Below are 144,179 nucleotides of genomic sequence, written 5' to 3'. Positions count from 1 at the left end.
TGGCCTTTATAGGAGTTGCCTTGGCCATGGTGTCTGTGCACAGCAGTAAAACCCTAACTAAGACACCAGGATAGCCGTGCATCCTTTTCATCTCAGCCCTGGGGAGGAAGAGGCAGGTAACAGCTTTGTGAGTTGAAGGCCAAGGTGGTCTACCTAATGAAACCCTATCTTAAAATAAACAAGCTCACAAACGGTTGCCCTGGGAAATAACATTCTCTAGCCTCTACATGCATCTGCACCCATGTGACCCCACTACATGCACACAAGCTACATGCCCATGCACATGTGTACACACATAAATGCACACACACACACACACACACACGCACATGCACAAGCTTACTCACAACCAAAAATAAAGCTAAAAAAGATTGAGGACCCAGTGAAGTGGCTCCGTCGGTACAGGAGCTTACTGGTATACCTAATGACCTCAGTTTATCTCTGGGACCCACACGGTCCTCTGCCCTCCACACCCATACTCACAGCACATGAACAAGAGAGTGAACTAGCACAGACACACAGAATGAAAACCATGTAGTATGTCCACTTCGTGGGGACCCTGGACTCTTAAGTAAGGCAATCGGAAGTATGACCCAGAAAAGTCGGACCAATTCTAGCCAGGTGCCCACCTACCCCCTGCAAGCCACGAGTCTCCACAGGGGTTATTCCTCTATAGCCTGACTCAGAAGTTCTGGAATTTCTGTGGTATGGTAAGAAACATGGGACCCCAGTTGAAGGACCAGTTCTCCCCTTCAATTATGGACCCATCAACAGATGAAAAGAAATAACAATGTCAATAGGACTCTGCTGAGTTCCCAATGGAATCCTATAAGTCACGTACAAATCAGGTGACAGGCTTAGGGACTGCAGCAGAGCCTCACTGGCAGCCTTGCTTCATAAAGGTGAGAGTCCAGGAGGTGAAGGGAGTCATCGCAATCATAGGCATTACTCCAGGGAGATGGGGGAGTGGACTGCAAGGAGCTCTTGTCCTCCCTGCTGAGCGGACACGGGTTACTTGTATGCAGAGACATGCCCCAACCAGCAGTGACTGCCAGGAAGCACACTTGCATGCCATAGCCAATACCAGCCATGTTTATCTGGCACCCTGCTGGCCGGGCAGGGATGCCTCCCTCACAAGAGAGCTTGCTCTAGCCCAGGCTAGGATCCCTCAGCCAAGGAGGAGTGGTCAGGAGAACACATGACCTAGCTTCTCTGTCCCCTGCCATTTAATCTTGTGCTAGAATCACAGGGGTCACTGGAGGTTCCCAGCAGGTGAGGCTCCTCCCCTACCATGAGCCTGATCATTGACCCTCCCTAGATTTTTTTTTTTTTTGAAAATTAAATACGACTCATTTTTCTAGGAAACATCAATAAAAAATGGGAAGGAGCGGTTTATGACTGAGATTGTATTTTCAAAGCTGTATATTGAGCCCTTATCACTCCATAACAAATAATAAACGTCTTTTCTACATAACAGCCCATACCCCTTCAGCAACACCCACGTGTTATCTCACAGTCCTGTGGGTCAGAAGTCCAAGTGGGTCAATTAGCTTCTCTGCCCAGAGTCTCACAAGGACAAAGTCAAGTGCTTATATTTGGCGGCTCAGGGGAGATGCCACTTCTAGTCCATTGGTATTGATGACCAGATTTGGGCCCTTAAATTCCTCTTTTCTTACTGGCTGTGGGCCCAGAGACTGTTCTTAGTTCCTTGAGATCATTTTGGCTCAGGCCCTTGTCCTACCTCCACCTGAAAGCCAGCCACAGGTGTCCTCTCTCAAATCTCTTATGTCCCTTTCTGTTACCAGCCAGAAGAAACTTGTCTTTTGGAAGATGAATGGCAGGGGCTAGGAGAGATGGCTCGGTATGCAAAGCGCTTGCTATGCAAGCACGAGGACCCAAGTTCAAGTCCCAGGACCCATCCATGCAAAGCCAAGAAAGGAGTCAGAGACAGGAGAATACTCAGAAGGTCATGGGCTGGCTAGCCTGGTGTATTAAAAACAGTGAACAACAGAAAGAGAGATCCTATCTTGCATGGAAGAAGAGGAAACCCAACCCAAGATTATCCTCTGATCTCACACATGTGGTGTGGTGCATGGACACATTCACATACATTAACACACACTAGCACCCCCAGCCATTTGTGATATCTTATATAAACACAAAGAGTCTAATATCTAAAGACCTCATGGTGCCTTATCCCAGATTGCCAGTTTCAAGAGAGACAACTTGCAAATTTTACTGCTCCACGAGGTAGCAAAATGCCCCTATCTGTGCAGATAGGGACCCAGTGCAAACAGCCCACAAGAGCAAACGGCTTCCTCTGTCAACTGCTCTCTAAGCTCCTCTGTCCCTCTGAGCTGCAAGATCCCCCTTGGGGCTAATGAATTCTCTCTCCTTATCTGCTGATGATGTCACAGATCATTCTTTATCATCCATCTTAGGTCCATCAGAGGATCTCCCTGACTTTAGGTCTCACTGGTTTAAACACTACAGTCCAAAGCAATCTGGGGAGAGGAAAAGGCTTATTTCTGCTTACACTTCCCAGCCACTTGAATGAAGTCAGGGCAGGAACTCAAGGCAGGAGCCTGGAGCAGAAGCCACGGTGGAACACAGCTTTCCGGCTTACTCTCCTGCTCAAGCTCAGCCAGTTTTACACACGCAGCCCAGCGCTTAGGGTCCTGTCCACAGCACGCCCAGCCTCCTGCATCAATTAGCGATCAAGAAAACCCGCCAGATAGGCATAGCCACAGGCTGATCTGATCGAGGCAATTCTTCACAACTGTTCTAGGCAGTGTTAGTAGACGGTGGAAATAAACTAGAACAACCGGTAAACTGCTTTGTAGCTTCAAAATCTCTCAGTCCTAGAGTAACTCCAGGAGTCTCTGTTCCTAGGGGCCAGTTTAGAACCCTGCCTGCCATGGGCAGCAAACTTGGCGCCAGAAAGAAATGGGACTGTGTACTCTTTTTTTTTTTTTTAATCTAGTTTCAGCTTAGCATAGTTTGTGACTGTTTCCTGGTGTGTGTGTGTGTGTGTGTGTGTGTGTGTGTGTGTGTGTGTGTATTCATAGTTCAATGTTTATTTATTCTCAAAACTTCATTCTGGTGTAGCCTGAGATGGCCTCAGTTTACTATGTAGCTGAAGTTGGCCTTGAACTCCTGAACCTCTATTTCAGCCTCTGGCTCCCAGTACTGGCATCACAGGCCTGTGCCACCAAACCTACATCCTTCATTTCTGTTTAATTCCTGAGTAATATTCCCCCATGTAAATGGACCAGAAAGCAATTATCTGTTCACTTGCTGGTAGATGTTGAGGTTGTGTCCAGTTTGGGGCTGTTGTGAGGGAAGCTACTTTTGAGCATTTGTCCACACACAGGTCTTCATGTAAACATGTGTTCTGTCTATTTTTGGCAAAGACCAAGGAGCAGAAAAACTGAGTCATCTGATAGACATGTGTGCTCAGCTCTAGGAGACTGCCAGGAATACTTCTCTTGTGTCTGTAGCACTTCGACAGTTCTACCGGGAGCTGTACTGCTACTGACGTGTATTCCCACCCCAGCAAAGGGCAGGGACAGCTCACAGTAGCTCTGTCTGCTTGTCCTGGGTGACAGCATCAAGCAATACCCTCATGTCTCTGTTGGCTATGTATAGACCCTCTTTGATAAACTGACTGTTCAAATAATTTGTCCACTTGCAGATAGTAAGTTTTGCCTTTTTAATATTAAGTGTCCGTTGCGAGTGGCAGTTACAAGTGACTTGTCAGACACCAGGACTGCGAATACATTTTTTTTAAACATCCTATTGACCGCTCTCATTTTCTTAATCTGCTCCTTTTTAAACATCATCTCTCTACAAAGCCCAGGCTGGTCTGCTACTTCAAATCTGCTCCCACAGTCTCCGAAAGTGCCGGTTGAAACTGTACTCTGTCCAGAACCACACACTCAACTTCTTAACAATATTTATCTCTATTCTTTGTGTGTGAGTGTTTTGGCTGTATGTTTGTCTGTTAACCATGGGTGTGTGTGGTGCCCTTGGAGGTCAGTCAAGGGCTTCAGATCTCCAAGAACAGAAGCTTACAGGGGGTTGTGAGCCACGATGTCAGTACTGGGAACTGAGCCCAGAGCGTCCAAAAGAGCATCGAGTGCTCTCAACTCCTGAGCATGGATCCAGCTTCCAATGGAACCCAATACAAACCAACCAGCACCCACAGAGTGCCCAGGAACTTAACCACCAATCAAAGAGTACACATGGAGGGACCCATGGCTCCAGCTGCATGGGTAGCAGAGATGGCCTTGTCGGACATTAATGAGAGGAGAGGCCCTTGGACCTGTGAAGGCTTGTTGCCCTGGTGTAGGGGAGTGGGTGGGTTAGTGAGGTAGGGGAGGGGGGATGGGTTAGGGAGTTTACGGAGGTCAAATGAGGAAAGGGGATAACATTTGAAATGTAAATAAAGAAAATATCTAATAAAAAGAGGAATTTATATTTTGAAAAAAATAAATTTAATTTTATCAATTCTGTGTGCTCCGTAAACATAAAGTAGATTGGAGTAGGACAGCTTGCTGAGCAGGCTGGAGAACCCAAGCTCAGATCCCTAGCACTGACATAAAAATCCGTGCCTGTCTGCAGAGGCATCTAGCGCAGCTCCGGTGCCAGTGGGGACTGGCAGAGCTCTGTGGGCATCTAGACTGATGAAACAGTGAGCTCTAGATTCTGTGAGAGACCCTACCTCAAGAAGACAAGATGAGGAGTGTGGTGGGAGAGGAGGCTCTTCTCTCTGGCCTTCAAATGCATGCATATGGGTGTGTATCTATGCACACACACGTGCACACAAACACGCACATATATGTACATACACGCCCACAGGGTTTGCTTATTCCAGATCACAAAGGCCTTTTTTCTTTCTTCTATGACTTTTATGTCTGTGATCATTTTGAGTGCATTTGAATTTGGACAAAGGAAAGGAAGGTGGATAGGACGTGACACACACACCCACCACCCCCATCCCCACTTTACTCTGATCTGGGGACACCAGCTGGCTTTGGCCCTCTGACTGTGATGCCCAGTGGGCTCACACGCCCACCCTCCCATTCAATCAGCATCACGTGATTACCGTAATGGTGAAAGAACTCTGGGACCAGGCAGTGCCAGTGTCAGCCCAACAACATTTTGAAATTGCTTTGACTGACACCAAGCTTTTGTTGCTCCAAGTCCCTCTGAGAATTAACATCTCAGTCTCTACCCAAAACTGTGCTGGATGAATATTCTCCAAGTTTGCACGGAATCTAGTTTCCTTTGAGGACAGCCTATGGTTTTGCACTATTTCGCCTCCGGACCAAGTAAGACACAGAACACATTTCTCCGAAGTATTCAGTGCATTTCACAGGTAGCTGTGCTCAGTAGATATCTCAGACTTTCCCTCAAATATATGTTAAAACATTTTACTTGGGCTTATTGTGGTTAGAACTTTAATTTTTTCCCCCTGTTTTCCAATGACTTGCTGCACGTATGTTATTTTTTTTATATATATCCTGGAAAAATAAGCTAGTAGAGATTTGAAGAGTCTTTGAGGAAGTTTTTCAATGTAAGTAAATAAAATAAATAAATAAATAAATAAATAATAAATAATAAAAATAAACAATAAAATAAATCAGAGAGCCTTACTTCTTTGCTAGTGTGCTTGCTTTTTACAGCCTTGTCTTCCTTTGATTATTGTTGCAGTGAGATTCTCAATGCAATGCTGACTTGGGTTGAGAGTATCTTGTTCTGAAGCACAGACAGCACCACATTTCAACCGTGAGTGTCCTGCTAGATCTAGGGTTTCCAGAGACCGCACTTGTCAGACCGAAGGGGCTCTTGCTTAGCTGGTTGTAAAGATCAGTGCCACTATCACGGTGAGACTTAGCTCTCCCCTCTCAGCAATCTGACAATCAATTAGGAAAAATCTCAAGACATCAAGAGTGGACTGTGCGTCCACTGTGAGCCCGGCTGCTGTGAAGAAGGCACTGCGGGCTTTTCATGAGAAACCCACTGAGACGGACTATGTGTTATAACATAAATCTTAAATAATGTCAAATATCCAAAGTCGTGCAAAGCGGGCTCTTCTTCAAATTAAAACTTAATAAACGAAGTTGGGGAGGAAGTTCAGTGGTCAGCAGAGTCACCTGATAATCTAATTAGCTGAATTCAGCTCTCAGAACCCATGTTTTCAAAGACCCGGGCATGGTGGCTAGGGCTTCTCATCCCAGGGAGCAGAAGGTGGAGCCAGGAGACTCTGTGCCTCTGATGGCCGGCCAGCCAGCCAGCCCATCCTGCTCAGTGAGCCCCAGACCTGTCTCAGAAAATAATGTCCTAAGGAACAACACCCTAGGTGCACAGAAACACACATGAGCACACATGCACACACACACATACACACACAGAGATACAGAAACACATTCACACACACACAGAGAGAGAGAGAGAGTCAGACAGAGAGAGAGAGAGAGAGAAAGAGAGAGAGAGAGAGAGAGAGAAATGTCATGAAATAAATCCACAGCTAGAAAACAAACATTTGAAAACAAGCACAAAGCTAAATCTTACTTTACAAATGAGAACAAGGAAGAAACTTGTAACTGATCAAGATAAATCGTAACAGCACAGAAACAGAAACCTCAGAAGTGGGTGGGGGGCAGCTATTGCTTCAGATGTCACAGATATTTAAGCTCATTTTTTTTTACTATGCTAATCAATTTGGCAACTTAATAAAAGCAACAAATTGGCTGCAGAGTATCATTTCCAGAGATGACGGGAGACCGGGAGGGACTTCTGAAGATCGCCTTGTTCCTTGCAGAACTGGAGTCTGTTACCACAAGCCTTCCAGCCAAGGGAACTCCAGCCGGGTGGATGACTTCACGAGAACTCCACCGAATGTTAAGAGAAGCCGTAAAGCCATCAGCACACAAACTGTTCCAGGAAACAAGACACAAAACGAGGTCCACTGTGTTTTATAGAATCAGCTTAACCTCACACCAAAACAGACAAACAGACCCTGTCAGAGTGTCGGCTAATGAGTTAACACCCTCCCAAGAGTCTGGAGCATTCTGTCCAGCTGCCACCACACCAGACAGACTCCATTCCAGGCCAGTGGACATGGGCTGCTGAGACCACAGACCTCATCGGGTCAAACTTCACTCCGTGATGTGTTTCAATCATTTTGGAAATGTTTGCTGGTGTGTTCATTTTTTTGGGTGGAGGGGAGGCAGGAGAAAACCTACTTGTTTGGCAGAAAGCCAAAGATCGTAACTAAGATCTTGGAGACACTCACTGTACAGGGGAAGAATCTGTGGAAGGAAGACAGAAAAAACTCCAAAAGAACTAGGCCCCCAGTATTCACCCTGGTGTGGGGGAAGAGTCTTGCATGAATGGGTTCAGGGACTCTGAGGAAGGCTCTGCCCAGTCTATTACACCAGAAGCTCTCATGGTTTCTACTGCGGATAGAGCCCAGGGACATTCCTGTTCAGATTATTCATGATATTGAATGTCTTTAATGATTAAAACTCAGGGGTCTGGGCTGGGAGTAGAGCTCAGTGGTCCAGCTTGCCAGGAGGCAGGAGGCACTGGGATACATTCATAGCACCAAAGACGTAGTGGGGAGAAGATGTTAAAGGAGGAGGGAGAGGAGGAGGGAGAAGAGAAAGGGGAGGAAGAAGAGGACAGGAAAGGAAGGAAGGACCAGTAACCACAGGAACATCCTTGGTGCCCAGGCTCTCTGAAGAACTCCAGTAAAGGCCAATCACTCTCAGCACACATCACCTGTGAGAACAGCACGTTCAGGCCTTGCTGGCTCAGGAAACAGGGTCTGATTGAGGGCTTTCCGGCTCATAGTTTGACAGCCGTGCTTGCTTAAAGAAAGAAGGGAATGACTATTAAGTCTGAAATAGGAATTGGCCTAGAGAGGGTGTTGTGCCCGCAGTCAGCCTGCACCTTCGTGGTCTGTGGACCTGACACCTGCAAGCAGCCCTGACAGTGTTACCGGGAGCAACTGAGAGACACACTCAGAGCACAGGTGTGACTGCATATTCCCGCTCCGTCACAATGGGGACCGAATCTTTGTAAAAATCTATGCCTACTGGGTTGTACAAAAGCGTTAATTGGTTCCAGACAGATTGTGGAGGAGGAGGAGGAAGAGGAAAAGGAAGAAGAGGAGGAGGAAGAAGAGGAGGAAGAAGAGGAGGAGGAGAGGAGGAGGAGGAAGAGGAGGGGAGAGAGAGGGAGGGGGAGAAGGAGAAGTAAGAAGAAAAGGAGCCCTTCCTTCCTTCGCTGTAACACAATGTTCCAACACAGCAGCTCCACAGTGGACCTTGAGGTTTGGCAGCTTTGAATGTGTTTTTGGTTTGTGTCGTTTTCCTTTTTATTTGTTTTTGAGACAGTCTCATTGCTTTGTCCAGATTCCTGCCCTTAAGCAATCCTCCTGCCTCAGCCCCCACCCCTGCCACCAGCACTTGAGATCACAGCTAGGTACCACCTTACCTGACAGCCAACAACACTCGACTGCACAGTTTAACTGGGAATAGGACGTGTAGCTCATCCTAGGCTGCAGGAAGCCCTGGGTTGGATCCCCAGCACTGAATAAACCAAGTGTGGTGGTGCACATCTGTAATCCTAGCACCAGGGAGGAGGCAGACATAGAAGCTTAAAGGATTTATCTCTGCTCAGATCTCACCCGACCACTTGAAACAGCTTTCTCTGAGTCAACCTAGAGGTAGGCCCCTATGTGGTTACTCACAGATGCAAACTGGAAATAATCTCTCTTTAGAGTGACTGGGAGCCCCAGCATCCAGTGGTCGTGTACTCACAGTGGTGGGTTCATGTCTGTTTCCAGGAAGGCTTTACTCTACCGTTAACGGACTGTAAGCTACTCTGGGCCAATAGTGTCATTGCTCTGACCCACACCAACCCCACGCTCCCTCCCTTGTCAAAGAAGATCAAAACCCATGACCTTCCTTCCACATCGGGTGCGATTTCATGGCAAGTCCTTCCTGTGGCCGGCCGAGCCCATCTCTGAGGCTATGTTGACTCAGAAATGAGGCTGTATGGTTGTCACCGGAGTTGTTCAGGTCCGAGCCTGGGCCCTGGCAACCCAAATGACAGACACTCTGCCATCTTAATTTGCCAACTCAAGAGACAGGTCATACACAGTGAAAGGGAGGAAGGAGATGTTGTCCATGAAGCCACATTGGGAAAGAGGAACACTGGTATTTCCATGATAACTCCTCTGCCCCAGCCCAACTTCAGGATCCTGGCAGGAGGGTTAGGCTCAATAGAAGGCAGGAGAGATGCATAGCTAGCATCCAGGTCAAAGAGTGGCCCTGCACTTTGTCATTGCCTCAAGGCTGCCCACAAGGTGATGAGAAAGAACTGTGAGGTATCCTTCAAGGAGTCAAGCTCCTCTAACTAATGCCAGGCTTTAGTCTCTTTCTCCCTTCAGAAGGAGACTCCCGGGGATACTCCAGTTCCTTGGAGACAGTGTTTTAGTAGTCTGATAGCTAAGGGAGAAACATGAGTCATTCTCATTCAGAAAATCTCCCCGTACCTATCAGTTACCTAATGCCGGTGGCTCTTCAGGGGAAATTCTGAGTTGGTGGATTTGGGACAAGCTTAGCTCATTTGGGAGAAGGTCCCACTGATTAGGTCTCAAGGGGACACTAGATTTCAGCAAGATCAGGAAACATAGACCGGCACAAGGCAATCACAGTCAGCAGGGGTGTTGGCAGTAGCTGGTTCTGTCCGGACAGCTCTAGAAACTCACACCCCACTCCATTATATTCTGTCCACACTGCCCTGTGCTCATCAGCCTGGGTTGTTTGTGTCTATTGGTAGAGCAGGGCAGGCTTTCCAGGGAGGGAAATGGGCAGAGGCCAGCAGTGTGGGCATGTATTCATGGGCACCCAGAGGTACAGCCAGTCACTCTACCATCTGCTTCTCCCCAGCAAAAGCAGGCCATGCAGTGGGCATGCATTCCTGGGCATCCAGAAGTACAGCCCGTGCCCCCCCCCTACTTTCCTGTCCCACTAAGTCTTCCATCTTCCTCTGCTTGGTGCTCAGTCACTGCATAGGGCAGGTTCAGAAGGCAAGCCAGGCCACAGGGGACCTTGCCTGAGGGCAACAGGAAGACCCTTATGTTTATCCCAGGAGTTCTGGGCTCTCCCTGAGGCTGACCGTCATCTGAGAGGAACTTGGGGCTGTGCCAGAGGCACCCTGAAGTCAATATTACTTCTATAAAGTGACTTAAATCAGTCAAGCATGTGCAGGTGCAAGAGAAGCTGCTAAGTGGGAACATAGAGTGCTAGGCAGCTCCCTAGTATAGCTCAGACTCCCCACTGTTATCTGTGCTCTCTCTTTCTCTCCCTCTCTCTCTCTCTCTCACACACACACACACACACAGAGACAGAGAGACAGACAGACAGACAGACAGACAGACAGACAGACAGACAGACAGACAGAATAAATAAATGTCTGATGTTTTTAAAGATTTGGGTTTTTTTATCTTATGTGCACGGCTATTTTGCTTGCAATTGTGCCTGTGTACCATGATCATGCAGTACCCACAGATGCCAGAAGAGGGCATCAGAGTCTCCTGGAACAGGAGTCACCTATGATTGTAAACTGCCCTGTAGGTGTTGGGAATTAAACCCAGGACCTCGGGAAAGCAGTCAGTGCTTTTAACCAGGGTGAACCATCTTGCCAGCCCCTTACGTAAATAAGTAAACCTTAAAAAAATGTAAAAAGCAGATAGATAGGGTATCATCAAGCCAAGAAGTTCTTTACCACAATGAAAAAGCTGGAGGGTACAAATCGAGCCTGCAAACTGGAAGGAAGTATTTTCCAGTTATTCATCCAGCGAGGGATTAATGCTGAGAACACACGGGAGCTCATACACAGTCGTGCTCCCAGCCACTGGTGGACAGGACCAGCAGCCACTGGAACCTCATGCCTGCTCCTCCTACACTGAATGAGACCTTACGCCTGCCCATCACCACCCCAAGGACATCCCTCAGAATCCAGCATAGCGCTCTCTTGTGGGACACCTTGTCCTGTGTCAGTGTGTCAGGCATGAGTCTGAATCCTTGGTGGCTTAGGCATGACTGCAGCCCCGGCACGTGACCACTGCCAGGCTGCCGGGGATATGGACACGCGCGACTAGGCGCCACTGAATCGCCATTTGGAGTTAGGTCCTGAGACCTGGAAGACTAGCTTCCCCTTAGGTGTGCCTCCCCAGTGAGAGCACAATCATACTGGTGAGGCCTGGGGATCCTTGGATCCGACGATGACCTTGGAGACCTACATGAAGGAAGCCTGCAGGTCTGTGGTTTGACCTTCCCCAGGTCTCTGTGTACTGTTGTGAGAGCAGATACCTCAGGCTCCATCTTCCTGTCCAGATGAAAAGCTCTGGTTCTTTGGAGTCACTGTCTGTTGGTCCTGTCCCGGTCATCAGGAATGAGGGCTATTCCATAGCCTCGTCTGCTTGCCAATCAATTCATCCATCGGAGACTTCCATCAGAGCCCTGGGTGTGGATCCTGAGATCTCAGGTCCACAGCCCTACCTCAGGCCATAGCGGACTTTTGTAAGGCAGCCATTACTAACCTCCACTCCCACCCCCACCCTAACTGACATAAGAGGACTGGTAAGAACCATCCACCCTCATAGGCAAGAGATTTTCCAGTTTTGTTTTGTTTTGTTGTTTAGTTTTGTTTTTTCTGATGGGATACTAAAACATAAAGATGTGGTGAGCATAGCATGGGTGGATGCTCAATAAACAGTTTTGAAATGAAACACTTAGTGCTTAAGTGTCTGGATTATAGAGGACTTAAAACCACTGGGCTGGAGAGATGGCTCGGGAGACAACATGCTTTCCGTTCAAACATAAGGACCAGCACTCATTCAGGTCCCCAGAACCCATAGAAAGATCAAGTTGCTGTAGTGGTTGCTTTTAATATGCAATATTCAGGAAGTGGAGACCAGGGAATCCTTGTAGCAAGTGATTCTCAAGGATCAGCTGGTGGGCTTTAGGGTGGCTTGTGTGCTACCTGTCTGGAGAGAGAGGGGTCCTCCCAGTGGGAATGCAGGGCAGCCTGAGATCCAGAGAGCAATTTAGTCATGCTGCAGAAAGCTGAAACTGATGATCCAAGACAGTCCCGGCCAGGAAGAGACAATGAAGCCTCAGAACAACTAGGATGACCATCAGGCCACCAAGATCTGGGAAGCCCCTGGGAAGGTGAGTGGTCTCTAACTGGGGGAGTGCTCATGACTTGCTAAGATGTGGTCAGGAGCAAGCAGGAGAATTGTGCAGAGAACATGCTGTTGTGTGTATTCACAGGCATGTGCTGAAAGGAATGGTTACACAGGTATGTTCAGAGGTGTGTGTGTGTGTGTGTGTGTGTGTGTGTGTGTGTGTGTGTGTGCAGGCTCTTGTAAGGACAGGAAGGGATCAGAAGTCCCATGGTGACAGAGCTACTGTCAGATGGAGATCCATCTGAGCAGAGAGCACCAAGAAGTTAGCACACACAGATGTCTCCAACCCTCATGACTTCCACTCCACTGACCAGGAAACTGAACCAGGGCTGGCTGATCGACTCATTTGACTCTGAAGCCTCCAGACCTAACCCCAACCCCAACCCCAACCCTAACCCTACAATCCATGGCCAGGGTTGTTCATTCTATTCTGCTGGCAGGCTTAAACTACTGAAGGCCAGCAGGGCAGGTGGCTCAAACCTATTATCCCACCATGTGTGGAGGGTGGAGTCTGAAACCAACCTGAGCTATACCAGGAGTTCTAGCCAAGGCTGGGCAACACAGTGAGACTGTCATTAAACGAACAAAACTACAAAACAGCAGCCTAGGGGTTGGGGAGGTAACTTAGTCACTAAAGTGCTTGGTTTGCAAACACGAGGAGCTGAGAAGGGACCCTCATACAAAACCGCTGTGGTGTGGCATGCGACCGTAATCCCAACACTGGGAAATAGGGACAGGAGAGTTCTCGGAACTCGCTGGACAGCTAGCTTAGCCTGGTTGGTGAGCCCCAAAGCCAGTGAGTGCCTCGTCTTAAAATACAAGGTGACTAGCTCTCCAGGTAAGACATTGGGGTTAACCTCTGGCCCCATTGTATATGTACACACAGCGGGAAGGAGGGAAACATTTTAAGGGAAGGGGCCCTGACTGTTCTTTTGCTTTCTTTTTTAAGCAGTTTTACTTTGAGGTTTCTTAGCGTCATGGTCAAAGTCAGTCATCCCTTCTCCTTGACGACGAGGTAAACCTCGGATGTTCTCCTATCCAGGAAAGATGGTGTGCATGGACTCCCTGGAGAAGTGTGGTCCCTGTGACCATGCAGAGTTATACAAGCAGCGCATTTCTCGGGAACTGTAGCACACCTTAGCTCCTGATGCAATGCCTGGATTCCTGGAGCCATCAAACAAGGCTTCAAAAAAAAAAAAAAAACCTGAAAGGGGTACACCCAGCCCACACCCTGGTGCTGCAAGCCATCATTAATTAGGGGAAAGAAAGAGAGAGCTGTCTGGTTTTATGATCTCACCTTTTCCACCTGGTGAACAGGCCCTAAGAATTCCACGGAGCTCCTCACGGGCACTGATGGGATCGGATCACAAGGCACTACAGACAGCTTCTTGGCTCTCAAGCTCCTAAGCCAGCCCATAATGTCAGAGGTTAGACCCGAACACCTGCTAGTCCAGTCCGGCCTTTTGGTTTCAGGTTTCTTATTTAGTGTGTGTGTGTGTATGTTGGGGTGGGGGGTTGTGTGACTACGGGTCTGGGGATGCACGTGTCTGTGCAGATGCACTCAGAGCCTAGAGGACTCTGGTGTCCAGTGAGTGTCTTCCTCCATTGTTCTCTGCCTTATTTCTTGAGGACTGTGCTCCTCACCGGCTTGGAAGCTTGAGGTGTTGGCTAGGCTGGCAGGCCAGTGAGCCACAGAATCTTCTGTCTCCACCCTAGCGCCCCCACCCCCACCCCGCAATGCCACCCCACCCCCACAGCCATGCTAGACTGTTCCTGTGGATGCTGGGGACTGGAACTCAACCCCTCATGCTTGAAGGCATATGCTTTTACCCACTGAGTCCTCCCCTCCCCCACCCAACCCTTGCATATTTAATTAGACATGTTACTTACAGTGCTGAACCAATGCACATTCCTTTTAATGTGTGCATGCACGCCTGCATCTGTATGCCCATGCACATGTTCATGTGTATAGAGGACGAGGATCTGCATACCTGTCGGGGTCAGAGGACGACCTCCAGTGCTGTTCTTCAGATGCTTTTGGAGACAGGGTCATCCAATAGCCTGGAACTGGCCTAATATGCTAGGCTGGCCAGCTGAAAGCTCTGGAGTCTCTGCTCTGCCTTCTCAGCCCTGGTACTGCAAGCATGCACTGCCATGCCTGGTCCTGGGACCACAAGCCTGCGCTCCCAAACCTGGCGTCTTCTGTGGGTCATTTTTTTTTTTCAAACAAAGCCTTTTGCTGAGTTGGCTAGCTCTCCAGCCTGCACTTCTTTATTTTTAATTTAACTTAACTAATTACATTTTGAGGGCACAAGGCATTTGCCTCGTTGCCCAGGTTGCCCTCAAGTGTGAGAGCAAAAGGCATTCCTTCGAGTTCAGTCCCCTGAGCTCAGACAGGGGCATGCCAGAATGCTAGCTGTGTGAATTTTTCTTCCTAGGAAACCTGGCTTGGTGAAGGCCTGGGCTGCCATCCTCCACGAGACAGTTAACTCGACTTAGAAGACTGATAAAGTCCACCCCCACGTTGCCTCTGAGGGTGTTCCCAAGACGGACAGACGGAAAGGACTGTGGCCTAGCCGATAGCTCAACTGTTGGATCATCAGGAAGCAGATGATTACTTTCCAACAGTGGAAAGTTGGAACCTGGTCAGAGACACAGGTCCCTAGGGGGTTGTCTTTGAGGCTCTTGACTGTTGCCACCCCTTCCTGTTGCTGGTCCCCTGTTGCCTGTCCATCATGATATCAGCAGCTCCGCTCTAGCACGCACACCCTGCCCTCCATGGTGGAATGATACCTCTGAAGCCATGAGCCCAAACACACTTTCCTTTCTCAAATGGCCCCGTGCCCAGTCTTCTGTCGTGGTGATCATAAGACTGACTTCTAGACCCCCACAGGCTACAGCATCTCCACTTCTTTCAGAGAGACGCTGACTAGGTAGGTGTTCCTGGGGATGCCCCCACCTCAGCACTTGGCTGGAGGAGTTGAAATGTCTGAGGTCACCAGCAGCCACAGACCTCCATGGAGGAGTTGCCTTTATTAAGGAACTGCCTACACAAACTCTAAGAAACGGGCTGCCCTGGGAACCCCCAGCCCCACCCCCACCCCTGGGGCAGAGAGGTGGAAGGAAGATTTTGAGTCTTAAGCAAGAAGAATAAGGATAAACTGCCCACTCTTGCCAGAAAGTGCGAGGCGGGAGTGTGGAGAGAGCAGACGGCAGGGGGGACCCTACAGTCAAGAGTGGGGGTATGTGGGGCTTGATCTCCATGGATGTCCTGTTGCCTAAGACACCCCCCCCCCCAGGATCCAGGCCCATGATAAAGAGGCCCAAGAGAGTGCAGACATAACCAGCAGAATGATATCACTCCCACTGTCCAGATGCTTCTGTGGCTATAACAAAATGCTTGAGGCTGGGAACTTTGGGTTTATTTTTAAAGAGGTTTGTTCAATCTACAGTTCTGGAGATGGGAAGCCTAGACAGTATGGTGGCAGCTCTGGGAGGTCCCCTGGATGCAGTCGCCTCTGTTAGATGACCTCACAGAAGGAACACAGGCAGGAGGAATCACACAGAAAGACATCAAGAGAAACCAGGGACAGACAGACAGCTCTTGAGAGAAAAAACCTGGGATCTCTTGTCCCTCTCAAATACAGTGTCCCCAGGGACACACCACCTCCTACCTGACCTCACCTCTTACAGAGAGCCCCAGCTCTTAATGCCCACACCCTCGGGACAAAGCTTTCTGTGTATGAACTCTTAGGAGACTTTCAACCCATCTAAAGAAGATCTAACCCGTAGCTGTTCACAGGCATCCCAGAATAGCTGTGAGTGCAGCCCACGAATGCACTGCAGACAACAATGTCCTGTCATAATATTACAAACTATAACAGTGTGTGCTACTTATTTTCCCTTGGAACCTCTCTTCATGACCACACTGTTTCTTAAGAGACACATTCCTGAGGTAGGTAACCATTTGTCCCACATAGAGGTTGGTGATCTGACTGGCCCCACAGGGACTGGGTGGTCCACGGCTAAGACTACTTGCCCTTTCAGGGTCAAAGGTCATCACAGCATCCTTGGTCTGACCACTGCATTTTTCTTGTATTATATCCCTATTCCTTAATATTTTTTCCTCTAAAGATAGCACATGTGAGGTTTAGCTTTGTTGATGTGTCCTTTTATAAACTGCTCTAAAATATCTAAGAGCCTTAGCTTCTATGATATGCTTTAGGTCTGAAGTCACAAATGCACAGAAGGCAGCTGTTGACGTCCTTAGGGTCCAGCAGAACTCAAGAGCACATTGTAGGTTTTCAGGAACTTGGAAGCTTTTCCTGATAGTTTCCAAGCTTTGTACCAGAAGAGGTGTGAGTCTGGAAGCAGCCTATGGGTTCGGTCCCCACTCAGCTTGTGGGGACCGAACCTTAGCGCAGTTCACAAACAGCCTCAGGTCAAGTGATCCAGCCGCTATCAGGAGACCTCCAGAGAGCTGGACAGTTTCCTGGAAGTGAAGAGCAACGTCTACCACAAGTTCCACCAAGGCTTGACGGTCACTGAGGGCACCTGCAAGGTGCAGCCCCCAGTGGCATTGGGGTTCTGCTAGTGCCACCGCTCGCTGAGAGAAGTTCAGACTGAGGGACTCCTCTGAGACACTGGCCCTTCAGAGACCCATCCAGTCACTGGCCTCTCTGTTGCCTTTGTATCGTTCTGCCCAGGCCAGGAGTGTGTGCCTGGGGGGAGGGGGGGCATATACAGCCATTTCCTTTATTTTGACAGAACATAGGGGCATGGCAGGGGTTAGAACAGTGAAAAAATCAAAGTCACATGGGAACAGAATCTGGCATACTCTAGGAGAGCAGTCTGCTTTGGAGAAGTCACTGGCAGGAGCTTCTGGGGCCTGCTCCACACACAAAGAGAGTCCAGTGCATTCTCTGGGTTCAGGTGCGTGCCACAGGACTTTCACTTGAGGGCACAGAGCTACCTGGGAGTCAGGGGAGCTTAGGATGTTCACAGTTTAGCCTTCAAAGGGGACCAAGTCTGGGCACTATGTGTACCCAGTCCCCAGGCAGGGAGCTCCATCCCTTAGTCCCATATTCGAAAGCCTGTCTCCAAGAAGAGGTCACAGCTCAGCTTCTCCTTGCCTGTTAGAGACCCTTCAACATGCTGAGGTCACGTCACAGAGAACACTGTTCACACATCATCCTGCCTGTTGCAAAGCCTGCAGCAAGTTCAGATATCTCTTGGTGTTGCTGGGGAACTGGTAGGTATCGAAATCCTTAGGTGGGACCCCCTTGCAAGTGCAGTCTATGCAGAGCCTCCTGGAGGCCGTAACTCATATCCGGCTGCTCTGTAATACTTCAGAGGGTATGAATGCTGAGCTAAGTCATGTTCTACTCTATCTAAGGAAGACATGATGGGCCAAGTCTACGGGGTTACTACAGGTGGAACTGTTTTCAACCCAAGACTGATTGGTTCCTGGAACCTGAAGGGCAGGTACCACCTTACAGAGAAAGTTGAGCACTTTAAGCTTCCCCCGAGTCCAGCACGCTGCCTGTCCTGTGGCTACTCAAAGTATTGAACTCACTCGCCTCAGTGCCCCCCCCACCTCTCCAAATCTATCTTTTTTTCTCAACAGGATGCTCTGTGAAGATGACCCACGCTCTGTCAACCTCTCCTTGCCAAAAACCCCTAAGGTTGGGCTATCCTGGGCTAGCAGAGTTCAGGCCCCAGAACTCACAGAGCAGCTGAGTCCGGGAGCCTGGATCCTTGCCCACGGTCCCCTGGTCCAGATGCTGAGCCTGATCACTCACGGTGGCAAGCAGTTGCTCCTTGGTATCTGGCAAGGCAGGGCTTCACAACGGAGTGTCTCTAGAACAGATGGTAATTTGTTGACACCCGACGACGTAAGGGGACTCAATTACAGTCCCACTAAAAAAAGCTTTCTCTAAAATAAGAAAGTACACAGATTCCTCAACGTGTGGAAATCGCTGACAGCTTTGTTCCCCGCCCCCCCCCCCTTCCAGGAGTAAAAAAGAAGCTGACAGCCTATTTGTGCAGGCTCTGCTCATTCAAGTCTATTTTAAGATAATTTTCCTAAGTCAGTACACCAGAATAGCATTTGATTTGAAAAATCACCATCTGTTTGGAACACAGGGCAGGGTCTCAAAGGGTCTGGGCTAACATCCTTGACCTTCACAAGGCTTCAGTCCCTTGGGACAAGAGCAATTTTATGTTTGGGGGCTCCAAAATTAGTGCCAAAGGAATACATTAAAACACAGCATTGAAAATCGCATTAACTATCAATGTATTCTATTTATAAACCAAAACACACACACACACACACACACACACACACACACACACACACACACACACGCACGCAAGCAAATGCCCTTGGCCTTTTAAAAAGCTGTCCAAACAATCCCTTGTATTTAAATAGTTTTCTTGTAAAAAGGCCATCCAACCTTATCTGGGTTGTTCAGATAAAAATTAACCTATGGAAAGGAGAGCTTACCCAGAAAGCTATAAAAAGGCCCTTGCTCCACTCTATTTTTCCGGTGACCGGGGCCCCTCCCTCCCTCTCTGGCCTCTGTGGTGACTCATACTCTTCTTTGGAAAGGCAGCAGGGCCTGAAACACAGCAGGAGGGCAGCAATCTGACATATGAGTAACATTAGAAGAATCAGACTGTCCCTTCCCCCTCCCCAGAGGTGGGGCTCTTCAGGCTGGGGGCAGGTAGCATGTGGGTAAGAGATCTTGGTGCCTGGCAGGCCTGCCCACATGGCCATAGGTGCAGGTCAGTTTTAGCCTCCACTAAGCTTACCTCTGCCCACCTCTTGAATAACCTGCATCTGTGATACCTGGCGTGTTTCGCCTCTAGGTTAGAAGGCTGATACACACAAGATTGTATACTAAATTGCTGATGATGGGCTTTTAAGATTTTATAGCCCAGGTAATAAACTCACCCCTGCGGAGTGGCTCCTTAGACAGCAAGGACACCATACTGGTGTCTCGAAACCCTGGAGTTTGCCACCACCACACAGTCAGTGGACTCCGTGCCATCTCAGCAGAACCCCCTCCTGTGTGTCATGAGATCGCAAGATCCCTTGAGCAAGGAACACCACGCTGGTTTGCCCTGTTTTCCAAAAACAGTTGTGAAAGGAAATCATATACATTCTCAATACATGATTCCCACATGTATGGGCCCACATGTGCTATACATTCTACACATTCCAAACACACATATGCAAACATGTACACATCCCACGCACATCCCACCCAAAACACACAACACATCACATATACACAGCAGTTGCATGCACACATACATGAGCATGCACACACCCATGATATCACATGTACACATCACATAACACACCACTCCAAACACACACCACATCACATATACACACCACTCACATGCACACACGCATGAGCATGCACATACCCATCGTATCACACACACAGGCACGCACACCCACACACACACAATGCACCCTGCACCCTGCTTGGGGAAGCCAGGACAAGAGTCATTCTCAGTGACAGCCCGAGGGCTTTGTGGTCCTCTGTGGAACTTGTCTTTGCCAAGAGCACAGCCCACGGCACATGACTTCTTGTGGACTTGCGTTCTTGGAGACAAATTTCAGAGCATAAGTGGCCTCAGCCACCATGGGTGCACATAGGCAGCCGCAGCTCAGGGGATTTGCTGTCCTCACTCTCTAGCCAAACATTTTGGCTACAGGGAGTCGGAAGGCAGCCCTCTAAATGGTGGTTCAAGAGTCAGTGTGTAACCACAGTACTGGCTGTCTGTGGGGTTAGTATGTAAAAGGTGGGCCCAGGCATGTAGGAAGCCTCAGGATTCGCTTTCTGTGAAGCCGAGATAGGTGTGCAGCACTCTGGAGGAGGCAGGAAGCAGCCAGGACCTTCGAGATGACAGAGCCACTTCTCCACCTGCAAACCCCACCCAACCTTGGCCAGGGAGCAAGTCAAAGAACCAATCAGATTAGCACAAAGCCTGTTCTTGGAGGGAAAGCACTGAAGACAGGGGCTCTGGAAAGGGGCGGTGGGCACTTCCTACATCGCAGAGCTTTAGGGTATGCAAACTGTTCAGAAGAAAGGGAGCCTTGAATTCTCTTCCTCAGAGGTTTATTTAGGAAACAGGCCACGGTATTAGCAGAAGTTCACTTGCTGGGTCAGATCATCTTGCTCTGAAAGTCTCAGAACTTCTCTCCTGGATCTCCTCCCCCCCCCCAAAGGGCTCATAATAAGTAACATTGACATCAGAGAGAACACACAAGATGGGCTGCAGCTGGGTGAATCAGAACTTTACAACACTCTTGAAACACCTGGAGACAGCAAGTGTGTATATCGAAGACTTAGTCTGTTGGTAATGACAGGAATGATACCAGACAAATCAAGGGCTTTCCTGGGGTTCAAAAGCTGCCTGGTAGAAGATCTGAACACAATGTGAAGAAAGAAATGGGCACGCATCACTCAGAGATCCAGGAACCTACATGGACCCAGCCAGATTCCACTGGGCTGCTGACAACCACAGCTAAAGGCAGCAAATGTCCCGCACACTGTCCTCCTGACCTAGGGCAGGGGTCTAACTAGGGTCTAAGCCATGACATCATGTCACCCCTGGTCCATGTCCTTTTCAGGTATCCAGCGAGGTCATCATACCACTATATCTGATGAGGAGGCTGAGGAAGGGCAGGGACATTCCTCTTTAGTAGCTGAGTGGGGGTGGGGGTGGGAAAGCAGGTGCTGGGTCTAAGTACTCCTTCTCCCCAGCCAATCTAAACCACATCTGCGCATGTCCCCATCCCAACATCTGTCTCAAGGATCTACTGGGTCCTGTCCCCATGGCTGGCCCATTTCCCCAACAGTGGCTAGAACATCTAACTAATCTGGGTTCTCGCTGGACCAAAAGCCTTCACACTCCCAGGCCCCCTCCTTCCCATTTCCCTGTGGTGGAGGCTACTGAGGCATCCGGACTCTGCTGTCAGCCAAGGCCACCCTTAGAACTGCACAGGCAAAACTGGGTAGGCGTCAGGACCGGGGAGACTGCCCAGTTGATAAACTGTCTGCATGCCTGGAGACCTGAGTTCCAATCCCCCATGGGCTGGAAGCTGTAAAACCGGGCCAGAGAGCGGAGCTATACCCTTGCCGCTAGGCAGGACAGGAAACACAGGGTGTCCCTCCAGCCCTGTGAGTCTACTGTCCCCACAGTCCTGCCCTTTCCTGTTGAGGGTTGCAGGCCAAGTGACATTTTCTTTGATCCCGGCCATGTTTGTTTGAACTTGTGCCATTCACAACAAGGAATCCTGACACATCAGCGAGCTGGGCCAAACTCCCTTGATAACATTAAAGACCTGCCATGGCGAGGCATTTACTTTACATTTCTGGGCTCGTGGACTCACCACAGTAACTTTCCATCGTATGTGGAAACATGTCAGGCCTCGCCTCGTGGCTCTGAAAATGTCCATCAAAGCCACTGCGCATCAGTCGTTAGCTTATCGGAAGGCGAGAGAGGTAGACCTGGCTTTCCACAGCTCGAACACAGGTAAAACCAAAACACTGCAGAAGAGAGTTCCCACAGGAACCCTCTCACACCGAACTCCCACGCTTAAAAAAAGAAACCCCTGAGTACGGCTTCTCTGTTTCACTCAGTGGCTTTTAAAAACAGTCGTGAATCGCGCAGGCAGGGTAAAAAAAAAAAAAGGTCCAAAAAATGCTTAGCTATTTCTGAAGCACTTTATTTTGGAATTTCTGCTCTGTTTGAGCGGCCTGTGTTTGTGGGCGAGAATTATGTCACGAGTTAATGATCTCAGGAGGCTGTAAACTTGGGGAAGGAGAAACTTGTGCAAAATGGCCTTGAGGCTGTGGGCAGTGTTGCGTAATAGGCTCCCGAGCACGCGTCTGGGATTGGAGGGGAGGAGGGTGCACAATGTAGCTAGTGTGTCTCCCGCTGACCTTTTCCAAGATAGAGTCACAACCATGCCTGCACCCCCCCCATGCACATGTAGCCAATAATGAAGTTGGATACAGAGAAGCAGAAATGTCTGCCACCCCACAGTTCCCAAAGGAAGACTTTGAAGTCCCTGGTTGGTTGCTGGCTGCCTGGTGACTTGCCTGTCAGCCTTACTCCTCACCACCATAAAGGCTGCCCTTTGGCACCAAAGCAAAATGTTTTGCTGAAGTGCTTCCTGGCATCTGGGATGGGGACAATAGCACAGGCTTACAATAGATTATTTTATACGTAAGAAAAGCAAAAGGTCAGAGGTGGGGGGGAGCCAGGCTGCGCGTCACAGCGCTGCATCCGTCTTTAACTCCGTTGAGCAACCGCGCTGGCGAGAAGCTGTTACTTAATCCTGCCAGTATTATCCAGAAAGAATGCTTGCGAAATACCGAAGACAAATATGCTGTAATTATTACATGCAGAGAGAGCTTGTCGAGCATAAACTGTTAGTGTAACATCAACACAGTCTCCCGCTCCATTGGAGTGGACCAGTAATTAGCACCGACAATGTACAGTGTGTGTGAGCGGGCAGGGGGGCGGGCGGGGGTGGGGTGGGGGGGAGGAGGGGAGGACGGAGGACAGGAGGACAAGAGAGGGCGGTGTTCAGAGCCTCTACTGAAAGAAGGGACCATGAAAGCAAACCTCTCCTTCCTTTCACCTCCTCCCTACTTCCTCCTTTCTACATCTTTCTCTTTGTACCCTTCCTTTCTTCTGCCTCTCTGTCCCTTTTCCTCTCTACCTCACATCCTCCTCCCTTCCCCTCTGCTCCCTCACAGCCCCTCCCTCCTCCTTCACATCCCCCCTCTTCCCTCAAATCTCCCTCCTTCCTCCCTGATATCCCCTCCCTCCTCCCTTAAATTCCCTTCCCTCCTCCCTCACATCCCCCTCCCTCCTCCCTGAGATCCCCTCCCTCCTCCCTAATATGCCCTCCCTCCTCCCTCAAATCCCCCTCCCTCCTCCCTTATATCCCTCTTCCTCCTTTCTCACATCCCCTTCCCTTCTCCCTCATATCCCCCTCCCTCCTCCCTGATATCCTCCTCCCTTCTCCCTCACATCCCCTCCCTCTTCCCTCACATGCCTTTCCCTCCTCCCTCATATCTTCCTCCCTCCTCCCTCATATCCCACTCCCTCCTCCCTCACATGCCTTTCCCTCCTCCCTCATATCTTCCTCCCTCCTCCCTCACATCCCACTCCCTCCTCCTTCACATCCCCTCCCTCTTCTCTGATATCCCCCTCCCTTCTCCTTCACATCCCCCTCCCTCCTCTCTCATATCCCCCTCCCTCTTCCTTCACATCTCCCTCCCTCCTCCCTCATATCCCTCTCCCTCCTCCCTCATATCCCTCTCCCTCCTCCCTCACATCCCCCTCCCTCTTTTCTCTTATAGTTCTCTCCCTCCTTTCCCCCTCTTCTCCCTCACATCCCCCTCCCTCTTTTCTCTTATATTCCTCTCCCTCCTTCCTCGAATCCCCCTCCCTCTTTCTTCCTTTACCCCCTCTTCTCCCTCCCTTACATCCCTATCCCTCCTCCCTCATACCCCCTCCCTCCTTCCTCCTTTCCTCTTCTCCCTCCCTTTCATTTCTTTCCTCTCTCCCCACTTCTCCCCTTAGTTCCCACCCACTCCCTTTTTCCAAAAAGGACCCTTGGATGCTATCGCATCTGCACAGGGAACCTTGCTCAAAGTCTGATCAGTTCATATTCAGGACTGGCCCTGTCATGGGCTAAGCATGGAATGTCAACTCAATAGGCCAAAGGAACTGTTTCCAGAAAGGCAAAGTCTCTCTCTCTCTCTCTCTCTCTCTCTCTCTCTCTCTCTCTCTCACACACACACACACACACACACTTATAAAATGTTTTTCAGTATGTGCAAAAAGCTAGAGAAAAGTGTGTGAGAATGATGTCTGACCAAATGAGGAATATTAACACAGAGAAACCAGGGAAGAGGAAGAACCAGAGAAGGTTCCTAAAATCAAAACTACAGCCCCGTGTGGAGCTCACTCAGAGCTCTCCAGACGGCAGAGGAAAGGGTGAGTCTGCGGACTTCAGGAGAAGCTATCAAATCCAAAGACAGAAGGAAGATGGAAGGAAAACAAGGACTTCAGGAGGCCCGCGGGGTTTCCCTGAGCACACCAACACAGAGGAGGGCAGTCCTAGGGAGGCGGTGAGGGAGATGCTTGAGAAGTGAGTGGCCAAGTGAACCCCGAGTTCAACACCAGATTTAAGCCCATACACCCAAGAGGTTCGAAAAACAGGCTCTGATTGATCGGAGGGTCACACTGAACCAGTTATGCAGCCGACACACTCGTAGCTCCAGTGGGAAAAGCCAGACAGGGCAGACCTAGTCGACGTGCTCAGGCCTGTATTCCCAGCTACTGGAGGGCTGGCTACGGCAGGAGCATTGCGCCTGGACCACAGAGGGAATTTGAAGCCATCGCCCGCAAGTCATTGAGAGTTTATTACCAAGTAAAAGAGGGCTAAAGGCATAGCTCGCTGGGAGGGTATTGCCTGTATGTGTGAGGGTTTGGGTTACAGCCTGTGGAGTGTGTATGTGTGTGTGGAGTGAGCCCACACAACACACAACGCAGGGACCAGAAGCTCCCAGGATGGACGCTGTGAAGGGGCATCCTGTTCTGAGCCTGGGAGCCTCCTCAAGCTGATTCCTGGGCAGAAATCTGCACCGACGAGACAGCGGGATGGCAGCTTGCACACAGCCCATTGGATCTACTGCGGCTGAGCCCGCAGACGCAGGCTGTCCTCCCATTAGAGGGACTGGCAGTAAAGACACCTCGGAGGATGGGGACCTACATCTATGCCAGCTCAAGGAGTTAGTTTTTATTAGTAAGTCTATTTTGTTTCACTTTCATTTTCGCTTCATTTTCAATCTTCACATCCGTGTTTTTAATTGCTTGATTAGGTTTTATGACCGTTGCTTGTGCTCTCTCTCTTACCTTTACCCTATATTCTTGCTTTCCCATTCCTGATTTCCTCCTCTCTCCTTTTCTCAGGCCCTTTTATTTTTACTTCCTTAAAAAAAAATCTATCCATTCATTTAATGTGTGTGTTTGCACGCATGTGTACGCTCGCACACATGTTTGTGTGTAGAATATGAGTGTGTGAACGTGTATGTGCATGTGTGTGTACATGTGTGCATATGTGTGTGAGAATGTATGTGTTCATGTATGTGTGTATATGCAAATGTGTGTGTATATATGTGTTTGTGTGAGTGAGTGAGTGTGTGTGCATGCATGTGCACATGTCTAAGTATGTGTTTGTGTGCGTGTGCGTGTGCATATGTGTGTGAGTGTGTGCATGTATGAGTGTGCATTGTATGTGTGTGCCCGTGTGCCTGAGTGTATGTATGTGTATCATTTTCATGCAGTGTCCTAATTGGTCAGAAGAGGGCATCAGATCCCCTGGAACTCGAGTTACAAGTGTTCGTGAGCTGTCATGTGGGTGCAGAGAACAGACTCAGATTGCGCCTCAGGTACGCTAACCATTCTGCTTCCCTGCCCTTCTTCTTACTTAACTACATCTATCTTTACCTTTAATACTCCTTGGGCTCCATTTGGCCTATGGATCCGAGTTTCTTTGTTGCCTCACCCCCCGCGGGAAGGCCATTCAAGTTCCCATTTGCTTCATTCTGCACTTTCATACCAGGAAGTAACTGAGACACCAGAAAAGGAATTCAACAACCCGGGAGGAGTCATGCTTCACTGTAAAAATACTGCATCTCATACCGCCCTGTGTCTTTTTAGAAAGACAAGCTGTGGTGCTCCGTGCACAGATTCTGTGTGTTGTGGGATGCTCCCAGCGAGGCTCCTAGGTTCTCCACATCCAGCAAGTTGCCAGCGATGCTCCAGCAAGCTTTGTACAAACTGTTGCCAGGGCTAAACATCCTACGTGACCTCCCCAGCAGAAAGACCTTTGGATGCAGCCTGTCTCCCCTGACCTTTGACCTGTGCCTTCTCCAGGGCGCTTGACAACACGTTCTTCTGCAATGAATGTCCACCGTGAGTGTGAGCACACGCTGCAGCTCCAGAGGATGAGCAGAGCTATGTGGAGTCTTGGGAATCTCCAACGGGGGTGGCTTTGTTTTTATCCATTTCAAAGCGTGTTTGTCATACTTTTTAAGGATCCCATTTATCCTATATTTGTGGATTTCCAAATTCCTTTTTCTTAGACTTTTCGAATTTCATCTCATTAAAGTTGGCAAACGTACTTTGGATGAACTCCAGTCCTTCCCAAGGAGTCTTGTTTTCTGGTTGGATGTAGGTTCTGTCCTGGTGAACAGAGCTCAGTAGGCGCCTACTGGGTTGTGTCGGTTTCAAGACTCGCCTCATCTTTTCCTGATCTTATGAAGCAGCCCAGTGCTGGTAACTTTTGAAAGTGAGGTGTTGAAGCCTGTAGTTCCTGGGGTTGGATGCACTACTCCATCATCAAGAGTTGTCTAGGACCCTCCCTGTCAGCTAGAGGCCTTTCTGTGTATTTTAGAACTTGGCTTTTAGATGCGCGACAATCAGGTCATTCTGGCTATGAAGTGGGAGCTTAACGGCTGATCGTCCATGTCCCCCGTGTTACTGTGACTCTCTTCTGCCATTTGCTATTGTGTATCTGTCACAGCAGCAGCTGCCGTCTTCTCCTCCCCCTCCTCCTCCCCTCCCTTTCTCTTCTTCCTCTTTCTCATTTGTTTCTTCCCTCCCTTCCCCCTCCACCTCACTATTACCTTTCCCCTCTACCTTCTCTTCCCCATTTCTGTACATTTCTGTGTTTAGTGTTCACTTTGTTGTTGTTTTGGTTTTTTTTTTTACTATATATGCATTTGATTTTTTAATGAGCTTTCTGGAAAATTACCATCCCTACTTCAATTTAAAAATTCTATTTTCAGATTGGGGTCAACTTAATTTCATTCATCTATAGACGTTCCACTGGTAGGCGGCTCTGCAGCCCTCTCTTCCCTCTGCATGTCACCATTACTCGATTAAGTCCTTGTGCATCACGAGGCCATCGGCACAGCCGAGTAACAACTGCTTTATGACGTCGTCTTTTAATTCTGATCGGAGGAAGAGACGTTACACACAGAAACATGCCTGAGCTGTCTTGTGTGCACTTGGCACTGTAACTGGTGCTCCTTTGTTTCCTGCTGATGTGAATCAATCTCTAGTGTCTTCATTCCACCTGAAGAGCTCACTGGATTCTTTATCAATAAACAGTCCACTACTGGCAAATGCCCACTTGCGGTTTCTCTTAGAATACTTTAAATTTTCCTTGACTTTTTAAAACTAGTGTTAAGACCTGAAGAGAGGCCTCAGCAGTTGAGAGCACTGGCTGCTCTTCTGGAGGACGCTGGCTTCCCAGGACAGCTCACAGCCCTCTGTAACTCCAGTTCCAGGAGATCCAGTGCCTTCTTGGGCTGAGGTAGGGCCCAGGCTTGCCTCTTTTTCTTAGCACCTCAGCTCTTATGCCTGGAGAACTTCAAACACAATGTATAGTTTTAAACCTGTTCATTTTTACCCCCCTCAGGAAACTCAAGAGACACGTTTGTATACAGGATGCACACTCACACAGACATACCGAAACTGCAGGTCACGGGGGCGTGATGTGAGCACAAAGAGTCTGTCGTCACAACATCACAGCTGTTCTTGGGAGCAGTGGCACCACTGGTAGGCCCGATAAACTCCCCGAATCCATCATTTCTCAAGAGCAGATTAACAGGTCATCTCCACACCAGACGTTTCCACAAAGACTAGATAAAAAGCAAATTAATTTCATGTATTGAGCATGTCCAACAGTCACTGTGGGGCTAAGCGTAAATAAGCCAGGCTGAAGATGAGGCTTAGCCTTGTCTTGTACACATACACAGCCCAGGATTTGAGCCTCAGCACCTCGTAAACCAAAGAAGATGGTGAAAGGCAGTTCTGGGCAGATGAAGGCAGAGGGTCAGCAGTTCAGGCTATCTTCTGATACATCGTAAGTTCAAGGCCAGCACAGGCTGCATGTGATCCTGCCCCCCAAACTATACTGTAGCTGCTTGCCATCTGAATTTCCTCCTGTTCAGTTAAATGTCACAGACCTTGCCTATCTTTTGAAAGATGGCGCATAAATCTTGTAGTTACGTTTTAATGTGTTCAAACGATGGCCCTCTTAATAAGCAAGTTCTAGGCTTCATAAAAAGCCTTTTTAGTAGATAGCTTAAAAAGAAATATTACTCAACGAGGGAGAGAGGCTGCCCAACATTGCCCCTATCTCGCTTGCCCAAATACTCGGCTTTCTGCAGACTGCCCAACCGATACATTCGACCCGCTCGGAAGCCGAAAGTGAAGTGACTCACTACTTTTGGAAAGGCCGACAGGGTAGAGCTGTCAGCTTTCAAATGTCTCTAGAACTTTCTTGATGAACACCATCACCAGAGACCTTCAGTCTGCAGCTGTGGTGATGACACAGGGATGCTGGCTTTTTTGTGGGAGGTGCCGGTGTTGTGATCGTAAGAAGAGAAATAGGCGTAAGAATATGTTCTAGAGCAGTGTGGGGGAAGGGGGTGTCTCAGTGGACCCATGCAGAGGCATCCCTTCCCCCACACACACACACCAGGGACCAACCACACACAATGATACAGTATAGAACAGAGCTTATTCAGGGCATGGGGAAGGGAGTTAAGAGGGTAGTAGAGGCAGAGAAAGGCAGAGAGAGGGAGAGAGGAGAGACATAGAGGCTGACCATGACCATGTGGAGAGAGGGGGAGGGGAGGAGGAAAGGGAAGAACCCAGGAGGGCAAGAGAGAAGCTGAGAGAGTGAGAGAGACAAGAGAGGCAAGAGAGAGAGGAGGGGCAAGCATCCCCTTTTATAGTGGGCCAGGCCTAGCTGGCTGTTGTCAGAGTGTAACTATGGGGCAGGGCATACCTGGCTGTAGGCAGAGTGCCTGCTCTAAACCAACTCCCACTGCTATGTGCAGAGCCCTGAAGTGCTCCACACGCTATAGACTTTAACATTTAGAGACTGGAGCCCTCGAAGGCATCTTGACAGCAAGGTTCAAGAGTGGGCAGAGCCCTGGGCAGGAGAACTGCCTGCTCTCGCTCAGCCCTGCCCCGCCCCTGCTCAGGTGGCCCACCCGGCACAGGAAAGAGCAGAGCAGCCCTTGAAAGCCAGTGGCTGATGAGAAAATACCGTTTTCTCCAAGGCAAGCCTTATGCCCAGGCCCCCCAAACTGGTACTGTAAACGTGCCATGCAGGTATGTGTGTGTACAGGTGTGTCTATGCATGTGGAGACCTGAGGACAACCTTGACCATAATGTTCCACAGACACTATCGGGATTGTTTTGTGGGACAGGGTTGTTCACTGGCCCAGAGCTCACCAAAAAAGCCAAGTTTCCTCAGCCCCGGGATTGAAGTGTGCTACCACATGCAGGTTTTTGTCTGCTTGTTTGTTTTGTTTTGGGGTTTGGTTTGGTTTTAATGTGGGTTCTAGGACCTGAACTCAGCTCCTCTTTATCACTGGGCTACCCCACCCACCATGATGCCAATTTTCACGCTCAAACTCCTCACACTCTGGATTACCTCAGGGAGCACAGTGGCCAACAGACCCTTCCTGGGTCTGTTTTCAATTCTAAGGCCTGACTGTCCTCTACCTCCCACTCCCGACCCTCCCACCTAACCCTCCCCCAGCCCCCTTCCCCCACCCAAAGCTAGACCGAAGCCAGCATCTGCCACAAAGGCGGAGCTTCACACCTCAGTCCTCGACCATGCTGAGGCAGTAGGCTGGTGGCCTCCACAAGAGCTGACCCCCATTTCCACCTAATACAGTCCTCGCCCAGCAGCCCTGCCTGGGACTATCCACTCCCTGTTCAAGGGATGGTGTGGACGGGTGTCTCAAGCTGCTTCTCCTGCTACCTTCAATTCTCACCTCCCGTGACTGGGCAGCTGCCAGGCAGAGACTTCTTCCCATCCCGCAGCCTCTGAAGGTCCCGATCCACCCTACAGGGCCCTTTTGTGAGACAGAGTTCTCCATGTAAGCTGTCCTGGAACTTGTTCTGTAGACCAGGCTGGCCTCGAACTCAGAGATCTGCCTGCCTCTGACTCCCCAGTGCTGGAATTAAAAGTGTATGTCACCACCACCAGACTACTAGGCCAGGGCCTCTGCTCAGACATGTCCCCAAACTGGCTATGGTTGTGGAGATTTCCCTCCTTGCCCAGCTGGTCTCCTCTGAAACATGAACAGGACCATCAACACCACTGTGTGAGACAGAACCAATGAGAGAGACAGGTGCAATGTGACTGGACCCCCCTGACAAAAGATGATGCTTGGCCTATGGCTTCGCTCTTGCTATCTGTGGAGCCAACGCTTGCCCTAGAGTTCCTGGGTGCCCTCAGAAAACTAGTGACTGACTCCGTGATCATCCTCAAAACTAGAACATTAAGAACCGGACTCGAGAGTGGGCATGGGGATGCACACCTTTAATCCCAGCACTTGGGAAGCAGAGGTGAGTTGATCTCTGTAAGTTCAAAGCCAGCCATGGCTACACAATAAAATCCTATCTCGGGTGGGGGTGCTGGGCACAGCATCCAGCATGACAAGGGCGGAGATATGAGGCATATCAGTCATGATGAAAACAACCCAGGGCGTCAAACCCAGATAGAGTCCCTTCTCGCACAGTGTGGTTCGCAGGCTTGACACTTGCCCCAGTGGTGGATCAGTGAGATGTAAGGAAGCTCACTCTGGGCTTCATAGCAGAGGCCAACTAACCCTTGGCGCCCACACGTCTCTCCAAGAGCCCTGCTCTCTTTGCACACCAAGGCTGCACACAGACACCTAGCACAGCTTCCCCTCCTGACCCAGTTCCTTAAACTAGAACTGAATCACATACTTTCCTGAGGCATTTGTAAACACTAGCGTGAATATATATGCAGCATATGGGGCAGGGGAATGCCAAGGAGTGTCAGCTCTGCCGCCTGCCTGCCTGCCTGCCGCACACCTCCTTTATCTCTCTACGTTAGGAGATGATCGATCAGGGCAAAGGACACACATCCCTGTGTGGACAGCACACCCGGCAAAGCCTTACTGTGGTTATATCATCCGGCTGTCTGTAAGCACAAAAGTGTTGAGTCGCCAGTTCTGGGATCAGTTCCTGACTTGTTGGTACAATGTGCTGGTCTCCTCTGGGTACCATGGGAGGCTATTGGGACCCCTTGGCTGAACGTCATGGAGAGTCACACAGGGCCTGAAAATCAACAGGTCACCAGGTAGGTTCCTAATTCAGACCTCCTCATGACAATAGGCCACCCTAGCCTATCATACCCTTCAACATGTAAACACACTCTAAAGGCACGTTAACATCCCCTTACAGCACCGCATATAACACTTGTATTTTGTGGCGCTGGAATTTGAACCCAGGGCTGCACGCATGCTCAAGTGTGCCCACACTTGGCCACATTGTCAGCCTCATGGCATTTTACAAAGAACAGCCAGGCTGACTCCTATGAGCAGTTGTCCCCAGAGATCTGTCACCAAGGAAGGGCCATCTTCCCACCCATCTTCTCAAAATATGAACAATCGAGAACCAGGGTGGTCCCCATGCGTCTGTGAGCACTGGCTTTGGATTAGCCATCTTCCCTATCAGGTCTTGTTTTTCCTGTTGCCCCTGGACATTTAGAAAATAATCACCAACCACCAACAGTGCTGTCCTCTGGCAGGGGCGGGCAGAGGCTTGTTCGGAACTTTCCAGAAGGGAGGGCTGAGACAAGAGGAAGATGAGTATCTGTAGGAATTTTAGGGCTTGAAACACAGATATTTTGAGTAAAGGGTTCATAACTCTCCTTGTTCCAGAATCGCAATCTGTACCCTGCTTCATTAATGTAAAACAGCTCTTACTTGTTTAAATCAACTAATAACTTTCACGTATTTTCTTTTGTGACACGTGTACCACAGTTATTTTTAACACAGTATGAAAAAACATAATCTTAACTGTTTTTTTTGATAAAGTCCAATAACCACAGACATACTTGTCAGTTAATATTTAACTAGGTCGGCAGACAAATAATGGACTTATTATTTTAAAATGTCAGCCCGTCAGGATCTTTGGACTTTAAATGAAAGCCAGCGGAGTTCATGCCGTCCGAGTGGACAAGAAGGGCAAACAAGGGACAGGGCCGCAGCCAGTACAAACAAGCTTCTCAAAAGGGTGTGTTTTCTCCAGCCCTGGACCCAAGAACTGACACCCCACCACTGAAAAGCATCCTTCCCAGTGCTGCTGGGGAAAATGAGCCTGCCTGACAAGCTGTATTTGATAAAGAGGTAAGTCTTGATTGGTGGGGAAAACAGATCTTTCAGTGTAGGAAACAACAATCTGAGAAGATCCTTGATGTCAAAGAGATAACCACACACAAAAATAAAAATAAAAATAAAAATAAAAATAAATCAGAGCTTCCAGCTTTTTTTTTTTAAGGTATTTATTTGGTGCTGGAGATTTGGCTCAGGGGGGAAGAGCATTTGCTGCTTTTGCAGAGTTCAATCTCCGACACCCAGTTTGGGCTGTTCATAACTGCCTATAAACTAAGCTTCAGGGAGATCCAGTGCATAGGCACCGATACTTGTACATACCCCTCACCCATCCATGTGTGCATAATAACAATCAGAATTAATGATTACACACACACACACACACACACACACACACACACACACGCACACACACACGCACACGCACGCACATGCACACACACGCCCCCGCTCCCCACATTATGGGACTGACATGAAAATCCATGCCTTTAACCCCATCACTGAGTAGGCAGAGGCAGGCAAATCTCTGTAAATTTGGGGCCAGACTGACCTACACAGGGAATTTTAGGACAACCAATGCTACACTGTATGACCCTGTCTAAAACAAGTACTATTTATGTGTTTATGTGCATGGATGAGCATGTGTGCAGGTGCCCACAGTGGCCAGGAGAGGGCACGGAACTTGCTGGAACTGGAATCAGAGGCAGCTGTGAGTCACCTATTGGGAGGTGCTGGGAACTGGACTCCGGTCCTCTGTGGGAACAGCGGGCACTTTTAACTGGGAGGCAGAGCACAGGCTGGCCTTAAGAGCATGATTCTCCTGCCTCTGCTTCTCAAGTCCTAGGAGTACAAGCATGCACTACACCCAGCCAGGAGTTATCGCGGCCCCTGTGGCCTTCTGTAGGTTCATTCCATCAGAACCAGCAGGTTTCCTGCTGCGGTGAAGTGAAATGCCTTTTTGTTTGCTTTCGCCTCTTGGAGGGTCACTGCACTTTCTTTAACCCATATGTACAGACCTAGCCACCAGTTTCGACTGCTTCAAGTGCTAGGGCCATAGCTGGGTTGGTGGTATTCTTGCCTGGCATACATGAAGCCCTGGGACTCATCCCAATGCCACAGAAAACCAGGTCTGGTGCCTGCGTGCAATCCCAGCACCTGGGAGGTAGAGACAGGAACATCAGAAGTTTAAGGCCATCCTTTGCTACAGGGAAGTTGGAAGCCAGTCTGAGCTACATGAGGCTATTTGAAAACAGAAAATGTAACAAAAAGAACATATGTGACCATGAATGAACACAGACACTCCATGCTGGGCAGCAAGGGCTATGAGTACAAGCCAGCCCTCCACAATGGCTGGCCTTGGGGGTGTCAGCAAAAGAAAGCCCAGGCAAGGCAAAGCCACCAAGAAGCAACTTGCTGTTCCTGCTGCCTCCCCATCTTAAGTTACCACAGGACTCTGCTTTCAGATTCACAACTTGGTAGGAAACCAAGTGGCAGCCAATCAGCAACTGCTGGCCCGGCCCTCAGCCCCTCACTCTCCCATTAACAGCGCCATTTCCAGCTCTGGTAGAAACTAAGTGACATTTTTAGCATGTCATGGACAGACAGGACAGGACCCTGTAAGTCTGAAGGGCTACGGAAACAAGCAAGGTCAGTCACCCCACTGGCCAAGGTTTCAGGCTGGAGATCAAGGGTGTGGCAGTTTGACTTCAGACGTGTGTGTGTGTGTGTGTGTGTGTGTGTGTGTGTGTGTGTGTGTGTAGGGGGGTGTCCCCAGAAGGCCAGGCTCCTCAGCTGGTCAGCCGAGTCACCAGATAGACGGATAGATATTTTGATCTGTGCCACCAGACAGACGGATATTCTGATCTGTAGCCTCGGTGGCAGCAAATGTTGGTCAGGTGGTGGTTGGCCCATTGTTCTCTCCTGAGAAATTTAAGAATCACATCTGTGTGCTCCCATCTGTGAGGACAGCCTCGGGATGAGGATGTGAGGACAAGGCAGGGGGGAGGGGCATGCAGGGTGCATGCGTGTGGCAGGGCAGGAGGCCCACTGCAGTCTTCAGCAAGCATCGAGCTGTGTGTGAGCATAGGGAGGCCCTGCCCAGGACAGGACACCCCTGCTGAACACACTGTGGCTTGAAGCAGCCACTGATGGGCCAGACCCTTCGCCCCTGTTCTGGGACCATGTCACATGGTTCCTCGGCAGGGTCAGCAAAGAGACTACTCTGAAATCTGTCCTGAAAGGTTTGGCAACAGACAAGATGCAGATCCTCAGATCAGCCTCCTCAGAGTGTCCACCCAGGTCCTCAGGTGGTGATGGACATGTGTGTATTTGTATGTACCCATGTGTATGCTCAAATGTACATAATTACTCAGCAACGACATTTGGTATAACTTCACATTTTTGGGATACAGAAATAGTTTTATTTTCTTAATGCAGCACGGTAGACATACAATCAATTATTCCCTAGAGTGTGCAATATAAATTATTCACATTAAAAAAATTAACGACAAAGCCTGATATGCGGGAAATATTAAAAACATACACCTAATTTTTACGTGTGTTGACCACGGACATTGCTAGCTTTATAAATCTGAGTAAATACGGCATGGCACACAGTGGCTTGAGTACAGAAGGACGGGCCTGCTCCAGGCATAGTGAGAACCCACTCTCCACTTTGGTCAATGAGATTCCTGTGGCGGCTCGGGGCACCTGGGAACCGCTTCCAGCACTACCAGAGGCCGTCGCGGGCTGTCCTCCTATTCTCCCTTGTAGCGAGGGGGTCTTTTCTCCTTAAAAGCAAGAAGACCTTCCAGTCTGTCTTTCGTTGAGATGGTCTAAGAGAGACAAAACATGACACACACTAAAATATAAAACACAACAGCGTATCAAGCATTAACTTCGAGAGCCGCCAGCAGCTGCCGGAGAGGCCGCTTGTCCTGTGAACAAGTCTCCTAAGTATGTGGCCAAACTATTTGTAATCCTAACTTTTTCCCATTTATACTATGCTTTAAAAGTGAGACATTTGATTTTCAGAGGCCAAATGAGAAGCTCAGGAGGTGGAGAGCCCCGTGCTCCTTCTGCTCCTCCAGCTCCAGCGGCCTGGACCAGAGAACACAGCTGCTGCCTAGAAGAGCCGGCGCTCTGGTGCACTTGCGCCATCTGTGGAGTTGGACAGAAGTGCAGCGTCACCTGTCCCTGCGGTGTACAGAAGGCTCAGGGGCCCCAAGCATTCTTTGTTCTCCACATACTCATCCCCAAGCTGCCAAACCCCTCTTCCAGAATGTCACTGGATGTCGGGGGTCACTCCGTCGACAGTCCTGTCAGACTGAATCCTTCCACGGAGTGCTGTGAGTTCACGGTTCCTTTATGCCATTTTGTTACTGGACAGATCCCACCTTCTTCTCGCTGTGCAACACTCTGCTATCCAGCTGTACCAGGCGGTCTATTCTTCTATAGGAGGACAGCTTGCCACTTACTTAGTCCTGAGACAGAGTCTCACTATATAGTTGAGGCTATTTTCCAAGTCTCAAGTTACTAGAGGCTAGCCTTGACCTTCCTTGAATTTTAGTCTTGTGCCTCTAGACCTGACTGTGAAGCACATGTTGACTGTTTCTAGATTAACAACTGGGAACAAAGTTTAGCAGCAGGTTTGAGGCAAATATGTTTTCACCTTGTCTCAGTAAACATCCAGGGGCACAGCTGCTGGGCGACGTGGTCAGAGGGCACTCGGCCTTACCTCAAACTGACATCTCTCTTGGGGTCACTGAACCACCAACCCTAGCAGCCACAGAGAGCGTCAGCGCCCACTGTTCTGAACTCTGGTCACTTAACACATACTCCATAGTCATCAGTTTCCAAACGACAGGGTTTGCAGCAGTCTCCGGCGGTGGCGGTTGCCACCTGCTCACCTCCAGCGGTGAGCGGCTTCTCGGGGCTCTTGTCCGTTTGTAAAGTAGGTTTTCACTACCTCACTGTGCAGCCTTGGATGTGAGGCCTTCCTCAGATCTGTACTGAGGAAAGGCTGGCTCCCAGCTCACCCCTTTCCGTCCTTTCAGCCGAGTTTTACTGAGCAGAAGTGACTTTTAATGGAGTCTCTTGGGGCTTTACATCACCATAACCAGGCCTGAGTGACCCCCTGCCTCATCTGTATAGCAGCTCCTTTCACACTTGGCTTTCCCGGCCACTCGGGCGTAACCACACTTTGTGCAAAGGCTAGCGTCATGTATGTGGATGCCTGGATGCTCCACGTTGCTCACATCAGCCTGCTCTCTGCTGGGCGGCTGGCGTCCTTTTGTTGAAGTATCTTGGCTGGGCTGTGTGAGTCTCCTAACTCAGCCTTGGACGTACTGACGAGCTCCCTCACACACCCGACAAAGTCTTGAACCCGGGTACTCCTGGTTCCCAACCTCATCTTCAGGCCATGCTGAGCGATCTATTCTGCATCTTGTCTTTGGACCCTGAGTCAACCTTTTATTTATAAAATAATGAGCCAAGATGCTTGCTGTTATAGAATTACAGCACTATTAAATGTACAGACAAGGTCTCACTTCGCTGTGTCGCCCTGGTTGACCTGCCTTTGCTCTGCTCTTGACCCTGGACTGCTGAGATTAAAGGTGTGCACCACCACACCCCACAGGGCTGACTTCTGACTGGTGCTGAGTCCCCCCGCACACAAACACAGGCTGCTAACCATACAGATCATGATTTCTGCCACTAGTGTTTGCTAGTCTTCTGCTCCACACCTTGGGTAGACTTTGTTCAATGTTTTGACTACTAACAAAACAGCCATGCAGTTTCAGGCGTGCAGGATTGGTGTGACTTTTGCTGTGACTTCCGAAGAGGGTTTCCCATTGCTGATGTTTTGAAATTGCCTCAGACAGTAATGCGAGTAGCTTCATTTCTTCCTTTTCAACCTGTGTGTTTTCCATGTCTTGGTCTTGTCTTGTTGCACAGGCGCAGCTCCTGACCTGAAGCTGACGGGACACTGCCCTGACCCTGCCGGGTGAACACCGTGTCAGTGCACGGGCTTCTTAGTTTGCACTCTGGGGAGAACTTTGATGGAGAATATGCATCTTGACAAAGGCTTTTGCTTCAGGAGGAGGGGGAGTCTATCAATATAACCATACGCTTCTCTTTCTCTGTGAAGAAAGAAGGCTCAGAACCCCAGGAACAGCCATTGAGACATAAAATATCACCACCACTTGGCAGGGCACCCCTGGAAAGTGTCAGCAGCAACTGCTGCCAACCCAGATGGACCCGCCCCTGAGGGTGACAAGTCACACACTCACTGGATCTGTGACCATGTTACATACCTGAGCATAGCAGGCTTCTTCTATGGCTAACCCTGTTACTAAGTCGACCTGAGGAGAAAACATAATTCATTTTAGCAGAATAAGGCAGATTCAATACAAATTCAAACTGAATAGCTCCATCCTAAACAGAGTCCTCCGACACAGCACAACTGTTCAGAACTATGTGCAGCCTGAGACTTGTAACTAAGGCCCCAAATTCACATCCTGGCACACCATCTGGGAGCTGTGCAAGCGGGGAAAGTTATATGACCTCTCTGTGCTTCAGAGGCACGTCTGACAAGGGGCTAGCCTCAGCAGGGGTAAGTGAGTGTTATTTGAGGATTTGCCTGGCACAGGGTAAGGACTGAGGTGGTTCTGCAAATATTGTTGAGATTATTAAAGCGCTGAAATAAGTCAAATACTTGTAATTTTATGTCACAGCATCCATTGCAAGCAAACCCACTCTCCCTACGCTGGCTCATAGCCAAGGAAGCTTTGGAGGGCCCTGTGTGCAGAGAAGGGCTTTTCAGACGCCCACAGTAACTGAATACCGGAGCTGCAGTGGAGAGATGGTCAGTCAGCTAAGAGTGCTGGCTATGCAAGCATGAGGACCTGAGTTTGGATCCCAACACTCACGTACGATGCTGGCACAGGCCTACGTGCCTGTCACTCTAGCACTGGAGGGGCAGTGCAGACAGGAAGATCACTGGAGCTTGCTGGCTACCAACTTAGCCAAAACAAAAACACAAAAAAGCTCCAGGCTTAAGAAAAGACCCTGTCTTAAAGCAGTAACATAAGGCCTGAGAGAGAATACCTAACACTCTTCTTTGGTCTCAGTGTGCAGCATATGCACGCACAAGTGAATGCACAAGCACACACACACACACACATACACACACACACACACTCTGTCTCCTCCCCGCCCCCATCCCTAGTTTATGAGTCTCTGCACTGTCTGCCACTCTTCTAGTCTAGGACCCTTCTCCTTCGAATTATGTTCCTAGTCTGACAGCCAAAGCCCTCAGGCCAGCCTGCGCTCACTGGTTCTCCCTGCACACACACTCCGAGATTCCAGTAAAAAGCGATGCACAGCATGGAGCCAAGTGGCCCTCCATGAATTACTGACGGAAATGTGGTCTGGCTGAGGAGTCTGTTGTTTCCCCGAGACTGGCTGATGACCTCACTAAAGCAATGCCAAAGGGAACAGGGCTCCAGAGGCTGCAGGGACACCCTGAATTTTGCAGTTATGGCCTTGGGAGGAACCCCAGCCAAGTCCATCAATATGGCGACAGCTGCACTCTGGAGACTAGGGAATAACAGAAGACTGGCTCTGCCCTCACCGTCCACACTCACCTCCATCCCTTGGTTAATTGCTAGTTTGGCCACTCTCATTGCAACAGGCCCCTGCAATCCAAAGTAGAGAAAAAAACTTAATGCAAATTATGAGGAAGTCCTCAGTGTAACTCCTGTATTCCCAGGGCTGGACCCATGGATTGGCAACAGCAAATGAGATGCAGGATGGAGATTCATGCTCTGAGCTTCAACTCCGGAGCGGCTCTCCCGGATCAAACTGGGTCTTGAAGGCAGCAGGCAGTGTGTGTCCTTCGAGTGCCTGGCACGCCTTGGTTACTGTCCCAAGTGAAACAACGGGGGTACAGAAGTCAGCCTGGCTCACCAACACACTAACTAGTGACAAAGCCAGGTCAGGCTGGAGATGAGCGGAGCTGCCGAGGGGGCTCCGAGCTGCACGTCTGTATTTGGTACCCCTCCTGCGTCAGCCCAGACAGCTGACCTAAGAATGGCGGGACACAGAGACATGTGCCCTCTGGTGTCTGGGTTATGGAGGGAAGGACAGGACACCTGCTCTGAGAACAGCAGCAGCCACATTCACACAGTGGAAGTTCGGCTGCTGTCACTGCCCTAGAGGCAGCCGTCCTCTCAGCCAGCTGAGTTCGCTGATCTGCATTTACATTTGACTCCGTGAGGTAAGCATCAACTTGCTGTATTTCTAGCTGAATGGCCTTTTATATTAAAATACAACATAGCATCGCTTCTCGGCCTTTTGGCTAAGATCAAGTGTAAAATACAACATAGTGAGGCTGTGGAGAGGGGAGAGGGCTTAGCAGGGAACAGGCTTCCTGGGAGCTCAGATCTCCGACACAGGTTAGTGTGTCCTGCCTGTGATCCCAGCACTTGCAGAGGCAGAAACAAGCAAACTGCTGACTGGACAGGTAAGTTGAACTCTAACGCTCAGGGCCCGAGAAAGAGAGCCCCCTCTGATATATGAGGTGGAGGACAATGGAGGAAGACACCAACAGCAAGCCCTGGCCTTTACAGGCGTGTGCACACTCAGTCTCCTGACTTGGTAGGACACAGTGCTGTTCCACACGCCTGGATGTGAGGCACCCCCACCTACCACCACCACCACCTTCTCTCCACAGAGATGTCTTAGGTTAGAGTGCTGAGTTGGTATACAAGCAAAGACAATTTACTAGGAAGTTACACTGTGTGTGTGTGTGTGTGTGTGTGTGTAGTACAAGTGATGTGTCTGCTGGTATACAACGCAGCCTTCAGATTACTTTCAAATCTTAATTTTAACTGCTTTACTTGGGAGGCAGGACAGGGCCACGTCGGTGTGTGAGATGTCACAGGTGCTCTCACAGTACCTGAGGTAGAAACTCTCTCGCCAGGTCCAGCGCCTTCCTGTAGGCGGCGTCCCCTTCCTGGTTCTGTTCTAACACATGGCTGATCAAGCCCACAGCTTTGGCTTCTTGGCCGTCAAGAACTCGGGCAGAAAAGATGAGTTCCTTAGCCAGGGACATCCCGATGGCACGTGGTAACCTCTGTGTCCCTCCTGAAGGAGGCAGAGAGAAAAACAACGTGTGATGATTTGAAATAAGTCCTGAAAATAAAACAGGGTCTGAAGATATTACGTGCTTCCAGAACGGCTGCAGTGTCTGGAGTTAACACATCACAACCCGGAAAGCAGGTAAGAACCTCATGTCACAGCGTGGTGTGAGCCCCTGGACACCTGGTATATTCTTCAGGCAAGGCAGGTCTGGCGGGGACAGGCCCTCTTCCCAGTATTGGCACCGGCCAGCGCCATGTCATGCCAGCAACCAGCAGACAAGCAGGGCTAGCAGGGATCCGCCCACCAGGAACAGTTCCGAGCTTCCTTCCGGGCCGGCCTGGGAAGAAGTTACCAAGTCCTGACAAGTTCAGTTCATCAGCTTGTGAGAATCCCTGATGGTGTGTGGACTGTAAGCGCATTCTAATTCAGTAGAAAGGAAAGCAACTGACATGAAAACCCTTCACTTCCTGAAGGAAGGCCTCCCACTGCTGAAGACACTCACTCACTCGCTCACTAACTCACTAACTCACACTCTCTCACATGCACTCACACACTCTCATACTTACTCTCACACTCACTCTCACACTCACACTCACTCTCATTCATACTCTCACACTAACTCACATGCATCCTCATACTCATTCTCACACTCACTCATACTTCACACTCACCTACTCTTACACACTCATACTCTCACTTACACATTCACATTCACTTACACACTCACTCTCATACTCTCTCATTCACCTACACACTCTCTTACTCACCCTCACCTACTCTCACACTCACTCATATTCACACTCTCATACTCACTTTCATTCAATCACACTCACTCTCACACTCACATACCCACTTTCATTTACTCATACTCACACTCACACTTTCATTCACTCACTCTCACATTCACACATTCACTCACTTCCACACACTCTCACTCACACTCACTTCCACACTCATTCACACACTCATACTCACTTTTGTTTTGTTTTGTTTTGAGACAGGGTTTCTCTGTGTAGTCCTGGCTGTCCTGGAGCTCACTCTGTAGACCAGGCTGGCCTCAAATTCAGAAATCTGCCTGCCTCTGTCTCCCAAGTGCTGGGATTACAGGCGTGCGCCACCACTGGCCGGCTTCACTCACTCACTCTTACATTCCCTCTCCTGCTCATTCAGATGTGCTCTCCTCTCTCCTGAGGAGGCTGGCTCTGCAGTTAGCACTCTACACCTGGTCTTAGCTCTGTCCTTGAGAACTCCAAGAGCCAAGCCAAGGAAAGACAGTAGAAGAACTGCCCAGTTTAGGGAAAGCACAGGTCAGAGGCTAACTAACACATTAATCCAGAGACCGACTCAAGGCTGGGAAGCAGAGCCAAATCCCTTGGAGCTGGAGTTGTGGGCGGTTGTGAGCTGCCCACATGCATGCTGGGAACTGAGCTTAGGTCCTTTCCTGAGCAGTAAGGGCTCTTAACCACTGAGCCATCTCTTCAGCCCTAACCAAAAACATTTTAATCCTTAAAAAATCATTCCTGACTTGCAGATTTTAATCTACTGGACACTTGTCAACACTATGAACTTCCTCCTGGGCTGGAGCTGGAGCTGGAGCTGGTGGGAGGCAGTGTGCCCTGCTGAGGTCCTGATCCATGCTCATGCAGCACGTGCGCTCTGTGGTACCTGAGTCGATGTGGGATAGCCTCTATCTGTGTTGAACTGAGGCTATGTCTCCAGGGAGAGCCGGAGGGGGGGCAGGGGGAAGCTCCCCTATTCACTATTGCATGTGACCCCACAATCGTCAATCTTCCCACTGCCCACATCACTAAATGCAGCCTCTTCAGCAAGGCATACACACGGTTTACCTTCCTGGCTTAACTGCCATCTGAAGCCCAGGAAGGCAAAACCAAACATTTGGGGGACTAATTTTCTCAAGGATGCATAAAGATGACAAAGAGCTTCCACAAGCTCATTAGCAGATCTGCACCGTGTTCCTCCATTGCTGTCAGCCACACTTTGTATCTTCTAGTGTCCAGGGCAGCTCAGGGCCCTGAAACGGCTGCTGAAACCTTGCCGCAAAGTCTGCAGAAGGAAAGGTGGGAGACAAGCAAAAGCGCTCCACTGTGGGAGATCTTAATGAGACGATGGCCAGTCACATCTGCTTGTGACCACTCGCTGTCAGAGCTGGCTCCCACGCAGCCATGGGGGCAGGAGGAATGAAACTGGGCCTCTGTTTCCGGAGAGTAGAAGTGGGTAGAAAATCAGCAGTCGCAAGTTCGATGGGCAAAACCGATTTGGCCGTGTCACCGACACTTCACATTTATACATTATTTGAATGGGACGGAAGTATGCTGGAAATGTCAGACCTGGCTGATGATTTCCACTGTTTAAAAGAAGGCATCAGAAAACCCTAGATAACAGCCTTCTGAGGCCCACTACATAAAGCAGGCAGAGGCTCTGGCAGAGCAAGCTTCTGCCAGGGGAGAAATACAATTTTTAAGCCCAGTAAGTTGCCACCCTCTGTAGCCTTGGCTGCCTTAGACAGGCCAAGAGCTCTGGGCAGTGGTAAGCTGGCAGTGGAGACTTCAGTTCTTCTCCCACACTGCAGCCCTAAGGCTAAGTGCAGACAGCAGACAGACGCAACTTCCCTTAAGAAAGCTTTGACAGTTCACAATCAATTATAGCGTAATACAGAAACAACGGAACATAATTTGGAGCCATCTGGTACGAAATGTAAACTGTAAAAGCATCAAGCTTGGCCTGGTCGGTTTGTCCTTCATCTTTCCCTCCTCTTGACTTCATAGAAAAGGAATCTGCACTAACAAAAGGGGACACTTGGCACATGGACTTCAAGTTGAAAGCTACACAGGCCATAGCAAGGAATTTTACCAACAAAATTAGCAGTGACCTTTGACTCCAGAACTCCTTATAAATCCTCTCTCTTAACAGAGAGCCCCACACTGCAGTAAATGCCCTTTCGTGAAACAGACACACAGAGCTGTGTCAGAAGCTTCAGGCAAAGCCTTCTCAGTAGACCAGGCCCCATGCTCACATGACTGACTCTCTGTGTCACAACCACACACAAAGCACTGTCATAGGCAGCTTTCGATCTGTGACCATTGTTGAGTGTCGGCATGTTCTCTGCACTCCATGCTTTGGGCATGTTGAAGAGCAGTGGGTGCAGGGAGCCCAACACCAGAACATATGAGGAGAAAACCTGACTGGCTGACGGCCGGCTGGACGTCCCGAACCACACAGGGATCCGTGCCTGGCTCCTGCGACACCTCACTTAGAAAACCTGAGCATTTAAGGACTGGACAGAAAGACACAGCTTACACAGCGGTTATTTTCACAAGGTCAACGAGACAGCTGGCAGCGAATGAGGCGACGGAACGATGCTTTACAGAACTCACCACGACAAGCCTTTTCTACTACTATCTATGCACTGTTAGTGGAAGGCACGCCGGAGTTCACTCATTACAAACAAAATGATGCTTCTTAAATGTTTCTACATACTTTTTTTGCTTTGACAAAAAATATTTGCTGAGAAGTCGCTCTGAGCGTCTTAGCTTCTCGTTCTGGGTCTGTGGGGGCTCTAACCCAGGACCTTGTTGATTGTGGTGAAAGCCTGGTCTCAGAGCTACTCCAGAAGCCGTAATCAGCCCCATGTCTCTTAACGTTTTGAAAGCACGTTGCTGAGGATTAGATGAACAGCCCTCCTTTTGAAAGCTATGGGAAGTCAGTCGAAGAGCACTCTGACCTTTACCAGCCGCTACCAGTAGCACGGTGCCCTCTGCACCACGCACAGTCTGCAGGCTGAACTCCAGGAGGGTCTTCAGGGCATCCAGAGGACAAATGGCTACCTCACGATAGCTGCTTTCCTCACGGGCCAAGTGGAGACCTCGAGCCTCAGGTAAACGGAGGCCTTGTGAGCAGCAGGCCTCCGCTATCAATCAACACATCGTCCCACGTGGCTTGAGGTTCTCAGAGAAGCTGCTGCCAGGAAGAGGGAGCCACTGAACCCTGTGTGGCACCAGCGAGCTCCCTCAGGCTGCCAGCATAAGGCATCATGCCACCACACACCTGTGACTGTGTCTACTCCCATGCGGCACTCCCCCGTTTCAATCCCTATTTACACGGACATGCTACAGATTATCACAAGCATCAGGAACCTGGGTCTCTTTCCGTGATGACTACCTAGTCTACCAAACAGAACAGGTGTTGTGTATATATAACGTGACACAGAGGTGCCCGGCCTTAAAGGGAACCAGGGTGAGGTTCTCAGGCACAGTGGCTTCACTGGAAACACAGCTTCCACGCTGACCATAGCTGATGACTGGCATGAGCTGTCGCACAGCCAGGTCACTCTGTGAGCTCTGCTTATCACTCTGTTCTGTGTTTTCCTTATACTAAAAAAAAAAGTGTATGTGTGTGTGTGTGTGTGTGTGTGTGTGTGTGTGTAAGCGCACATACAGAGACCAGAGGATCCCCTATAGCTGCAGTTACGGCTGGGTGCCCCCATCTGGGTGCTGAGAGCTGAACTTAGGTGTCTAGAAGCCAGCACTCGTAACTGCTGAGCCATCTCTCCAGCTCCCCACCCCTTTACATCTTAAATGTTGAAGATCAATTATGCAATAGTATTTCCAAACTCAGCTCAGTGGTAACTGTGTCTTTACCAAGCTCTTTACCAATAAGAGGTTTCATCATCCGTATGGCCAGGTGACAGGGCTGTGGTAATCAGCTATGGTGCGCTACACAGGACTCTACCAATGAAAACATCGGCTCTGGCCTCACAGGTTCTGTAGGTCAGGAACCCAGGAAGCGTGTGCCTGTTGTCTGGCTCCAAGCCTCTCAGGGATGTAGGCCTTTGCTGCAGGCTCCCTCTGCCTCTGGCCAACATTCTGTGTCTCGCACTGATGTGCAAGGTGCGAGGGTTGTCTCCTGGCATGGCGTGACTCAGTGGAGTGATTGAGGAGAGATAAGACACAGGAGAGGTGAGTCTTAACCTCTCCGAGGGATGTGAGCCCACTGAGTAAGCCTCCAGCGCTGACAAACCCTTCGAACACAGCAGACCATGCAATAGGCTCTTTCTAGAAAACCTTCAGAGCTTTCAAAAGCCCACAATGATCCTCATCTTCCTAGGCTGGGGAGGAGAGGGAAACAACATACTAAGGAGTCCTCTTTAAAACACAACAAGGAAATAGGGAGAGAGGAGTGTGAAGGTGCTGCTTCTGGACCTGCCCGGGACAATGAGGGGTAAATGACTTGGTGAGCACACACAACATGGCCCGCACACATGATGCGCTATGCACATGACACAGCATTCAGGCATGATGTATGTGCATACATGAAGCACTACACACACATGAAGAGCTATTACCACATTAGCATTGGAACGGGGTGGGAGGAGGAGGCTTCCCTCAGTGAGGGGCCTAAGGGCTAAAGACACACAGCCAAGCATCCTTAGGAGCAGACACACTCTGTCTCAAACCTGACCACTGCATACTTTCTTCTCACAGATGCTGGGCGTTACCATCCAGCCAGCAAAATATTATTGAAAAATGGAACATGGAAAAAAATTAATGTTTCCAAAATACAACCAAACAATGACTCAGAGATGAAGACATGAAAAGTTTAATTTTTTCTAACAAAAGTAGGTCACACAGCAAGAACGGCAAGATTGCGGAATAGCAGAAGTATCAAGAACACACAACTAGCATGTAATGAGAGCTGCCTACAGACTACATAGCTATGCCTGAAGGAATCCCAGAAGGCCACGCCATTAGCACACACTGTCTTTATGCTCATGTGTCCCACTGAAACCCAGGCTCACAGAACTGCATGACCAAACCATGTATGCACACACGTACGCACATGCGTGTTCACAAGTGGGTGGTAGTAGATCAGCTCTCCTGCTTTACCTCACCGTCGGGGCCATGGCCTCACAACTCCCCACCCAGTTATCCCTTGATGGACAAAGGCTCAGCGAGCATAATGAAAGGAAATTCTGAAGGCGACAGTGTCATCCCTGGAATGGCACAGACGGTGGCAGAAAGCTCTGAGTGAACAGCTCAGCTCAGCCAGCAAGTGCTGCTGGAGAGGGTGGGGGGTGGGGCTGGGGGGTGGGGGCTGGGGGGGTCATCCGTGCCTCTTGGGGGTAGCCTGCGCCCACACACTCTGCATGGAGACATACCCTACCTACTATGCATTGTTTTAAGGCCTGGTCATTGTCACACTGTCACTGTGACCTCTCTGATGTCATGTGCTTGGGACCAGGCCACGTGGAGCTGGCCTCTGGAAAACAAAGAGCGAAATGAACAAATGTAGACAAGCCCAGTAGCCGGCTGTACCCTGAGATGGACCCGTCAGGGCACTGGGCGCTCTGTCCATGCCGGCACACGACAGCCTTCCTAGAGAAGCAGTCCACAACTGCTTTGTGTTAAGGAAGCAGGATGAGCATTCTCTGGGGTACAGTTTGGCACAATGAGGCATCTCTTAACTTACTGGAAACATTATTTTTGTAAACCATATCCAACTACTGGTCAGTTTTTCAAAACTCTGAGTAATATTTTAAGGAAAACAGAAAAGCAAGACAAACAACATTCCACAGTTCAATCAGACAGAGAAACAAAATATACCACAGAACACCTTAATCCTCATCGAAACCACCAGGAAAGCCTGTGCCTAGCACAAGTGTCAGGTCCCTGTGCCTGCCCCCAGCCACACAGCTAAAAGGGAAGACTCCGTCCTCCCCATCCTCCCCGTCCTCCCCGTCCACAGTTCCCTTTCTGAGGCTCAGTTCCCCGATGCGCACAGCACTGTGGGAACCTCACAGGTAATTCACCAACCGGCAATGCTGCAGCTTGGGCTCACGCCCTGCTCCATGCTGCCTCGTCCTAGGATGAGAAGGCCTCTCCTTCAGTGTGCTCACGATGTGCACGCTACTGCCCCGTGCCAGGTAGAGACACTTACAGGACTAGGACTGGCCCCTGCACTGTTCTCGACATGCCAACTCTCTAGGGAGCAGAATGGAACAGGTCTCATCTGTTGTTTTAGGCACACGCTGGGGACCTCAGAACTCAGCCCCTCCCAAAAGGGCAACAGGTATATTAACAGTATCATTACAGTAACACTGGTCAAAGCTGTCATAATAAAATGTTGGGGGAGCCCCACGGCACTGGTCACCCAGACTTCCTTCTCAGAAACTGCTCGTAAATAAACAGACAGGGAAGCTGAGCACGTTTTTCAGCACAGCTTTTGCGCTTTGATATTTCACACCACTTTGGAGTACAACTGGAGGTTAGCCTGCCTAAGACTGGCATGTTTCCATTCTGCCCACCTCTCGTGACCTTAGCTATGCTGCTGAGTGTATGGGCAGCAGGCCTAAAGACAGGGGAGACCCATCCCTGGCACAGTGCCAGCCTATCCTCTGAGTTCTACACCGCTGGGGGTTGGGGGCTGGGCTTACCCAGGAGCACACTAAGGGAACTGTGCAGAAAACTAGAGTGTATCTCCCCTTTGACCCGGGCACACCACTCCCTGGTGCTCCCACAGGAATACAGGAGCAGATGAGAGAGAGAGACGCCTGCACTGATGCGCTTACTGCAGTACCAGGCACAACAGCCGTGCCATGGGCTCAGCACTGGTGCCATCAGCAGAAGAATAGATAAAGAAGGCCCGGGATATGCACGCACTGGGTGCTATTTAGCTATAGAGAGGAATGACATCATGGCATCTACCACAAGGTGAATGGAACTGGAGATGTCACACTAAGGAACATAAGCTCAACTCTGAAAGACAAACACTGTACACTGGCCTGCTCACGCTCTCCTCCCAGTGGAAGGGGGGACATGCAGAAGGGACTACAAGAGGAAGTGGACTACTGGGAAAGAGTGGGGGTCAAAGAGGGAAATGATCAAAGCACACCTCACACACACCCCACACATATACCATACACACATACATGCACACACTCATACATGCACCATGCATACACATATACCACACACACCACATACACATATACCACATACCACACACACACCACATACACATATACCACATACCACACACACACCACATACACATATACCACATACCACACACACACACCACATACACATATACCACATACCACACACACACACCACATACACATATACCACACAACACACATACACCACACACATACCACACATGCATACACACCACATACACATATATCACACCCCACACATATACCACATACACAAATATACACATATACCATACCATACACATACACACCACATACACATATACCACACAACACACAAACACATACATATACCACACATATACCACACATACTACACATATATACACACACATATACGACACATACACATACCACACATACACCGCACACATACATATACATATACCACACACCACATGCATACAACACACACACATATACATATACCACACACCACACACATACAACACACACACACATACCACATACATACACACACCACATATACATATTCCACATACCACATACACCACAAACCATACACACAGGCACATACACAGAATGTCACAAAACCTCTAATCATGTACAATGAAGACACACCAAGAGAAAACAGGAGTCGGCTCCTCGGCCACTAACCTCCTGTGGGCAGATACAAATCGCGGGCCCAAGAGGCTGAGGCCAGCGGCTAAGTGAGAGGTGTGCATGAGCCGAGGAGTAGAGCCTGGGTCCTGGCAGCTTCTCTGTCGGCACTGCCACCCACCTCAGGCTGTGGAGACTGTCACTGCCCTCCCTGGCCAGGCTGCTCTGGCTCCTGTTCACGTACTCAGCCTGGTGCTCCAGCCATGTATGAGTGCACGCGTGTGCAGACTGTGTGTGCAGACCCAGCCAGGGCTGGGCTCTCCCCGAAGGTATTCTCGCTAGCCCCATCTCAACACCAGCCTGCAGGAGGATGGCGGGAGCTGGGACCCGGCCTCATCTCCCAGCTGTCCCTGCACAGCCTGGCTGACCAGACACGTGAGTGGGCCCAGACAAGAGCACTTGCTCATCATACCTGGAACCAGGAGCACATGCTTGTGCATTAACAAAACAACACCGTGTAAAGCTTAAGATGACAAAGAGGGAAACTAGCAGACGAGAAAAGCATTGCCAGTGGAAACATTCAGACAAGGAACTGATTCCTCACAGCCAGAAATCCTGAAACTGAAACTAGCAGGCTAAAGTGGAAAGCGGGCAAAGCCTCAAGTAGACATTAAAAAGCCACTGCCCAGGGAAGAGGCACGTGAGGTTCACAGGCTCTGGACGGCCTGGTCGTGTGTCAGACCGGCGTCCACCTCGTAGGTGGACGGGGGAGGAGGCTAGTAGGGTCGCCGCAGTCCCTGTGGAACACCTACCCTTCAGAGTTCAGGCTAGGCCAGTCTTGGGGACCTTCTGTGACACGCTGTGACATGATACGCAAAGCCTTCTCCTGGGACATTATTTTAACTACAAAGAAAGGAAAACCAAGTCTGTGTGTACCCACACAGGGTGGGGCACCCAGATGCTACAATGGAGGAGAGAGCGAGGGTGATGTTCCTGTGGTTGTAAGAGACTCACACAGACCACTGTCACAGGCCAGATGCCACACTGCTCGGGTGGAAGGAGGTGCTCAACCTTTTAACAAACTTCTGACATGGTCCCTAAACTGCAGTTACCATTTCACAAGTTCCAGATGCCCTGCGCCAGCAGGAGTACCCAGCGCTGACTGCGGAGGGCAGCACTTGAGTCTGCACAGTCATCGCTCTGACCACTGCGGCTGCATGTGAGTCTATGCCTGTGACTGCAGAGATTCCGTACCGTTCATGCTATGATCTGCCGCCCTGTGCTCAAATCTGGCTCTTTCTTCAACGAGTTTAATTTTCCTCCTATTGAGTTTCAAGGGTTCTTTACATATTGCAGGCACACAGTCCTGCAACAGTCAGGCTCCTATAGTGTACACATTCTCCCCGACTCCACCAGAACAGCATCTTCTGATAGCAGACTTTTTCATGGATGGATCTGGCTGTTGCCCTGCAGGTCCAGGACCCCTGATTTAGCTGCTGGTAAATCTCAAGTCTCTCATGTAAACAATACAGTATATCCAGTCGATGTCAATTCTCCTGCACATGCATAAGCTGTCTCTAGATAATTAGACAAATGAAACACTAGGCAAGAGGTGCCGTACTGTAATGTTCATGGAATAATGACAAGGAGACAGTCCACATGAGCTCAAACAAAGTCTCTGGATGGTTTTGGCCTCAAGTTGGATATAGCTGTGATGACAAACTCTGGGAAGCAGAAGGCCACACATCACTATATTCTTGATGACACTTTTGGTGCCTGATAATTCAGAAATCTTACTTGCTAACTCAGGAGCAGAAAGATTGTTTCTCCCTGACCTTTGTTGTGAGTTTTGGGTTTCTTTACTTGGGTTACTTTGGGTTTCTATACTTGGATCTTCTATCCATTTGTTATTTCTGACTGGGGAGACATGGAGGCTGAAGTTTACTCTTTGTATGGGTACAATCAGCAAACAAGGACTCTTTCCCAACAGGCTGTCTCTGACCCAAGCCTTATTATAAAATGTTTACATCTGTATTAGTTGTTATTTTTTGTCTTGGGGAGAGCAAAATGCCTTAAAATGTTTCTCTTTCTAAATGCCTACAATTGTTAGAAACATGAGCTCAAGGGTCAAGCAAGGCTGTGAACAGCAGACAGGGCTGAGAAAGGAACCCGGCACAGGTTGGCATGGGGGCATCGGAACAGCCGGCGGGGTCCTCGTGCTTTCATATGGTTCACACAAGCATATCCTTACCAGCGGGGTGACCCGTCTACTCATGGCCCTCAGTGACAAGGCCAGCTTGCCTACAGGATAGGAACTGCAGGCAAATGGTACAGAAGGAAATGAGGCAAAGGACAACTGTTTCTGCACACGGACCAGGACAGAGCTCTGCAGGAGGCACAGCGTGGCAGGGACCCAGGAGGTGGTCCTAAGGGAATCTAGACAATCATCCTGTCAGCGCCTGCAGGCCGGAGCAGTACTGGAGCAGCAGTGTAAGACACACGTAAAAAGCAGACTTGAAACTCAAATTACAGACACTACAGACAAGCAGAAAAGCTGCACCTATGATGTGCTTCAACTACTGTCTCCCTTCAGGCATTTTTAAAAAATTGAAGGGTTCCTTAAAAGGTCTAGTCTCCATTATCCCTTTCCTTCAGGAATTAAAGAGTGGGAGGAGAAGCCTCTAAGACAGCGGTTATCAACCTTCCCAATGCTACAACCCTTTAATACAGTTCCTCTTGTTGTGGTGATCCCAACCATAACAATATTTTCATTGCTACTTTATAACCGCGATTTTGCTGTGGTTATGAATCATAACATAAATATATGACACGCAGACAGTCTCAGGTCTACGTAAGAGTTGTTCAACTCCCAAAGGGGTTGCAATTCACACTCTAGATCAAATGCAGAAGGTCAGAAACTGCCCTGGGTTTGCCTTCTCAGGGTAGAGTCTACAGATGGAAGCCTCCAGCCGGGGGTGGGGATTGGGGTAGGGGAGTGGCTCCTCAGCTCACAACCCCCCCCACCCACTCATCCATCTCAGTCCTCGATGCCACTGGTGGGCCAGGGTGTAGGTTCTTCTGGTTTCCCTGGCATTTGGTTTTAACTGTAGTCACACTGAGCCATTCTGCCAAGGGACCCGTCAGCTATGTCACTCAACAAGTCCACTGTGCATTGCACAGTCAGGGTTCCGAACTTTGCTCCCCTGAGAGGTCAGAACTTGCTCTTAGCTTCTGGACACAGATGTTTCCCAGGTACTCAGAGAGGTCCAAGGAATCTCCCTGCCACTGTGTCCCCAGTGCTGGGATTACAAACACACACCACCACACCATGCTTTTTAAGATGGGTTTTGGGGATTTGAACTTGGGTGCTCAGACTTATACGGCACGCACTGTACAGACTGAGCCATCTCCCTGGCCACCAGCCACCCACTATTTGGTAGTGTCTGATTGTGGCATTGACCACCACTACAACTAGAAAACAACCTGGAAATGTGTGTGCCCTCCCTAAAGTCCTACCTCATCCCTAAAGACGAATGGGGAACAGCAGGAGCAGAGAAGCACCTGTTTTCTTCTCTTTGAAAAGACAGTGCTGTGTTTTCAAGCTCATTAAATAGGCATTCCTAGGCTTGCAGTGTGCGGTTGTTCTGGATAGTTTTATGTCAACTTGACACATGTTAGAGTCTCTGAAAGGAGGGAACCTCAACTGAGAAAAATGTCTCCATAAGATCCAGCTGTAAGGCATTTTCTTAATTAGTGATTGGCCGGGGAAGGCCCAGCCCATCATGGGCGGGGCCATCCCTGGGCTGGTAGTCCTGCGTTCTATAAAAAAGCAAGCTGAGCAAGCCATGGAAGCAAGCCAGTAAGCAGCACCCCTCCATGGCCTCTGCATCAGCTCCTGCCTCCAGGTTCCCGCCCTGTGTGAGTTCCTGTCCTGACTTCCTTCGGTGATGAACAGTGATGTGGAAGTGTAAGCTGAATAAACCCCTTCCTCCCCGGGTTTCTTTGGTCGTGGTGTTTGATCCAAGCAATACTAACCCTAAGATCCAGTGGTGGATAATGGGTCTCCTCCACTACATCTGTCCTTCCTGTCATAATGGGAGACAACGCTGGGTGGCCTATGCTAGTCTCAAACTCTGGGGCTCAAATAGAGCTTCACCCATACCTTCTGAATTAACCAGGGCTCCCAGACACACTGCCAGGCCCTGTTGGTGATAGTCACCATCTTATGACAGCATACGGACAGTGGGTCACCTTCAAGCCCCTATCAGACGGCACATAACTTGTGTGACTCCAGCACCCGGGTGCTGATCACCCTAACACTAGCTCTCAGCACTAGGGATGGTGTGAAGGCAAAAGGACCAGCTAGAGAGAAGTCACTCCAGAACTGGTGGGCAAGCTTGTGAGGTCACCAAGATGCCTGAAGCTCCTCTCCTCTCCTTGCCTCTGCCCTGGGGCAGCAGTAGTAACCTGACCCCCCCCCCCCAGCTAGTGCCCCCTAATATCTAGAGTGTGCTGGCAGAGTCAGTTGTTAGGCTCTTACAGGCTGTCCTCAGTGAGGGACCCCTGCCTCCTCTCACCCACCCTGCTCTAGCAGAGGCTGCCTGGAGAGTGCACCCTGTGCCTCAAGTTCTCACTGAGAACTCAGGAAGGAGCTTCACCTGTGGGAGCTGCACTACTTACTGAGGAGGAGCTGAGCTTCTGAGAGGGGCCACTGGAGAGTGGTAAATACAAGTCAGTCCTGGCTAATCAGGTACTCCTTACCAAAGCCAGCAGGTGTGACTTCTCAAAGAGCCAGTAAAAGATAAAGGGGAAGGGGGCAAGTAGAGTGTGTGGGGACAGAGGGCCTCTCTACTTTGTCCTGACTCCTGAGCACGCCCATGGGCTCCCTGGTAATCCTGTGGCTCCATGCATTCCAGTCAGGGCAGGGACTCTCACACCGAATACACAATGGATGGTTCCCATTGCCTGCTGCATACTGCGGCTGCACACAGCTGTGCCCCATGCCCACAGACAGGTTCTGCACCTACATACTCAAGCAGCCACAGACTGAATGCACACGGATGTTTGCCCTTGACCCTCTCTGCCCAACAGACACCTGCACCATACCTAAGTCTATCAGCTACAAGAGGTGACTTAGAGGACAGGGAGTGTGTGCTTTGATCCCAGCGGTCAGGAGGCAGAGGTGGGCAGACAGTGCCCTCCTGTCCTTACAGCGCATGCCTATGCAGCAAGTACCCGAATAACTAAGCCACTATCCCAGTCCCTCGTGTAATTCTCCCAGTAAATGTGTGCCTGATCAACAGCTCTACCTCGGACATCCCATTACTCAGGGGATACTGACAAAACTAACCTAGCAGTTCAGTCTCATGTTTAACAGGACGCACCAGGGGCTGCAGAGATGGCTCAGGGGTTGAGTGCATGTGTCGATCTTGCAGAGAACCTGGGTACAGTGCCCACCACATACACAGACACCTGTAGCTGCGTCTCCAGTGGGAGCAGAGAGATTCTTTTCTGTCCCTGGGGCCTGACTGACCAGCATGAAAAGTGTGGTCTGGGTCCCCCGAAATAATATCCTAAGCTTGTATCTCTTCTTGAGGGGTTTGCTTCCTTTAGAATTAAAAGACTATTTGTGTGTATGTCTGTGTTTCTATGTCTGTATGTCTGTGTGGCTGAGTTTCTATGTATGCCACATGTGTACTCTGATCCCTCTTTTGGCTTCATGGGTGCATGTATACATATGTATATAATTTACAAAAAATCTTCTAAAAAGGGATGCAGAGTTGGAATTCTCCATGGTATCCATGAGGTGGGCAAATAACTAGAGCTTTGGGGTCAGACATTCTGACTTCGGATACTCAGCTCACAGTATGTCCATGGCTTCTTCTATAGAAACCAGGCCTGTGCGAAGCGCCTGCTCCTCATTCTGTTCCGTATGCAGACAAATTCCTCGGGGTGCCTACGAGACCAGGAAGCTTGTTACTGGTGCGAAGACTTCACAGGAGGGCTGGAGATGGCTCAGTGTTAGAAATGTGCTGCCCTTGCAGAGGACTTAGGTTTGGTTCCCCTCACACACATCACACAGCTCACAAACACCTGGAACTCCAGTTCCAAGGGAATCCAACACAGTCTGGCCTCTGTGCGCAGCTCTACACGTGTGGTATACATAAAAACTCACACAGCCACACAGACATACATATACATTGATTTTTAAATCTGAAACAAACAAACCCCTCAAGAAGAGATACAAGTTTAGGTTTTTATTTCAGGGGACTAAGATGGCACTTCGTGTTGGTCAGTCAGGGCCTGAGGACACAAAAGTGCCTCTCTGTTCTCACTCGTGTTGGGGGAACTGGTTCTGGTGACCGCATGGCCCTCAGGATCCCAGGCCCTGAGGACTACAGCCAGGAACCTCACGACCTGAGGCAAAGGCTTCTCCCTCACATGTGTCTCCTTGTGAACGAAGTCTCCGAACCTTCCAGATGGGCTCACTAGGACTGTCTAAACATGTCACTGTGAGCAGTCTGTCCACTGGCCTCGGAACAGTTCACAACTGCCCCCCCCCACCAGCCGCAAACCCACCAATCACATCTTAATGGTAGAGAATTAGGCATGACTCAAGCAGAAAACTAGAAATGTGTTAGAAGAAATTAACATAAGCTAAGAAAGAGGGGAGATAATTGCATTTCTACCTAATTAAAGTGGTGATAGAGCCAGTGTCCTTTCTGGCATAAAGACTCATCCATTAACAAATCATCAGAAAGAATGTTGCAAACGCACTGTCATGAGCACCGAGGCCTACTCCGGACCCTGCCCGGGAGGCCACACATATGGGGCGCTCACCTCTGCAGTGTGCAGCAGCTGTGCTGAGGGGTCAGGGCAGCGGTTCTCAGCCTGAGAGCAGGCGTGCCCCCTTGGGGGCGAACTGACCCCTCAACAGGGGTCGCCTACCACCACCAGAAAACACAGAGATTTACGTTATAATTCATAACAGTAGCAAAGTTACAGCTATGAAGTGGCAATGAAATGATCTTATAGCCGGGGGCTTGCCACAACGTGAGGAACTTTATTAGGGTCACAGCATTAAGGGAAGGCTGAGAACCACTGTGCTACAGATTAGACAGTTTGAAATGCACATAATAAGAGATACGGTTGAGAGGGAGACAGGAGTTATCTATATGAACAGAGGGCTGTTCGGTTCCCCTCACACACATCCTTCCTTCCCAGCAGGGCTGGGGGGGTCACCTAGGAAGGGCGCAGATCCGGGTGGGATCACACTGACCCAGCGCCATACTAGGCTCATGCTTTGACAGATGATGTGAATCCCTGAAGGTTATGGATGGATCCGACCTGCCAACTGCATGGGCACACAAGTCCTACAGGAGGGGCAAGAACACAGAGTAGGCCACACTAGGCCACACGATGCAAGATCAGCTCGGGGCAGGTGGCAGGTCTCCTGAGTGTGAATGAGGAGGGTGGTGGCAGAAATGAAAGGGAACTCTAAACAGCAAAGGTCCAGCGTCCCTCCAGTTAACACAGTGTCAGGGACTACGCTTACAGCGGTCCTTACACACCTGTGTCCATTCTCGGGCACACAGCGTCAGGGACCACCCTGACAGCGGTCCTTACACACCTGTGTCCATTCTCCGGCACTTTATCCTTGGACCGGCAAACAAAGTATGGCTGAAGGCGGTTTCCAAAGGGAAGATCTATGTTCCCAACTGCAGCTCTGATTGCAACTTTAAAGATTTATTTATTTATCATTATATGTAAGTACACTGTATCTGTCTTCAGACACACCAGAAGAGGGCATCAGATCCCATTACAGATGGTTGTGAACCACCATGTAGTTGCTGAGATTTGAACTCTGAACTTCCAGAAAAGCAGTCTTAATCACTGAGCCAACTCTCCAGCTCTCACTCTGGCCCCGATCACTCTGGGCCCATTCACTGTCACTGTCTTCAGACACCCCAGTAGAGGGCATCGGATCCCACTACAGATGGTTGTGAGTTACCCTAGTTGCTGGGAATTGAACTTGCGACCTCCAGAAGAGCAGTCAGTGCTCTTAACCACTGAGCCATCTCTCCAGCCCTGATTACAACTTTAAAACTTTAGGGCCTGCGATGGAGCTGTGTGTCAGGGACCAGGGACCAGGGACAGCAGGTGCTTCACCCCAGGGTTCACTCTCAGCTGCTTAGCTGGTTTTGCCCGTGAGATGTCTGCCTCACCAAACAAGGCGCTCTGCTGGCAACAGAGCTGTTTGCACTCACAGAACTAACAGGCTGGTTAATATAAAGACGGACACAGTAATGGACACACATCTGAAGTGGAGGAGATCAGCCGCTCTGAGGACAGTCCAACGTCCATCCTGACGCACAGGCTCTTCGGCTAAGCAGGCCTGGGTGCCCTGTGTGTGCGCACGCCCTTAAATCAGACTATTCAGGTGCCCCTGTGAGCTTAATGGAGCCATAAAAATGATATTTCTATTCCAGTCAAATGCTAACCTGGCACACATAGCGGAGTTATCATTTAGAAATGACCTTTATTATTTAAAGCCAAATATAATATAAATTAGCTTTGGAAAGTGTCGTTTTCTTCCTCACGCTGGAAAACCAGCCGCTTGCTAGGGAAGCGGAGCTCACTGGTACGGCTGTCAGAAGACCAGCTCTAAGCACCGACATTTTATCTTCCATTTTATAGGAACTGAATTTAATCAAATTGAAATAATATTGTATAAACATCTTATTTCAGTTTCGTCTTATAAACAACAAAGACTGGTCGCCTGTGGTACGTGCGTGTGTTTGAAATTGCTTTTGGTGACTCTATTAAATCAGCCTGTAAGGCTTAGACTGTGAACCAGATGTGCGTCTGCCCAGACGGCACCAATCACACGTAGAGCGTTTTAGTGCATTAAACGATGCTTCGCAGAGTTTGTCCTAAAATAGCACATCGATAGAACCATAACCACAGTGACTCTAAGACAGGCAGATGCTATGACTGCTCTGACCTACCGAAGTGTGCAAGGGCACTCCAGATCCCAGACAGGCACCAGGGAGTCCGTCCCATCCTACCTGACCCTGGGCTGGCTGGGGTACTCCTGAGTACTAGTCCAGTAGCTCTGCTCCCTGCCGGCCCGTTGTGAACGTATTTCGGAGCGGAAGGCAATGTCCCCAAGTTCACACTGCATACGGTTTTGCTGGACCACTGCACCATGAGACCATTCCAACGCTGTAGGGAGACCGGGAAAGCCTGCACTGCACTGAGCACCCCAGGCTATGCCAGGGGCACTTGCCAGGGCCGCTGCTGTGAGGAGAGAGAGCCAGGATCTGGGCAGTGGCAGCTTCTGCCACAGGGGCCCAGAGGGGAGGCAGGCAGCATTATGAAGGGAGACAAGGATCCTGTGCCACAGGGAGGAAGGGGGAGCCCCCACCCCAGGTTCACAGTGCTAAGCTGGGAGCTGTAGTGGGTTCTCCACACCTTACACCCTTCCCAGGGAGAAGCCTGTCAGGCTGAACAAATTCCTTGCTTCTAAGAAAAAAAATTGGGTTTTTTTTGTTTGCTTGTTTTTGTTTTTGTTTTTTGATCATGAATGAACACAGAATTCTGTGTACTAGTTTTCCTACAAATATTGGGATCTTTGCACTGTTTGTCCTTTCTGGTTAGCAGGCTGAGTTTTAGGAGTAGCGACTGCCACATTACTGGATTTGATTTCTAAACATTTCGGAATTCCACGTTTTCACAGAACTATGATCTCTCTATGGTTTTCTCTGCTTTTTGTGGGAAGGCAACAAAGCCCTGGAGGGTGCGCTGGGAATGCGCTACACCCTGGAGAATCTCCACCAGTGACGTGAGGTGGGACCTGCACCCTGCAAGTTGGCTTCCCTCCCCCAAGAGTCCCCTTCAGGGCTGGGGATGCGGTGTGGTAGCTTCCTTCCCAGCCTCGTCACCTTTTCCACTTTAACAGACTCACTCGGCTTTGGGTTATTAATTTTCCACATTTTGTTTCACTTCTCACCCTCCCAAAGGCAGAGGTCATTTGGAGCCTGTCTTGTTTCTCCCTGCCTGACTTCTTTCCTAGCAAAGGCTTTAGAGCCGCACCTCCCCTTAAGCACCTCCCCTCTAAGCACAGTTTCAGCCGTACCCAGAACAGTTTGCTATGTTTTTATTTCATTAAGTTCAAAGTAATGTTTTACAGTCTCTTGTAAATTCTTCTATGGCTCATAGGTGACTAACAAGTGCTTTCATTTCCAGGAATCTCGGGCTGCGTCATACTGTTTTCTGTCACTGATGCTGCTGGAGTCAGAGTAGATGTTCTGCATGATTTCAATTCTAAGACTTGGGGTTTTCACTCAGGGCGCATCACTTGGTTCTGAGGAGTATTTCAAGTGTCTTGCAAGCCCGTCTGAGTTCCGGTGCTGTGTGGGGTGTTGTGAAGACAGCAGCCAGGCCCTGACAGGGCAGCCCAGGTTTCCCACATCGGCAAACACTGTCTTGTCTTAGCGTTACATAATCAGCAACTTTAAGTAGAGTGTTCTCTGCTTCTTAGCCTTCCAAACAGTTTCACTATGTATAGCAGGCTGGCTTCAAACTCATGGCAACTCTCCTGCCTCAGTCACCCCTTCCTTCACCTTCTCCTTTTTCACTTTCTGTATTCTGAAGTTTTGTTTTACCTGCCTGAGCACAGGCTTGTGTTCTCCTGACATACGCTCTGCTGTCATGACATGTGACCCTTCATCCCCAGGAGCATCCTCGTCCTGAGATCCAGTGTGTCTGCTCTGACACACTCCAGTTTCCCTCTGAACCAGCGGCACGGCACACACTGTCCCATCCTTGGCTGAAGCCTGTCCTGCCTTAATCAGGAAGGCATTGCTATAGACAGCACAAAAGAGAGCTGTTTCATCAGCCTGAAGACCTCTTCCTTTTAACTGTATTGTGTAAAAAACAAAAACAAAAACAAAAACAAAACCCAAAAAAACAAAAATCAAAAAAGCCCAACTTATTTAGTGAAACTCGGCCTCGCGTGTGCCTTCCTATTTTCAATCTCCATCTCTCTATCATGCTTTCCTTTCTATTCTGTCTTTACTGCCTGCTTATTAGACATACTTTTTTTTCTTTTTTCTTTTTTTTTCTTTTTAGGAGTCAATCTGTAATATTGTAATATTACAATCTGTAATATTTCTTGGTGGATTCTGTGGAAAAATAAAGCTGAGAGAAAATGATACAAATCTGTACTTTTAAGTCTCCCAGTGACACTACCCACAGCACACTGTGTGCCACGTAAGTCTTGGAAGAGTAAGTCACTCGCTTGCACCTGTCCTGGAAACCTCTGGTCTGCGCCCTCCTCTTTCACTGTCAGCTGTGACCCCAGTCCATGGCCCAGTCATGGCTTCTTCGCGGTTTTCCCCTTCGTGCTGTCTGCTTAGATGGTTCCCGTTCACGTGCTCTCAGATTCACCGAGCTTTCCTTCAGCACTGTCTAATTTGCTTTTAATTTCGCCCTGCTCAGTCTGCGCCGGGAGCTCCATGTGGCTTTGCCTTTCTCTTTTTGCCATGTTTACCTTCTGCTTTTAAATCCTTTTTTAAAGGATTTTAAAGGCTTTGAGGCCCCCTTCTGATGATTCTACATTTTTATCAAAGGTCACATTTCCCCAGTTTGTCACCCTGAGTCTAACAATTTGTTTATCAGTTAAATGCCCTGCTGGCTTCCTTTCTGTTGCTGTGATAGAACACTCTGATGCAAGGCAACTTAGGAAAGGAAAGAATTTGGCTCACACTTCCAGGTCACAGTCTCCCAGTGAGGGACCTTAAAGGCAGGAGCTTATGGCAGAAGCCACAGAGGAACAGATGTCGCTTGCTGGCCTGGATGCTGTACACAGGCTGCCTCAGCCTTACCGTCTTCAGAGTGTCCTTTCCTTGGACTTGTATGCTTTAACGTATGTCAAAACACCCTAAGCTGCAGCAGCAAACTCAAGGTCGCCCTAGTTCACATCTGTGGAGCTTTTCTGTGTGGTTACTACCCGTTACGCATCTAGTGCACTCTGGCTTGCTGTAGACTTCCGGTCACCCACCTTGAAGCTCTCTGGCTTGCTGCATACTTCCGGTCACCCACCTAAAGCACTCTGGCCTGCTATATAGAGGCAGTATGCAGAAAACCAGAGGGATTTCTCACCTGCCACATACAGACAGGATGCAGAAAGGTGCAGAGATTTCTCACCCAACGCACTCCAGCCTACAGGATACTTCAGTCAGCCACCTTACACCGTTCTCCAACCTGCGGTACACTTCCAGTCACCCAGCCCCTACATAATGGTGGTATGCAGAAAGGAGCAGGGATTTTAATCTTCCTATTGGAACACATACCTGTAATATCTGCAGTCTAGTATCTGAAAATAGCTGTTTTATAGATTTGCTCAATCTCCTAAGGCAAAGCTGGTCTATTTCAGTGTGTTACACATAAGGAACAGTGGGCTCCTCAACAAGATGAGACTGGAGTTCTAAAATGCACTGAATCGGGGCGGGGCGTCTCTCTGTGGAACGAACAATGACTAGATCTGTCAGTAGTAAGAAGCGCTTGGCTGACGTAGTAACTGGAGGAGACACTCCACGTCTGGCACTCCGTTCACACTGCTCAGTCAGTGCTGAGTCCTCTAAATACAATCTTCAGGAACAGCATCGAGAGATCCGTACTTAGCAACGCCAATGGGCGGTTCAAATAACCATCTGCCAAGCGAAGATTTACATGAGTTGTACCTGAGATAATTTGGCCACCTATGCTTTTCTAATATAGTACTTTAAACGTAGCTTCATGGCCTTAATTATGAAGTGGCACCTGGGGGCGGGGAAAGCATTTAAAGAGGAGCAGAGCCCTGGTGTGGCGGCAGTGGCTGCCTCTTTCTCTTCACACCCGCTCATCCGTGGATGAGAACACGACCCCAGCATGCGTGACGTGTGTGCTGCCTACACTGAGCTACACAGTCGCACCACTACCCACAGGGGGGCCCCTTCCCACGAGACATTTCTGTAAAGGACAATCCTAAATGGGGAAGGGGCATAAAACCCGCTGCATCTGTAAACTCTGAGGACATGCAAAGCAGACCCCTCTGGGGGAAGCCAGATTGTTTAGAACTCCCCAAAGTCTTCCGGTTTTAATGGCCATGTACTAGCTGCAACTACTTCAACACCTTTAAGTAAACCCACACATGTGTTATTGTGATACTTGTAAATATACCAAGGGCGTGATACCTCATACGACAATTGAGGATGGGTCTAAGTGACCTGAGAAGACATTTTCTTATGAACTCCCACACAAAAGACGGGTTACTTTAGATATGCTAAATGCCCACAAGACCCACCTAAGGAGAAAAGACTTAATAGAGAAGGACAACACGCGGTGAGTCCTCCCTGCAAGGGACACTCTCCACGTAAGCTCAACTCCTGCTCAAACAAGCATAGCTCGCTTCTTTTCAAGCCTTCAGAGGGATTCTATTCTGAATGAATTTCAAAACGTAATGCTTTAAGAGTCGTATTCTCCTTCTCATCTGGAGAGGCCCACCTTAAACAAAACAAGAGCAAAAGGAAGCTGGGCTTGTTTTAATAAAATTTCATCACATAAGAATTCGGTGTAAAGCCCCTCTTTAAGAGTTTGACTGCCTGCTTATAAAACACAGCTCATATCCAGGGACCAGCTGCAGCTTCTCATGCTAAGGCACTGTGAAGCAACACCAGACAGACCTCACAGAACAAACCTCCATATCCAAGCTACAGAGCTCGGTGGTGAGCTCATGGCTGGACGCACCTGCCGCGGGAAGACTAGTCCCTGGGACGGCACCAGGCTCTCACATCTGCCAGGAGACCACACGCAATAAAATCAAGACTTGGGTGTCTTGTGGCTTCGAGTGTTTTGAGACAAGGTCTGTGTATAAGACCAAGTTAGCCAAAATCTCAGCATGGAAGGGGAGGGGCTCATGATGTCCCGCCCCTACCTGAGGAGCTATTGGCAACTGACGGCTGCTGGGAGAAGTCCATTTTCTTCAGGGGAAACTGCCCAAATGATGATGCTCTCACACCCATGCACATCTAAGCTGCACTAAGTGCCCTCAGCAGGTTTTTTTTTTTACTCTATAAAAGTTCATGGTGTTGGGAGAGAAAAATGTTGGCAGATAGCGGAAGAATTAGAAGGAAGGGAGTATGTATGCATTCCTGAACATCTCAAACAACAATAAAATGAATAGAATTTAAAACAAAGCAGAGGATGGCTAGGTAACTCAGGCTGTCCTGGATCTCACTGTGTGTGCAGGCTGAGTTCTGAGATTATAAGTGTATACATCACACCCTGGCGGGAAGCACACACATCTTCAATTATATTCTTTCATAGTTTCTTGAGCTACTACAATTGATTTTGATTAGCGCAAGGAAAAAAGGACTTATGGAAGGGCCTCAGAACCAAGGAGGGGGTTTCTGAGGAGCTCATGGGAATTCCAGGGCACGCAGCGGGCCTCTGCCAACACAGCGCCTACCACTGGAAGGTCTGAGGGCCAAGATAGAGGTGTGTCATGTGTGAAGACTCAGGTGGGCTCTGGTCCCAACCCAACAGACACAGGCCTGTGCTCCAGGGAAACTGTGTTCAGGAAACATGACAGATGCGGGACTCCAAACAGAAGCTAGGGAGCCTCAGGAGTCATCGGCCAACAGCACTGAAATACTTCCCAGCATAAGCACACAGATAAACCACACTCGCATTATGTGGGTTCCCTTAAGATTTAAAACAGACGTCCCATGGGGCAAAAATAATAAAGGAATACTTGGAACCTTTGCTCAAGACTGAGGTAAATATGAGTTAGAGTTCTACTCGACAGACTGGCACAACCTGAATGCTTCTATATGAGGTACCTGCCCATCAAATGCCATAACGACTCACCCACACAAACACCTGCGTGCAGTCCAAATAAACTCGCAAACTGGGATTCATTTAACAAAAATGCATGTGTCTCAGTGCTTCTGAAAATAACTACATTTTGCAAGGATTAAATATCTATGTAAAAGCCCACTTGGAAGTTGAGTGAAAAAAGAAAACAGATGCTTCGCTATGGGACTGCCTTTTTTACAACTACTAATGCAATGTTAGAATTCATGTGCCTGGAAACAGGCTTCCAAAGGTCTCTCCGAAATAAACCCCAGTACCCCCTGTCTAGATGCTTGGCCACGCAGGGCCTGGAGCTCACATGCACAGAGCGGGTGCAGGGCTGGGTGAAAGGACATCGTATGGAAGGGAGGTGAGAGCTAAATCCGGGAGCAAGCAGTATTCCTCCTCCTCAGTCCTGAGACGCTTTGCAGAGCGGTGAACAGGGAAGTGCGTGCCTCCGAGTGCGAGCGCATGGGGGGCGTGTGTGCTGCAGACAATTAATGCACGCAGCTGGTGCTAACCATCACTGAGTCTCAATCACAGCCTGACAGCTCCAGCAGCATCTCACTTGGAGTAATTATAGCAAATGGCGCGCGGGCTTAATGTTCTGCCTTTTTTTATTCTGGAACGTAATCAACAAGATATTAAGATTGCTTCTGCTTAGCTTTTCTTTAATATTCACACCGACAAAAATAAACAGTCATCAGGCACTTAGTGGAAAGTATAGGAGAGCATTTAATAGGGCTCTGCTTATGATGATGACTTTAGTAAACATATATGGTTAGTGAATAACAGCATTCTATCAGCCTTTCCGGAAAGCAATGTGCGCTACCCAATATGCAATGATTTTCTAAAATTCCTGGGCTTTCTGTCATGCATTACATCAGCATTTGCATGTATTGGGTGTCAAATGTTTTTGTGTGCTAAATAAGGAAACACAGAAGCAGCTTCCGAGGCAGCTATATTATTGTAAAGCCAGGAGCTGCCCCAGATTCCCTGTGTATAGGACAAGAGCTAAAACAGACATCTGCAAAAACAACACGCAGCCCGGGTTTAGCAAGTTCATGGTCTGCATGCTTAACCTTCTGTAGTGAAATACAGATGCTAACTCTTACACCCTCACACACCTCTAAAGCTCCATTCTACAGCAACTGCAAGTCCAAACTCATTCCACCTGTGTCTGCTCAGATGGAGTTAGGCTGCTCCCAACTCTGCTCCAGGGCCCATGGGGAAAGACATTTCAAAGCTGGGCGGGCTCTGGGCCAGCCATGTTCCTTTCTGGGCCTCCTGATGAGAGCAGAAATGGGAACAGAACCCGACACTCTGTACCATGTCAACTTGAGACCACCGGGCTCCTTCCAGCATTCCCACGGTAACTGCCCACACACCCACTGTATGTGTTGTCCACATATCCACTGTAACACTATTTTTCATACACCCACTGTTTGTCCACACACCCACTTTGTCTGTCCACACACCCATGTAACAGTTATCTGTTTTCCATGTTCCCCAACGATCACCATGTAGCACACAACCTCTTCTGCGCAAGGGTCTGCTTCCTAAAATACAGGGCTCAACCAAAGCAGTTTTGCCCTCCTCGCTGAGTGAGGTCTGTGTTTCTAGCCCACGGATGAAAAGCCGTTATACATTTGGTACTCAGTAAAGTGCTCAGTAGACACACATCTGTCTCCCAGACCTTGTCTCAAAAGACGAAGGGGAAATCCACTAAGAGTTAGTCAGCACAGAACATTCTAGCAGGTGTGTCCATCCCTTTGGCATACACAAAGTCTGTAAAGTTCATTCTCCAAAGGCATTAAATCAAATTACACGGGGGAAAATAATCACACAAAAACCCTCATAGAGTTCTAAGTACAATTTTGTGCTGGGCTGCATCTCTGGCTGTCCTGGACCCCAGGTTGGGCACTTCTACAAGAAAAGTCCTGGACAAGTGATCACATTACTGTCCATGTACTGACTCAGGTTCAAGGCAAAGCAGCAAGTACACCCGCATCAGTCCCTGCCACTTCCGGTTGACTGATGCGAAGTATTTACTTAGAAGAATTTTAGAGAGCCTCAGGAAACACCAGAAATGCTGAAGAATCTTCAGTACGATGCAAGCAGGACTGTACCGGAAAGAGCCTCACACCCATGAGAGGGGCCTTGCCACAGACGCTCCTTCCAGGCAGGGACAAGGTCACAAACTCTGTGGGCAGCGACTCAAACTTACATAGCAGACCAGAGAATCAAAGAGGAGGTCTGGTGGCAGCAAGACCCTTCCTGTAACATGGGCTCTCGGGGCTTCAGGAGAAAAGGATGCTTGAGGTGTGGCCGTTAATTAGCACAGTAAGAAACAACACAACTCGAAAGTGAACAGCAGATTTAGCAATTTTAACTGGAGCTAGAAATGATACCTCAAAGTCACACACGAAAGAAAAGGGCTGTCATGGAATGTTTTTATGGAACCAAATTAATGCACATGTGTGCACATTCATGAGGCAAATCAGCAAAATAATAATAATAATAATGATTAGCACCCCAAATGACAAGCACTGGGTGGGGGCAGCGCTGATTCGGAGCAAATCACCGACTCATAAAAATTCATCGGCCAGCTTTTTAAAACAGTCTTTGACACTTTTGACTAATGCTTTTCACCCACTTGAAATTTAGGCAAGTACAAATACATAAACAGCTCCTGAATATTCATCTTGGGGGAAAAAAGTCATATGTGTCTGTGTATGTGGCACAAAACCCAGAAGATGGAATGGGATCTCCTACTGGAGTCTCAGATAGTTCTGAGCTTCCCCAAACTGGGTCTTCTTGGAAGAGCAGCAAGCACTCTTCTTAACTGCTGAGCCATCTCTCCAGAGTTCTTCCTCAGAGGGGTTAAAGGGCTAACCAGGTACAGCTGAGCTTACAATCATGGCCTGCTCCTTTCTCCCATGGCAAGCAAGGTTCAGCTGAGGCAGGAAGGAATCAGCCTGAGAAACTAAGTTCCTCACAGCAGGGGACAAGGTCCTGCAGGTTTCCAGAGTGAGACTCACAGGGTCCTGCAGGGCAGGGAGCCACACCTACTCACAAGCAAACTACCAGGAAGACAGGGGACAGAGTGCACAGATAAACGCAGCACACATCTCCAGCACAAATCCCAACACCACAGACCGGAATTCCTGGGCAGGCCTAGTAAAAGCCCTGAAACATACAAAACTCAGAGAAATCATTTGATTCCTTCCAAGCAGTACTAAACACTCACACTTAGCACCAAGCACTACACTAATGCAGCTGCCACCCCCCCCCCCCGACACACACACACACACTCAACCACCATTTCTATGAGTGCCTCATGAACACAGCTCAGACCCTTGGAACAGTGGCGACAGACGAGACGCCTGCCCCAGGACAGCAGGATGGCTGGGACTCTTACTTCAGTGCCAATGGACAGGAGAACTATGCACACATATGCACACTAAATGAGCCAAAGCCCTTCTGGACCGTGCCACACTTCTTGCCCACTGCATTCCCCAGAGCTGCTGCAAAGCCAGACTTAGCAAAACCTTTACCATGGAGTTTATGAGAACTGAGAATAAAGTGAAAGCCAGATTCGCACTCAGCTTATTCTCAGGAATTCTAATATAAACTCACACTAAGTTAATTTTGACGTTGACTTAAAATGGCGGTAAGATGAAAAAAAAAAAGTTTAGAAAACTCAAGAGAAGGGGTGGGCAGGTAGCTCAGTGGTAGAGTGCTCGCTGTATCAGCGTGAGGACCTGAGCTCACCACCCCAGCACCCACATAGAAGCTGCTATGACGCGCACAGCTGTAACCAAGAACAGGGGGTGCTGAGGTAAGCCAGGTCTGTGGAGCAGCTGACCGGCCAGCTAGCATGAGCAGCTGGTGAGCTCCAGGTTCAAGAAACTGTCATCAATCACAAATACAAGAAGATCAACTGAGGAAACACCTGATAGCTCCCTGTGTCACACACACACACACACACACACAGAAGGGGGGGAAGAGCAGGGAGAGAGGGAAGGAGAGGAGAGAGAGACCGGCCCCACACCCACTACCTGCTCTAATAAGCTCCTCCCACCAAGGTTGGTCTGGAACTGCTCCCACTGACCAGAACAAGGTGGGCCATGTAGGCTGTCCTACAAGAACCACACCACCTGACGCCTGCTCAGGAGTAACGGATTATCAGACAAGGCCAGAGAGAACAGATAAACCATGCTGCCCTACTGCTACTTGCCCCTGGCAGCACTGGGTGGCCAGGACACTCAGTTTGCTCTTACATAAGCCTCCACTATCCTCACAGGGCCATGTAAAACATATCTGCCTGCCTACACACACACACACACACACCCATGCATGCATGATGGGGCAGACTCCAAGGGTCAAGTCACATTCCGGAAGCCTCAGGACAAGCACATGAAGTCAGGCAGTCTGCTCCTGGCCCCTAACTGCCACCAACAGGCCAGGTCGACGGTTCTGCAGTAGCTCAGTTTCCCCATCTTTCTGAGACACTAAGCTGGTCTCAAAGCAGTATTTACTACCCGTCCCACAGACAATTAACTTAGGAGAGCCATGCGGTTATGGCACACTTCGTGGGCACTTGCTTTGGGCTGCTAAACACAATAGCAACTGTACATACTGACAGCCAGCCAGAGGCAACCGTAACCCCGTGAGCACCCAGTTTTTCAGCATGTTCAGTTGCTGGGGGATGGGGGTAAGTCTTATACCAAGAAGAAGTCTGTTCCAAAATGCCAGCCACTTGACAAGGCCAGGCCCCCAGCCTGGCCACATTCTGTCCCACCATACCTCCTTGCTCAACAGAAACCCCACACCTGTCTCAAGACTTCCTCTGCCAAGGGATTCTAGTGACCACATACATATTAAGAAAAACTGATGTAATCAATTAATTCCAAGGCCCTGGGAAAGGGCAGTGGCCCCGCTGATGCCACACCACCCTTCCAGACGCACACTCTAAAACAAGTGCCACCACTTGGCAATGCCTGAAGACCAGCAGCAGGTACCTTAGGCTGGGAAAGGGACACGATTTACCCTTTAAGATGGCACTAAAACAGCGTCTGAAACAGTCGTACAGGCTACAACCAGAGCTCACGTCAAAAGTGACTTCCCTTCTGTACTGCAGAAATTAACACTAGCTCAATTGTTATGTCTATTTTTTTAATTTAAATAAATGAGAATTTGGTAGGCTTAAATATGAAGTTTTAAAAAACATTTTTCTTTCTTTGAAATAAGGTTCCACTGTGTGTAGCCCTGAGTGGTCTCAAATTTACTGCAATCCTTCTGTCTCAACCTCCTGTGTACTGAGAAGACCTGTATGAAGTACTACACCTGGCTTGTGATGTGGTGTTTGTGTCTGTGTGTCTATATGTGTGTCTATGTGTGTGTCTGTCTGCATGTGCCTGTGTATGTATCTGTATGTGTGTGTGTGTGTGTGTGTGTGTGTGTGATACACATATATATTTTACTACAAGGGACTGAAAATTGAATTTTTAAATGTAATATAAAAATAATAATTGTTGCCACATAAAAATGGGTTTCAAATATTCAGTTAGCTCAATATGTATATTTTTCATCACTGAAAACAACTGTTCTGGCAAAGGGGCAGGTGAGTTGTAAGAGAAGACGGAATGCTGTTTCCCTGGTTCTAACTCTGTCAGCATTTTTTCCTTGCGTGTGTAAGGGGGGGGGTAGTAAATGCATACAAATGTAATTGATGGAGATGGGAAAGCCAGCGAGAAGGACCACAGCTTCCAGATACAGCTAACTGTATCTGGGCCGCTGGGATGGAAGCACTGGGCGGCACAGGTGTCTGTGTGAGTGACTGCCTTAATCTAGCTGCATAACATTTTATCTGTGCGTTCCTCATAAAAACATGATTTAAAAACAAAAGTAGACACGAGCAAATTAAACATGTGAACTTTGGGTTTAAGAAAAGGAATGAAAATACTCAGGGCAGAAGGCCTTAGTGGAGCTGCGAGCGGGGAGAGGGGGCCTGCGGAGAGCACAGACGCCATGCACCTCTGCAAACGCAGGACTCGGGGAATTCTGAGGGGCTACAGGGGCTAAGGATACCACGGTGCTGCAAACACACCTGAAAACCTGGGCAAAGTGTGCCCACTGTGAGAAGGAATCTCGAAGTGTCAAAGTACAAAACTCAAGCAAAACTTACTACAGAACAGCAAGGGCGGGAGAGCTCCAGGACGGCACGGACCGGCTAGAGACCAGATGATCATTCTTTCAAGCCTTTTCAAGATGGCGTCAAGACAACATGAAGAATAAAACCTCTCATTTAACTCATCTATAAGAAGAGATCCTGCTGTAAGTGCTGTAAGCACAGGACACCAAGAGTCTGAGAGTTTTGGCTCTGCAGAGTACCATGGGGTCATCACGTACATACGTAAGTACATACGTATGGTTCACCCCAGGAAAGCCAAGCTGTCCATCACAGCAAACCTATCGATGCACTTCAAGTATCGAATTACTCAGCATTAATGCCATGACATTTCCTTATCCTTGGCGTGTCCCGGGCCGAGGAGCACGGGAAGGGTTTTTTGGTGAAAGCACTGCTCTGTATCTGAGTTACACAGAGACACCTGCATGTCAGCAGAGCGGTACCTGCAGCTTACAGCTCTGGAAAGAGATCAACAATCATTACTTACTGAACTAATATTTCTCTAGTATCTGAACCAAAATCAAGTGACACCAGGCAGCACTGGGTCTTTAAGAAACCCTTTACTAAGAAAGGGAATAGAGAGAAATGGTGAATTTTTAACAACAACAACAACAACAAAAAGGTGATGAAAGGAAAATAAAAAGATGAGAATTTAAAAATCCAGTCTCCCTGGATTTGTATTTGTTATCATGTGTCATCATGTCTACATATTTTCCTGATCAAAGTCAATTCCTTTTTAGCTGAGGTTAAGGTGCCCTTTGTGGGAGCCTACACCTGAACTCAGGGTCTCCCAGCTGGGGAGGCACAGAAAACGGAGCAGGCACAGGAGGCAGTGGTGGGGACAGAAGGATAGGCAGTCAGAGGGGTAGGCCATGATGGCGACAGATGGACAGACAGACGGACGACCGGACAGACACAGGACCTATGCAGACTGCTAACAGCTGTCATGTCTAGTGACCCACAAACCCTGAAATATATACAAGGCCACTTTCTTGTGAAAAAAATAAATAAATGAAGGGGAAGTGAGGTAGGGGATTGTAAATGGCTGTTCTAGTTTCACAGAGGGATCTTACAAGTGGCCAAACTTTCCTTAGCAAAGACCACTCATACACACACAGACACTGGCGGTTCCTGTCATTTCTCCCGCAATTCTGACAGACGGTGCTCACTTCTGAGAGACGTGGACAGCAAGCAGCTTGTCCACGTCAGAGGTAAGGCGGTCCCCGACCACAGCCAGGTACGCCTGCAGTCACTACCCTAGCTCAACCGCACCTCTGAGGGCACTGAAGCCTCAGTGCGCTTTGGCACGACAGGGCAAACAGTAGATGCAGGCCTGGTGGCGTGCTCAGTTCTTTGACAGGGGATTGTAGCCTGGTGACTCATTTTAATCCCAGCACTGCCTAGTCCCCTCAAAATGAACTGAATTTGTAGAAATTGACACTGATTCTAAAATTCATGTGGAAACAAAAAGGATCAAGATTCAGCAAAATAACTGCCCGCCCCCCAAAAGTAGAAAAACCAATGTAGGTTTTCAAGATTCACCCTGTGGCACTAGCACCAAGCTAGACAAATATTTTTGTGAGACGGAATGCCAGTCTGACCTAATACCTGAATGTCTTAGAGACCCGAAGACAGAAGAGAACGCCTTTTCAATGCATAATGTGAGGAAAGGTAGGGATGTGCCTTACACCACAGATAAAAACCAGATCACTCGACACCCTAAACAAAGGAAGAAACCAGCGTGGTCTGTCAGATGGAGACAGGAGCTCAAGCACAACCCACTGAGGGCAGGCACGACGGGCTCCCCAGTATCGACACCTTCAGGTCTTTGAATGATGTTGAGACTGTGGGAGCTGCCTGACTGTGGTGGTGCACGCCTTAGGGCCCAGCACTCAGAGCAGAGGCAAGCGGGTCTCTGAGGTTGAGGCCAGCCTGATCTACAGAGTGAATTCCAGGGCAGGCAAGGCTACACAGGGAAACCCTATCTCAAAAAAGAGAAGCCACCCACAATAGAACTCACACTGCTGGAACCAGTGACAATTCGGTAAAGCCAAGCACACGCTGGCAGTGTGAACCACTTCAGTCATAAGCATCCACCTCAGTTAACTGAAGGCGTCAAGCCCCGTGGCGGCTCTCTACTCATGCCAGCCAGAAGTAAAGGTAAGCAGATGTCTATCCAGACAGAAAGACTGTGGACATGAACAGAGTACGTCACCATTTAGCAACAGAAGGAAATTGATACTGAAATTCACAGGATGGATGAACTCAAAAATAATTATGCAAGTGAATGAAGCCAAATAGAGAAGATCACATGCATAGGACATCACATGATGATCTAGGCTATGGACGTGGCTGGCTGATAAGAGTGCTTGCCCAGCACCCAAGGCCGAGCTCAGCACTTAGCGCCACTGGAGAGAGGAAGTAAGAGTATCACTTCACAGGTCGGCGAGCAGTCCAGGGCTGCCTGAGAACACTGAGGGCCGGGCATGTTCACTACCTCCACCATGGTTATGGTTTCATGGCTGTGTCTAGATCAACACCTACCAAACTATGTTCAAATATGTGCTGTTTATTGCACCTGAGTTTTAACTCGTTAAAGCTATAGAAGGTTTTCATACGGGAGAAAAACTGTAGCAAGCAACAATTAGACAGCAGCAGTGCACCGGGCAGCTCGGATGTCACTTCTCATCCTCCCGTGGGCTGGATAGCGTCGGGCACACAGGCTAGTGCTCAGACAGTGAAGCATGTGGCAGCTGAGCTGCCGTGTGTGCTCATTTTATAGAGGAATGTATTCCAAATCCCCCAGTCCAAGTCAGCTCGCTATCGGTTCCCAGACGATGTGCTCATGGACACGCCGGAACATTCTGCGGAGCTAAGGGGTCCACAGCTCGTACTTCATATCGGAGGCACGAGAATCAGAAAGCCAGCACCAAAGGCTGGGGGATTCGCTCACTGACAGAGTGCTTGCCTAACTTGCCTAACACAGGGGGCAGCTGCAGGCAGAACTAATGTAGATTCTTTCACTGTCTCTCATAAATGTATTTTACCTGACTGTTGGAACAAGCTTGGTTTCCAAACATCTGCTTTCTATCACATTTCACACGATCATTTATTAACCTTATACGTAGACGATGGGCTGTATAAATATGTAAATCGGGTTACAGCTGGGCCAGAGGACTGTAACAGGCTGCTCATAGAATGAGTGATGCATGCTTTGAATGTTTGTTATTACTGGGTGGCAAAGACAGACACACAAGGGCATCACAGTGAGTTCATGGGGGCCAGAGGAGAACTTGGGGTTGATTCTCTTTCTCCACCTTTGGATGGGGTCCTGGATTGAGCACGGGTAGCCAGGCTTTTGTAGGAAGTGCTTTTAACATAGCAAGTTCCTACATGTTGGAAGCAAGAAGGAAATGACTATGAGGGTGGGCACTGACAGCACCGCCTTCTCCAGAGTGCAGTTCACACACCCAAGACTCCCATGAGCCCTCAGGGCCAGGCCCCTCAGTCTCCAATGCTGGAAATGAGTGTGTTACTTCTGCAGATTTCAAAACTCCATGTGGTTTTATATCTATGTTCTATTTTGAGCTCATTTTTTTTGCATAGAGTTTCAAGATTAAATCAAAGTTCTTTATTATTTTTTGCCCATAGCTGTCAACTTTAACAAATCGAATCTGTACCTGAGAAGGCTCCCCAGCTGCTTTTTCAACTGTGTCTAGATGTGGCTGTGTCCATCATGGACCGTTATTACAAAGAGTGGGTCTGAGATATAAACTGTTCATTTTTCCTGACCTGAAAATTACCTCATTTCACCTTCTTTTTGGGGGCGATGGGGTGGGTGCTGAGAAGTAGCCTGGACCTCATAGCAATTCTCCTGCCTCAGAATCTGGAGTGCTGAGACAAGGGTTGACGGCTGGGTCTGGTGGAGTCACCCTCTCTGCATGTGGCACTCCTCTTTAGCATGTCATAATGTCTCCGTTGATGTCTGGACTACAGGTTCTGATTCAGAACTAGCCATTGTAACCACTGCTTCTTTATAAGTACATCCCGGGTGCCTCCTACTTGCAAGAAAGTTTTCCTTGCACGCCAAGCAGTGCGTCTGAGGAGTCTGGCCGCAGTCCTGTGGCGTGGCTGGCGTGGCTGGCGTGGCTGCCTGGGGCCTGCGTGCGTGTGTGCGTGCGGGCTCTCTACCTGGTAGGCAGGCCTCTTCCTGCTCTTCTGCTGCTCTTAGCTCTGTCTGCCCCCACTCCATTTCTGTTTCCAGTTCTGAGGGACACTTTTTTCTTCCCTCCTTCTAGGACATTTGGAAGCCTAGACATTAACCCTTTCAGTATCACTGTGATTCACTTTCTTAATTCTGAGTAAATTTCTGCAGACCTGTCCACCTATTAATACCTCAGACTTGGGTCTCCTCCTTCAGGAGGCATTAGGCAACTGTCGCATGATTTTCCCTGTCAGCTTACACTAGTGCAACAGGAGGCCTGTGACTGGACAGGGAGAGGGAGGCAAAGCAAAGAGGTGCAGAGAGGGAGTGTCTCAGGGGACAGGAAGAAGGCCAAGGCAGGGGCGGATGTGAGCCAGCGTGGCTTTAACTGGCCACAGGTAATTATGATATCATAAGGTTAGAATTACTGGGAGAAAGCTTTTATCATTATCAACTGGTTCTGAAATTATTGTATTGGCATCTTGTAAATTGAGAATTTATTGATACATAAATCTGATTGGTTAATTATAAGCTTCAAGAGTTTCACTTCTACCAGGTAAATAAATGGGTGTTGTGGCGGCTGACCATAGGGCGGACAGTCGTGGGTTGGGGCCTGGTGTGGCAGCAAAAGGAACTTGGGAGCTCTGGCCCCACCAGAGAGTTAGCAGGTAGACAGAGCCAGGGTTGGGGGTGAGGGAGAATTGGGGGGTAGGGGACCACAGCGGGTGAGAGTTCCCAGCACAAGCATGGGAACATACCGGTTCTTTTTTTTTTTTTTTTTTTTTTCATATTTCCCACAACAGGCAACACTGTCTACACAGTGGGTTTCCTACAGTTTTCTCAGCCCTGCCATTTCTGTTTGCTGGTACAGGCTGAACCACCCTAGCAATCTGAAATGCTCTAAAACCCTACTACTCCTTGGTGAGCTAACATCAGACTTGGAGATCTGGGGAGATCTTGGATTTCAGCTTTTCCAAGGACACAAACACTCCATAATCGGAAAACCGGATCTGAAACACTCCCAACCCCAGCATTTCAGATACGAGGTCATCAGCTGATGTTTCAGCTTTCATTTATTTTCTGAAACTTTTCTACATTTCAGTGTTTTAACTGTGTTCAAAATGTACTAAAAGACCCCAACTTAAGGTCTCAAGTGGCATTTGCCTTAGAAGCTGAAGAACCACAGGGGCCAATTCTAAGTCTTGCCTGCCGGCTTTCTCCTATGACAAGGCCAGACAAACATGATCTCCTCCGAGAGGCCAGGGTAGTTCCTACTTTTCCCAGCCCTGGGGAAGGAGGGGGGGGGGGTGTAGATTCCTAGGCTCAGGATCCTTTCTTTAGAGTAGGTTGTTAGTGGGGAAAATAATAAGTAGCATAGTTTTATTCCCAGCCCAGATCGTGCCCATCTCCTTGGCATTTGTTTAAGAGAGCATCTAGATATTTAATAACCATTTTTAATCAAATATCCCAATAATATCAAAACAGAATTCTTGGCTACAGTTCCACATCTCAGGAGAAGGCAGTTGCTCTTTCCAAAACCCTTGACGCAGTTCCCACGCATCTCCCGATTATGTTCCCATCTAACCTGCCAGGAGATTTTCCAGAGTCATCTTTAAACACACCCAGAATCTGACCACAGCCCTGTCCAGCTAACCGTGCCACTGGCTCTGGTTTCCTGCTTCTAGACTCAGCCTATTGTTGTACGCCTTCAGTACACTGACAAGAAAATAGTAAACTGCTGACTCACCTGCCCTGGGTCCCCTTCTCATTGGGGATAAGACTGAAGTCATTATACCACGACCAGTCCCTGCACAGTGTACCTTCTAGTGTGTCCTGCTGTGGCTGCAAGCAGTCTCCCACCTCAGCCCTTGTTCCTGGGTGCTGTCTATGTCTACACATTCTTCCCTGATCTTTTAGGCCGTAAGCCTAACTCCTATGGGACCCTGTCAGTGAGAGTCCCTGGGCTCCTGGTTTCAAAGTCCCACCCTCCTCAGACCCTGTTCCTTGTTTTCTCTGCAGTACTTTCTACTTCTACTTTGGGGACAGGCTGCTGCTCTGTTCCCAGGCTGTGAAAGAAGGTCTGTGGTGACTCTGTAGCTTGTTCCTTTGCAGCTATAGCCACTTTCTACAACAGTGCAGGACCCGTGAGCTGTCAGTGAACTGAACAGTAGGCTAGGCACACCGGGAGCAGAGCAGGAGTAAAATGAGGTGGAGGGAGGCCAGAGAGCGGCAGGCCTTGTCACCTGGAACCAACTGACTTTCCTCAGGAAGGCTTGTGCGACCTGCACTGCTTGCACTAAACTCAGGACTGCTAGTCTTAGATTCCTTTGGCTGCAGCTTTGGTAGTTGGACATGTGGGCGCATGTGTCTTCTCTCCTACCTGATCTCGGAAGGGGCATTCCCAGGCAAGAAGAGAGGCCTACAGAGGTGCTTCCTCCACAGCAGCCCTGAGCACAGCAAGGGAGTCAGGGAACAGCTTCCTCCAACACAGACACACACACACACACACACACACACACACACACTCTACCTTCAGCCCCAGTACAGCCTGAACTGAGGAAGCAGCCCTGGAGGGCATGCTTTCAGGAAGCATGCCGAGAGCTCTCTACTACAGCACTCAGAAAAGCACCTACTTGCAGCACACAGCATGGGGTGTGCAAGACTGTCTGTTTGTCTGTCCACCCTGCGTAGCCAGGCAAGGCCACGTTCCTAAGCCTCTCAGGTCTTCTTTGCTGCGCCAGGGCTCTCCTTCCTTCCTGGATGACCTTTTCCGCTGGCTTCTGCACAGACGGACCTCTTGCTATTTATGAAAATCCAGCTCACCCTCCCAGGGTAATAATGACTCAGGGCTGAGCCTGTTCTAAGATAAGCTCGGATTCTGATGTAAATTCTAGGGGAGCTGCAACAAAGGTTATAAACAGAGCTTCCAAACTATTATGTCGTGTTAGCAACAAAGCACATGCCAGGATTTAAATGTCAGTCATTCCCTCCCGGGCACGCCTTAACATGGAGCTCAGGAGAGTGTGCCAAGAACACTTACCCAGAGGCCCCAGCACTCATCCTGGACAGTGGGAAGGACAGAATGGGGGGGGGGGGGGAGTACTCACTCTGAGTACCACAACATAGCCTCACCTGTCAATCTGCAAGGAGGATGTTAAGTTAGTCGCCACCTTAACCAGGTAACCACCCAAACTAACCAAACACTGTCACAGGACAGACGGACAGACGGACGGACAGACAGAGCATCAAATGCAACACATCTCCTTTCAGGGCCTGCAGTCAGACATTTCAACCTCAACCCAAGCACGCAGGAATGGTAACTGAAACCAGCCCATGAACAGCCCATCGTGGCAGTTCACCCTGCAGCCCCGGCACCGGGAAGACGGGGAGTTTGGCCTAGCACAGGACACTGTAAGTTCTGGGCCGGCGAAATACTAGAGCCCTTTTGTAGGCACTGGTGATAAAGGCTATTAATAAGACATCGAGCCCTTAAAAGCTGACAAGGGAACAGACCTCAGTGGTGTCGTGGAGAGGAGGGTGCGGGAGGAAGGGGGAGCAGAAGAAGGAAGGGGGGCTCTGAAGGGATGGAAATGTTTATAAGCTTTACTCGGTCAGACAACATGCATGCAGACGTCAGAGCACCCATACTATAGGCCATAAATATGTGCAGTTTCCAGGTGAAGTGACAATTTCACCAAAGACAGGGCTGGTAAGTATACAGTCGAGTTTAATGTCAACTCCATACAAGACAGAGTTGCCAGGCAGTGGTGGTGCACACATTATTCCCAGGTCAGGAGACAGAGGTAGGTGGATCTCTGAGTTTGAGATTAGCCTGGCCTACAGGGCAAGTTCCAGGACAGCCAGAGCTACACAGAGAAACCCTGTCTCAAAAAAACTAAAAAAAAAAAAAAAAAAAAAAAAAAAAAAGATATAGTGACCTGGGAAGAGAGAACCTCACCTGAGAAAATGCCCCTAGCAGATTAGCCTGTGGGCAGTTCTTTTTCTTGACTGATTCATTTTCTTCACTGCCCCAGCTCCTGCCTCCAGGGTCCTGCCCTGAGGTCCCTACAACAGACTTAGAAACTGCAAGGTGAAACCCCTTCCACCCAGGTTGCTTTTGGACACAGTCTCACCACAGCAATACAAACCCTAAGGCCCTGTTAAAGGACAAAAAAAAAAAAAAAAAAAATGTACCAGTGCCAAGAATCAGACATCCAGACGCCTTAGGAAGAGCCCAGCATCCCTGTGCAGACGGTCTAACCAAAGCTGCACAATCTAAACCTACTCAAGAGTAACATGGTGCACTGAGCTGAGAGATCCTATAAGGTGACTTCAGGGCACAGCCAAGGTAATCAAGCCACACAGGAAAGATGCCACCCCTACCTACGCAACTGCACAAGTGAGAATTCTGCAACAGAGCCTGGACCAGAAAGGGCATCTGTGAGGAAGCTGGCAGCACAAAAATGAACCCGCAGGCTGGAGAGATGGCTCAGCGGTTAAGAGCACTGACTGCTCTTTTGAAGGTCTTGAGTTCAAATCCCAGCAACCACATGGTGGCTCACAACCATCCATAATGAGATCTGATGCCCTCTTCTGGTGTGTCTGAAGACAGCTATAGTGTACTTACATATAATAAATAAATAAATCTTTAAAAAAAAAAAAAAGAATGAACCTGCAGCCCAGCAGCTGACAGGATACCTGTGCGGCTGACTGCCAGCACTTCCCTACAGCATGGACAGTACTCCCAGATGTTCTCTAAAGACTGGAAGGAGGAAGAGAGAGCCAGATCTCCCAGGGGAACAGAGATGAGCAGCTCACCCCCTTTCCAATGCCAGGAAGGGCTAGAGTGGGTACCCGACAGTGTACCTGGATTGAATAGGATCACACTTGTGTTTTATTCCGTGAGTTATCTTCAGATGGACCCACTCTCTCATGACTCCTTCTCCTGGTATCCTCCCTACTCACTGTAAAGAAGGCAAGTTCAGCCAAGTGGGCACACATCAGCAGGAAGGCGCAGGTCGCAGGAATACAGCTTTCAGGGGCAAAATGAGCCCTCTCCTCTCGAGTCCATGCTCTGGGCAGACTTCACCTTCCCATCCTCCTTGATGGATGGAGACTCTTCAGGGAGGGTTAAAGAGCAGAGGACCAGGCTGAATGCTAGTTACCCCACTCCTAGGCTAATGAGTTGCCCTTATTCATGAAAATTACCAAGGGAGGGCACTGTTTGAAGGATTTATCTTTTTGTAAACTTAAAAAAGATTCTTGTCAGCTTCAGGGAATCTACTCCAATCTGCCTCTCATGGCTCTAATGTACTCAAGATAAGCACTGTCAATTAACAAAGAGCCTGTGCTCTCCCCACCTGCCTACTCCTGAAGGTGGGATCTATTTCTCTTTCTCTGGTCCTGGGACACCCCACCCCATCCCTCCTCCAACTATCAAGAGTTTCAAATGTATACCCAAAAGACCAAGAGAATGTTTTCCTCCCTAAACTTTATCTTCTACTCTTAACATTCAGGTGTTCCCTCAGAATCTACATCCAGGAAAACTCCAAAACAGTTACCCAAAGATGCTCTGGACCAGTCTAACAGACTACTCTGACTGGGCCTCCACATTCCTAACCACAGATGGTCCCACACCCTGGGCAGCAGTGAGACAGCGGCTTCTGTCCACGCCCCAAACAGAGGTGTGTGCTCCAGTAGTGTCAGCTGGAAGGAGCCAGACATTTCCGCTGCCCCCCACTCATGTATAATCATCAGAAGGCTGGCCCAGGGGCTGGGCTGCCCTTTCCAGAGAGGCTCCTCCCTATTTAATCCAGACATTTTGCACTCGCTCACTCTCTCTCTCTTTCCCTCTCTGTCTCTCCCTGTCTTTCTCTCTGCATCTCTCCTTCCCTCCCCCTTCCTCCTCCTCTTCTCTCCCTGCTCCACCACCCTTTCTCCCCAGCCCCCAATCCCCGCCCCCCCCCAATCCTTGGGCCCAGTGAACTCACCCAAGCACAGCTCTCCAATAAACCTTTAATGGAATCTAATTTGGCTTGAATTGGCTCATTTCACCAGCAGAGAAATAACTTATCAGGTATTAGATAGTATAATGCACCATCCTTAAATGACGCTTTTCTCAAATGACATCACAAAATGGGAATGTCTACAAATTCTATGAATCACAACAGCAAAACATTCAACTTTGGGAGGCGTAAATAAAGTACTTCATTGCTGATGCTGGAAGGTGCATTCTTAAATGACTTTTAAAAAGGAAAGTTCTCCCCCTCCCTCCCAGGAGCACACAGCTGCTGTCCAATTGTGCAGATGAAGGTGACACAGTCCAGAGCCCACAGGTAATTTAAACTCAGAATGTCCCAAAGACACCCCAGTGAGGCACTACAAGGAGGTGATACAAAGAGGCACCACCTAGAAATAGAATTGGTCAGTGGGTTCTTACTGACAGGGACCTGGGTCCCCTCTCTGTCTCTTTCTCTCCACTGCCCCCTTTCTCTTGCTCTCTCGCCACAAGGTGAGTCTGCTTCACAAGCCTTCCAGAAGGATGGCCATGCTTAGCTCAAACACGGTCCCAAAGACAGCAAGAGAGGTGAACTGAACCCTCTGGGATTCTTGAGCCCAAGCCAACCTTCCCTGCCACAGACGGCTGCCTCTCGGCTGTTGCAGCAGCCAAAGCCGGGCAGCAGCAGAAGCACCGTCTCCTCCTACACTCAGGGTCTGGCTATGTACCTGACCCCCTGGGATAAGGGGACATCAATGCTCAAATGCACAGGGCAAAGTCCCAAACTGGCTGTGATTCTGTAAGGAGACCTTGTGAGCGCAGTAATACCAACACGAAAACAATGACGCAGAGAGCAGGTGAGTGCAGGCCGATACCCACAGGCCAAACAGATGCTGAAGGGGGGGGGGCGGGGGGGGGGGGCTCTTCTGGGTGTGCAGCAGCACAGCATCAGCCTCTTTAACCCAAAAGCTGCCTTCCCCGTGGACGGGGCTCTGCCCTGCACCCGCATCCTGGGCCAAATCAGAGATACAAGAGGAGAGCGAGTGAGCAAGCAGTTCATACCTCCACCGGGAATAATTGCCAACTTTGTTTCAACCAGGCCCATTTTTGCAGAGGAAGCTGAAAAAGAAATAGAGAGAATTAAGTGGCAGGCATGTCATCACTTTGCAATGTGAGAACTTGAAGAAGCAAGGTAAGATTCTCTGAAAACATTGTTACCGGTTAAATTGATGCCACAAGTTTTCAGCAATTACTTTAAAAAATTGTTATTAAAACATAATGATTCAAAATGACCCTCTATCCCCCACTCCCCTGTCCCATCCCCAGGAGGATACAGCACATTTAGTGTGCAAAACTGCTTGGCAGTGAGCTAGGTCCCAGTGGTCCAAGACCAGAGTGGAGGTACCACCTTTGGATCTGATGTTGCCAGTGCAGGGAAGCCTGAATCCCATTAATGATCCGGCATCAAAGGAGAGACTTCGCCTGACAAGTACAGATACCATGGCTGCCCAACAGTTCCCAGACCAAACAACTCTATCTGCTATCAGATAAGGCCAAGTGTCCAGTTACTTTCGGATAAAAGGCCCTGCAGCTGAGTGTCCCTGGGCTGTTCCCCGCAGCCTTGCTGCCACAGTCTGCTGCCTTTCTGAACAGGCTGCACGAGCCTCTGCTCAACTGCAAGCTCACCCCCCAGTACCAGGAAAAACAAGTGAAGATCACTGCAGCAACACGGGAACCCAGAGTAACACAGGGGGAGGGGGAGACCCCAACATGTGGCACATGAAGCCTCTAAGTGCCTTAAACTTCTGGATGCAGCCACAGCCGCAGTGACAGCATGAAGCTGGGCTCTGTGATGACCCCCTGCTGCCCATAGGCCTTCTTCTCAGTGCTGAGGCAGAGGGCAGGACCCTGTGTGCTGAGACTCTGGAAGACAGTGGCCAGAACAAAACACAGTGCAGAGGCTTGCTAGGAGCAGGGTGGACACTGGGCTGTGGTGCCCAGCTCCTTCACTCCCTCCTCTGCAGTCCTGCTCCCTCCCTCACAGACACTCAAAAGGCTTCCTGGCAGGACAGGACTGGGAGTGAACCACTTAAAGGGCCACTAGCCTCTGGACAGCACCCAGATCTTCACAACCCCCTCAGCAAGGTGCTCCTGCTCTGCCTGCAGCACTCAAAAGGACAGAACTTCAAGGGAGTGAAGTTGTCGCTATGGGAACAAAGCCATATGTGCCGGACCAGTCGAGTTTACTAGCTGACCCCACGGTGAGCTGCGCACAACTACAGACACGCGCTCTACTTTAAATGGTAGGAAACGAGTCTAGAACAGGCCGGGTGTGTCCTTCTACTGAGGCTAAACAGGGATGCAAAGGAGTTTCAAATGCTCAGCTCAAAAGACAGCTCTCCTACCTGGAACTACAAACACCAGGCTCCACGGGAAATTCTTCAGTGTTCTACTCAAGCGGAAGCAGAACAAAACTATTTGGACCTGAGAAGGGCGCACTGGTCACCACCACCGCCATCTGGGTGTGCTCTAAGGGTCAACCCAGAACCTGCCGTCCCAGACCCCAACTTCCTCTTTAGCACACTCACAGCATAGCAGATCCCATTTCCCGACTCTCATGGAGCCCGGTCTGCACTCTAATCATGTCTGACCCTCCCTCACACTCATCTCCCATACCCCATTCCTCATCCCCAAATCTCCTTTTCTTGTCTTTTTTGGTTTTGTCTAGATTATACACAAGAGAAAACTGAATGTCTTTCCATGTTCGTCAGGCTTATTTCAATAAACATGTGAGTCTCCCAAATGCATCGATTTTCATGCAAATAACATCACTTATTAATTCCTTAACCTGAGCTCCTTCTTAAAATTGTTAACAGGATTAAATTCTCACCTGCTACTCGGATGTCACACGCTAAGGCCAGCTCCAGACCCCCTCCTAGGGCGAGGCCGTCTATGGCTGCGATGGTGGGCACGGGGAGGTTAGCTGAAACAGACAAAGGTTATCTCCTTCACTCGAAGTCACTCCCCTCTGCACAGCTCATCTCTTCGCGTAGTTTTAAACACGGTGTCCATGAAGACTTCACACCTCCGCCATAAGACACAGGCAATCCCAGCATTCCTCAAAAGCTTTCTGTCTGGATTGCAGACAGCCCACCTTCGAAAGCGGAACACCTCTGAACCTCTCATGTTCCTGAACTACTTTTGGGATTATGTTATTGAATTCTATAGCCTCATAATCTGAGGACATAATCTGAGCCTCATAATTATGAGGATATAATCTAAGTCTTTCACGAGGTACTCAGCTCATACAAACTCGAGACTGGATAATTTATGCAGCATTTGGCCCTTGGTGGACTTGGTGCTTAGAATGCAACTGAGATATAACATCTGTTCAAAGAAACACACGGTGCCACTGGCCATAGAGGGCAGGCACCAGGCCTCTGGCATCAAGGAAAGCCAGTGTACAAATGCTTTGACCACATCCTTTCTGGCTCTGGGATCCTGACCAGAAGCAGTCATGGGAAGGGGTGGTATTCAGAGAGCCTACAGTAAGAGAGTGTTTCTGGAAGTTTCTAAAGGCATTTTCAAAGGTCACTGTGTTGCCCTGGGTCCCCCAATCCTCTGCTGGTTCCCAGTTCCATTTGCTGGACACGACAGGGATACTGCACACATGAGCACCAGTCAGGGAGGAAAGCGTGAAGTCCCACCTCTAGCAGCTGATGGCTGTTAGGGGCTGGCGGGGGCAGTTTTCTTCGGGGGGGGGGATATGGGCTCTGAAAGCCTGTTCCAGTAGGTGGTTCCTAGCTGTGCACTGAAGTGGGGAGCCCTCATGAAGCCGGGAGGGAAAGGGGAGAGGAGGAGGAGTTGGAACGTATTATATGGTGGCTGGAGAGATGGCTCACAGGTAAGAGCACATGCTGCTCCTCCTGAGGACCTGAGTTCAAGTCCCAGCCCCCTCAGAGCCTTGCAGGAGCTCTAAGTGACCTCAGGAATGTTCCCGGTAACCTGCCCTTGCCCTTCCTTTCTATGGTTTGCAGGTGAAATTCACCAAATACCCTTGTACTATCAACCTTTCCTTGTTGGAGAAGTGATATTTCTCAGTGTGCTGGATGGCGTTTTGATCCATTGGGCCCTTTGAGACCAAGGCTCCCCTCATTCAGTGGCCTGTATGACAGCCCTTCCTTCCAAGCCTTCCAGACAAACAGCAGAGCCGAGTGTGGCCAATTCCTACAAGCAGGAATGAGTGGGACTGACTGGGGAACCTTAGGAAGCTGGGTAGGTTTTACAAGAGGCCAAGGAATGAGCCTCTTTTGTTATGTGTGAAATTGATAGCCTCACTTCTCTTTCCCAGGTTGCAGAAAACATTCTCTTTCAAGAAATTTCTAGGAAGTGGTCATTTTCTTTTTACAACAAACTAACAATGAGATCTCTCCTATTAATATGTATAAACCGTTCACTAGTGAATACTTTAAAAAAAAATTTTAGTGTGTATAGGGGTGGGGGTGTATGGGCACAACAGTGTAGCTGCCTGCAGAGGCCACAGCATCTGAGCTCCCTGGAGCGGGGGTTTTGGGGGATGTGGTGCCTGCACTGACCTGAGAGACTGTCTGCACAGCCAGACCATCACATGCAAAACCAGACAGGCATGATGTGGTGTCAGTTAGTAAGTATAAACCCCAAGCACCAATGTAAGAAATGGGGTGAGAAACAGGCTGATTGGATTAGCAAGATACAATGACTGTCTGACCAGAAGTCTGCTTGGAGGCAGGAGCAAAGACATTGATCTCAGACACAGAATCTGTTACAAATAGTAAACTTTCCAATTATGATCAAACATCGTGGAGTTACCAAAAAAAATTAAATCTGACATTTAAGTTTTGAGTAATTAATGTTTCCAAAGAGAATACAAATTTAACATTACAACTTTTAAGAACTATAGAACACAGAATGGCCACCAAACGGGGTAAGGACAGAGTAACTGTGCCCACACTGTGCCTGGGACTTCCACACAGGAACAGAAATCAGCATGGCAGAAGGCTGGCTATAAAGTGTTTCCTACTAAAAAATTATTTAATTAGAACAGCTTGATCTATTTAATATTTTACAATACTACAAATTCTAGAGCCATACACCCTTGGAAAGACAGACTATCAGTACAGAGGCCTGAGAGAACACCAAGAGGGCAGCTGTGAATGCCTACAAAGGTCTTGAAGCAGGAAATGAAATGCCAGGGTCAGCCACAGCTACAGCAAGAAACCATGACTAAATGTGTTACACAACAGTGGGATCAGATACTATTTTGAGTTTCATTCCAGGAAGTGAGCCAGGTATGACAAGGAAGATAATAATCCTTTGAAATGCTCCTAAAAATATAATTAAAGCAATAATTAAAGAGTGGAGCTATTTTGAGAAGAAAGGGAATGGTGGCTGATAGACTTCAGAGCCCACAGCACACCCAGGCCCGGCGAGGCTGGAGTCAGCACACCCAGGCCCGGCAAGGCTGGAGTCAGCACAGGGCTGGAGGTGTTGCAGTTGCTCTCTGCTCCTCAGGCAGAGGTTAATTGTAAGCCTCAAGAAAAGCAAACAGTCTGATTGTGAGGAGAAGGCTGGTGCTGGTTTTGTGACTTTTAAACTACTTCTGCTTAGGGACTTGCATTCTGGTGTCAGCTAGATGACTCAGTGGGTAAAGGCACTTGCAGCCAGCGCTGACTATCTGAGCTCTGGTCTTGGGACCCATGTGATGGAAGCAGAGAATTAGCACCCTAACCTTCACACAAATGAAAAGTAAACTGTAATTTTAAACAATAAAAAAAAATCTAGTACTGCTGTACAAAACAGCAAAGTCATTAACAGAAAGGTCCGTCTACGTTATGATGAAAAGTCTGAATACCAAAATCAAGAATAGAAATAAAATCCCTATTAACAAAATCACAATAAATTCCTGATTATCTCCAGGTCCAGATGAAACTGTTCTCTTGACTTAAGATGCTTCCTCCCTTCCCTCTGACTTGTGGAGAACCCACAAGAACAGAACGAGGCAGTCCCTGAGCAAAGCTGACAGGCTGGGTGGGCTCTGCTGGAGGCTGGCTCAGGACAGCCACACCGGGCGCTGCTGGATGCCAGCACGCAGGCCCTAGAGAAATGCCACCACCCTCAAGTGAGAGATGCCAGATCCAAGACTGGACGTCTCAGCCACCATAGTCTTACAGACACAGGCAAACCTCTATGACACCTGAGTGCTAACACTAGGTTAAAATTTAAATAAAGTGAGGCAGCTCTGGAAGGCTCTGGTGTTCCTCATGGAGGGGAATTCCGTTAACAGCCACCTCCTGAGGTGGCTCTACCTCCTCACTTGTGCATAGGACCCATCTTCCTCACACCTGTGTATAGGACCCATCCTCCTCACACCTGTGTATAGGACCTATCCTCCTCACACCTGTGTACAGGACCCATCCCCTCACACCTGTGTACAGGACCCATCCTCCTCACACCTGTGTATAGGACCTATCCTCCTCACACCTGTGTACAGGACCCATCCCCTCACACCTGTGTACAGGACCATCCTCCTCACACCTGTGTACAGGACCATCCTCCTCACACCTGTATACAGGACTCATCCCTCACACCTATGTACAGGACCCATCCCCTCACACCTGTGTACAGGACCACCCTCCTCACACCTGTATACAGGACCATCCTCCTCACACCTATGTACAGGACCATCCTCCTCACAGCTGTATACAGGACCCATCCCACACACCTGTGTACAGGACCATCCTCCTCACACCTGTATACAGGACTCATCCCTCACACCTATGTACAGGACCATCCTCCTCACAGCTGTATACAGGACCCATCCCACACACCTGTGTACAGGACACATCCTCCTCACACCTGTGTACAGGACCATCCTCCTCACACCTGTGTACAGGACCATCCTCACACCTGTGTACAGGACCCATCCCTCACACCTGTGTACAGGACCATCCTCACACCTGTGTACAGGACCATCCTCACACCTGTGTACAGGACCATCCTCACACCTGTGTACAGGACCCATCCTCCTCACACCTGTGTACAGAACCATCCTCCTCACACCTGTATACAGGACCCATCCCACACACCTGTGTACAGGACCCATCCTCCTCACACCTGTGTACAGGACCATCCTCCTCACACCTGTATACAGGACCTATCCCACACACCTGTGTACAGGACACATCCTCCTCACACCTGTGTACAGGACCATCCTCCTCACACCTGTGTACAGGACCATCCTCACACCTGTGTACAGGACCCATCCCTCACACCTGTGTACAGGACCATCCTCACACCTGTGTACAGGACCATACTCCTCACACCTGTGTACAGGACCATCCCTCACACCTGTGTATATGTCCTATCCTCCTCACACCTGTATACAGGACCCATCCCACACACCTGTGTACAGGACCCATCCTCCTCACACCTGTGTACAGAACCATCCTCCTCACACCTGTGTACAGGACCATCCTCCTCACACCTGTGTACAGGACCCATCCTCCTCACACCTGTGTACAGGACCCATCCTCCTCACACCTGTGTACAGGACCCATCCTTCTCACACCTGTGTACAGGACCATCCTCCTCACACCTGTGTACAGGACCCATCCTCACACCTGTATACAGGACCCATCCTCCTTCCACCTGTGTACAGACCATCCTCCTCACACCTGTGTACAGGACTATCCTCACACCTGTGTACAGGACCCATGCTCCTCACACCTGTGTACAGGACCAGGCTGTTTAGTTTCCAGGCTGTATTGATACATAAAATAAGAGATTGCATTGATGTTTAGCCAGGGAAGATGGAGGGAAAACCACCTAATAACAAAATAAGCTAGAGGATTGTCAGATAGGGCTGATGCCACTGCAGGGTAGAATGTAAAGACCAGGCGGGCTCTAGCCACAGTGTGGGACAAGCCAGAAAAGTACTTTGAACTTATTTTCGAAAAGCTAACTCAGCGGGCTGGAGAGGTGTCTCAGCAGTTAAGAGCACATCCGGCTCTTGCACAGCACCCCAGATTGGTTCCTAGAACTCACACTGGGAAGCTCACAACTACCTGGAACTCCAGCTCTAGGGGACCCAGCAAAAGTATGGAAGGATCAATGAGAACTGAAGTGACTTTCCCTTTGTGTGGGCGCGCGCGCGCGCGCGTGTGTGTGTGTGTGTGTGTGTGTGTGTGTGTGTGTGTGTATGTGGCAGGGGGGTGTTAATGAATTCTAGAATGGTATTCTGGAATGGCAGAAGTTGGCAGCTAAACTCATGACTCAGGCTTAAAAAGCAGAGAGGGCGGTGGTAGCGGCACACACCTTTAATCCCAGCACTTGGGAGGCAGAGGCAGGCAGATTTCTGAGTTCAAGGCCAGCCTGGTCTACAGAGTGAGTTCCAGGACAGTCAGAGCTACACAGAGGAACCCTGTCCCTAAAGAAAGGAAGCAAGCAAGCCAGCCAAGTGCTCTTGCCTAGAGTCAGGCTATGCACAGCCGCCAGCAGACTCCAGAGGACAGTGGCACCAGGAAAGCTCAGAAAGATGCTGTGTAACTCCTAAAAGCTCACCCTCCTTCCCACCATTCTTCCTTGGCGCTCAGACACAGGCAGAAGATACAGTGAGCATACAGCACACAGTGTGCAAACTCAAAACGGTTCTTCACTGCATAGCTCCCAACACAATGTGGTTAAAGCAAAGGCCACGTTATCCGTTGGCAATGCGCACCGTATAGCTGGGGCACTAACCAGCTGAGGTTTCAAATAAAGGGGACAAAAGTCAGACACTCACATGGCTGAGTAGATCTGAACAGTAACAAGAATCGTGGCTACTCAGCTGCACCAGTGCAGGAGACGGAGCTCCTATAGGCTGTAGCGACATTCGTAACACCATATGGAGTCAAAATGAACATAACAGTAAGTGTATGTACTGGCTGGTTTTGTGTGTCAACTTGACACAAGCTGGAGTTAGCACAGAGAAAGGAGCCTCCCTTGAGGAAATGCCTCCATGAGATCCAGCTGTGAGGTATTTTCTCAATTAGTGATCAAATGGGTAGGGCCTGAGGGTGGAGCCATCCCTGGGCTGGTAGTCTTGGGTTCTAAAAGAAAGCAAGCTGAGTAAGCCAGGGGAAGCAAGCCAGTAAGAAACATCCCTCCATGGCCTTTGCATCAGCTCCTGCTTCTTGATCTGCTTGAGTTCCAGTCCTGATGGTGATGAACAGCAATGTGGAAGTGTAAGCTGAATAAACCCTTTCCTCCCCAACTTGCTTCTTGGCCATGATGTTTGTGCAGGAATAGAAACCCTGACTAAGACAGTGTATAAATGACAGCATTTACAACTCAGTCCTGTTACTCCTGCCCTCATAACAGAGACCATGATAAGTCAGTGCTATACTCTACAGAGGTATCTGTGAGAGGAAACTTTCCAAGTAAGCCACACAATGGGTTTCTACTTACACTGACTTACTCATTTAGTGCTTTAGTGCGTGCGCGCGCGCATGCGCATGAATGTGAAGAGAGTCTGCATGGAGGTCAGAGAACAACCTGCCAGAGCTCTCTTCTTCCACCATGTGGATTTGGGACACTGAACTCCAAACCTCTGCCTGCAGAGCCATCTTGTCAGGGAGGGCGATGATGTTAATACACCTCAGGCCAAAAGGGCTGGGTGATCTAAGGTATGCAACCTCCTACTGAGACTGAGACAATTTGCAAGTCTGTGACTTCTAAGGAGCCTGAACCAGTTAGTAAAGCACTAATTCTTAGCCTGTGGGCCATGACCCCTTTGGGGGTCAAAGAACCTTACACAGGGGTCACCAAAAACCATCACAAAACACAGATTATTAATGTTATGACTCCTAACAGAAGAAAAATTACAGTTATGAAGTAGCAACAAGAATAATTTTATGGTTGGGGGTTACGACATGAGGAATTGTGTCAAAGGGTCACTGCATTAGAAAGGGTAAAAACTACCACCCTAGAATGTGAGGGACTTTTTTAATTTAAATTCTTTCTTCACACAATACATTTTGATTATGTTTTCCTGTCCATCAACTCCTGCCCACCTCCCTGTCTACCCAATCTCATGCTCTCTCTCCCCAACCCATTCCCTCCCTCCTTCAGAAGCACCCCCAAACCCAGTAAATCAAAAATGCAAAACAAAACAAAAAATTCACATAAAAATGATATCTAGACAGACAGACCGACCGACCGACTGACTGACCATTAAGTTCATTTTGTGTTGGCCAACTGTCCCTGGGAATGGGGCCTGCCCTGGAGTATGGCTGGTATACCCAGTGACACCCCACTATAGGAAACTCATTTCTCCTTCCCCAGTGGGTAAACAGCTTCCTAGTTAGGGGTGGGACTTTGCCTCCACTTCCTGGAGTGTCCTCTCGAGGGCTTCCAGGCCTCGTCTATCAATCCTGTGTGTGTCTGCTCATCTTTTCTTCCCCATTCCCCAACATGTCCTGTGAGCTGGGCAGGCCTGGCCAAAGACGCTTTACTTGTGTCTCACTAAATAAAGCCTGCATCGTGGCTACAGCACGGCTTCTTGTCCCCTTCTGTCGTGACTCTAGCTCTGGCTGTCCCTCAAAGAGATCAAAGCAGAGAACTAAAGTTCGAGTACATCTGACTACTGCACTCACGAGAATCACCTCTTGTCTTAGTCAGGGTTTCTATTCCTGCACAAACATCATGACCAAGAAGCAAGTTAGGGAGGAAAGGATTTATTGAGCTTACACTTCCATGTTGCAGTTCATCACTAAAGGAAGTCAGGACTGGAATTCAAGCAGGTCAGGAAGCAGGAGCTGATGCAGAGGCCATGGAGGGATATTTCTTACTGGCTTGCTTCCCCTGGCTTGCTCAGCCTGCTCTCTTATAGAACCCAAGAGCACCAGCCCAAAGGTGGTACCACCCACAAGGGGCCCTCCCCACTTGATCACTAATTGAGAAAATGCCCCACAATTGGATCTCATGGAGGCACTTCCCCAACTGAAACTCCTTTCTCTGTGATAACTCCAGCCTGTGTCAAGCTGACACACAAAACTAGCCAGTACAATTGACCCCTTGTCAACTTGACACACAAACACATCACTATTAAGCCTCAACCCTTACTTTCTTATTCATCCCCAAGGTCTAAATTACTTTAAACGTCCCACAGTCTTTACATATTAAAAGTTCAATCACCTTAAAATGTCCAATATCTTTAAAATTCAAAGTCTTTTAAAAATTCAAAGTCTCTCAACTGTGGGCTCCACTAAAATACTTTCTTCCTTCAAGAGGGAAACATATCAGGGCACAGTCACAACCAAAAGCAAAACTCAAACTCCAATGGTTCAATGTCTGGGATCCAACTCACAATCTTCTGGACTCCTCCAAGGGCTTGGGTCACGTCTTCAGCTCTGCCCTTTGTAGCACACAGCTTGTCTTCTAGGCTCCAGCTGCCTGTACTCCACTGCTGCTGCTGTTCTTTGTGGTCATCACACGGTACTGGCATCTCCAAAACGCTGCTATCTTCTACTGTAATTAGGCTTCACCAATAGCCTCTCATAGGCTCTCATCAGGGTGACAAGACTCTGCTCCTATGCATGACACCTTCAAGTCCTGGGCCATCAATTGCAACTGAGGCTGCACCTTCACTAATGGCCTTCCGTGGCCTCTCACTGTGCCAAGAGCCTCAGATGCTCTTCATGACTCCTTCATGCCTTCAAAACCAGTACCATCTGGGTGACTCTTACACAGTACCAAGTCCAGCCACAGCACAAAACACAACTGTGTCTATCTCTGAAACACACTCTCTGTGCTCTCAGAAAACACTTCCAAGAAGATTTCATTTCAGTGATGCTGGTCTTAGCTGGTATTTATAACTACCTTCCTCTGATACCCATTCTGTATTTCCTTCACATTCAGCAAGCACCTCAACAGGTCTTGGCTCTTTTCCTGGAGGATTGACCCATACCTTCATTCCTGATGGGTCATCCTTTATCATCCTGCTTGGATTAGGCTGTTGTAGTTTCCCATTGACTTTAAATAGTCTTTATATAGTTAGGGAATTTGTCGATGACTTACAGTCTATAGTTCAACTCCCCAACAATGGTCAGCAGCAGCTGTGGATGGAAGTCCAAGATCTAGCAGTTTCTCAGTCCCATGAGGCAAGCAGGCAATGAAGAGTGAGTAAATCTTCCTTCTTCCAATGTCCTTATATATCTCCAGCAGAGGGTGTAGCCCAGATTAAAGGCTGTAGGTCTCCAACAGAGGGTGTGGCCCAGATTAAAGGCGTGTGCCTCCAGGCCTTTAATCCCAGATGATCTTGAACTCGGAGATCTCCTTGTCTTAATCTCCTGAAACTCATAGCCACTATTCTTCAAGATCTCCATGCCAAGATCCAGGTCAGAAACTTATATCTCTGAGCCTCCAGATTAGGATCATAGGTGAGCTGTCCAATTCTAGATTGTAGTTCATTCCAGATATAGTCAAGTTGACAACCAGGAATAGCCACTACACCTCTTGAAACTGAACCCTACTTAAAGGGGATAGACACTCCCCTACAAGACAGTTCCACCTCTCCATGTTTCCTTCACGCCTAGATACACTATTACTTCCAGGACCAAAAGTATCTTTTTGTAAAGGCTTCTCCCTATTGTTGCCATTTGGAACACAAGTCTCACTCCCGCCATCTTATCACAATGCTCTACCAACTGATCTTTTGGTGTTTTGCTTTTTTCTTTTTCAGTCTTTGTTTTTGTCTCCTCCTTTTCCAGAGGGCAGACTCCAGAAAGTCGCTGACAGAGGCAGCCACAGGCCTCTCCTACCTTGCTTGTGAGCTCAGGAGACAGCCTCACCACTTTACCATGAAGAGGTGGCTCTGGTTGAGTCCTGCTGCAAGAGCCTCCTCCCACTCCCATTCACCCGGGCCCCCCTTCCGTGAATACACTGACACCTCTACGATCCTGTGTTCACTACACTAAGTAAAGAGGATTTTAATTGTCTAATGCTGAGAATTCCATTTAGCTTTCCCAATGGAAGCCACCCTTAAATTCCACACTTGTGAGGTGTGGCATGGCATGGCCTACCTGTCACTCTCCTTATGTCGCTCGCTTCCGGTCCTGGTGTTGCTGCTTTCCTAAAGCGTCTCAGACTTCTTAGCCATTGCGAATGCCTGGCTATTTATTATCAGTGGGCTTTTCTCTTGCCGACATGAACTTAAGGTTGAGAATGTCCCTCAAGTGTTTGACAAATCTCAAGATATTGGACATCCAATCTCACAGCTTCTCCTATGACTCACGACCCCACCCAGTTCCTTTTCAGTCTGTAAGTCTGTGATTCTGAGGCTCTGTGTAACCTGTTTCTAACTGATCTGTGAACCTAGAATAACGTCTCTGTATATCAATTTTGTGAAAATTCAACCAACTTTAGAATCTGTCTCAGCACACTTTTACAAAGATTCTGTAAGAACAATGCGTACTCTCTGTTTTAGGCGTGAGTCTGTCAAATCAAACTCGATAGCCATATTGTTCGGATGCCTATAGTTAAAAAGTATCAGTTTTTGCCCTTCTGGAGTCACAGCAAATCGAGGGACACATCAGCAATGGTAACCCTGCTAACACTGTCAGACTTGTCAATGTGCATCACTTCATTTTCTATTGAGACTGTCATGTTTGGGGCAATAACTGACAGTGTTCTTTATCTCACAGTGCTGACTGGCACCAGGCTGGCACACTGCCTGTCTTCCTTCCGTTATTGGGTTTTTTCCCTTTTGTCTTTCTGCGGTAGAGGTTGGGTGGGCTAGCCTCAACCTCACTGTGTAACCAGGGCTGCCCCTCCTGCATCCAGCCTCTGAGTGGTGACACTACGGGCCTGCACCACCTTGCCTAACTCTCGATTAATAATCTACTAGTCAAAAATTTAAAAGAGAGGAGAGAAAAGAGGAAGCGTGTGTGTGTGTGTGTGTGTGTGTGTGTGTGCATGCGTGCACATGCATGTGTACACATGTGTACAGGTGTTCATGTGTGTACATGTGTGTGGAGGTTAGAGGTCAACGGCAAGGTATGTTCCTCAACCACTCTTCCCTTGCTCTCTGAGTCAGTCTGTGACGAAACCTGGAGCTGCCAATTCGGCTGGGCTGGCCGGTCCCAGCTCCTGGGTACTTTGACCACAGGTGGCACCACCATTGCACCCAGATTTTCACATGTGTTCTGGGGTGGGGTCAAACTCAAGTCCTCATCCTTGCACAGTACTTCACCAACCGAGCCATCTTACCTAGCGTATCTCACGAGTCTTTTCAAATGGAATACTTGAAGTGCTTACACAACCACAGTTCATGATGATCTATGAATTTGACCACAGCACACGAAGACAACCAGACATAAAGCCCATCGTCAGCATGTGGAGGTGAACACGGCTGTGCTTACCAATGTCATTGATCACCGCTCGGATCTTGGAGACGAAGGGACCAACTTCACTGGAATGCATCTTGGCTCGCTCCTTAAGGTCAGCGCCTGCAAAACATTATATTCAAATGAAAGGACAACTATGAAGTAAAAATTAGATGTTTACTATTGCCGTGTGCAGGCCCACTGAGTTTATACCCTGCATTTCCTCCCCACTGGCGACCGTCGGAAAGAAGGAAAGGCTTGTTTATCCATGCTGATCATGTGGTCCGCAGTCGCATCCTGCGACTTTCTTGTCCCTGCACCCTTCCATGTCATACCCACAAACCACTGTTGCTCTATAAGAACTCAAGTTAAGAAGCCTTTCACGGGTTCCTTTATTCACTAAAAGGTTACAAACACAGCAACACTGTCACAGAGATTGGTGCTGGCACCTGCATCCTGTAGGAGCCCTGGAGTTGTCCCAGCCCCTGCTCTGGGCTCTGGATGGAACGACCAAAGTGGTGAAAATGGCCAAGTCCCATGAAGTCACCACGGTGACTGCAAATCCACCCTGAGAAGTGCTGGCTAAAAGAAGAGGGATGAGGTCGTAATTATGACTTTATCAAACAACGCTAGGCTTAGAGCAGAGAAAAGCATACTTGAGTTCCATAAAGGGTCACTCACTCTGAGTTCAAGACAGGGCTTCTCCAAAATCTGTCCTATTGAAACAAACAAACTGAGCACACAGTGACCTGGCTGTTCCTTGCTCCTTAATTTACTGTAGACTGACTATGCATAGTACCCAGAGGGTGCTAAGCACACACACCTTCCCTAGGGAGGAGAATTAGAATCAGCCCAGCACAGGCCTCCTAATCCACCAGCTCTCAGGGGCACATACCACTGAGATCTCAGACAGACGTATGCAGACAACAGTATGCAGTGCAGCAAAAGGACACGGAGAAACCGTAACAGTCAACCAGCACCAACAAACAGCTAATAGAGCTAGGACATGCTCTTCCAAAAGGGACTTAGACGAAACAGGAGTGTAAGTGCAGGTGAAGCTGCTGTAAGAGAAACGTAGTTACAGGGAGATAGTCAGCGTGGCAACCAGTGGCAAAACAAAAGAAAAGGCACAGGATGTTATTCGACTGAAGAACTTGGGGCAGCTAAGACAGCCAACAACAGAGCAAAGGGACAACCTGTAGAATGCAGGAGAGTATGTGCCAGTCGGTCACACCTGCCCCAGGGACATGAGCGCACAAAAAGCCCAACCCAACAGCAGAAAAAATGCTGCCCGGCAAAGGATGGGAGCGGACAGTTCTATTTCTCTTTCCTATGTGTGTGTGGGGACAGACACGGGGGAGCGATGGGTGCGTGCTGTGTGGGAGGCACCTGCTCATGCACTCGTGAAGATCAGAGACTGGCCATGGGTGTCTTTCCCTGATGCATCTCTTCTTCTGTTGTGTGATAATGTCTCTCACTGAAGCTGGAACTCACTGATGGGATGGACTGGGTAGCAGTGAGCTCTTGGCATCCTCCTGCCTCCACACCCCCAGTACTAGAATTGCAACACCATCTCCACGCTCAGCTTTTCCTATGGGTGCTTAAGCCCCAATGCTTGGACAGCAAGCAAGTCGCCCACCAAGTCATCTCAGGCTGTTGTTGCTGGGGAGTGGGGAAGGACAACATACAAGTAGCCAACAACATGAGATTGAGAAGATCACTTCGGAAAAGATGAATGAATGCCGGTCCGTGAGGCCAGCACTCTAAAGCAGGGGCGTCAGGAGCTCAAGGCTACTCTGGGTAGCATGGCAAGACCCTGCCTCACAGTAAACAAGCAAGAGGAAGCCCTCTAACTCTATCAGTGAAAATGTACACTAATATACCCATATGGAAAATGTATGGAAGGGTCTCAAGAGAAGCATCACACGGTACAACAATCCCAGGAGCAGCCGCTCCTAATGCAGAGCAAGGGGTCACACCGTTGCCTACGCCCAAACATGGTCTGAAAAGAGCAAACGCTTGGTAGGCAGCTCAGTCGGTACAGTGCTTGCTACAAGCTTGAAAACCCGAGTTTGAGCCCCAGGACCCATGTTTTTGTAAGTGGTATGCGTGTGGTTATAAGCCCACTGTGCAGGCAGAGGCAGCTAGATCCCTGGGGCTCACTGGCCAGCTGAGTCTACTAGTGCCAGTCCAGGCCAGAGAAAGACCCTGTCTCAAAAAGTAAGGTGGACACTAGCTAAGGAATGACACTAGAGGTTGTCCTCTCTCCCCCTCCCCTCTTTCACACACAACAAATTTAAAAAGCCGTGCACTCTGGTGCTTCCGTCATCACGATTCATTCTCAGGTAAGACAGAGAACTTACCTAGATGCAATTTGGAGAGGAGACCAATTAATAGGTGTACCGTGTACCGGAGCCTGTAAATGCTCTCGCAAGGAGATGAGGCACAAAACTCCCAATTTTAAACCAAAAGCCAGGCAGGGGAGGCGGATCAATGGTTGGGAGCACGAGTTATTCTTCAAGAGCCTCTGAGTCTGAGGACCCGGACTTGGCTCTCAGTACTTAAATGCTGGCTCCCAGCCACTGGCTCCTAGCTCCAGTTCCGTGGAATCCAATGCTATCCTCTAGCCTCTGTGGGCACCAGGCTTGCTTGCAGTACACATACAGGCATGCAGGTAAAAACAAGACACTCATAAAATAAATGATTGACGTTAATGGGAAAGCCATCCCGAATGCCAAGGCAGGCAGGAAGCCGGCCTTCTGCATCAGTCAGCCCAAGCTATAAGTGCAAAGGAGAAGTTACTTGAGACACCAAGAAGCAAAAATGCTTTACTGAACATACAAAGTTCTAGTGGTCTGGACCAAAGATCAAAGCAAGCACAGCAATCCCTTTGGCCAAGTCACAAACCAGAGCTGGCCCCTTACTCTCCTCAGTTCTGGGAGGACTGAGAAAGCCGGGAAACAAAGACTTGAATGAGCAAAGCTCCAGCAACTAAAGAAATCAGAAGCCAGCCCAAAGAGCCAAGGAGCAGCTTGCATTCGAGCTGGCTTACCCATTCCCCCTTAACAAACCTATGAACTAATTAGCCGTCTTTATACCTGGCTAACGTCTTCCTTCCTCACTACACTGTAATTCTCCATGGAAAAATTTATTATGAAGATATATCAGGCATCCAAAGATGTTTCAAGACCAACCCTGAGCACGTGCTGCCCAGTGTAAGCACAGCAATGGGTCAGGCAGCCCTGACCGGAGTGTAAGCCCATCCTCACGGCACAGTCGCAGATGAGCCTGCGACCCTGCATAACCCCTGTGTGAGCTTTCTGTCCTAAGCTGCATTCTTGTTTGTAGCATTACCTAATTTATCTCAGACTGATAAAACTATACGTGTTTCTCATGCATGACATGACATTCTGAAACACATTCCCACTACAGAATGGGTTATTAACTCAAGTTCACTAAGACTATCACCTAACAGCAGTGCTTTAGGGGTGAAAAGATTAGCATTCACTTGCTCCTGTGGAGTTTTCCAGGGATCTACACTCCGAGGCTCCATCCCCAGGATGGTGCCAGGGGATTCTCTCAGGAAGTCTTCAAGTCACTGAAAGGAAACCCTTGAAGGAACCTCCTCCTTCCTGAGAAGTGACTGAATGTTCTACGCATGTGCTCCTGCTGCCTGCCCATTGCCCAGCCCAACTGGGCCAACCAGTTACGTATTGAAAAGTTCCAAAGCTCTGGGCCAGAAGGATTCTTCCTCTTCACAAATTGATTGTCTCAGGATATATTACAATGACAGAAGCTGGCTATGGCAACAGCCACTGTTCTACCTTGAGACACTATGGCTTCTTTGCCAGACCACTTTAGTGGAGTGACTACCACACTAAGCAAACTGCTTGGGTGGTTTTAATATCCTGGTGCGTAGAAAAGCTACACTCGACTCTGCAGCAGGTCATTAAGCAAGAAGCAAGGGCATCAAGTGAGGCTCAGTGTAGAGAGTGGAGGGGGCCCTGTGTGAGTACAGGCCTGACAGAATCAGCTTTGATGACTGCTATGGCCATGCTGAAGACTTCAAGGCTTCGGACCCCAGGACAAGGTTCATGAGGCATCAACTGAGCATTGCAGTGAAGCCTAACCCTTGCAGCTTCTTCCCTGGAGACCTACAGCCTGACACTGCTCACCTCAGGGGGGGGGGGCATGATTGCTAAAAACCACCTGAACCTTCAGCAAGGCAGACTCCTCCCACCTTCGACCTTGCTGAGTGCCTATGGCTGCAAACTCATCAAAATGGCAGCTGTTCATGGTCAAGGGTTCTTTTAGAGAAGGGGTCTGGAGTGTAGCACTGGCTAGCCAGGAACTCTCACTGTATAGACCAGGCTGGCCTGCAGTTTGTGGTGATGCCCTTGACCGTTTCCTTTTGTAAAGACACACTGCAGTTCTCATTCACTGAGTCCTGCCTGCAGGGTTCTCTTGACAGCATTCGCCACAGAAGTCTTCCCAAATGGGTATCTTTTCAAGCCTTGCTACTGCCTTCATAACAAAGTCCTGAAGCTTGTGCGGCCATGTCAGCAACGTCGCCAACACTCACCTTCCCCTCCAGCTTCCACGCACACATGATCTAACTTTGCATTGCTTTCAAGGTGGCACCTTAAAAAACATGTAAGGACAAAGAATGGCTAAAGTAAAAGGTAGAAAAGCACATAAAACAAGAAGTCACTGCTCTGTGACACAATGATCTAGCCATCTGTGGGTAAAAGCGCTTGCTGGGCAAGCGTGACAACCCAGGTTGCAACCTAGATGTCATGTGGAAGCAGAGAACTGACTTCTGGGAGTAGTTCCTTGACCTCTGCACACGCTGTGGCACATGCATGTCAGTTCTCATTCTTTCTCTCTTTCTCTCTCTCTCTCTCTCTCTCTCTCTCTCCCTCTCTCTCTCTCTCTCACACACACACACACACACACACACACACACACCACTTTCAGAAGTCCACAGAACTCTAAGTTGCTGATTCACATAGTAAGATCCCAATATACATCAGGGAAATACATCAGGAAGAAAGTGACAACACTCCTTCACGGCCAGTCGACTTTTAACAGCCCTCTCTCAGTCATTGCTAGATCCATTTCCTGTATCAAGAAACAGAGGGAAAGGGGCAGAAAGCATGAGATGACAAGGGCCTGCTGTGATGTGGCGCCCACTGTCCCTACAGGAAGTACAAAGGTGATGCAGGGCCCCTCTGCTCAGGGCCTGCCCTCAGGATCACTCAGCGGCTGGAGAGCGAAGATCCTGGAAGAGAGGCCTTCTCCCTGCCTAGGAAGGCCACAGAGCACAGTCACACCATAGCATCTTAAAACAGCCCTGATGCAACCAGGCTTCGTGCTTGAAAACCTTCACTCATAGCCGCTCACATTTTTTTTTTTTTTGCCAGTAAATATGTACTAAAGTGATATTAAATTCCCTGTAGCTTTAAACAGGATGAGTTGTTCCTGATTTAATTTCATTACCAGCACTATTAGTACAGCTGACCACATCATACATAAACTATAGAGCTAATAGCTATTAAGGACTAAGTGTAAAATTGTATTTTAAATGGCTCTCGTTCAGGACCGGCTCCCATCTTCCCCCATCTTCCCCCATCTTCCGTGGTCTCACTGGCTCGTGTATCCTTGCATGGGAACCATTTCCCGCTAGAATGGGGTAGGCTTTGCTTTCAATTTGACTCATGCTGAGAGAGACATTCCGCAGTAAGCAGGAAGGAGTTTTATTACAGCGGGGTCACTCAACTGACTGCTGGGGGCAAATAATCACATAGCAATCAAGAAATAGCTGACAGTCCCCATCCACTCCACTCAACAGCCTGTGAGTGGCGCTGAGAAAAAAAAAAAAAAAAAAAAAAAAAACACATGAAAAACTAGAAATCATCACAATAAGGGTCCCGACGAAGTGTCCAATACCACACTTCTACAGGTCCCTCTCAAAGAGAGGCTTCCCCTCTCCCTGAAGTAAAGGACGGGTTGGGACTGATGGTCCTTTGTGCAAGAGGGGAAGCTCAGAGAGGAACATTTCAACCCTGTGCCCTACTGAGAGACCTGGGAAGTTTTAGGAAGGACCGCACAGAAGCCATGCCTTCCTATTGCTTGGCAACAGAATTGAACCCACCCCTCCTGAGAGGAGGGGAGGCTCCTGAGATTAAGGGAGAGAACAAACCTTATAAGGCTCAGAAACTTCCTAGTGTCACCAGGCCCCTTCCCAACATTACATGGGCTTCATGCCCAAGACAGTCTTCCTTCTGAGCTTTTGAGCCAGTGTCTCATGTAGCCCAGGCTGGCCTCTGATGTGCTGTGTCCCAAGGATGACCTCCTATCTCCACCTCCCAAGCCCTGGGCTTGTAGGAATGCCCGACAAGACTGAAAGCAAAGCTATATGCCTGGCAAACAAGAATTCCACCAAACCTGCCATGCCCCGGCCCTCTAGTTGGGCTCTCAAGCAGACAGTTTTGAGTGGAAACCTCCAAGCTGTCTTCTTCCCACCTCATCCCCCTTTAGCATCCCCCCATTTCCTTCCTTTTGTTCTTTACTAGCTCCTGTCCACGAATGTGAACATGATGCCCCAACCCCCAGGCTCCTCTGGGAAGGCTCTGGTCAGCTAACCCAGCTCAGCCTCAAGGCTCCAGCCACACGCAGGTGTGGGACCTAGAACTACTGAAGCGTCTGGCTACTGTGAAGGCAGTTCAGACAGACTCAGAGTCACTGGCTTCTATATCACCTGTGAGGTTTTTTCTGCTGCAGGATGTTGCAAGCTCCTTGCCATCCAGAGGAGAATTAAACAGTGATAACCTGCTTCTCCATTCTGTGCACATGACCTTATGCAACAGAGCCTGTGCCCACGGCTGCCCCCCTCCACAGCCCTGTCCAAGCCTGCCCAGGAACTGCCACAAGCAAGGCTAAAGACATTTTCCGACAAGAGGTTGTCATTGAAATTAAATGTTGGTATATGATCTCCAAGAACACTGAGGGACTTTAACCTTTTAGGGATCTTGTAAACAGTGGGTACAGGAAGACAGCACCAGTGAGCAACAGAAAACAGTGGGACAGCGGCCACAGAGGAAACAGCAAATGCTACCTTGTTTGTCTTTTTTTCCCTGCAGCTGAGTTCAAACCCAGGACTTGCACTTGCTAGTCAAGCAGTCTACCACTGAGCTAAACAAATCCGCATCCCCAGAAACAGCAAGTTTCTTCGGCAGAGAGGTCCGGGTCTGCTCCCCAAAGGAACTGTTCTACTATGATGCCTCACTCATATACATACTGTGATATATCAGTCTGTTTTAGCTACTATAATGGTTTGTATATGCTCGTCCTAGGGAGTGGCACTACTAGAAGGTGTGGCCTTGTTAGAGGAAGTGTGTTGCTGTGGGGATGGGCTTAGAGATCCTCCTAGATGCCTGAGCATACCCAGTCTGTTCCTAGCTTCCTTTTGATAAAGATGTAGAACCCTCAGCTCCTCCTGCACTGTGCCTGCCTGGATGCTGCCATGCTTCTACCTTGATGACATTAGACTGAACCTCTGAACCTGTAAGCCAGCCCCCAATTAAATGTTGTATTTTATAAAACTTGCATTGATCGTGGTGTCTATTCACAGCTGTAAAACCCTAACTAAAACAGCTACATAAACTCTTGTAATGCTCACAAATGGGGAAGGATGTGACCTTCTTCACTGGAGACCTAAAGACTAGGCTAGTTATCGCGGGAAATTTCTCGACACTGAATCAAAGGTGAGTGGGCAGGTGAGGCTGAGGAGGAGTGAGGCTCTCCGGAACAGCAGGGCTTGGTGACGTACCAGGGCCCCAGCAACACTTACAGTGGACAAGCTGCCTGAATCTCCTCCAGGACAAACCCTCCTTGAATACTAATTAAGCAGAAAATTTCCCATTAAGAACCTGGCTAACGGAGTCTTGAGGCAGCCCCCAGCTGAAGCAAAGGCAGTCGTGATACAGGATTCCACCAGAGCTCACTTCAGTTTTCCTCAGACTTCTTCTCGACTTCTGCTTCTGCCTGGCCCCCCCGATCCCTGCTGTCCTACTTAAGGGTCCCCTTCCTCATGGGGTGCAGGGACTCCATCCACATGCACGCCAACCAGGGCTCCTCCTCCGGAGAGAGTCCCGCTCACCCCGTTTTCATGGGGGTCACCTTCGCAGTTCTGGGAAATCACATGGAACAAGTTTGCAGAGTATACTACCACCTGACGTAGACAAAGGTGCGGCAGCGAGGGCACAGACCTTCCTAAGGTGCTGCCAGAAACCACATTAACATTGCTATAGTCGAGATAAGATAGAAAGAGGAAACCTAAATCTAGGATACAACACCAGCACACTGGAGGGAAAATAACCCGCATACAGTAACTTTCAAAACAGTAACTTAGGGACTGTATGTCTCAATATTATGGCCTCTCTGTGCTACATCCACCATGTTACAAACAAGCTACTAATAAGCTGTGCACGAGAAAGAAGTGCGGCTGGGCAGGCAGCTGTCATGCTAGCACCAGGGTCTGCAGTAGGAGCACACTTCCTATAACAGGGAGCACCAGGAGGGTCCTGAAGCTCAGGAGTCAGATGAATACACTCCAGCTTCAGTGGGAGACCAGCCTCGAACAGTAAGATGGACTTCAACTGTGGCAGGTGTGCATGCTCTGCAGCCACAGGCTGTCATCAGGGTCCTCTGCAACTTGCAGTAAGTGATCCTAACTCCTGAGCCAGCTCTCCAGCATCAGTGAACAGAAGGAAAACGGATAGTTAGGTGAGTCAGGCACACCACTGAGGACTGAAGTGGAGGCTTGAGGGCTCTTAGGAAAGTCGGTTGGATGGTGTTTTGCTGGGGCAGACACGGGAAGGAATAATTCATTAAAGTGGACACGGGTATGAAAGGCTAAGGCCGACTCATGAAGGAATGTTTTCCTGAAGCAGACACAGGAGAGCATGCTGTGCTAAAGCAAGCATGGGAAAGGACACGTGATGAAGGATTCTTTGATAACGACAATCATGTATTGGTCCGCCTCACATTGCATAGTTGAGCTGCATTTGTTGGGACACTGTAGAGAGAAATGCATCAAAGACCTTCTGGTGGTGTGCTGTAGTTTCTTGCCACTTCCAAGGACTCAGGCTGATTGGATGCACGTGCCAAGGTATGGCACATGGAAGACACGTGATGTTTGGAGAGTAGAAATAGGACTCCACGGAGTGACAGAGGCAGAGCCTGGGTTACTGGTACAGCTAGCTGCACAATGCTTGTGGATCTCACATCTTCGTTAATCTCTGCTTCCCAGAGAGGGGCACAGCAGAGAACTTCTCCTGGTGTCCCTCTAGGTCCCTCCTGCTGACTTGAGCCAAGGCTGAGGTCTGGCTATCTCTGCTAGGTCGTGTCACCGCTGCTGCAGACCGGACTCTACTGGACTGCTGGTGTATCTATGAAGTGTTTGTGAATAGATTGAGTTGCTGCTGCCTGCTAACCTGTGAACAGATGGGAGTTGCTCCAAAGAACCTTCCTAAAGAAGTCCACTTTCCCCATATCCTTTCTTTGCTGTTGTGGGAAATATAACAACCCCCCCCCCATAGCCAGCACCATCTTCCCCATAGCCAGCTACTCTCTGCCCAGCAAGCCCGAAGCCTCCAGGCTAGCCCAGTGCAGCAGTTGCTGGAGGTTCTCCTGCTGCAGATTCTGCTCACTGTTCCCAGCCCTCCGCCCCCTGCGGTCAGCAGTCCCAAATCCCAGTAACCCAGAGTAATCAAAACTCTAGAGGCTTGTAATTTATCAGTCAGATTTGTATCAGTAAATTCTCACCCCACAAAACACCCACACAATGAACTCAGAGCTAATTGATATTGATGCCAGTTGCCCACCTAGACTGGACAAAGTGTCCTGTAATTATCCATCCTTTATATGATATTCATAGCTACCTGTGGCTATTTGAAATCACGAGGAATCTGGATCATCTTTCTCTTCCTCCATCTTCCTTCTTCCTCTCTACCTCTCCCCTGTCGCTGTCTCTGAAACTCTTAGCCTCCCTTTTCCCTGTCTAATCACACAAGCTTCTTGTTGTAGTGACATTTGAATTAAGTGGGAGAAAATTCTGCTACACTTTTCTACTACCTCTAGTGGGTGGTGGGCCACAAGGAAGGTGGTTTAAGAACCATCATTAAAAATAAGGTTTGAAAAAATGAAAGTTACAGAGGCTGGAAGATCTGAGGCAGGCATGCTCCAAGTGCTGGGTGCACTGAGTCTGGGCCGAGGAGGAGCTTTGCAAAGGCTGTGGGACAGTGGTGACAGAGGACAACGGCAGGGCACAGGGCAGAAGAGGGTGTGGCCAGAGCAGATGAAACCTAACACGCTTGGTGTCAGCTGTGACCACACACAGGACACATCGGCTATTATCTCTGGGGGGAGGGGAAGGAGCCCACAGTCTCCTAGGCAGGCCTGTGATTCTGGAGGCACCAGGGTAGGGTAAGTATCCGTGTCTCTCTCCCAGTGTCTGGAGACTGACTCGCTGTGGCCTTGAGCCCACTACTTGTGTGACTGATTTCTAGCTCCCAGCATCATTTCTCGTTGTCAAAGTCCCCCTTCCCCCACCTAACAGGGGACACTCTATCATCCACAGGCCCAATGAACGGAACAGGAAAATCTCCACACCACGAGATCTGTAACCTCCACTGACCAAGCCTCCTGTGCACGGAAGGGCAGCAGGTCAGGGGCATGGCAGTTCTGGGCCCTCAGCTAGCCTCCTGGATGGTGATGTGGGGCAGGTACAGTGCTCTCTGATCGACAGCTTGGGTTGTGTGTGGAAAGTGCTGAGTGGCCGGGCAGAAGGCAGGATGAGCGTCAGCAATGTCGTTACTAACGGGTATTTCCTATGTGCTAAGAAAACGATATGTACAAAATCTAGGACAGTGTTTCGGTCAGTTTTCTGAAGTAGAAACAGAGTTAGAAGTTAATGACAGCCAATCAATTACTTTCTTGGAACCGACGGGAGTCCTGAGTTAATGGAATCCTGGCACATTCGAAGGAAGAGAGCGCAGGCACGTAGCCGTGAAAAGGTCACGCTAGAAAAGAAGATCAAGTGTAAGATCTGAGCTTCTGCCTAAGAGAAATGATGGACTGTGTCCCAGCACACAGACATAAGACACTGAGACAAAAAAGGAAAAACAAATCAGCAGAACAAAAAGCTAACTTTTAAAAGGAAAGGTGAGATGCTTGTTTTGTCAGCATTTTGAGAAAGAAAAAAGACAAAAGTCATAAAGAATTTTTAAAAGCTGGGCATGTGATGCACGTCTGTAATCTCAGCACTTGGGAAGCTGAGGAAGGAGGATGGAAAGTGAAAGGCTGAGCACTGCGCTGATGTGGCCGGCCTGGTGCTAGGGAAGAGGCCACGCGGTGGCCGAGAGGCCCAGGCCAGCCTGCACTGCACAGGCCTATCTCAAACTAAAATACAACTCAAACTGTTTGAATGTAGATACTCCTAACTGTGGACTCCACAGACTAAAAGCAGAGTGGGGGGGGGGGGGGAGAAGGGGAGACAGCCGGCAGCAGGGGTGGGGAAGGGGAAGCAGCTTGATGCTAGTAAATTTCATTTCCTATTAAAAAAATCCAAATTAACAAAATTGTCCCAAAAGAAACATGTAAATGGACTGGTGCTATATCTGCTAACAATAATTTAACTATGAAATTCATAGTTAAAACCTTTCCACTCAGGAAGCCCAGCGGCCAGCTGGCTTCCTCTGTAAGTTTACCAACCTGCTAGGAATTAATAAAAATTCCATACATGCATTTCCAGAAAGCCAGAAGTCTTATGAGCCCAGCATGACCCCAACATTCAAAGAGTAACTGTGCTGGTGGAGCTAACTGAAGACTTCCTCAGTTTAGCAAATCAGAGACTCATGGGCTGCTCACGTGCAAAAAGAATGTGCTGTGACCAAGAGGCTTGGTCCGGGGATGCCAAAGTCTATAATAACTGACCGTCGGGAACGTAACATGTTAACTGGCAGAAAGGATAAACACACAACTGTTGTAAAGAGTCTGGCAAATTCAACTCATGCTGATGAGGTTTTGTGGTTTTGTTTTTATTTTAATCTCTAGGAAATGGAGGTCTAGAAAAGTCTTTTTGACATCATCAGCTGTGAGCTGGCTGGTGCTGACCAGTGCCGCCTGAGGTGAGGCAGGACCAGGACAGGCCTTGCCACTGGCTGTGAGCTGGCTGGTGCTGACCCAGTGCCTTCAGAGGAGGTGAGGCAGGACCAGGACAGGCCTTGCCACTGTTGACTCAACCTTCTCCAAAGTCCAACCCAGGAAGTGAGCGCGAAAGGCAAAGATGCAGGGAAACACAGCTTACTCGTAGATCCTGCGACTGACCACTTGAAGCACATGCTCTGAGAGCCTTCTCCAAGGAAGGGCTCCTAAACCTAGAATGTGAGGACATCAAGGAAGCCAGCTGGATGGACTGCCGTGTGCTAGGAATAAAAATCAGAAGTGAAATTAAAAAGAAATACCACCTCCAACAGCATCAAACATGAGATGCTTGAAAATGAATCCAGCTAGATAACCGCTATGATTTAGACTTTTAACCGCTCCCCGGGGCTCACGTCTGAGGAGATGGGTACCTGAGTGGAAGCACTTGGGGGTGCTGGGCATTTATGAGGAGAGCGTGGGAGGTGTAGGAGTACTGCCCTCCAAAAACCCAAACAATTCGCATGGAGCTAGTGAGTGTCAGGGAGAGAGCTGGTATGACCCTACAAGCCTGGTGGCTCTTACCAGCTCTCTGGTTTCCTGTCACAGCTGTGTGCTTGGGCCACTATGATATCCACTAGCAGGTAATGCAGCAAGTTATCACCAGAGATCACACCTGAAGGTACTGCCAGATCTCTGACTTTCAGCTTTCAAAACTAAATAAATTTCTTTTCCTTACAAAGGATACAATCTCACGATTTCAAGTATAGCAACAAAATAAACTGTTATGTTGTTCCCACTCTAACACAGTAACTGAGGCAGTAGAGTACTGTGTTAACAGATAGCCATTAATGGAACAAAGATAATGGCTCAATACACAGCATCTGATGTTTTTAGTAAAGTCCCTCAATAAGTCAATGGGAGAAAAAGTCATTCCAACAAATGGCTGCTAGAAAAATTCAATATGCAAATGTAATAAATAAGTCAAATAGAGATAAATAACGGCCTGTGGTATAATGAAAGTTGTGTCTGGTGGCTATGTGGATCACGAGACTCTCCTGGGTCAGACTGGCTTCAGCACTGGACTGGTCACTAGAGAGTAAAGCTAGGATTAGAAGGTAAGAACTTTCAGCCCCACTCCTGCTCCACTGGATGGGCTGGGATGATGGGCAGAGAGTGGTGCTCAATCACCAATGGGCAAGGGCTTAACACCCCCCCCATCCCCACTTAACACACCTAAGAGGAGTAGACTGCACAAAATAATCAAACTCATGGCTGATTATTTAGAAACAACCAAATAGAAACAAAAAGAACTATACAAAGAATCAACCAAACCAGGAGCTGATTCTTTGGAAAAACCAACAAGATAGATAAACCCTTAGCCAACCTAGCCAGAGGGCACAGAGACAGTATCCAAATCAGCAAAATCAGAAATGAAAAGGGAGACATAACAGATACTGAGGAAGAAAAAAAAATCAGATCCTACTACAAAAGCCTATACTCAACAAAACTGGAAAATCTAGATGAAATGAGCAATTTTCAATTAACACACACACACACTGTACAGTAAGGTCTTCATCAACACCTCTAAGCACCAGAACTCTGGTAAGAATACCTACCTGGCTGGCCTTCTCAGGACAGTGAGAGGGCCAAAAAAGTCTCTGAGGCTCTGCACCTTCAGCCCCACTCCCAGCTGCCCAGCCCTAAGCAAGCTCACTTTCCCTTTTTAAGTGACACTTCTGGCTTCAGTGCACTAGACTAAATCCTACACCAGATGTGGGGGCAACTTGGCTTCTTTCCCTTTCTCTGTGAGAAAATACCTCGACAAAGCTACTTGAGAGAGAAAGGTTTGTATGACTCATCTGAGGGCATACTCTATAACAGAAGAGAAGTCCTGGGTAAGCTTCAGACAGCTGGAAGCCGAGAAGGATGTGACCGCTCATTTAGGGTGGGCCTTCGCACCTCAATTTAGCCAATCAAGACAGCCCCTCAGAGGCCTGCCTCCCGGTTGGCTCTACACCCTATCAATCACGTGGACCGCCAACATGGCCGTCTCAGAGGGACCCACACCAATTCTCTAGTCCTCTGGCCACGCCAGTATACAAAAATTCAATTATACTCCGGTAGGAGGAGCTTCCGAAGACACACAGGCTGTCTAGCCAAGAGTGCCCTCCCTTCAAAAACCAATCACAAGATAAATCCTAAGAGCAACTCATACTTCTGACCAACCACGATATAAGTGTGGGGTTTCCCTCAAAGCCCTGCCCAAACTCATTCACTAAAACAACTCAAGGAACTCAGGCAACTGTCCAAATCTACTACAGTGGAGCCAAACCTCAGAACCCTGTGGACAGAGGCCATGGGGGAGGGGCACACAGATGATCACAGCATGGATGAGCCCCCAGGGAAAGAATCTCTTGAGGGTCCTTTCATAGGTGCCCACAATGATTAAATTCAACCTCTGGCCCCTATCCGCTTGCTACGAGATGTGGTCAAGGCTACCAGTCAAACCCTTTGATCAATTCATTCAGAGACCTGCCAAGGTCGTCCATGTGCTCATGAGTACCACACTGGGAACTGAAGCAAAGATTGCCTGTGTGCTTTATCATCCCCTAACAATTCAACCCTATGTCCCTAGATGCACACGACCTAACTGTGGACACATCCTAGGCCCAGATCTGAGGAAAGCACCAGGAGTCGGGCGGGACTCACTTCTGGCTTCTGTAAGCTGTGACTCTGGAGCTGCCACCAAAAAGGTGCAAATCGAACACAAAGCTGGATGTCAGCCTGCAGCTGAAAAGAAACTGTAACAGAAAAAGAAAAGGCAGGCTGCTGAGAGGGAGCCACTTGCAAAGCCTGCCAGATAAGAGCAGATAGCTGTGTCAAACAGAGATAGGGGAGCTCGACTATAAGGGGGCACTCTACAAAAACATGGAAGCCGAGGATGGTGGTGCACACCAGCAACCCAAGCACTCTGAGAAGCTGAGGCAGGGGAATCATGAGTTCAAGGCTAGCCTGAGCTACAGAGAAAAATCATGCCTGAAAAGGTGAATGAAAAAGAGATATAGAGAGCAGGGCAGAAGGAGACCAGGAATGAAAACAAGGAGGTGGCAGTGGGGAGTGGGGGGGATGGGACAGGACAGGACATAAATGGAGAAAATATATCACAGTGACAAACATGCACAGGACAAGACGGTTAGACTCACTAGAGAAATGCTGACTAAAGCCATAATGACGTGTGCGGCAGGCAGGCTGCAGAGCGGCAGGCAGGGCACTCTCCTCTCTCTGTGTGCTCTCTCTCTCTATCTATCTATCAATCTCTCACACACTCACACTCTCTCTCACCCACACACACTCACATGCACACATAAACACACACACACTCTCTCACACATTCACACTCTCTCTCACCCACACACCCACACACACTCACACTCTTATGCACATATAAACACACACTCTCTCATACATACACACACTCTCATGCACACATAAACACACACACAACTCTCATGCACACATAAACACACACAACTCTCATGTACACATAAACACACACAATTCTCATGTACACATAAACACACACAACTCTCATGCACATATAAATGCACACACACTCTCATGCACACATAAACACACACACTCTCGTGGTTTCTCAGTTTGGAGGTCTTATCTTGTTTGTGACCTGGCATCTAACTCAGAACTTGTGTGTGGTTGGCCCGGTTGTAGAAGACGTAGTAAATCCACTCCTGAGAACTCACCCACCCAAGAGAAGAAAACCATACACCAACAAAGGCTTGTCTGTGGATGTCTCGGAAACCAACCTAGTTTCAGTGTGAACCTTCCCTCCAAGATGTGCCACTTCATCCCAGCCCTGACGCACTTGGCTACCATAGACCTGACCAAGCACAGAAATGGAGCCTCCAAACCTGTGAACCCTAATTACCCTTTCCTCGTTCACAGGTCATTGCCTCATTGTCTCCTTACAGTGACTGCATGGTGCTGATGACAGTGTGGGCCTCACAAAACTAAACAGTAAAAGCCTCAGCCAAGCATCATGTGCTGAGCAGAAAGCCAGCAGCTCAACAGGAAAATGTAAATCACGGAAACTCACAGCCAACCAGCAAAGCACTATGGCAGATCAGATGGGCCAGGCACAAAAGATCTACAATCTCTCCTGCGATGTTCCAGACACCTTTGTCTGAGGGGACACAGTACCCTTTTAAGGGTCCGATGTAAGAAAAAGAGATTTATGCAAATGGGCAGTCTGTATACATGGCTTAAACATCTGTTAACACATCAATTACACACTTAAACGTGGTAAATGTCATTACAAGTAATTCATACCCTCAATGAAATATTTAGCAATGTTTTATGTAAACCATTGCATGCAATACAAAACAGCAAAATAGCCCTCTGCCCCTTCCCTCCTCCAGACCTGGCTTGTACAACACATCAGAGCAAAACCCCAAGACTCTGAGGCAATCTTTTAAATAGATTTCCTCATTAGTCAGAGGCTCCCACACTCTATTCCCGTCATGACATCTGAACACACACCACTTAACAACGCGTGCTGACGGGTTTAGTGAGGAGGCCTTAGTCATAACACAATTTACTAGAATTCAAAAGCAGAAGCGAAACGACCTTTACTTTTTGGGGGAAAAAACCCACACTGGTATAATTCAGTGAAACACTCAATTTAGACTCTGCACAGAGGAACGGCTACTAAGAACTGCCTGTCATTTGTCCAGAAACTGCAATGGGGCGAAAGGGAAGCTTGATAAGTTGTCATTTTAGAACGATACAGAAAAAACACCAGCACATATTTACTACTTGGTGTTAGAACAGAGGCACAAAGATAACAGCTGACCACAGGAACCGGCTGCTGGCAGCTTCTACAGGCTGTGCAGCCTGACCTAAAGGAAATTTCCATCATTTCATCAAAGGTGATCTTACTTAAACTAAACAGATCCTAAACATCTGGAAATAAAAGACGTTAGAGGATGAATACGGAGGTGAACTTTAAAATCAAATACACAATTCCTATAAAGTATAGGGCACAAAGCCATGGAGGGCTGATCTCTCTCTCTCTCTCTCTCTCTCTTTCTCTCTCTCACACACACACACACACACACACACATACACACACACGTCCCTGCAATATTCCGAAGGGACCAACCACAAGTCCAGAAGCTTTAGCCTACAAGGAATCATATACTATTCATCCTGGTCTGCAGAGCCACTGAGGCAGTAAGCACACGGACTGCAGAGAACTTGGGGGTGGAAGGGCGGGTGGGAGGGGAAGGGAGGAGCGGGGAATGCTCCTTTGAGATCTTAGGATAAAAGTCAAGGTCAAAAAAAAAAAAACCCTGAGGGTTCAACATTACAACGTTGGGGTACGTGGGGTATGGCCCCTGCTAAACATGGAAAAAGGCCCTGAAATACATGTGCAGCCCTGGAGGAAGAATGGCCGGGATGTCACGTCAACTCCTCACCAAGTGCCAGCCCTTCACCTCACAGGCCTATACAAAATACAAGGGTCCGACCTCTGTAAGTCCTTGTTTCGGTCTTAGCCTTTTCCTTCAGTGGTTTTAGAATAACCCAGGAGCTCAGTTACCACCATAGCTACCATTTCAGAAAGTACACTTACACACTCTACACACTACTCAGTTAGACACTTCAGAGATTTACTTAATACGATAAAAGGAAATCACCATTTCAGGAAGTTTCAGGATAAATTACAAGCCCAGCCCAAGGTCTGACTTGTTAGCAGCCCACACAGCTGCAGTGACACTAGGAGGGACATCCTAGTGCCCTGTCTCTGTTGCTAGCACCCCATGCCGGGGCACAGCCTTCACCCTAAGTACCCACTTCACATTCTAATTGACACGAGGATCCTCTTGCACGTTGGTGTGATTTAGGACAGTAATACAATAGAAGAATTAGAAATGATAAAGTGTCTTTATTGGGGGAACGTAGGGTGAGGCAAGACTTCTCTCTTTGTATACTTTTTCCAATATTTTGATCCAGAATCTAGTGTTTACATTTTGATTTAAACTGTAAATAAAATAGACTTTCAATTCTACCGTGGGAAGCAGTCTAAATGGAAAGTCAAGGCACCTGGTCTAAGCTCTAATGCTATGTCAGAATCTTTTCCATGATGCAGGTAGTAACTGCCTGTTTTCACAGTATTTTAGGAGAAAAGGAAGGAAAAAATAAGCAAATGTCTACAGCTGGAAACACAGTTGGTAAACAGGAGCATGGTCTGAGACTCTCAGAGAGTTACAAGCCGACAGCCCCTGAAAACACACTAAGAATGAATGCATGCCAAGTCCCATTTTTGATTTGTGTTCTGACACCGTGAAATGGATTTTCAAAGACAGCTTCCCTTGCTCCAGAAACCTGAGACAACCCCACTCCACATGCTTCAAGTTTTCAGAAATGAACAAGATATCAGTAGAACACAGATGTACAAAGACAACCTTTGGGAGTGAAGACAGTGTCTCTGGGGCCAAGCTGCAAGGCTCCGCTGCCTCCAGTACTCCAGAACACAAAGCCAAGGCTCTCGATGCGAGGGGCCTGCTGAATAACTAACAGGCACAGCCTGACTGAAATGAAGACTTTACATTACAGGCTAGGATTAGCTATGTGTTCTCTTAATTGCATTTCTTTTACGACACAGAATTGTATTTCACACAAACACTAGCAGAGCTTCTGGGCTATCTCAAATACATTTATGAATAGGATGCCCTTTGGAGAAAAGCTGTGGATCAGGACGATAAACAAATTACCCCAAAACTGTCTACAGTACAAACACTGAGTACTTAACAGAATCCAGAAGGAAAAACAAAACAAAAACCACTTATGAATTAAAATGTGAACAAATACCCGACTGTGCAAAAGTCCTAACATACATAGAGCAGATACTGTATTACCTTGGGATAACCAGGCTGACTTAATGTAACAACTAGCACACGGCATTACACTCGCATAGCCTGTAACAGAAACAGCAGGCTGCACCAAAGCACAAAAGTCTCATCCCAACAGTATCATATACAGAGATGCAGGACAAAGGGGAAGCCAAGGATGGCTAGTCAGGAGGCCAGCCAGGACTGGCAGCCAGTACCAGTGGATGGTACGCTCACCTGAAGTGCTCTGCCTCAGAAATGTCATGATCTCTGATAGGGCAGCCCCGGCCCCCAATCCCTACCGTTGCACGGCAGCTTCCCCCAACCCCCACAGGCCTCAGAGCCAGTCCCTGATAGCCCTCCAGCCCAGACTGTGGGTAGCTGGTCCTGAAAGTCACAAAGAATCCTAACATTTTGGGTGTAAGTTCCTAGAAACCAGAGAGCTACAGTGTCCTAGGCACCACAAGCCTCCTGCATCCACGATCCAACAACCTCAGATTCAAGTGAGCAAGGAAGCAGAACTACCATCTGAACTCACGTATACATTCCTAAATGCCACGCAGCCACGATTGCCACAGCTGTTAATATCATTATCAGGCGACGCAAGTGACCCAGAGACCATTCACGGTTCCTGGGAAGATGAGGGAGTTGAATGCAAACACTAGGCAGCTGTGTAAGCCAACAGTCAGCATCCACAGAGGCTGGAATTCTGGGAAAGGGGGGACTCACAGGGAAAGATCCTAAACCCAACCACTAGGGTACCAAGGGCCAAACACAGGGTTGAGCTTTGTTAAATTCCCCCATCAGCCTGCCAGGGCAGACAGACAACAGAAGCCTGTACTGGGAACACAGTCCCCCACAGGTGAGGGCAGTATCCACCTGCTTGAATTACACACCCAGTAAAATGTTACCTTTTTAGGTGTATGCTACACGTTAAGGAAGCAGAAAAACCTTACCAAAGCCAAAATACAACTAATCTGCACTAAATGTGCCTAAATCCCATAAAATTCTACCATGGTTTGGGGTGAAGCCAGGCTTGTAAGGATGAGCTCTCCTGAGGGGCAGGAGTGTGGTCACTATGCCTCCCAAAGAACTATAAACATCCCGGGTCTCAGGCTGGCCCAGGCAGAGCAATTCTTTCTTAGTAAAGAAACATCTGTGCTATCATCAAGACACTAGAGGTGGTTCCCTGAATGATTAGGGGAATCACCCCACTTACAGGGTACTGTTTTATTACTTGCTTATTGCTAGTGATCACCTAGGTTGTTTACCAGGGGAAACGGATTCCTTCCACACGGTGGTTCAGAAGTAATAACAAGTAAATTGCAAGAGAACAGTCTTTAATGCTGGGGAAATGTGTCACTAACAGAAAATACAAACGTGCCACTAGTGTGGAAAACACTAGGACCCACAGGCACACCCACAGCACACTCACAGGGTGTGGGAGGCACTGACACAGCAACCTTCAGAGCTCGGGCCTGCGCCTGAGAGGCAGACTCTGCTGTTCAAGAGCTTCTGAGCCATCAATGCACAGAGAACACTGTGGCCTGAGACCTGGTTTCTCCCCGCTGAAGTTTCACAAGAATGCTTCATTTACCACAAATAATTATCTTAATGGCCCCAAGCATTTTTTCCAACTTCTGACACAATCCACATGTTGTAAGTGTCTTTCTGATGCTAACAGACTAAGAATATTCTTTCCTTATGAAACTGTGAAGAGGAGACAAAGAGGAATTGTCAGTAATAGTTCAGACCACGGAAGATCTGAATGGAGAATGGGGCACTGCAGAGGAAGCATGTGACCAGCGCACAGTGGGACAGTAAGATCCCACAGGGGCTGGGAAGAAAGCTCTCCTGCTGCTCTTTCAAAGGACCTGAGTTCAAATCAAATGCTGGTAGCTCCGCCCCCCAGGGAAATAGCCGCCTTTCCTCACCTCTGCAGGTGTCCACGCATATGGCATACAGATCCACTCATACACAGAAGGAAAACAAACCTTAAAACAACAGAAGATTATTTTACCTACCAGCACAGAATATCCCAGGGACTTCACTTCTGATGATAACGGTCCGGACTTTCTTATCCGACTTTAATGCATCCACAGCTTTTGATAACTAAACCAAAGTGGGGGGAGGGGGAGAAAAAAATCATTTTCAAAATCATATCAACAATATGTTAAGTTAGAAGCAAGCAGCTTAATCTTACACTCACCATTTTGAGAAGGTTTTTACTGAGTGAGTTTTTCCCATAAGCTCTGTTAATTCCAAGCACCACAATGCCTAATCAAGGAGGGAGAAGAAGGACACACGTTCGGGTTAGTGTGGCGCTCAGAAGGCAGACTGCAGGTATAGACGACCCTGGCGCCTGACAGACCTGCCCTCCTGGCCCGTGCTGCTGGTAAAGACAGGCCCTTATTTTCACAGGTATAGCTTCCTTCTCAAAGCAAGTACTTCTGTTTCTTTAATCTGCAGATTAAACTAGTGCTTAATACTCTCACTTCACTCTAAGGGAAGAATGTCAGCGTCACCGGGCCTTCAATTCAAAGGACTCTGCAATGTTTTCCAGGTTTTAATCCCTGAGAAGGCCAGGGAGGCCACAGTAGAGCCGGGCAGACACAGTTTCATTCACCATCACCCTGCCAATGATGGCCGCTTTCCCACCTACCCCTCCAGCTCCTGCCTCATCTCAGGAGTGCCTGGGTGCATGCAGGCCTCTGACCTGCTTTCTGGTGCTGCTGCAGCTGCAGGCAAGCTCACTGCTCCTTGCTGATGAACCTAAGTACTTACTTCTATGCCAGACTTCCTCCTGACCTGGCCCTGCGCACTTCACCCAACACTTCTATTCAAATCTACAGGCAATTCACACTCAGCCCAAATAAAACAAATTTCATTATCATTCCCCTAAAACCCAGGCTCTTCCTGCTCATCCCCATCTTGTCAAACTCTCATCTAAACCAGGTTCGCCAACCAGCTGCAGCAGGTCCCAGCACAGGATTCACCACTTACGTAAAATCCTTTATTTGCCAATTACCTGAACTCAACGGCCTTAACTATAGCTCTGTGAATCTATACACCCTGCACTCAACCTTCTCCCGAAGCACAAACTTTCACTGGGAATCAGAAGTGCCCTCTCCAGTACTGGGTGTGGGCCTTATCTGTCCCTGACTTAAATCAAGGCAAAATGCACACATCCAGATGCCCCTCTGGGTAGAGAGAAGCTTGCAGGGCCTGAGACAGTTAGAAGGCCCACTGCAGTGTCTAAAAGCTGTGCTCCAGCAGGGCCCACAGCCCTGGGTATACTAGCACACTGATCCCATAGCAGCCTGATGGGTAGCCAGCATCCGGCCCCAGGTAGGCTGCGGAGCTTAAGGGGGTGCTGAGGCTATGCTGCAGGGATTAAGTTATGCTATAGAGGTTAAGGATGTGCCATTAGTGAGCAGCCGACTCTCTGACTCCACACCTAGGTGGCTGCACTACATCCAAGCTTCAGTTTCTGTGTGAAGAAGTCAGTAGCTCAAGCCAGATGTACTGACCCCACATGATGGTGCTCAGCTGCATACTAAATGCACACTGATAACATGGTGACTCTGGTCAGGTTGACCTGGCCTGGGGCAAAGGAAGATGGTCTAGGAAAGGCTCCCCAGGCACTGCTGAGAAGATCCAGAAGGAAGAGCAAGTAGGAAAGTGGAAGCCACTGGGAAAGAGGCATGGCTGGATTGAGACACGCCTGGAACTACTGATGCACGCCTGCCTGTCTAAGACTTAATGAAGGGAATGAACTCATCCCTTGATGGAGTCTTTCTGTGATGGCATTATGGGAAAGTAGCAAAGGCAGGAGGTGGCCTGGCTGGAGGAGGGTCACTGAGTGTGGGGTTCTGTCTTCCCTTCCCTCTGCTCGCGGTCCTCCAAGAGGTGAAAGAGCTTCCTCCACTGGATGTTCCTGCCAGCATGGTGTTCTGCCGAAATGTATGCCTGGCTCAAGCCACCACGGAATGAACCTTCTGAAGCCACTAGCCCAAAACTAACTCCTTCCTTGTTTACATTATCTCTGTACAATACAGACATTTTGACATAAAGGAAAAGCAAATAACACAGAGACTGAATTTGGGACAGAGGACACACAGGAGGAAGCAAAAGCAGCCACACAGAGTGCATGATGGGAGGCGGAAAGAAGAGTGGTCAGCCAAGCAAAGACGTAGACACAGGTCAGAACCGCCTGCGGGCCAAGATCAAAGTTCTATCTTTAGCCTAAGAACTAGGAGTGCCAGCTAACAGAAGCTGGCTCTACACACATGCACATACGATCCTGGGGCGGGGCTGCCACATCTGGAGGCTGGCACTAGTACAAACCAAGGGAAGTGAAAAGATTCAAGACTTATTCAAGATGTGGGGATGCAAACCTGATGACTGGACTGAGGGCTGGTTACACTGGAAGGCAGGGCTGGCGGCATCTACCAGGTTTCTGGCTTTAGCAACTAGAAACATAAGAGACACTTCTGGTGGAACAAAGACCTTAAAAAGTACCTTCACATTGTTTTCCAAATCCTCTGACAGTGTGGTGGTCTGAATAGCCTTGGCCCATGGGAAGTGGCACCATGAGTGGGTGTGGCCTTGTTGGAAGAAGTGTGTGTCACTGTGGGGGTGGACCTTGAGGGCCTTTGCTCAAGCTCTGCCCAGTGAGGAAGTCAAGATGTAAAACTCTCGGCTCCCCCAGCACCTTGTCTGCCTGCAGGCTGCCATGCTTCCGGACATGTTGATAATAGACGAACCTCTGAAACTATAAGCCAGCCCCCAAATAAATGTTTGCCTTTGGTGTCTCTTCACAGCAATAGAAACCCTAAGACAAACAGAATCATTTAAAACCTATCAAAGTCTAAAAGCACAAAGACCAATTAGGTTTATACGTACCTTACACACAAGTCAAAGGCAACACGCACAAATCAAGGCAATGGACCACACTGACAGAACACTGGCAAGTGTTTGAAATGCTATGAGCATCTCTTCTATGAAGAGAAGAACCGGACAAACACAGAGTCCTCTGATTAGAAGGCAACACACACAGCCAGTAAGACTTTAGCTCAATGTGACAAAGGACACGGGGCAAACCAGAGCTGACATCATACTCAATGAAGACAGAGTCCTCAGGCAATGATGAACAACAAAATAAGGCCCCACTGCTTCTCAGCGTGGTGCTGAGAGCCTCCGAAGGCAACTTGGCAGGAGAGAGACAAAGGGCATAGTGACTTCAAGACAGGAAAGAGAGAAGTAGGATTATGCCCACTGACAGGGGACAGGGGACAGGGTCCCTGTGAAGGAAATCCCACAGAGCTCACGAAAAAAAAACCTACAGAGCTAATTAATGAATTCAGCAACATTTACATTTTATACATTAACAATGAATCGTCTAAAAATAACTTCAGAAATTAACTCCACTGGTCACAACATCAAACCACAGGGTTAGGAATCATCACCCAACCCCAAGGTGTAAACGCTAAAGAAACTGGAAAAGGTTGGGGAATGTGTTGGCAATACTGTGTATGCAGATGCTGATTTCAGATGCTGACTGTCCTTCGGCCATTACTAAGAAGCATTCCTAACTCAGCATTTTGTAAAAATTGTTCTCCATCACCTGATTGGTCAAATAAAGAGCTGAACAGCCTATAGCTGGGCAAAAGAGGAAAAAGCAGGATGGAAAGGGGGAGAGGGAGAAAAGGTCTCAGCTGGTACCCAGAGAGTCACACAGGGAGGAGGAGGTGCCAGAGCAGGACCAAGATGACGGGTCCCAGCTGGGCAGTAGGCCAGGCCACCACAGTCAGGATAGAATGGCTCAGAAGCTGCCCAGCTACAGTGCCTGAAGGTTATTAATAAATGCAAAGGTCTCTGTGTCATTATTCAAAGCAAGGGCTGCATAGAAAAGCCGTGCTTTTACAGGAAAATAAACCATCTTTAAGCCTATCAGAGAACTAAGATCCAGCAAGAGAATTGTGGCCTATCTCAGCAGAACCCCACAGCATGACTCTCCAGGAGAACCAGAGCTGAGACAGGAGCACCTAACTACAGCTGGCCAGCTGAGAGGCCTCATTCGCACAAGCATGAAATGCGACAGCCCAGGAGCTCAGGGTAGGCCATGTGTGGTTAATCTTCACTGTCAGCTCGCCTAAGAGATCAGCCATGTCCACCTGTGGGTGAGACTCCAGAAAGGACTCAGGAGAGAAGCCAGCAGGAAGCTACACCCACCATCAGTAAGCTGGGCCAGCAGGAAACTATGTCATCAGTAAGGGCATCCAGGTTTATCATGTACCTCCAAGCCCGTGGTGACAGAATTAGCTAACTGCGCAGCTCTCCATTACTGAACAACTTGGATCTCATGCAGAACAGACTCGCTCTCAACTCGCTATGCAATGGAGGGTAAACTGGGGTTACTACAGGCACATCACCACTCCCTGCTTAACGCAAGCACCCCACCAGCTGAGCTGCGCCCCAGCTCCCTACATTAACATTTATTTGATATGAAACAAAGGGGGCCTGGTGTTCCATTCTGTCTGAAAATAAGAACAACCAGAAATGCCACGAGTCTCAGCAAGAACTCAGACCAGCTTTGATGAAAGTGCCTAAAAGTGCGGCATCCTTCTTAAGGCTTTGTCTTCTCCCCAAGATATATATTTTTACTTAAAATCTTTCCAACTTCATTAATTTCACTATTAATAAAAAAATAGATTAATAAGCCAACCCCTGGAAAATACTGACAGAACCTGACAACCCCAATAAAATCAACAGCCTGGGTAATGCTCTGAGGTGGTCACAATCCACCTATAGCACACCAGCTCCAGGCTTCTGAAAACAGGGTGAGGTGTCCCGGCAACTGGAAGTTGTTTACATTTACGTTAGATGTATGGGTGCTTTGCCTGTATTTGTGCACATGGGTGCCTGTTGTCTTGGAGATCCCCTGGAACTGAGGTTGTGAGCAGCCAGCCATGTGGGTGCTGGGGACAGAACCTGCAGTAAAGGCTCTTAACCTCTGAGCCATCTCTCCAGCCCTGTACCTACTTTTCTAACAGACAACTTAGAACTTGATTTCTTAAAAGACCAACAATTAAAGCCAAAAACCAAACACACAAAAAGCGCCACTACCATTCTTTGTTTGGTTTGGTTTGGTTTGGTTTGGTTTGGTTTGGTTTGGTTTGGTTTGGTTTGGTTTTTCGAGACAGTGTTTCTCTGTGCAGCCCTGGTCGTCCTAGAACTCACTCTGTAGACCAGGCTGGCCTCAAACTCAGAAATCCGCCTGCCTCTGCCTCCCAAGTGCTGGGATTAAAGGCGTGTGTCATCTCTACCCAGCCAAAAAGACAGAATAAACATACCATACAAAATAGCCCAGCAGGAAGGGAGCAGAAAGGAGACATGCCTAAAAGCTGTTTAAGGGGAAGACACATTTCAGAAATGGCTAAAAAGGAGAGGCTGGAAGAACAACCAAATGACTGGCTCTTAGCAAGATTTGGGCAATTCACACTGGCAGGCACTTATTACAAGTCTGAAAATCAGAAAACATGCCCTTACACAGTAAGCCAAAAGCTCGTACACAAGTTACCCGCACAGCCACTCAGCACACCCTGATTCTGAACGCAGAGCTACTAACCCACCTGTAAAGTAGCAGCGCAGCAGAACCAAGGAAAGACCAAACACCAGACAGGGCCGAGGAGGAGCCAAGGCGTCACTGAGAATCAGCTGTGAGGGTCTGGCATGTGAGGCACCGGGGTGGATGCCCTCACACAGACAAAAACCACTTTGGTCATCAAAGTGCAACCTTCTAAGGGGCAACAAAAGACAAGTCCTGGGGGTTTCTTCCCGAATGCAGCCGCCTTAAGTCAGTGCTAGGACAGCTGGGTGCCGCCTCACAGAAAAAGCAAAGAGCACACATGTACACCTACCTACAGGGGACCCAGAACACACATGTACACCTACCTACAGGGGACCCAGAACACACATGTACACCTACCTACAGGGGACCCAGAACACACATGTACACCTACCTACAGGGGACCCAGAACACACATGTACACCTACCTACAGGGGACCCAGAATACACATGTACACCTACCTATACAGGGGACCCAGAACACACATGTACACCTACCTACAGGGGACCCAGAATACACATGTACACCTACCTACACAGGGGACCCAGAACACACATGTACACCTACCTACAGGGGACCCAGAACACACATGTACACCTACCTACACAGGGGACCCAGAACACACATGTACACCTACCTACAGGGGACCCAGAACACACATGTACACCTACCTACAGGGGACCCAGAACACACATGTACACCTACCTACAGGGGACCCAGAACACACATGTACACCTACCTACAGGGGACCCAGAACACACATGTACACCTACCTACACAGGGGACCCAGAACACACATGTACACCTACCTACAGGGGACCCAGAACATACATGTACACCTACCTACAGGGGACCCAGAACACACATGTATACCTACCTACAGGGGACCCAGAATACACATGTACACCTACCTACAGGGGACCCAGAACACACATGTACACCTACCTACACAGGGGACCCAGAACACACATGTACACCTACCTACAGGGGACCCAGAACACACATGTACACCTACCTACAGGGGACCCAGAATACACATGTACACCTACCTACAGGGGACCCAGAACACACATGTACACCTACCTACACAGGGGACCCAGAACACACACGTACACCTACCTACAGGGGACCCAGAACACACATGTACACCTGACATGGCTCAGCAGGTGGGACACTTGCCCTGAGTGAACTCAGCCTCCCTTCCTGACTTCATGAACCTTGTCCAGAACCAATAATGGACAGACAGATGGATTACTAGACAGATGGACAGGTAGATAGGTAGATGATAGAGATGACAGATACGATGATCAGAGAGGCTAATAAGTAGGACTCGGTGCCTAGCTCTGAAGACATATTTCTTGTTTGTTTGAAGATGAATCATGCTGGCACAGAGCTGGAGCCGGTATACTAAGTTCACAGAGAGCTGATTTCAGAGCAAGACACAGCCTCCCAAAAGAAAGCCTTTCATAGCCAGGGATCCTGCTCCTCTAAGACATCATAATCTTTGACGTTCTTGTACCTGTAGAAGAACCAACGGAGCTATGTGGAGAAGAGACAAGCCCACGCCCCACAGCACTACAGACGGAAACTCACTTTGACCAGCACACTGGCCCAGCAGCAGCTCACTGACTGCAGAAGCTCCACCCTGTCACAACTGAGCTTTCTCAAGCTCAAGGGAACATCAGTAGGACAGACACACTGGGGGCGAAAACGAAAACACCTTAAGGCACGCACTAGTGCACTCCAGCCCGGGCACTCTGGAGGCTGAAGCAAGACCTCAATTCTAGGCCAGCAAAGCTATGTTAAACGAACAAGGACAGCAAACTAAATGCAAAGGAGAAGAAAGGCAAAAAGCAGCAGAATCCATGACACTGGGACCCAAACATCAGCACAGAAAGTTCAACGAAACAAAGAGGGGGTGGGGGTGGGGGTGAGTTTTGGTTTCTTTAAAAACCCACTTATAAGGTTTTGTTCTAATCCCAGGTGTGGGCTATGCGCTGCTTCCGTTTGTCCACAGCCGTTAACTATGACTGTCTCATGCTCTAGGAGGGCCTGATTTTCGCCAGCTGCAGACAGTCTAACTCTGAGGACTCTAGAGAGAAAATAAATACTGGAGTCCCTAGAGGGGCACCAGTGCTCCAGGGAAGAAGGCAGGTGCTGCTGCCCCTGTATTTGCTATTGTTGGACTATTAGCTATCCTGACGACGAAGATTGGACTTGCCCCAAAGAACCCAGCACCTTTAATCAGCAAGAAGTAGTCGACTTTGTTAGCTGAAAGAGGTCTAGCCCCTTTTCCCTCTAAGCTCTCTCTCCTACCTAGTGTTGGGGGTTGGGAGGGATTACGATAGAATAAAAGTTGGAAGGAAGGGAGATGTAGAACTCAATAAAATAATAAAACAAATACACCAACATGTGTGTCTGTCTGTCTGTCTGTCTTTCTGTCTGTCTGTCGGACCAAGGCTGACATCTCTCATCTAAACCAAGAGCCAACCAGCTTTGGCTAACTCAGCTCTAGGATTCCCATTCTCTGCCTCTAACAGGATGAGATTACAAAACCGACAGCCACTAATCCCAGCGGGCATTCGGATAGGTGCTGAAAGACCAGGCTTTACATGTGCCTGGTAAGCACTTTACCCCTTGAGCTATTTCCCAGCCCCCCAAACAGTGTTTTGTTTTGTTTTGTTTTGTTTTGTTTTGTTTTGTTTTGTTTTTTAAGATGAGTAATTTGAAAAACCTCTATTAAAGACACTTGAGTAATTTTCAAGTCTCTGAAAAACAGAAACAGAGGACCATGTCCTACCTCAGTCTACAAGGTTAGCACTAACTGGACAAAGATTACAGGATAGACCACTAAAGATCAATATTTCTCATAAATATAGATGCAAATAAAATACAAGCATATCAAATCCAACAATATACAAAAACTATTTATCACAACCAGTTGGGATTTACTTCCAGAGATAGAGGTGTGGGTCATTACTGAAAAGTATTTAAAATAATTTATCACTTTAACAAGCTAAAAGCAAGAAAAGCCAAGATCATGCCAGAAAAAGTATTAGGCAAAATTCAACAAGATAAAAATGGGTTAAAAATTCACTCTACAACCTCCCCCACTCAACTAATGAAGGACAAAACACACCTAGGCAGCACTAGCACCAGAGTGGGGGAGCACAGTCTGACAGAGCTTTCTCCACAGATCAAGAGCGGCTGGATGATGCAACGGGCGAGGCTCAAGGCGTGTAACTTAGCCAGAAAAACGGAATAAAGACATTCAGAAAGAAGCAGAGGCACACTATGTGCAAATGACATGCCATATATGGGAAATAGACAAAGTATCAGAACAAGTGAAGAGGCCATCGAGGCACTCAATAAGGAACGCCTATGGGCAAAACTCCAGTGGATTCCTACACATCGGCAAGAAGCTGGAAAATGAAATGAGCCAAATAAGTCCCTTCATGACAAGAGAAAAAGCAGAAATGTCAGTTAGTGTGCACAAACTTATGGAGACAAAATGTTTTGGGAGGGATTCGGAGGGGGTAAATAAAGTGTCCCATCAAAGATTACCTTTTTTTTTTGAGTTTGATTTTTGTTTTTATTAAATGTTCCAAATTGAAGCTGGAGAGATGTTTTGGTGGTCAAGAACACTTGCTGTTCTTAGGACCTGAGTTCGGTTCCCAGCACCCATGTCAGTCGGCTTGGATCCAGACACTATAACTTTATTATTAGATAATTCACATATTCATAAAATACATAGAAACATTTTATTTTATATGTTTATTTTTAGAACATAGAGAAAGATGTGCTAGCCGCCGCCGCTGCCATGTCTACCAGCCTCGTTCGGATGAAGCTGGCTTACGTAAAGGCCGTGGGAAGGTTTCAGGGATATCTCTCACCAGATGTTTGCATCCAGATGTGAAGGGTGAAGACCATGCTTTAAGGACTGCTGCTCTGGTCACTTGCTTGTCTGTTCTGTCTGCCAGAAATTGTCCCAACACTTTCACAAAGACATCTTTAAAATGGGTCACATTACAGCCCAAGGTCCTCGGGGTGGGGGGGGGAGGGGGGGAGAAGCCATTCCGGGAAGGATGCTAAGAAAGCTAAGCAGTAAGGACTGCAGAGGCAGGCAGTGATGGCACACGCCTTTAATGGCGTAGGCAGATTTCTGAGTTCGAGGCCAGCCTGGTCTATAGAGTGAGTTTCAGGACAGCCAGGGCTATACAGAGAAACCCTGTCTCGAACACCCCACCCCACCCCACCCCACCCCAAGAAAAAGAAAGGACTACAGAAGAGCAAGCTTGGGTGCATGCAAGATTTGTGAGCTGCGGCCTAGGAGTAGAGAAGACCGAAAGCAAGGGACCCCAGCTCAACCAATGTGAAGTCACGTGGGAAAGGGGTGGCTACAAACAGGAGACCAGAAGGAAAGACTAAGAGGGGCCTCTGCAAGCCAAGCCAGGGACCACTAGGCTACTCTAAAACTAAAAAGATCAACAACAGTGTAAGAAACAGTAAGTGCTAGGGAAACACGTGGCTCTCTGAGAGGATCTCCACTGCAAATCACAAACACAGCCATGACAACAGCTGCAAGCCTCGAGTGTCCTGTGTGCCTACCCCAGGTGCCAGCCTAAACCTCACCAATGAAGCCTGGTGCTTCTTTGCCCCCAGAGGGTTCTCATAGTCTTGAAAGGCTGAGAGTATCACATTTTGGACTCATTGCTCTGATGAAAGCACCAGGAAACTATTGAGAACGTGATGTTAGAATCTACTTGGGGCCACAACAACCCCCAGCAGCCCCTTCCCTCTCACAGACCACCGGGCAACCTACTGAAAACACTGGGATTTCTCACCAGAATTGAGTTTACATCAAAGGATGTAAACTTACATCATACTGATAGACACACACACACACAGGATCCTGCTGAGAAACTACACCTATCCATCCTCAAAGATATGCAAGAGACCACACAGCTCCTGCTTCCCAAGGCCTGATTCCACTCTTCAGATTCCCCTCAATGCTGTGTTCCTCTGGTGCCAAGGCCCGAACTCTCCTGAGTCCCTGCCATGTCGTTTGCTGTCTGTCTGTCTGTCTGTCTGTCCATGGCAAGCCACTAGTAACTAGACCACTGACAATCTGGCTCAGTATCCCTGTATCACCAACCTTTCAGAGACTCCATCTGCAGCACCCTGGCCCTCGCATCTTCCTCTACGCTATGTACAGTTGGCTCAGTGATCAAAGAAAGCAAAGCCAGCACCATCATTTCTGCCAATCCTCAAAGAATGCTTGGTCAGTCGTTAGGCCAGGATGACCTAATTACTAATATCTGCATTTAAGATAAACATTTCAGTTTATCAAAATTTCAATTAATCTTCCAAGGGCTATATCGTCCCTTCAGTCCAATCACATCCCAACTTAAAGACTTCTAGGAGGTTCTGTATGAATGTGCATGCACACATACGCACACACACTAAAGCACATACAGCTAGCTGTGCTCCTAACCCCTTCATAAGTAACACACCCCTGGAGCATATAGCATAACTGAAACACTAGCAAAACTAAGCTTACCCAAAAGACTGGCATTCAAGGCTTTAATGACTCCAGGCCTGTCCCAGGTGAGCTTCCTGCAACTCTGTCACACCAGACTTGTTGTCTGCGGTTTTCTAAATAAATATCTCCATCATTTTGACCATCCCACTGTCTCAGAAGGCTTGAATGAGCAAGAAACAAAATGACTCCGCATACTTCTGAGCACTCTATGCAGACTGCTCAACCATCAATACACAGTTACCTTTCCATCTCCACAACCACCTCATCAGGTGCCTATTTTTCTGCTTGATCTATTCGATGGGTGGAGCACAGGGAACTTTGCATCAGAACTGTCAGTCTCCCTTGCCTACAGAATGCCTTGGAGTAGACACTGTGGCTCAACCCTGTGATCCCAACACTAACTTTCAGGGCAGCCTAGGTGATCTGGTGAGAGATAAACCCTGCAGGCATTTCAGGGTTCGCAACAAGCCTTGAAGCAAGCATCATCTGACCTTCAATACACAGGAGAGCTTCTAAAAAGACAGCCATCCTGACTTATTTTCCACTTCTTAACAGATTACAGCACCCTATAAATGGATGTCAAAATGCATTTGGGTGGTCCTCTCTTCCTTCTTGGGCAATACCTTATTCCACCTTCTCCATCACTCTAGTTAAAACGACACTGCAACTAAAGGGAACTCAGCATTCCTCTTCATCTCACATTTTCATAGCTTTCCACCCTTTGTCATGCACGAATATATCTGCCTCCTCCCACCATAGTAAGCCCAAGGACAAGATGAATAGCCTCATTATTTACCCCATGGAACTCAGCAAGGCAAAAAAATTAAAAAGCGTTCAAAATTCTTTAAGGGAAGTGCAACAGTCCTCCAAAACTAACTCTCCGGGATAAAATGTGCAAAAGGATGCTTTTAATTTAAGAGTCACTCAGATAATAATAATAATAAAGGCATCGCTGCTGCAGCTCGTACAACTCTCGCACTGACGCCTGGGGTAGCAGGGAGCTATTACACAGCAAGAAGCAACCCTGGCCCTATACCACACGCTCCGCATCGACCTTGGCTGGAGAGACCCCATGCGCGAGCATCATCACCCTGCAGGCTGAACCCGGAGGGCCACCGTCCCCTCGGGCCGCAGTGACAGCCAGGCCGACCTCCGCGGCCTCGCCCGCGCTGCCCGCAGCTCACCTCGGTTCTCCTCCTCCAGGTGCCGCACGCGCAACTCATCCTCGGTCTTCACCTCAGAGCTGTAGCCCCTCCTCGGGGCGGTCCCCTTAGCCCATGCCGCGGGGCCGAGCCGCGCGCAGCACGCGGCCACCAGGCGGACGCGACCCGCTCTCCAGGCGCCCAGAGCGCCTGGAGCCGCTGCCGCCATGTTGTATGTTTACAGCAGGCGCCCGCGGCCAGGCTCCGCCCCCGCTTGGAGCCGCGCACGCACACGACAGGCGTCTGTCGCTCTGGCCCCGCCCCTCGCCGTCTGGCCACGCCCAGGCCCTCTTTGCCTGTGCCAGTGTAGCTTTACTCTTGCCCACTCAAAGAGGGAGAGGCATCTTTAAAGCTGTGGAAACTCTTAAATTAAGGGGGCCAGTGGTTCTGTCTCCCTGCACTTGGTCCATAGTAGGCTTGTGACTGACCATCCCCGAAATCCGTTGAGGTTGGGGAAGTTTGGGCCTTGAGGCCAGTCAGAGTCTTTAGACAGAAGTCTCACACAATTCTGACAATTTGTCAGACTACTTTGCAGAAGGGACTAGAGATCATCGATGAGTCAGTGATTCGTGGGACCTTGCCTTAAAGGACTACCTAGCCCTCTAGTTAAACCTCAGCTTCTAAGATGGACTGGGGCCCAAGGACATCATAGGACCCCTTTGTTCCTCTTACCAATGTAGGCACAGTGAACTAATCTCTAATTGGCTTATTGAAAAGGCAGGTGGCTGAACCTAGCTTATCACGGCTGCCAGGACCATACTAATGACCCCATCACCAAGTCATTGTGTTCAGTGACCAGCAACAGTGAGGCAACTTGCTGCATTCTCTTGGGTTCCACTGAACAGGGAGGCAGCTCAGCGTGGGCTTTCTGCTTGTCATTAGATGTGCCTGATCTTCACAGCCTTGCAAGTGAAAGAGATGGGGAACTGGGCTCTGAGGCCCAGCTATGGGGAACTCCTGGAGCCAGCATCCCAACAAGAGCCCACCCCAAGAACAGTTCAGACCCAAGTGCCGAGGCCAGGGCTTCTCCAGAAACCTCAGGTCAGTTCTCTGAAGATGTTTCTTAGGGTGCCTTGCTTGAGGATTTCCAGCTACCTGGCTTTTATCAGCTCTCGGCCCAGAAAATGCCTACTTAGGAATGGTGTCTCCAAAATGTGCTACCATTACAGGAGTTTAAAGGTTGAATTGAAACTCGTGCCCCTCGAGGTCCTAACAAGGCACCACTCCTCCTCCTTCTCCTCCTGAGTAAGCCAATTAAAATCTCCAAATTAATAGTGCAAAGCAGAAAAGGGAGGTTGATCCAATATATCCACACTGGGAAGAGGGACAAAAAGACCCAATGTCGCTGTAAGTCCCTCAGTTACAGTTTAAGAGGAGATCCAAAACCATGCATAGGCAGGCAGCTCAGGTTAATGCGTGGACCCTCCCATCACTGACCCAGCACTGTCTGTGAGAATTTTAGACTTTTCCTTCTCCCGGTGTGAGAATCCTGGGGGGAAATTCCAATTCCCTGAGGAGGCTGATTTCCCAGTCTGAAGCTAAAGGAAGAGATAGAATGTCTCCTTAGAGTATTCCCAGTCCTTCCAGACAAGCAAATTACACTCTGGCCATATAAATTCTGGTATAAGAACTGGAGAGATGGCTCAGGGGTTAAGAGCACTTACTAATCTTCTGGAGGACCCCGAGTTCAATTCCCCACACCCACATGGCAACACACAAAGGTGTGTAAATCTGGTTCTGGAGGATCTGGCACCCTCACACAAACAAGCAGGCCAACCACCAAAGCCCATCAAAAGAAATAAATATTTTAAAAAGAAAGAAAAAGAGATTCTGTATAATTACCTTCAGCATCCAAAGTGCAGGTCCCTTCAGTGTTCTAAAGTGTTCAGTGCCTGCTGGCTTTAATGCAAAAGGAACAGAGCCAGTGGAATCCTGAGCTTCTGGCCGCTGGAGAGGTTGCTCTCGAAAGTTAGGTTGTATCTTCTTCTGATAACAATGTTTCTTTTGCTAAGTGTGGAGATTGTTACTGTTACTATTTATCCAACTTGGTTTTGAAGTCTCTAGGCAGATAGGAGGTGTGAGGATGAAAGAGAAGCCAACCAGTAGGAGAGATGGGGGGAAGGGAGGGACAGAGGAAGGGAGGGAAGCAGGGAGGGAGGGAAGCAGGGAGGGAGGGAGGGGAAAGGAGGAAGAGGGAGGGAGAGGGGAAGAGAAAATGATTAAGGATGAGAGCCAGGCAACATAGTGGCTTCTAATTGGTGAGTTTAGAGCGAGCCCCTGGAGTCCAACTCTGGTCAGCGGTCATCTCTGCACACCTGGCAATCAACATAAGATGTGAGGATGAGTGAGGACGGTGCCTTCGGCTTTCCCATTTCATCCAAATGGACCAAATTAAGAACCAGGGAGGCACAGAACTGAAAACCAACTGCATCAGGGTGACTGGGCCCCAGCTCAGCAGTAAGAGAGTTAAATCCATGTCCAAAACAGATGCAGAGACAAAAAGAAAATCATAAGGCTTCATTGCACAGGAAAGGTTTTGGTTTTCTCCCAGCTGGTTTATTTTAATTGACTTTTTACATAAGGTCACCCAACGCTGCCCAGGTTGACCTCCAACTGGAGATCCTAGGCCTCCCACGTTTCTGACCAACCAACTCTGCACGAGCTCCCACCACCCTCTCCTCAAGGTCATTCTTTTCTCAGTGTAGCTCACAGAACTGAGGTAATCCCTTCTACATCCAGAACAAGCTCATCACAAAGAACATTTCAAAGGTCACAAATGAACAGCCAGGGGAAGTGGTGTACCACTTCAGGGTCCAACACCTGAGGTCCTTGGGCCTCCACACTTATCTGTGCACACTTGGACATGTGCACACACACACACACACACACACACAAATGAAAAGGTGATTTTGAATTTGCATCCTTCCAAAGGCTGGCAGTAGCATCTCTAACTCAGCCCAGGATCATGACAACCAAGGGAGACTGGACAGAGTCTCACATCGCTAAGCTGGCATGTTTAGCACCTGGGAGGTATTAAGCACGTTTCGATGAAGGATATTTTCAGTTTCTGATGTATCTATTGAGATGGGATTTGCTGAAAGGCAGGGAATAACTGGATCCATTGATAACAATACAGTCATCTCCCCCTCTTACCCCAACAAATAGAGATGGGAATTGGCCACAAAGCTCTTTATTTCTCTCACATTATGAGCCTGAGAGTAAACCTCCTGCTTTTCCTAAGAGATATAGAATTCCTTCTCTGTTGCTAAAGAACCAGAAATCTATGGTTTGGTACCTGTCCATGACAGACCTGGAATTCACTGTTTCTTGTCCCTTAAGAACTTGTTTAGTGGGTAGAACTGTAATTTTATAGAATTTTACAGAATTGTCTTCTAACTCTTCTGTCCCCCTGTGGTGGAAAGGGGGACAGGACAGGGTGTCCAGTCTGCTCTGGCTGCCACAAATCAGGTGGCTTATTCAACGGATTTTATTTCCTCATAGATGTGGTATAACACAAGGTCACAGTGCCATTAGGATCAGTGTCTTCTGAGGCTTATCTTCCCTGCTGGCAGATGACCACCTTCTCGGTTTGTCCCTGCATGACTTCTCCACTGTATGCACCTGTCCCTGGTGTTTCTTCCTCTGCTGAGAAGTCTATGGTCCGGTTGTAGCTGGCCTGACAGGAATGAGGCTGTTCTAAATAGACATTTGTGTCTCTTCATCTGACTTTGAGACTGATGAAACAATAGTCCCCAAAGACTTGAGAATTTCTCCCCAGGGATCCCATGCTGGGAGAAGGAAAAGGTGCCAGAGAGAGAAGACACTTGATTCCTGGAAAGAGATTTCACCCAGTCCTATGACTTGTTAGACTACTCTATGTGATGTGTCTGCAGCCCATATACTGTGGGCAGGACCACACCTTCACTGGCATTGCTTAGATGTGCACATCGGTCTAGAAGTTTTTGGTGGCTTCCCTGGACCTCTTGGTTTCTCCTCCCAGGGTGGCCGTGTTGAATGGACCTCCTTTTCCTGCTTTTCACTCTTACTTGGCTCTTTTAATTGGCTTGTTGAGGATGGGTGGCTACACCTGACTTGGGGCCCCGGTAGTGACTCTCAGGTTTAATACCAACCACTGTCACAGCCAGGCTCCACCCATATGAACCTCCCTAATTTTCATCCAATAGGGCTGGCAGAGGATTTTGCTCCATGCTTTTGGGAGAGTCATAGCTCAGTTCATATGAGGAATTCTTTTGTTTGGGTAAAGTCTTAATGTCATAGCCCAGGCTGGCCCAGAACTTCAGCTCCACCTGCTTCAGTCTGCCGAGCTGTATGCCAACCCAGACCACACAACAGAGGACTCTTCCAGTTCCCCGCAACCAGCTCTGCTGACCTGTTCCTGTTGTCCCGACTAACCCAGGATCTAGATCCATTCCTCGGGTGATGACAGGGCCAATAGCCTAAAATATCAGGGGCTTGTCCCATGCCCTGTCTCAACAATAATCATATGAAGCATTAAGTCAGTAGTCACTTTAATAAGCTGTAGGACCCAGTGAGAACCCAGGCAAGGTCCCCTCATAATCCCCCACCTCCCTGCTGATGGCGTCTCTTTTCCCTGGGACATCTGCTTACACTTGTTTATGTCTTCATGAGGATATGCATGAGATTCTGGCTTTTCTCTCAGATTAGACCACTCTTACCAGGCATGGTACACCTCCGATCCCAGCACTCAGCAAGCTTAGTAGGCCTGCCTGAGCTACACAGTAAGTTTAAGTTCTGCCTGGGCTACAGAAGACCCCCATCTCCAATACCTAAACCACTGCTTTTAGAAAGTCCAAAATAGAGCAGCAGATGACAGACAGCTTGGTGGTACATTCTCTGTGGTTTGTGACCATTTAGAAATCAACCCCTCCCCTGCCCCCCACAGCAGCAGATAGAATGTACTTCAAGGCTTTGAAGTACTGTTCTTTCACTACTCCTGTGTCAGGTCCATAACTGTCTCTCCGAATACAGCATCTGCCCATGAACATCGCAGCAAGAAAAATCATGGTGCACTTCTGTTGAGCCCGACAGAGCTGCATCAAGGTCAGGATAAAGCTCTGTGATTCCATAGTCCTCCTGCAGGGGAGGGGCTGGCTCCCTGAGGTCAGCTCTCCATCCCCTTACAAGCTGATTTTTCTTGTTATTTTGATTTGCACTCATCATACCCCCATGCAAGCCTGTTGTTAAAAACACTCAAGCTACCAGAAGTGCCCATGACTTTAATCTCAGTACTTTGGAGGCAGAGGTAGGCAGATCTCTGTGAGTTTGCATCCGAATTGGTATGCTATGGGAGTTATAGGTTAGCCTGAGATACTTGGTGAGACCCTTTGTCATTAAAAAAAGAAAAAGTGCTCGAGTTAAAAGCACCCTATTCATTGGTTTCATTTTCCATCTGCTATCCAGAAATCATGGGGAGCAGGGTGGTAGGAAAAGCTCGCTGTGGCTTACTGTGTACTTTTAAAACACTGCTCAGTGGACCCACATCGCAAGGTTATAAAAGGGCACAAAGACTGGGGATGTCTTCGCTCAATTAGAAAGGTGTTCACAGAGCACTGGAAAAGCACTGGTAGGATGTGCAGGAATTCAAGGTGATCCTCAGCTACACAGTAGGTTCAGGGTCAGCCTGTGCTACTTGAGACCGTGTGTCAAATAAAAAGCACATGAGACAACAGTATAAACTGATGATGTGAGCATTCTGTGGTATGGTTAAGGGGAAGGTTTCCACTGTAGATGAGAGAGACAGAGATAGAGACAGAGACAGAGAACACCCCGAGGCATCACAAAGAGTCCAGAGCAGAGAGAGAAAGCAGTACACTAAACAGGGCCACAAGAGGAGTAGGAGCAGGAGGCTAGGGGCAAGAGAGAAAGGGAGAGTGCCAGAGAGCAGAGCTGGGGAGGAGGAAACAGCACAGGACTGAAGAGGAAGGCCAAGAGAGAGCACATCTGAAATTACAAGGCTATAGGAAGAATGAGTAGGTGGGAGAGGGAACCTGAGGAGCCGACCGGAGTCTAGGGTACAGGGGAGGTGAGAAGGGTCCTGTGCTAGCCAGCAAGGACTTTGAAATATGCAACAGGTGCTTGTGATGCCCAGCATGCACTTTGGAATGCTAGCAGGAACCACAGCCTCTTGTACCCTCTGCCTTTTAGAATTTGGGGAAACGGAATTTCCTTTGGACCTGACAATAGCACACAAATACCCATTCCAAATGCAATATAGAAAAATAGGTCTTAATACACTTGAAAATCAAATATAGGAGAATATTCTTTAATTCCAGATTCTACACGCCAACCAACCTTCAATACACTAGGACAAGGGAGATGGCTCAGCAGGTAAAAACACTTCTTTTTTAAACCTGGTGATCCTCATTTGTATCCCTGGAACCCGTGTCAAAACAAAAAGTGGGAACCATTTATACACACCTACCATCCCAGCAAGCCTACTCTGCCGTAGGAGGTAGATGGGAGAACAATCCAGAAGCTCATGGGCTAGCCTGGAACTCACAGACATCCACCTGCCTCTGCCTCCCAAGTGAACCTGTTAAAGGTGTGTGTCACCACACCCAGCTAATGATGATTCTGTTAGGCCTTACAATGGTTTGTTATCGATAAAACATGTTTCCCCTGGGTAGTGTTGTCTCACTTTGGCAGAGACTTACCTTGTTTGTGTGCACAGTGGGCACTTCTGAAATCTCTTATGAGTTCTTTTCGCCTTAACTATGTATCTGGGCTGAATGCAGGAATGGGACCCAAAGGCCCCCTAGGATTTGAGCAGACCTCCCATACACCACTGAGGCTCCTAGTCTACACCTCTCTTCTCCGAGATTCCACCCCACTCCAGAATATTCCAGATTCAATAGTCACCAACCTTTGTCCTCCCATCCCTGGACTAGTGTGGCTGTAGCTTTCTGAGTGTTGACCTCTGTATAGGGTGCAAACCACAGCTGTCCTGAACCCAAGCTTGGGGAATTACTTGTTGTGTGTACTTTTTCCAAGTGTGAGGTCCCCTTCACTCTCTTCTGCTCTGATTTCCTCCCAGTGCCTGTATTGTCCAGAGGCTATAGTTTGAAACCCGCTCTGCTGAAGTCCCAAACAAGGGACAAACACAGCTGGTACTGCTGAGAGAGAATGCACCCCGTGCTGGTTGCTGAGGGCTACAAGATCTTTTAACTAGTCACCTAGAAACTCAAGTTAGGGACATAGATGAGTTTTCCTGGTTCCTCCAGGCATTTCCGATCCGGTACTGTCTATTTTTTATGCCAACTTAATACAAGCTAGAGTCATCAGAGAAAAGGAACCTTCAGCTAAGAAAATGCTTCCATAACCTGGGCTGTAAGCAAGACTGAGGGCATTTTAATCAGTGATTGATGAGAGAGGGTCCAGTCCTTTGTGGGTGGGACCATCCCTAGGCTGGTGATCCTGGGTTCTCTAAGAAAGCAGACTGGACAAACCAGGGTGAGCAAGTCAGTAAGCAGCACCCCTCCATGGCCTTCAGGTTCTGCCTCCAGGTTTCACATCTGCTTGAGTTCCTAACCCTGACTTCCTTTGATGACAAACAGTGATGTGAAAGGGTAAACAAAATAAACCCTTTCTTCTGTAACTTGCTTTTGGTTGTATTGTTTCACCACAGCCATAGAAACCCTAAGAGAGATCCCTGTGGATTTTTAAAACTATATCTGTGCAGTGGTAAATAGTTAAAAGCGGCTCTATGCTCCCAGTGGGTCATGTGCATGTGTTCTGTACATGCCCGAGAGCTCTGGATTCACGGAATGAAAGACACATACATATCAGCTTAATTTTTAATATGCCTGTCTAACTCAATTGCTGGACACTTCTAAGTCTCCCCACGGCTAGCACACACTCCCCTCCGGTATTCCTGAGTTAACATTTTCTAAATCAATTTTCCCCCCTTGGTTCCCCAGACCCAAAAAGGGAGCACTGCCACTTCCCCAGATTCTTCCACAATGGCAGGCCTTTAATTCTGAACTCTCTGTTCCCTGTTATGGTGGTTCTCTGTTCTTCCCCCTTGGTCCCTTGCTTGCACAATCTAAAAGTTCCAGATCTGCCTCCATGCCCAGCCAATGGCTGCAAAGCAATTCTTTATTACCAATCAAAGCCAGCTGGGGGCAGGGACCCTCAGCACCTAGAAGCTCAACTTTTGAGAGTCAAAGACAAAGCATTAAAGCCTGGTAGTGGTGGCGCACGCCTTTAATCCCAGCACTTGGGAGGAAAAGGCAGGTGGATTTCTGAGTTTGAGGCCAGCATGGTCTACAGAGTAAGTTTCAGGACAGCCAGGGCTATACAGAGAAACTCTGTCTCAAAAAAGAAAAAAAAGACAAGTCATTAGAACCAATCCTCAACATATTTGTCATCTAGTACATTTTTTAAAGCAAAGAAAACAAAATTAAAGATACATTATAAACACTAAGGTCACTGTTGCAAAGTCAGTATTAAAATCAGACTCTGAGTAACTGTAGATGACCTTGAATTTCTGACCACGGGCTACCAAGGGCTACAGGATCAAGAGCATGTGCCACCATGCTAAGAGTAGCAACTATTATTATTATTTTGAAGATCTAATAACTCTAGCATGCAGAAATAACTTCCAATGCAACATACATTGGGGTAATAAAATACATCAGGGATTCTTTTTCTATTTTTCCTCTGCCTAAAGATTTTACTTGTATATACATAACTACCCACACCTGCGTGCACACACATACACACACACACACACACATACAGAGAGAGAGAGAGAGAGAGAGAGAGAGAGAGAGAGAGAGACCTATGTGTTTCAGTTTCCATTTTGTTTTTATGATAAAACACTCTGACTAAAAGAAACTTGAGGGGTGTTATTGCATCTAACACTCCCAAGTCAAAGGCCATCACTGAGGGAAGTCAATGCAGGAGCCTGAAGCAGAAACTATGGTAAAGCTGCTTGATTAGCTCTCTGAATTGCTCACAAGCTCATGCTTAGCTAGCTTCCTTCCACAGCCCTGCAAATGGTGTTGCCCACAGTGGGCTGGGACCTCCAACATCAATTAACAATCAAGATAGTCTCCTAAGGACAGGTGGTAGTGATGCTAGCCTTTAACCCTGCAGGAAGGAGTCAAAGGAAGATGGATCTCTGTGAGTTCAAGGCTAGCCAAGACTACACAAAGAAAACCTATCTCAAGGGGAAATAAAAGCCCCCCATGGATATGCCCTTGGGCCAGTCTGGTCTGAACAGTTCCTCAGCTGAAGCCCTCCTGTTAGAGGACTGGGTAGACTGGGTAAAGCTGACCATGAGCGCTAACTAGGACCATGTGGCTATCCAGTGTTCTTACAACCAACTATATGCTTACAGTCTTCTTCAGCTGACGGAATATGTGTTTTGCTCTTTTGTAATTGTTTTGTTTTGATGTTGTTTTGAGCGACCGGGTCTTGTTATGTGGTCCAGGCTGACCTAGAGATTTCATTTTAAAACTGAGAACATTTTATAGCCTTTCTTTCTCACAAAGGAGTCTTTTTTTTTTTTTTAAGAGCTAGAGAATAATTTTATTGGAGTTTTTAAAAAAGGTGAAAGGACGACAAACAAGATGTAAACATCGGCAGCTGCTGGGTTCGAGGGATAAGAAAAAAAGCTACGACATTTAAAAGGACGAGGCCATCAGACACACAGCAGACATGCTGACAACATGGCAGGGAAGGGAGCTTCAGAGAAAAACTAAACCCAGAGCGGCAAGGAAAGTATGCTTAGGAAAGAAGAGTAAAGAGAAGTTGCAGTCTTCCAACTCATGCAGAAAAGCAGGCAACGCACAAGACTGGAGCTTTAGCCCTGGAGAGACTGTACCTGAGGCGGGGATTCTGAGAGGGAAAGTTCGGTATCTCCTTAAAGGACAAATGACTCTGCTTATCTCTTTAGCATGGCCTAAGGTGAGATCACTATCTTAGTCAGGGTTTCTATTCCTGCACAAACGTCATGACCAAGAAGCAAGTTGGGGAGGAAAGGGTTTGTTCAGCTTATATTTCCACATTGCAGTTCATCACCAAAGGAAGTCAGGACTGGATCTCAAGCAGGGCAGGAAGCAGGAGCTGATGCAGAGGCCATGGAGGGATGTTTCTTACTGGCTTGCTTCCCCTGGCTTGCTCAGCATGCTCTCTTATAGAACCCAGGACCACCAGCCCAGGGATGGCCCCACCCACAATAGGCCCTCCCCACTTGATCACTAATTGAGAAAATGCCCCACAGCTGGATCTCAAGGAGGCACTTCCCCAACTGAAGCTCCTTTCTCTGTGATAACTCCAGCTTGTGTCAAGTTGGCACAAAACCAGCCACCTTCCTTCGGTGATCCCTTTACAGAGTGAGTGACTGGAATGTGAGAACTCTACCCAGGCTGAGTCTGTTCTCTTGACCATGAGGTTGTTGTTGTTGTTGTTGTTCTTTTGTTTTTTGTTTTCCTTATGGGTCTTAGCTTCTACTCTAACACCAAACCTCCTCTGGAAAGATAGCCCTGAAAATCATTTAGGAACAGAACCAGGAATCAAAGCCGCTAAACATCATTGGTCTATGGCTTAGGGCAAGGATGGGGTTGCCAATCAAAAGGAAGTCTCTTTCACGAAACCAGGATACCTTCAACTCATTAATTATTTAATGTTCAGCAGCTCACACCCCTACACCATAGCTATGCCCCTATACCTCAGCGTACAAGCATTCCTATCTTGAGCTAAGGCCAGTACTCTCTGCCACAGCAACGACTACAAATCCCTTTGTGGGATCACTAGATCCAGCACAGGGTTTTATCTACAAGACATAGTGTATTTTAAGCAACAGAATTTATTGATAGTTCAGGGAACAAGTCAGGACCTTCTTTCAATCAGCATCCTCACTGCCATTTGGCAGCAGAAACATTCTGCATATGCCAACCCCCCTGAAGTCGCTGGATGATCTATCTGTAAATTAGAAAGCTGATTAAATTAGGCTGAAGAAGAGCATCTAGCCTTCAGCTCCCATTCAGCTGCAGCAGGGAGCATCTGGACCACCCCATCTTTCCTGTCCATCCATCCCATGCCACACGTTTGAGTGGGCTGCTACTTGGAAGCTGATGCAGGGTGCCTGTTTCCCTGGACAACTGGCTTTTGGGTATTCTTAAGCGAAAGTAGTATACCATTGACATTCAGAAGAAAGGAGACAGAAGATGGGAGTCAGTTGGTTGAGTGTGTGTGTGCCTAGCATACACACAACAATCCCTGCCTTCAGCTCCGTATGCAGAATAAGCCAGGCACGATGGAGCATTTGCCTGTTAGACCAGCCCACAGGAGGTAGACTCTGAAAGAACAGGCATGTGAGGTTACCTTCAGCTAGGAAGTAAGATCCTGGAACTTCCCACGTCCCTGTCTTAAAAATAAGTAAATAAAGGTTGAGTTTAATAAATTAAAATAGAGACATGCAGCATCAAAATTTTACTCAACATGAGCTTCTAGTTGGCTGAGACCCAAAGTGATTCATTCTGTCAGAGGAATAAAGTTAGGGAGTGGGCATCTGCACTCGTGTGTGTGTGTGTGTGTGTGTGTGTGTGTGTGTGTGTGTGTGTATGTGTGTGCCTGCACACACGAACTTATGTCTTTCAGCACCCTCACTCTGCTCTCCCTCCCTCCTTCTTATAAGGCCACTGGACTCAATCACAAGGCTTTATCTGATCTTATGTTACCTTGAAAGGTTCCTCCTGTAAACACATGGTGGATTGGTTCTATCCTTATAACTTCTCATAATAGGGAGTAGATTTCAACACACAAAGCCCTGGGGATGTGCAAACCCACATCCAAACATAGAACTCATACATCCCATGAATAATTTTAAAAAACAATGCAGATGCCCCCATCAGGTGTCTCTACAATAACTTACAAGACCATCTGCAGTTCTGTTTAGAATTTTTGCCTTTGACTGCCCGTGTACAACAAGCCTCCTCACATCCATTCTACCAAGCATCACTTCCTGTTCTGCGCATGTCCCAGCATGGACAGACACTGAGAACATTTGTGCTGTGTGTTTGAGATTGTTCAGTGAACAGAAATGGCCAGCCTAACTCTCCCTGGGCTCCAAGAACCAAAAGTGTCTGTTGGGGTGATGAGAAAATACCGTTGGCTGAAAAGCAGTTTCAAATAACCAGAACTCTTTGGGCTAAAAAGGGTATAAACTGCTGTACTGGATTAATCTCCAAATTATTGAGTAAAAGCACCAGTCCGTAACCAAATTTATCATCAGTAGGCAGAATAATAAAGCATAAACCAGGTCACAATAATAGAATTTTCACTATCTTGATTGCTGAGCTTTGAATAACAGGGAGCAGTTCCTGCTTCTAGATCATCAAGGGAGCAGCCCTGTGCCCTTCCTGTGTGGAGAGGCCTGCGCAGAGTGGCCCCTGCACAGGTAGGTTGTGAGAAGCAGGTAGTAGCCCCACGCTGCCAAGGTCAGGAGGCTACAAGGCAGGATGGGGCTCCATCTATGTCAACAGACACATCCATGGGGGAACTCAAAGGGATTCAGAAACTCGATATAAAGGAGATGTACACATTGGTACTCAGCTTGACACAGCGGTAGGTCAGAGCCTCGGGAACAGGGACTTATGAGGATGAAGATGTACTAAGCAAGCTCTCAACTTTACACCTGTTATCCGCTGCCAAACTCTGCAGGTCACCAGTGTGACTGACAACTAACAACTGGCTATCAAAGCTGAACTTACAAAAAACGACCCCACAGATCAGTCAGGCCGCCTCTCTTTTATAGGAAGCTACCAGGTCATCTGGTGTCACAGTGCATGCTGTGGGGGATGGGGCAGAGAGGATGTTGCAATCATTCTTTGTGTTCCGTTGTGGTCCTCTGGTAAACCAGTTCTCCTGCCCCTTCAAGGACAGGTTACAGCAAGAAGATCTGAGTGCAACTTTCGTGGCAATGCTTAGGTTCTTTTAAAAGAAATAGGGTCTGGGGATGTGGCTCCATTGGTAGGGTGCCTGCCTAGCATCCTGTGAAGCTCTGGGTTTGATCTCTGACACTTTGTAAGCCAGATGCAGAGGCACACCCATGTAATCCCTGCATTGGGGAGACAGAGGCAGAATGGTCAAGAGTTCATAGTCATCCTCAGCTATGTAGTAAGTTGAGGGTCAGTCTGAGCTACAAGAGACCTTCTTGGTGTGGGGGTAGGGAATGGGACTTGAGATTATTCACCATTTAAGAGCTCATACTGCTCTTCTAGAGGACCCCAGTTGCTTTCCAGAAGCAACCAAAACTGTAACTCCAGTTCAGTGGGTCTGAGTGGTCTTCTGGCCTCCATAGGCATTGCATTCACATGCATAGACATACGCTTATATACATAATTTAAAAATATTTAAAGTCATTAAAAAAGCAATAACAACAAAAGGCCGGACATGGTGGCACATGTCTTTAATCACAGTGCTCAAGACAAAGGCAGTCCAATCTCTATGAGGTCGAGGCCAGTCTGGTCTACATAGTGAGTACCAGGACAGCCAGGACTACCTAGTGAGACCTTGTCTCGAAAAAACAAAAACAAATGATGACACTTGCGGGTGAGGTTGTGAGGAAATCAGAACCCTTATCCTCTGTGGTGGGAATAGAAAGTGGCGCAATGAATGACTATAGATATCAAAGTAGAGCTTCCTCAGAAAATTAAAAATAGAACCATGTCACCATCTAGCTTCACCACTTCTGAATATATACTTGAAGGATTCAGAAGTCAACAAACCAGAGACTTGTGGTGGTTAAAATAAGGATGACTCCCATAGGCTCTGATATTTGAATGCTTAGGCAGTAGGAGATATGGCCTTGTTGGGGTAGATGTGGCCTTTGGGGGGTAGGTGTGGCCTTTGGGGGGTAGGTGTGGCCTTGTTAGGGTAGGTGTGGCTTTGTTAGGGTGGGTGTGGCCTTGTTAGGATTTGTTGGAGGAAATGTGTCACTGGGGGTGGGCTTTGAGATTTCAAAAGCTCAAGCCAGTACCAGTGTTCTCTCTCTCTCCCTTTCTTTCTGCTCCTTGTGCATCCAGATGTAGAATCCTCAGCTCCATATCCTGCACCGCATCTGCCTGCAATGCCGCCATGCTTCCTGCCATGATGATAATGGACTACACCCCCGAAACTGTTCATCAGCTCCAATTATATATTTTCCTTTATAAGAGTTGCCGCAATCATGGTCTCTCTTCGCTAAGATAGAACATTGACTGAGCCACTTGTACATTCCCATTATAGCTGTATTATTCACAATAGCTAGGAAATAGGACCAGCCTTGGGTGCAACAGCAGATGAATGAGTAAGGAGATTATGGAATATATGCACAAAGGAGTTTTATTTAGCTGTAAAGAAGAAATTGTGTCATTTGCAGGGAAATGACTGGAATTGGAGAGCGTCGTGTTAAGTGAACCCAGTCAGACTCAGAAAGACAAATATCACACATTCTCTCCTATGTGTGGACACCAAAGAGGAAGCAAGTTCTAAGCTCTCTTTTGGGTACTCTGTCTCTCTTCAGTAGACTATTCATCTCTTCTCAGTAGCCCATTGTCCTTAGGATATAGCAGAGTCAGACGCAGCCTTCTGTGGCAGAATAGCAGGGGGAAGGGAGGGACTGAAATCAGCCTGTGGTGATTGGGGTTAATTGTCAACCTGACAGAATGAAGAGTCACCTGGTAGACAGGCCTCTGGCATGACTGTGGGCAGCTGTCTTGATGGCATCATGAGAAGACATGTTAAGATAAGAAGGCCTGCCCAGCTCAGCAGTGGTGGTGCATGCCTTTAATCCCAGCACTTGGGAGGCAGAGGCAGGCAGATTTCTGAGTTCAAGGCAAGCCTGGTCTACAGAGTGAGTTCCAGGACGGCCAGTTCTACACAGAGAAACCAAAAAAAAAAAAAAAAAAAAAAAAGCCTGCCCCCACTGTGGTGGTATCATTCCTTGCTTGACTGGGATACTGGACTCTACGGGTCAAGTTAGGGACCTTGGCAGCAACACACATTCATCTCTCTCCGCTTAGGTCAAGCTCCTCCCATCTCAGCTTCCTGCCAGAACAACCTGTTTCTCCCTTATGTCGCTTCTGTCAGATGATTTTATCACAGCAACAGGAAAGGCAACTAAGACAAAACCATTTGGCACAGGGATGGTACCACCCAGAGTGGGCAGCAGGTCTTCCAACTTCAATGCAACTAACCTTCAAGGGTTAGCCTGATCTGCAGATTCAGAGTTCTCAGTCATACTCAGAAATAATGTTTTCCCAGCTATCTGGTCAATCCTTAGCCTAGTTGGGTTGATATAGAAAGCTAGCCAAGACACTGACCAAGTGATAAAATCTGAAAAGGAAGAAGACATATACAGAGGCAGAGACAGACAGACACTGGGACTTTCTGCTCTTACCAATAAATGGGAGGCAGGCTGCCCATCACATTCTTGCTCGTGAAATGTGTTGATGATGTATGACTTTAACTGAGATTAGCCGAGAATAAAATGTGACTGGTGTGAGAGCCCCACGTGAAACATGTGTTTCAGAAGATGTCTAACATGCATAAGTTTTAATATGGAAAACTACACACAGACCGTTGGCTGTCAGTCATTGTAGGAAGATTGGGTGGACAAGGGAAGGCAGTTTCTCTATACTTCTGCACCATGTTTCTTCCACAGTCTATGACCTTAAAAATATTGTGAAAACCTCTTTGTCTATTC

At 48.5% G+C, this 144,179-nt stretch overlaps 1 protein-coding gene and 1 long non-coding RNA gene across 4 annotated transcripts; one reads left to right on the top strand and one right to left on the bottom strand.

Annotated features, from left to right (window-relative positions):
* The first annotated feature begins 24,147 nt into the window (after positions 1-24,147).
* Positions 24,148-26,507, top strand: LOC127664723 (uncharacterized). Its single transcript, XR_007973235.1, has 3 exons — positions 24,148-25,115; positions 25,657-25,761; positions 26,033-26,507. It is a non-coding gene; the product is annotated as an uncharacterized LOC127664723 (long non-coding RNA).
* An 8,427-nt stretch (positions 26,508-34,934) lies between these two features.
* Positions 34,935-128,647, bottom strand: Auh (AU RNA binding methylglutaconyl-CoA hydratase). Of its 3 annotated transcripts, XM_052156844.1 has the most exons (10): positions 128,429-128,647; positions 116,281-116,348; positions 116,096-116,183; positions 94,996-95,082; positions 83,451-83,543; positions 81,623-81,679; positions 40,505-40,692; positions 39,192-39,242; positions 37,860-37,907; positions 34,937-35,381 (listed from the first exon to the last, which is right to left on the bottom strand). In XM_052156844.1, exons 1-10 carry the CDS (start codon positions 128,613-128,615, stop codon positions 35,304-35,306), a joined length of 945 nt encoding a protein of 314 aa, XP_052012804.1. In that variant the 5' UTR covers positions 128,616-128,647; the 3' UTR covers positions 34,937-35,303. The 3 variants fall into 3 exon arrangements, with proteins under 3 accessions (XP_052012805.1, XP_052012804.1, XP_052012806.1); XM_052156846.1 differs by lacking the exon at positions 116,281-116,348 and having other exon boundaries at positions 34,938-35,381; positions 128,429-128,563; XM_052156845.1 differs by lacking the exons at positions 116,096-116,183; positions 116,281-116,348 and having other exon boundaries at positions 34,935-35,381.
* Between the last annotated feature and the right edge of the window lie 15,532 nt (positions 128,648-144,179).

Source organism: Apodemus sylvaticus, chromosome 14 (assembly GCF_947179515.1).
Source record: "Apodemus sylvaticus chromosome 14, mApoSyl1.1, whole genome shotgun sequence".
Lineage (NCBI taxonomy): Eukaryota > Metazoa > Chordata > Mammalia > Rodentia > Muridae > Apodemus > Apodemus sylvaticus.
Note: the sequence above shows the minus strand (reverse complement) of the source record. Positions and strands in the feature narration are given on the sequence as shown.

What these genes read in the sequence shown, in the direction of transcription:
- Auh (XM_052156844.1), bottom strand. Translation starts at nt 128,615, where the DNA reads ATGGCGGCAGCGGCTCCAGGCGCTCTGGGCGCCTGGAGAGCGGGTCGC. An exon ending in CCTGGAGGAGGAGAACCGAG is followed by an intron (nt 116,349 to 128,428) that starts GTGAGCTGCGGG and finishes CTCCTTGATTAG; the next exon opens with GCATTGTGGTGCTTGGAATT. An exon ending in CCCTGGGATATTCTGTGCTG is followed by an intron (nt 95,083 to 116,095) that starts GTAGGTAAAATA and finishes AATGTTTTGCAG; the next exon opens with GCGCTGACCTTAAGGAGCGA.